Raw genomic sequence first — 141697 nt, 5'->3', positions numbered from 1 at the left:
ACTTTCTCAATTTTCAAGTCCATAGCTTCATGTGAGCCTCTACAGCACAGTTGTAAAATATTTTACAACATCAAATTCACAACCAACTTTAAACCAAACATCATGAGAGAATAAATATTTCACTTAACTAGGAAAGTACATTTTAAAACAAAGTTGTGTTTTTGCCACATGGATTCATATGCATCTTCTTTAATACAGGATTGCAGTGGATTCCACTCTGTTTCCCAATTAACCAGTACAAGGTTGTCACTGCAGTGTGTCATAAGACACTTATAGTATGTCCTATAACAATACAAGAAATGTTCCATAAACCTTCTCTCGTTTGTTTTCTTCAGTCCATCATGCCTGTGAATTTATGTCCAAATTGTAAATTTGCATAAAAAATTGTTTAGTTTTGTTCACACCTCATCGTCGGTGTGATTTGTTTTAACCGTAACCCTATTTTATATGGTTTTATTTGTTAAAGATTAACAAACTATGAGCATTAACTTGGACATTACACTTCACTTTTTCTAATGTGCCATTAGACAACCCCTCACTACCTTCAATAGACTGTTCTGCCTCTATTCAGTCCTGATCCATGCATGTCAGCATGTACTACCTGCAAAATGGGATTAACCAAATTATCACTTATAGCTAATCTACAAACACATGCAGAATATGCAGCACATTCATGAGTACTTCCATACAGAATCAATATTTTACTGGATGTTACTATTTGTACTGACAGTTAATAGTGGCAGCCTCACAGAGTGCTGGGGTTTGGTGCTTTGATAAACTGAGTGAAACTTTGATTATTGCACCTGATTACATGCACTCAGAAATTAGGCAGCATATCAGTTTTTTAGACCCTTCACTTCAGTCAAGTCTCAGAAACTTAGGTGTTATATTTGACAGTTCAATGTCTCTTGAGAAACACTGTAAACAACTTGTCCGGAACTGTTTTTATCATCTAAGAAACATTTCTAAACTCAGACTACTGTGTCAAAGGCAGAACTTGGGATGATTATTCATGCTTTTATCTCTTCTCGTTTGGATTATTTTAACGGTCTTTTTACGTGTCTCAACAAATCAGCTCTGGATCGCCTTCAGTCTGTACAGAATGCAGCGGCAAGACTTTTAACTGCTACAAACACACATTACTCCAGTTTTGGCTTCTCTTCATTGGTTGCCTGTAAATTTTAGGGTTCATTTTAAAATTTTAGTTGTAACTTTTAGAGCTCTGCACGGTGAAGCTCCCCAGTATATCTCTGACCTGTTGAAACCTCATGCTTCATTCCGAGCACTTAGGTCTTCAAGTCAGAGGCTACTGGTGGTCCCACATACTAGGTTTAAAACACGTGGGGATCGGGCTTTTCAGGCACTGGCACCTAGGCTGTGGAACTCTCTGCCGTTGTCTTTACGCTGTCTAGACTCTACTGACTCCTTTAAAAAGCAGCTGAAGACATTTTTATACAAACGGGCTTTTAATTCATTTTAACTTGTATGTCTAATCTTATTTGTAAAGCACTTTGTGATTTTTATCTATGAAATGTGCTATATAAATAAATTTTACTTACTTTTTACAAGTGCAGGTTTGTGGTGTTTCACGTCCACCTGATAAGTAAGTGAGTAGGAAAGTGTCTCTAAGGAGGTGTGAAGCCTGGGTACTTTCCAGCAGAAGAAAAATGTATTCAACAATAAATAATTGCTAAGGGAAATACATAACCTAAGTGGAACTACAATAAAGACTACTCCTCTAACACAGGAGATAATGGGACACATTACTGTGTATATTCACACATGAACAAAAATGGAGTCTCCACATTTTTCACTTTCTTATGGGCTTTGTGGTCCCATTCCTGGTCATATTTGTGTATTATGTGGCCATAGGCATACGTACAATGCACATATGGAGCGCCAGGACTGCCATAATGAATTAATTAAATACACCATTAAATAATTAATTAAATGTGGCAATAATTAATTAAAATTGGAATTAATTAATTAATTAAATAAATAGTTATGACACATGTAATTAATTAATTATTGGCACATTCAATTAATGATTTATGTATTTCACATTTTAATTAATTATTGACACAATTAATTAATTATTGACACATTTAATTAATTATTTAATGATATATTTATTTATTTCATTTTGGCAGTCCTGGCGCCTGGCTCTCATCATGAAATAATTTTATCTGTCAGCCTCACCCATCAAACTCAGGGGGAGGGGTTAACGCTGCCCATGCAGCTTCTCTAACATTTGATTGGTTGCCGTGCAAAGTAAGTCAAAACAGGTCGATCCTAGATAATCGATTGCTTGTGTGGACTTGGGGCAGCCAGGTATCCCAGAATGCAGATCAAATCACAGGCAGCAATGGTGGTGGTGTAGTTTTAAAATACCCCGTTTTTCTGTCACCAGCTACACTTTTAACAGTGTTTTAGCCGCGAATGTCGCGCCGTATGTCTGGTCAGGTTGTCAACATAGAACATGCTTGCAAAAGTGCTCAGATGTTTTCAGAGATTTCACTAGCTCTGCTAACAGTTAGCATGCAGAGTGCACCGAGGGGGTTACGTTAACCGGTTTGTTTACATATTCCACTCTCCGTGTTCCACATGTTGCATTCGCAGATTCTCATTTTCACCGAACGATCGTCTCTTTCCGCCTGGTCTTGTGTCTCTGTGCTTCTGTAACATAAAGAACGAGCTGACATTTTTCTCATGAAACCAGCGATCAGCTCAACAGACCCTCAGTTTACCTTCATGCATCCTCCTCCTCATCTGTCAGCTGTTTAACACCTGCTGCTAATTCAAGAAACACGCCTACGTTACCTGGTGATAGTCACAGTTTAACTGGGCAGCCGGTGCTCGATATAAAGCAATGTCAGCGCATTTTTCTGCACAAGATAAGTAAATATAGTGTTTTCCCCGAGCGCAGAGCTGCTGGAGCTTGTTTCCTTACAGAGCACTTTATAGGCGAACAGCTTTATCAGCGGCTGATGTCCAATCACCGGCACACAGCTTTCAAACCTCAGCTGAGTTTTAGCTCTTGAAGAAAATATAATCTGATCAAACATTATTCAGCTTTAAATATTGTTCAGCTTTAAAGTTACTGTGCAACTGTGTAATAAAAATGTGCTCACGACTTTGGCCTTGAGAGCGATAAGAAGCGATCGCCTCATCCTGCAGGTGCAAGATATCTGCAAGCGAAGAGACTAGAACACCCAAGGCCGATTTCCTTTTATGGAGTTGTTTTTCTGCTAATGCAGCACTTTCCTCACAACCCCCTCCTGTAAGTTTTAGAGAATGTATACCCATCCTCACAGCAAATATTAGGAATCTCTTGATGTGAGCTGTGTTGAGAGGTTGTCTCTGTCTCAATAAAAGTTCACTGATTCCCCATCTGCAGCAGGTGTCCGGTTGTCTTCATTCTCCGCCAGCCTGGTTAAGTCAATTCCTCCTTAACATCTAAAAGAACCTATTTAATGAAGGAAGACGGGTTCACTTTGTGTTTAATATTATTCTATTGCTGTTGTTTTTTTATATCCTTCAATTGGCGTCACGAACAGGATCCGCTCCAGGTCAACTGGAACGGATGAGAGGACTTCGGCAGTGGTCTGAGTGAACGGAGTTTGGACAAAAGCTGTGTGCACACAAAAACAAGGTAAGCAGACCTTTTATTTCTGCTATATTGAACATTATAAAAATACTTAGTGTCCAAACTCCTAGTAATTCATAACCAAAATTGTCTGGCTTACTTAAGGCTTGTTGAGAATCAGACAAGTGAATAAGAAATAAGTGAATAAGAGATAAGTGAATAAGAAATAAGTGAATAAGTGAATAAAGATAAGAGTGAACTGAGGTCTGACCACGGTTGCAGCCGACGGGTTGCTCTCCGGTGTCGGATATATACCTCAGTGCAGGTCTGGGACCTTGAAAGGGTTTATTAGTAACGCCTTTCTAAACAAATTAAAAGGTTAAAGGCCTTGAGAATATTTTTTAGTAATATTCTCTAAACTACAGAAGGGTTAGGAAGGCCCAGAGGACTTTATTAGAAAAGATCCTCTAAAACTTAAAAAGGAGAAGTACTGGTTGGAGTCCAAAGGAGGGGTCCCTTTGATCAATAGGAGAAAACGGATCTCTTCTTAAAACCCCGATGATTTTAGTGTTTTAAATGTTTTGATGTTCTGTTTGATATTGGACACACATAAATACACGCTGAATGCTTGCTGTGGAACACTGGGCAGGACAGTTTGGTTCTCCGTTGTTCACAGATTACACAATTAAAGGAACTAGGTTCCTCTTTTGGTTAAAATAATACACCACACATAGAATTTTTTTTTTTTTTTTACACATTTATTACATACATAAGGAGGGTAATGAGTGACTGCAGGTAATGTATGAAGTGTGAATGAGACGTGTGAACAAGGTGACAACCAACTAGCACCCCTATCAGGAAGCTCTAGGCAAGGCTACCCGCCAGACCCCGGTTTGGTAGAAGCTTGGTAACACCTGAAGGGATATTTCAGTGCTGACTCACCTTTAAAGCAGCGCCCCAGCTGTTAGTGCCTAACAGAGGCAGAAACCCAGCTGGCCCAAATTCTCCTTTAAAATCAATAAAAGAACACTCCTCCATTGACAGTAAAATGGATGGAGAATTAGATCGAGAAACTAATGATGATGGTTGGGGTCCCGGTGTTATTCTTAGCACATTGGGAGAACAATTAACATGTGTTGAGACAGTCATCAACTCCACACACCAGCCTAAAGAAGCAAAAAAGCAGAAAGAGTCATTGAGGAAAACAGCTGAAAGGTTAATGAAAGAAAAGGGAAAGGACGAGGGGAGTAGTGGTAACTGGGGAATAATTTGGCAGAATAAGGCTATGCAGGCAAAAGAGAAAGAGGAAGAAGCCAACTCAGCAGCAGCAGGTGCAGGTGTGATGAGCGGGGTGAGACACAGAAAGGAAGCAGATAAGCACGCAGGCCGCAAAGTTAAATTTAATCACTGGGTGTGTTTATGGGAAACTGCAAAACCACACATGAAGAAAAATAGGTCTCAGCCACCTCCCTATTCTGCCTCAACTCCTCCCTCAGCAGGCATATATCCGGTACTTAATATCTCTGGTGGAATAATGACTATTGGAGAAGAACCGCCCGTAGCTCCAACTCCCATAGATACCAAGCATTTTTGCCCAGGAAGCTCCTCTCTGTCGGCGACATCCTCAGCTAGTAGTAGAGCCCCCTCTTCTATGTCCCATTGTTTTGGAACCGGATCTGAGGGCCTAACTGACCCATTTGCGAGCGCACCATTTGCGGTTCGAATGAACAGACAGGAACCCACTGAACAACAATTAACTGATCTAGAAGCAGCATTACGCAGCTGCTTAAATGAACATAGGTCAGTGGTCCAGGTGAATAATCGTGTTGCGTCAGCCCCTCTTTCCCGGTCCAACCCCTTTGCCAGCACTCCTGTCGCTGTTAAGGGAGATCTGACCGCTACTGCAAAAACTGAGCCTGGCACTTCACCAAATGTCACAGTTACCATGTCTTTGGTGGGCCGTCAGGATCCGGAAACACAGATGAGTTTAGCCCACGTTTTTGCTGACGCTGCTACCCCACCAGGCGGGGAAGAAACTGAGGATACTGATGATGAACTCAGTGACCTTAACAATACACGCCCCTCTACCCCTCCCAGTTTAGGATATCAGACTAGATCTAAGGGCCCTGTGCCTCAGCCTCCAGGCATATTTCCCCTGGTCCAGACTAAAGCGCAACATAGACCAGTGTATCAACCTTATTCATTCGGAGATGTCCAGGCCCTAGTGGACAAACTCCCTGACATAACGGAGGGAGGGAATGCCTGGTTGGCTGGTTTGGATAAATACACAGCTGGACAGGACCTCGCACTGGGAGATTTTAGAGCTATTATAACTAGGTGCACATCCCGATCTCAGGCAGCGGACCTGGAACAAAATGCGGGTACTACCATGCATGAGAACGAGGTGCCACTAATGCAGGCCTTGAGGTTTATTGGACCGGCCCTGCGCAAACAATTCCCACCCAAAAATCAAGGCACCTTACAGAAATTTAAATGGGAGGGAAAGCAAAATCCCACCCAGTATCTAAATCAGGCTGTTGAAGACTGGGTGAACCATACAGGTCATCACCCCAGTAGGACTTGTTCACAGAGCATGTGGTTTAGAAGGGCGGTGCTGAGGGGCATTCCGGAGTCAGTAAGCCAGAAAATGGAGGATAATCCTGATTTGCAGGACTGTGACTTTGCAATCTGGAAGAAACATTTGATTTTTAATCTTAACAAAGTGCAGATTAAGTCTGATGATAAAGCGGAGAGCGTCGAAGATTTACAGTTGCAACTGTTGAAGGTTCAGCTGCAGAAAGCTAAAAACGACCTGGGTGGAAAAGGTGACAAGCCTAAAAAGCAGCTTGTGGCCGCTGCGGCTCCCGCTCCTGGTCCAGTTGCCCCTGATTTGTATCCGAACCCATGGCCAACTGATCCACAGCCCCCCCAGTATGGTGCTTATCACTCCCCGGCCCCTTATGGGCAGAGAGGTTCCCCATTTGGAGGAAACAGAGGTGGTTTCAGGGGAAGGGGTCAGATGGGAGGTGGTAGGGGAGGCCAGATGTATGTTTGTTTCCGGTGTGGACAACCTGGACACTGGGCTAAAGCGTGCCCTTTGAACCCGGCTGCTGGAAGAGGCAGGGGAGCCCGTGGTGGGCCCTATCAGCATCCTGGCCACAGAGGTGGACCTCGTGGTGCTGTAATTGGTGTGCCCCCGGCCCCACAGATGCCTGTGATGGGGTGGGAGTACTACGAGGGTGGTCCCCAGCTATAGGACACCCCACAGACTGCCCAGGACGGTGAAGGGACAACGGCGGACCCTATGCTGTCCATAACTGTAGATAGAAGAAGAAGCAGCTTTTTAGTGGACACTGGAGCTACGTACTCCACCATTAAGGATGTTGCTCGTGAAAGACTTACTGACAGAGTGATTACAGTGGTGGGCATATCTGGGGAACCTAAAACTCTGCCTTACACCGTGCCCCTCCCCACAACGGTTGGAGATCAGACCTTGTTACACACCTATGTTTGTTCAAAACAGGCGCCTGTGAATTTACTGGGAAGAGACTTGTTGATTAAATTAGGAGCCACAATACTCTGCTCTTCACAAGGCCTAACTGTGACTCTCCCTACTGGGGTTGTACTTCCCTGCTCTGAGGGCCCAGAGGGAGGTGGTCAGTTTCTGCTGCAACCCTCCTCCTGTTTGGCGGACTCTGCTGACATCTACTGGGCATTATTGGAAGTTGAAACACCTGCTGAACCAGGAGTTTGGACTGCTTTTCAGCAATGGCGGCCGTGGCTCTCACTCCTACATCCTTATGTCCCTCCCCCTGACCCACCTCATGTTACACTGTTTTATGACAGGCATGACACCACCTGGTACCAGCACATGTTCCAAGAGCAGTGTGAGGGGCGGGCTTGGTCTCTGAACATGTCGTGCATTTTTGCGGCACCGGAGGGAGTGGCAGCAGCGGTTACTTTTACAACAGATCAATTACAGTGGTACATGATGTCTGATGAGGCAGCTCCCCATGTGTCACTGGCCTTACATCCTGGACACCAGGCTAAGGAGCTGGGTGGAATGGTTAAACGTTCCCTTGCGGCCACTGACTGGACACCTACAAAACTCCCACAGGTTTTGTTTTCTCCATCTACCAAGACATACCAAATTTTAAATGATTGCTTTAATTCCTCAACACTGCAACATGGAGTGGTCAGCGGGTCACATGGAAGAGAACACACAGACCACTGTGATGCTGCGCCTTTACTCGACTCTCTTCCAGATTGTTTGTGGTCCCTTGGACCCACAGATGTAGGTTTAGTTGATGTGGAGCCAGTCTCTTTTCAACTGTCATCTGCTACCCCTTTGTGGCAGCCTCAGTACCCACACAGACCGGAGGCTGAGGCTGGGATTGCAGAAACAATTTCTGGTTTGGTCACTGCCGGTGTCTTGGAGCCCTCCTGCTCTAAGTGGAACACGCCCATCCTACCCGTTGAGAAAAAAGGCACGGGGAAGTTCAGAATGGCACATGATTTGAGAAGGATTAATGCCTTACTTGGCACTCCTACTTTGCCTGTGCCTAATCCTTATGTTGCCTTGACCAACCTCCCACCATCTCATGCCTGGTTCACCTGCATTGACTTGGCTAATGCCTTTTTCTGCCTCCCACTTCGTGAGTCACTGCGTGACATTTTCTCATTTACATTTAGAGGCCGACAATGGCGTTACACTCGCTTACCACAGGGATTTGCCCTCTCCCCAGGACTGTTTAATCAGTGTTTGAAAGAACTTTTACAAACCAGCCCACTACCATCTGACTGTATGTTAATACAATATGTGGATGACCTTTTGCTGTCTGCCCCCACGGCTGACATCTGTTTGGAGGCCACCAGAGTGGTACTTCAACACCTGGCCAACACAGGTTTTAAAGTGAGCAAAAACAAACTACAGATTGCAAGAAAACAGGTTTCTTTTCTAGGCCGCATGGTCTCACAGTCCGGTATTTCCTTGTCCCCAGAACACAGGAACTCCATTTTGCACCATCCAAAACCTCTAACTGTAAAAGACATGTTGTCATTTTTGGGCCTGACTGGTTACAGCAGGACCTATGTCCCAGACTATGTTGGCCTTACTTCCCCTTTGCGCGCTTTGGTAAATGAACAAGGCATGAGAAACCTCTCTGCTCCCCTCTCATGGACTACAGAAACAGAACAGGCGTTTATAAAGTTAAAACAACAGCTTTCTGTCGCCTCTGACCTTGCTGTGCCAGATTATGCTTTGCCTTTTCATCTTGATGTTTCTGGAACTGGAACCCATATCAATGGTATCCTGTTCCAGAAAAAAGGGGGAGAGAGAAAAGTGTTGACATATGTAAGCGTAATGCTTGACAACACTGAAAAACGCCACCCACCGTGCACACAACACGTTTCTGGACTTGCAAAAATCATTCAGAAAACAGCACACATAGTGATGAACCACCCACTAAAAATTTTGACATCACACAGTGTGGTGGCCTACGTCTCCTCACAGGCCTTCACACTCACTTCACTCAGGCAGAGACGCCTCAGTACCATTTTGGAAGCACCACACATCACCTACTCACATGAAGGCATAAACATGGCTGATCACATGGGATCAGGGGAACCACATATGTGTGAAGAGGTTGTGCAGGTACAGGAGAAAATCAGGCCAGATTTGCAGGCAGAACCTCTAATGGATGCAGAAAAAGATTGGTTCACAGATGGATGTTGTTTTAGAACTGAAAGTGGAATGTTGAAGGCTGCATGGGCAATAGTGGAACAGACAGACATGAGATGGAAAACAGTGAAAGCAGAGCAGTTGACAGGACAACAGTCTGCACAGAGAGCTGAACTGAGAGCGGTGATTGAAGCCTTAAGGATGGGAAAGGGACAGAAAGTGAATATATACAGTGATTCAGCTTATGCTGTGGGAGCAGTGCATGTGGAGCTCAAGCAGTGGCTAAGAGCTGGTTTTTTGACAGCCAGCGGAAAGCCTATTAAACATGAGATAGAAATGAGGGAATTAGCGGAAGCACTGTTGTTACCTGTTAAGGTGGCAGTGGTAAAATGCAAAGGACACAGTGCCGGATTGAACTTAGTGGCATTAGGTAACAAACAGGCCGACTTAGTAGCTAAGCAGACAGCTGGTTACTTACCCTCCCTGATTATGGTAATGGACCCAGAAGCCACACCCCCTCCAGAAAGACCACCCATACAACTAGGCCTAGCCACAATCAGAGAGTTACAGGACAAAGCCAGCCCCCAGGAAAAATCATTATGGGTAACAAGAGGGGCCACAAACACAGATGTTTGGCGTGGCCCAGATGGAAGGCCCATTCTACCGCCAGGGGTCAGACAGACAGCAATGGAAGAGGCACATGGAGTGGGGCATGTGGGACCTGCACAAATGATGAGGAACTTAGCCGCCTGGTGGCACCCTTATCTAAAAGACATGACAAAATACATGGTTAAAACCTGTAAGGAGTGCAACCAATTTGGAATCAAGCCCGCCTTCAAGCCAATAGCAGGGTACTTCCCCATCCCACTTTGCCCAGGGAAAGAAATAATCATTGATTACACAGACATGGTGGACAGAGTAGGTAGTTACAGGTACCTGCTGGTGGCTGTGGATGCATTTTCAGGTTGGCCAGAAGCCTGGCCGACAGCAAGTGAAAACAGTAGAACTGTGGTGAAGTGTCTGATTAATCATTATATACCACAGCATGGGTTTCCCGAGGTCATAAGGTCGGACAATGGTTCACATTTCAGGAACCACGATCTGCAGAGGGTTGAAGCCGCATTAGGTTTGAAACATAAGTTTGGCTCAGTTTACCACCCCCAGTCCCAGGGGAAAGTGGAAAGGATGAATCAAACTCTAAAAACTAAATTGGCTAAAATCTGTGCACAGACCAAATTAGATTGGGTTAAGGCATTGCCTCTTGCATTAATGTCCATAAGATGCTCAGTAAATCAAACCTCTGGTTACACTCCATTTGAGTTGGAGCATGGCAGGCCTTTTCCTGGCCCCTCCTCTCGCCTGTTAATGTCGGATGAAGCTGATTCAGACCTCGATCCGAGGACATATTATAACATGCTCCGCAGTTTTGTTGCCCAGTATTCCTCACAGGTCGCTGAAAGAAACCAGCAAGAGCTGAAAGAGGCGGCTACACCTGGAATGGACTACATCCTCCTGAAAGTCACAAAGAGAAAGTGGGCTGAGCCTCGCTGGACAGGCCCTTACCGCATAACAGAGCGGACCTCCCACGCTGTCAGGCTCGAAGGGAAAGGTGACACCTGGTTTCATTACACACAGTGCGCTGCTGCCACCGAACCAGGAAGAACCTTGAGAGAGGTGCAGAAGGACCTGTCAGAAGGAGCTGCAACAGCATCACCAACCACTTGAGGGAGCCAAAGCTCAACCTACAAGCCGGCTGGTTACAAAAGGGGGTGTTCTTCATACTGAACTAAACATTTTTATTTTTCTATTTTTAACATCTTTTATGACTTTGCTTTTATATTGGCTTGAGTTTTTAAGATTTACATTTTACATTGCAATAGTTTTAACTGCTGAAAGCTCATTTAAAGTTGTGTCACTGATACTTTTTGTTGCTCTTTAACTCCTAGAACACGCCCTTGGCGAGGTGGGGGGAACTGGACCACCTTTCTCTGCCCCATCATCCTCTATTAGAAGACATCCAAGCTAAGTAAACATGTCTTGGCCCTTTCCCCCTGAAATGACAGGCAGGCAAAGATGTTGCGTCTTTGTTTGCTTCCTGGCCCTGGGTCTCATTCCCATTGGCATAATCCTGATCTGTGAAGGGCCCCCGACACTTCTGACACCTTCAAGTTCAAAAGCTTCGCCCCCTTCTGACAGTCCCAATCTGACAAATGTAGCCCCTAGGGTCTTGCCCACCACTTCCTCTCCAGTTTTGCCCACGCCCGATCCATTTAGAAAGAAACGACACACGGTTACCTCCTGCACCCCAAGTACGACTAGAATGATTACTCTCTGTGTCCCCAACAATAAAAGTTGGGTAGTCGAAATAGATTTCGCTAGCTTCCCAGTCACTCCCGTCACCAAAGACCAAGGGGGGGATCTTTTTAACCTTGCAGTACATCTCTCCTCCTCAGTGTGGTATATAACCCTGGGAGGTTGGCATCAGTGGAAGTGGTCCAGTTTAGTGTCAGAAACGGACCTCGATTGGTCCAAGCACTCTAGGGGTCAGGCTTTGCACTGGAGAAACCAAAATATGCTCAGAATAGCAAAAAAACCGGATCTTTCAGGCTTAATTTTTACCCTAAAGGATCTGGCCTTGACCTCCTGTCAACAATTTATACTTGCCCCTTGGACTGATCGCACCGCCCTGTATTGGCAAATGGAAATATGCCCTAGCGTTGGTGCAGCTCCAAGCTCTGTAGTTAAAGATGATAACCCCACCTTTAATGGCCCTCCGGTGACATATACAAACGGGGGGAGAAACGGCCGAATACGCATTGTAGACACAAATAAAATGTCTAAAGATGACCTCTTCCAAATTCTAACCGGTATTTCTGGAGCAACAAACAACTGGTTACTACTAGCTGAGCAAGCTGCTGACAAGACGGCTTCCGACTGCATAGTCTGTATGGGAGCCCGCCCCACTTTAAGAGTCGTACCGGCGCCAGTCAATAGTGCATGCCTCCTGCATCTTATGAACAATACAAAACGAGGTCATTGCTCATATCTGGAAAACCACTTTCCTAAAACTCAACGCTCGGTCTCTAATAAACCACCTTTCTTTTCTTCAGATGTAGCTGTGAACAATTTCACTTGTATTAACCTGACTGGCAATGCAGTAAAACTAGGTAGCTTGAACTCTTCTTGGTGCACTGAGATGACGGTTATGAAACCAAACTTCCGACCTACGGCTAGGGCTGATTTGTGGTGGTGGTGTGGCAATAACAAGTTATATGATGGTTTCCCTCGGGATGCGTCAGGTCTTTGCGCTCTCATAACTCTTATTTTACCTGTTTCAGTCACTCCAGTAGATCTCTCTATAGAAGTACACGAAGTTGGCCTCCCATCCTCCTCTGAACGCCGCTCTAAACGTTCTCTAATCCCAGGTTCAGCTCATAATCCAACCTATATTGATGCTGTAGGTATACCCCGTGGGGTCCCCGATGAATATAAACTGCGAGACCAGGTTAAAGCAGGATGGGCCTCGATACTTTGGATGGTTGAAATAAATGCGAATGTAGACAGAATTAACTACATTCACTTTAATGTGCAACTGTTGGCTAATTACACTCGAGATGGTTTTGAAGCTGTGCATGCACAGTTATCTGCCACTTCCCTAATGGCTTTCCAAAACAGGGTCGCGACGGATTTTCTCCTCGCAGAAAGAGGCGGAGTCTGCAGCCTTTTTGGTCAGGAGTGCTGTACCTATATCCCCAATAACACAGCTCCTGATGGTTCCCTCACTAAAGCTATTACTGGTCTCACAGCTCTTACTGTTAAAATGAAGGAACACTCGGGCGTTGATACTGCCATGTGGGACTCTTGGCTTAACATGTTTGGCAAATATAAGGCCCTTGTAGCTTCCGTCCTAGTTTCCATCTCAGTTTTTGTTGCTGTCCTAGTCACCTGCGGTTGCTGTTGTATTCCATGCATTCGATCCCTCTTCCAGAGACTGATTGTTACAGCTCTCACTCCTGAGGATAAGGATCTCGCCCGGCAGATGCCTTTATTAGCTGGTCAACTTCCCACCTCCTCGCCAACGGATGATGAAAACTCTGATCGTGAGGGTGACGAACATTATCGTCTTTCTCTTGTTTAAATGCTTCTAGAATGGTTGTTTCTCTGTGGTGTTTTGTATTAGGCTTGTTATTAATTGTTTCCCTCACCCACTTCCTCTTGAAGGATATATCTGGTTGAACTGTGTCTGGTCGGGTTGTGAGGGTTAAGCGATGTTCTCAGGGTCTCCGGACTTAAGCCTGAGCGAATGTGTACTCCCACCACTGGATATAAATTGTTTTCTTCCACACCCCTTCCTCACTTTTTAACATATTCACTTTTGAATGTCCTTAGCGGTTACCGTTCTGTGTTTATTTTACGGTTGATTTATTCTTTCACATTTTCACGTTTATATCTCTCATTATTATAGTATACTCTGTACTCTCCACATTTTTATCATTACTTATGCTTTTTGGTTGCTAGGTTACAGGAACTGTTAATTTTGTGTCACTACCCTGGTTGCACTGACTCGTTGTATCCTTGGTTGCAGGACAGCTGTTACTGCTTTCGTCGGGAACCGAGACTGCTTGCAGCCGACCCCTGGGCAGGGTGGTGCCTGGACTCTTTTCTCCTCATCTGCAATGACAGATAAAGACAAATGATAAGACCCGAGGAGTTTTTCGAGCCAGGCTTCGACACGTCTCTGTGTTCCTTTGAATGTTACTTATTTTTGTGTGTTGACCCATTTAAGATGGGTCAAAAGGGGGATTTGAAGAAAATATAATCTGATCAAACATTATTCAGCTTTAAATATTGTTCAGCTTTAAAGTTACTGTGCAACTGTGTAATAAAAATGTGCTCACGACTTTGGCCTTGAGAGCGATAAGAAGCGATCGCCTCATCCTGCAGGTGCAAGATATCTGCAAGCGAAGAGACTAGAACACCCAAGGCCGATTTCCTTTTATGGAGTTGTTTTTCTGCTAATGCAGCACTTTCCTCACAACCCCCTCCTGTAAGTTTTAGAGAATGTATACCCATCCTCACAGCAAATATTAGGAATCTCTTGATGTGAGCTGTGTTGAGAGGTTGTCTCTGTCTCAATAAAAGTTCACTGATTCCCCATCTGCAGCAGGTGTCCGGTTGTCTTCATTCTCCGCCAGCCTGGTTAAGTCAATTCCTCCTTAACATCTAAAAGAACCTATTTAATGAAGGAAGACGGGTTCACTTTGTGTTTAATATTATTCTATTGCTGTTGTTTTTTTATATCCTTCACTCTCAGTGGTTAAACGCTGGACTTCATTCACTCAGGTTCTGTCTGTCGGGTCACGTTTACTTCGCTGTTTTATTTACAACTGAGCAAATCGGTTTGGCTGAGGTTAAAGTTACGTTTCATAACTGCATAGTTTCACAGACGTTTAATGGTTCACTGGCACATGTGTTAGACTGAACTATCATCTAAATATCATCTGTTTTTTAATAGTTATTCAACTGTATTCTAAGCACCAGCTGTCTGTTAGAATGTGATTTTTTTCTCTCTCTGTTGGCAGAGGTATAAAAATGCGCAGGAAAATCTGATGTGCATGGCAAACTTCACTGACGATATTTAGGGAGGAATAAACACACATCAAACATAAATGAACCATTTGTCTGTCTCCATAATTGAGAGCATTTTCTCTTCTTATGTCAACACTCTCTCTCTCTTTTTTTTTTTTTTTCTTTTTCGGTCATGTTATGTTTACCTGTCAAAGGCTTGTTACAAACTATGAAACACATCGTGCAGACTTCTGGATGTTAGAAGAAAACTAATACTGCTCATGAAGGAGACTAAAGGCAGGAAGGTGTCCTTTAAAACTAAACATGTTAATAGGACCTCCCCTATTTATATCATAGTTTATGATATAGCACGTGTATTTCAGTAATAGCCTGCTGATTTCAGTGTAGTGGTGAACAGTCACACAGCTCACATAGGGGTTATCTGTGATACTCCTTAACTATAATTTATCCAAGTTAACTTCAGTTAACCATTCAGACGGTTCTTTTGCAATGACAAACATAAACACCCATGCTGCCGGTAGGTTTCCTCAGTGCCAGCTGTTAACATTATAGCTGCTTATGCAGTAACCATGGTAACCACGGACTCTGAGCGGCTGGATCGACGGAGGTCAGACAAAAATTTTACATGTATGATCTTAAAACAGGACACAGCCACTATACGTGCTGGCCTCATATCAAATGTGAAGGCAGACTGAGTCTATGTTTGACGTTTTTTATATCTAATCTTCCTTTTCAAACATTTAAACAGCAGCGAGTCTGCAGCTGAGGGAATACAAACTCAAATTGTCGGAACAGGTTTGCTTGTTTCTTGGATTCATTTGGTGATTTATTAAATGTATAACTGTTATTCTAATCTGCTGCTGAGTCTCTTACACTTTTCTTTATGCTGTATATTTTCACGTCTCTGGAATAGTTGGAAGTTAGATAGTCAGCTGGGAAACTCTGTGTTAACTCATGGAGCTGAGGATATCGTGGATATGCTGACCTCGCTGCGTGGTGTACAGAGCGAGGTCAGCATGATTAATATTCACAATAAAAATATTAGCCGAACATTGAGAAGTCTGTATGTGTTTCATAGTGTCGAACAACCTTTGTACAGTTAAAGCCAGCAGTTACTACATGATGGAAACACCAACGTTATCTCTTTTATGCGTTTATACACAGGTCACGCTGATTACTGAACAAAAACCCAAAGATCAGATGTTAAACAGATTTATTTGCTCTCTCTCCTCCTTAAACATGTTTTTAATGTTAGTTATAATTCAGAATTGGCGACTGAAACACGTAGGACACATAAGAACATCAGGAAATAAAACACCGATAAATATAACCTCAGTAAAAGAAGTCAGCGGGGGTTACTACAGCTGTGTACCGGGGCCTGCGCTTTGTCGGTGGGATTGCTTGCGAGGCGAGCGGGTCTATCCCATGAGTTCCAGGCGCCAGGACTGCCAAAATGAAATAAATAAATATATCATTAAATAATTAATTAAATGTGTCAATAATTAATTAAATGTGTCAATAATTAATTAAAATGTGAAATACATAAATAATTAATTGAATGTGCCAATAATTAATTAATTAAATGTGTCATAACTATTTATTTAATTAATTAATTTCAATTTTAATTAATTATTGCCACATTTAATTAATTATTTAATGGTGTATTTAATTAATTCATTATGGCAGTCCTGGCACTCCATATTTTTCACGTCCACCTGATAAGTAAGCGAGTAGGAAAGTGTCTCTAAGGAGGTGTGAAGCCTGGGTACTTTCCAGCAGAAGAAAAATGTATTCAACAATAAATAATTGCTAAGGGAAATACATAACCTAAGTGGAACTACAATAAAGACTACTCCTCTAACACAGGAGATAATGGGACACATTACTGTGTATATTCACACATGAACAAAAATGGAGTCTCCACATTTTTCGCTTTCTTATGGGCTTTGTGGTCCCATTCCTGGTCATATTTGTGTATTATGTGGCCATAGGCATACATTCAATGCACATGTCAAAAACAAGAAAACAAGGATCTCACCGAATCATTTCACTCCATCACTCCCATCATTTTTGCATTCTTCATCTGCTGGTTGCCCTTCCATTTTGCAGTTTTATAGAGATAAAACCCTTTGTGGTTTTGCTTCAGCTTAAAGTTGTGATTATTGATTTACTGATTAAAACAACCAATGTTACATGAAATGTGTTTTTTAAGGGTTTTCAAGATTACATTTGGTAAGATTTCTATTTATGTACATAACTTTTTCATCTTCGAGCTTGTTAAACCATGTTTATTAGTATCTGCATCTATTACACTGTCAGAGACTCAACATTTTTTGATCTCTATGTATTTTTAACCTGTGAATAAAAACATGCCGATCAAATGCTTTTGCGTGTCTTCATGACAAACCTGACGTACACACTGCTTCACCGCTGATCTAACAGGATGTCACAGTGTTCTATCCACAGGTTTCTGTAAGAGCGTACGTAGGCTGCCATGACAGACCACTACTTCCGTTGTCCGGTTTTATACTTCCGGTTACTCAAAGCGAGACCCAGTGTTCAGTCGTTGCTAACAACAAAATCAGTTACTTTGTGCGGTAATAAGTGGCTTTACCTGTTCGAAGATGAGCTCGGGTTCAACGTGTGCTGTCGTCGGCTGCCACAATAATTCAAGAAAACTGAAAAACGCATTAGAAACATTTTGCCTTGAGCATCAACAACTTAGAAAGGCCTGTCCGTGCCCACCGCCCTACGCACTGCACTCTATGCCGCGGAAGGAGGATCGGAAACTAGTGTGGCGGGCAGCTTTAAGACTCAAACACCCTCCAAAGAGAGTTTATGTTTGCTCCTTTCATTTTATCGATAAAAAGCCCACAGAGCTACACCCCGACCCGGAGCTTTATCTGGGCTATGACCGACCCCCACCGAAGAAAAGAAGAAAGCTCACTCGGACCACTTTGAGTGTGACAGCTTCCAGTAATACGAACAAAAACACAGAATCTGTACCCGGTAAGTGAAAGTGTAAATGTGGTTTGCCACCATTTCGCATTTTAATCACGCAATTCTTTACTTTTACTAAATAATAGCCTATGGTGAATGGCGTTAGTATCAGCACTAGCTGGTTATTAGTAGAGATGGACCGATCCGATATTACGTATCGGTATCGGTCCGATACTGACCTAAATTACTGGATCGGATATCGGAGAAAAATAAAAAATGTAATCCGATCCATTAAATATCACGAAAGCACCTCACAAAACTTGCAACACGCCGTAACTCACCTCAGAACGTTAGCACGTCGGAGCAGTATGCATCACGTGATAGAGCGGCTGTGGCATGCGGGACCTGTCGGTGGTCTGGATAGCATTTGGAGCTTCGCTAGCAACCCGGCATTTCATCTCCGACAAAGTTATCCCGAGAGAAGTAAAGCACGTGTGTAAGTCCATCTCTGAATGTTTGTAAAGCATTCCTGCGTTAAGCTTAACGAGCGATATATGGAGCGACTGCCTCTCCTGCTGCTACTTCAATCATGAAACTGCTTAACGATCAGCTGATCGGCTTTTCTGTCGCGAGTCCGTGTCTCTAGTTTGCTTTTGGCCCACTTTGCACCAGACAGAGGAAACCAGCGGCTGAACAGCAGCAGCACGTTTAAGCTTGATAAGCTGTTGTTAGAATGTATTTAATATTACTTTCTACACCAGGATCTTTTTCTACGTAGCTGACGGCTGGTAACTGTGCAGGGGCGGATCTAGCAAAGTTTAGCCAGGGGGGCCGATAGGGCATTAACAGGGAAAAGGGGGCACAAAGACATACTTTTCTTTCTTATTCTCATTTAAAATGTCTAGCTTTTAATAAATAATTATCTGACACCCAAAGTTTTAATTTGATGCAAAATGAATAGAAGTCCATTACTATATATAGTAACTATTAAGTCTAATATATATACCCTAGTAAGCTATAGTACTTTTTCCTTTGGGAAGGTACCATCTGTGCAGTCTGCAATTCTGTTGAAGAAAGATGTTGAATCTATTTAATATTTCTTGAAAAATAATTGATTTCTGTGCATTTTTTTTCACACTGCATCAAATTAAGGTTGATTACGTCGATTAAGCATCATGAGGTGGAGCGTGAGGGGTGGTTCCCTATTTTTTATTTATTTATTTTTGTTGTTGCTGGGAGTTGGAACCCTATTAGTTAGGTTGCTTAATATTTATGCTAAGTACTCTTTAAAATACCAGAATAGGGAGGATGGTGTAGGTTTAAGTTTATTAGATTGATCAGTATTGCTGAACTATGAAATTTTTTTTTTGCATACAGGTATAACAGAATAGCTTTAGTGTAGTTGTTGTTTTAAACTTGAGTATGAACTTATACAAAATGCAGCAAGATATTTAAAAAACAGTTTTGTTGATTAAAAAACACTATCGGATTCATATCGGTATCGGCAGATATCCAAATTTATGATATCGGTATCGGTATCGGACATAAAAAAGTGGTATCGTGCCATCTCTAGTTATTAGCAGCAAAGTCTCAATTTTAACGAAAGTTTATAATAATAATAATAATGCCAAAAGATTAGCTCCAAGGGCTGTAAAAGTCTTAGGTTTGTGTTTATAAAGAACATGTTTTTTCAAGTCGAGAAAACTCAAGTAAAAACGTTAAAGGCAACCTTTGCAAAAATACCAACAGTTGTGACTTTTTTTAGAATGTAAAATAAAATCTAATCACAGTAATTGAATAAAATTGTGACAAATTTTTAGGGGACTTAGGAACATTTTATGTTGACATTTATGATTTTGCATTTGTGTGAAAAAATGTAGAATGAGAAATTTCATATTTTATAAAAATATAATAAGCTAAGTGACACTTTACAGTTTCTCTTATGCTAACAGTTTGACTGTACATCTGATCATATTTTTGTCTTATTCAGACTCCACAGTGTTACGTTCAGTGGAATTAGACCAGGCCAGCATCTCCACACAACCCCCTGAGCCACATCTGCACTCAGTCCACACACAGTGGGAGGATCCTTCGCAACAAGACCATCAATACTGCAATAGGTCTCGCAGAAAAGATGTGCAGGATAAGATGACTCAGTGTGATGAAGTTGCATATTTCATTCTTCAAAATGATGCAGACGCTTTGCTGTACACTGGGATAGCCTTAGAAACATTTAACACACTTGTGTCGACACTGGAAGGATATGACAACAATGAATTTACAATGCCTGTCCGAGATCAAGTCCTCATGACACTTATGAAATTAAAGAGTAACCGTGTAATAGGTGACCTAAGCCGCCAGCTTCATATATCACAAAGCATGGCCAGCAAGATCATCACACACTGGTTAGACAAGCTGGAGGAAGTTCTCCGACCATTAATTCCATGGCTGCCAAAAGAAACTATTCAAGCAACTATGCCTGAAGCCTTCAAGAAGAACTTTCCAAATACTACATGCATTATAGACTGCAGTGAGACCCTTTTACAGAAACCCAGAAATCTGGGCTCAAGAGGGGAATCATACAGCCATTATTATTCACACAACACAGTCAAATATTTGGTTGCTGTTGCACCATGTGGACTAATCATGTTTGTGTCTGCGGCATATGGCGGCCGATGTAGTGACAAATTTATCACAATGGACTCTGGAATATTAACATATCTATAACCTGGTGATGAAGTCATGGCAGATAGAGGTTTTACAATTAAAGACTTACTCTTTGAGAGAAAAGTTAGATTAGTAATACCCGCTTTCACAAAAAAACGTAGACAGCTAACTGAGGAACAGGTAACATACACACGTCGGATTGCAAATGTAAGAATCCATGTTGAAAGAGCAATCAGACGCTTGAAAGTCTACAAAATACTTTCACAAATTGTTCCTATAAGCATGGCTCCTAAAGTAGACAAGATACTGAGAATATGTGCTGCTCTAGTGAACTTAAGAGAGGATCTCATTCGTGATACACAATAATTGTGTATGTTATGAACAATTGTGGACTCGGGGATATTAAGATGGTTACTCAGGACATAATGTAATTATGTAAATGTAGTGTAATGTAATTATTTTAAAATTTGATGTACATATATGTAGAGAGTAAATAATTCCAGGTCTCACGTTTTTATCTTGTGTTCTAGAAGAAAGGTTATGTGATACAGTGTGTGTGTGTGTGTGTGTGTGTGTGCGTATGCATGTATGTATGTATATATATATAAATAAAACAATTGCAATCAATCAATTGAACAATTATTACTTTTTTATTCAACCACAATGTGATAAATTTCTTAAATGAAAAAAAAAAAGTTTTTCTCAAATCTACAATAATTAGTTGCGCATTCTTGACATTTTTTTGTGTTGGAAGATTACAGAAATACAGAACTATTCACAACATTTAATGTTGTCAGTTTGTCATTCATTTCCCACCATATGTTACAACTACGTACATTTTAGTTGTATTGAAATATTTAACAGATTTCATATTGAATGTCTCCTTTCATTCACAAGACAGAGACCAAACTCTGCAGACATGTTGGTGTCTGACTGTCCCATTTATAGTTGTAACATGTATTAAACCTTGCCCATTATCTTCAAGTATCTCTCATTTAACTGAAACCGTCCTGCTGCATACTCCTCTACAAGTCGAGGTAAGAAATATGAGAAGTAAAACCCTCTCAAGTGTTTTACTTGTTCCTTTACAAATGCTTCATCATATTGCACTGTAAATGAAACATGCTCAGTAGGTGTCCAGATCACAAGTGTGGCAGTCTTGAGCCCTGTGCAAAACATTGTAAGTTGCACTTGCATGTAATAGCCTCTGCTGCCAGTTTTCTGCAGCTGCAGTTCCTCATCTACCAGTTTGATATCGCTGCATTTCTGGGTAAGCTGCTCCGTGAGTGAAGGATAAGTCTGCACAGGACATTTTATTTCTAGAAGCACATCTGAGTCAATGACCCCGTCAGGACTCGCAGAGAGCCATGGCTCCTGGATGCTGATAACACTACCCATGTGAAGGATGTTCATAATAATAATAATGGATTGGATTTATATAGCACTTTTCAAGGCACCCAAAGCACTTTACAATACCACTATTCATTTACTCTCACATTCATACACTGGTGGAGGCAAGCTACAGTTGTAGCCACAGCTGCCCTGGGGCAGACTGACAGAAGCGAGGCTGCCATATCGCGCCATCGCCCCCTCTGGCCAACACCAGTAGGCAAGTAGGGTAAAGTGTCTTGCCCAGGGACACAACGACCAGGACAGAGAGCCCAGGGATCAAACCGGCGACCTTCCGGTTACAGATGCGATTCCCAACCCCCTGAGCCGACTGGCTCATACCCTGTTCTTTCAGCTGAAGACAAGCTCTAACTTCATTTTCTTTACCATAGTTTGTTTCATAATTAAGGGAAGGGTACATGTGCTCAGATAAAAATTTGTCATTTTTTGTGGTGGCACGTACTGGAACTTTTTTAGCAGAGCTTGCTGTAAGTCTGATTTTCCTGCAGTTGTGCCACAAATCAGATGCACTTTGCTCTTTTGTTTCTTCTTGTAATTGTTCTGCTTGCTCTTCAGAAACTTGAATGTATGCCTGGTAGAATGCCCTGCATGGATTACAGCTTAGTTTGTAACTGTGTGCTTGGTGTGGCTGAAAAAATTGCTCATCAACTTTACTGTTGCGGTGAGGACCTGCAGATGGCGAGGCATTGTAACACTTTCCAATCAATATATTCTTGAGGAGGAAAAGTGGCTTCACTGGTGCTTTGCTAACACTGTCAATAAAGTCTTGATGTGTAAGGTGATATGGTGTGTTAGGGAAAGATTGTGTCACTGCAGTCCGGGAGTTCACATCGTACTGCTGCTCTGCCCTGTGATGTCTGAAGTTTATCTGGCTTAGACGGTTAGGTTCAAGGTTCTTTGCTGTCCCTGCATTCCACCTGCGCTGCTCGTCTGTACACGCAAGCCCTGTCTTTCCACTGATCGCAGCATTCTGCACCTGTAACAAACATTAATATTTTTTTCTCACTGTCAATACTCAAGATTTAACATAATGAGGAAGTTTACACTAACAAAAGCAGTACACGGTCGGTGTCCTGCATGTTATAGATATGACCCTGGGTCAATACACCTGAATCATATCCAAAACAGATATAAACACTGGCAAAGTCACCCATATTATCCATTTCATATTAATAGTCAGTTACTTTTTGATGCAGAAATATACATCCACAGTCTAATTTTTTTCAAAGTAGTGTGTGTGTACAAATATACATATATATAAACAAACATGTATTATACTACCCTGTGTCACTTCTTATAACTATAGTTTTTCTTGTCTTGTAAATTTGACCTTAATGTGCAGTCTTTTATTTTTTTAATATTTTATCTTCATGTGATTGTACAGCATACAGCCCACACAAAGTTAACGAGTGGCTTTCACATGTAAACAGTGCTCCACGTAATACTTGGCTAGATGGCAGTAGCGTGACTCCTTAATCACAGCCTTTGACCAGTCCAGTGTTTCTGTTTCAGTGATTTAAACATTGTGATATCCAGATAAGTGATATACCTTCCACAGAATAGCAGCCGCATGACTACATGATCTCCCTAATCCGGCGATACAGGAACAGCCGACTGTCTCCACTACTCCACTTTCTCTTAGCATTACCCATGCTAAGTGTTTCGCTTGATTAATACTCTGGCTCGGCTCTACAGCTGCTTTAAGAAAAATAAAGTCGCCTTGTTTGTTGAGCAGTACTTTATCAATTTTGTTGCTGTGCAGGTAATTATACGCCTCGGTGCTCTTGTAATTACGTAATTCCTCGCCATCAACGCCTTCGGAAAATACAAGGTAATTAATAATGTCGATGTAGCTAACATCGGGCTATAGTTTCATGTCATCTACCCACTCCGTGAGAAGTGACGGGTGAGGCACTGCAACTGAACTGTCCTCGCTGCTTTTTAAAACATCTCTACTGTGTATCCACCTTCAATGTGTTGCCATTTACTCCAGGTAAAAGAAACTGCAGTGAGAGAAATCTTTATCAACAGTGAAAGTGTAACCCCGCAACTGTCAACAACAGCGCAAGCGGAAGTAAAAAAAAACGGCTTCCGCTATGAATCGGGGTAATGGCCCGAAATCAGAAATACTGTGGATATCTGACTTGGAACACACTAAGTAAATCAGACTACACACAAACTACAAAACATCTCTTTTAAAAGCAAATAGGAAAATAGATAACGGAAAAATCTCCTCAGCATATTGAAATGCAGCAAATGAACCACAGAGTCCCTCAGCTAGTTCTAGCTATCTTGCTGCAAACATATACTGTGCATGCCTTTCTAACTCTGGGACTTGTTGTTGTTTCAGTATCACAACAGCCAGCAGAGTACCTACTACACTATTCACCCTATAACTGAAAACTAAAAAGATTTAAATATTTTTTGCTAAAAGCATTTGCCTTTCATGAGGATGATATTAAGAACAGACATAGATAGAAGGACTAACTGCCTCACATGTCCATGCTTTAGGAATCCGAGAACAGAAAGAAAGCATCTTCCTACTGTCAGGGGATGATGTGGAGGAAGGACAGACATCAGAACATAAGATTTTAGGCATTATAATATCTGGAAGGCAAATTATTCAGACGAATTTACACACAAACACAGACATACACACACACACACACTCGTCTTGTTTGCTATCCTTGTGGGGATATCCCATTAAAATAATGCTTCCCCTAGCCGCTTACTCTAACCCTAACCATCAAAAATTAATACTAACCCTTACCCCAAACCTAACCAGAACCCAACTGTAACCCTGACACTAAAACCACATTTTGACTGTCAAAAATGCCTTCAACTTCATGAGGACATGGATTTTGGTCCCCACGAGGGCTCTTGGTCCCACCAGTATAGTAAATTTCAGATTTTGGTCCCCATCAAGATAGTAAGAACCCGTACACACAAACACACACACCAGCTTAGAGTTTGATTTCATGTCAGAGCTCAAGTCAAGGCTGCCCACAACAACCAAACAGGTAGTATTGATGGGAATTCCGGCACTAAAAAGAGCTGGCTCTTTCCGCACCCAACCGGCTCTTCAGGTTGTTTTGTTGCTTTAATTTATTTATTATCAACAACAATATAAAATTATGCACAAAGGAAATTACTAATGTAAAAAAAAATGTGGTTTTATTTATACATGTTTATATATAAATATATACGGTGGCCTCCAGAGACAAAGCACGTACAAACGCCAAAACACGCACAAACTCCAAAAAGCACGTACAAGCTCCGAAGCATGTCCAAACTCCAAAACACATTGCTAGCGTTAACTGAACTTCCAAAACAGAGCTACCTAGATCACTTAAATTACACAATTGTTTGTGTATTTATACACAAGCACTCATATATATTCAGATAACTTTTAAAAAAAAAGAGTTCATTTACCTGTTACTCCCACACACCAAATCCGGTCGTTGGTACTTCCTGGCTTGTGTAGCCACTAGGTAGCAAAAGCTCAACACTGTCCCTAGCATCCTTGAGCACTTCTGTCGTGTTTTGGAGTTTCTACGTGTTTTGGAGGTTTCACATGCTTCGAAGTTTGTACGTGTTTTGGAGTTTGTACATGCTTTGTCTCTAGGGGCCACCGTAAATATACTTTTGTTTATTCACTCCACATAAAATGTAATAAATAAATCATATAATACAAAGACCAACTATTTACATTTCAACTTTTAAGTATTTAAATTTTCAGCGTTTTCTTTTTAAACAAATTTAAAGTGAAACAACACAAAACACTGCAAACCACAACACAATTAAATATAAATTAAAACGTGCAAAACAAAAAGAAGATGCACATTCTCTGTCATATGGGCCTGCATGAGTAAACTTTCTGAATCCTCTATCATCGGCAACTGAAAATAGTTGTGCATGATTACTATACCTTTCTACGGAAGAGGATTAGGGCCACAGGAAAAAAAAAAAAAGAATTCTGACTTTAATCTCAGAATTCTGACTTTTTTCTCAGAATTCTGACTTTAATCTCAGAATTCTGACTTTATTCTCAGAATTCTGACTTTTTTCTCAGAATTCTGACTTTATTCTCAGAATTCTGACTTTTTTCTCAGAATTCTGACTTTAATCTCAGAATTCTGACTTTTTTCTCAGAATTCTGACTTTATTCTCAGAATTCTGAGATTAAAGTCAGAATTCTGACTTTAATCTCAGAATTTTGAGGTGGGCACCTGCAGGCTTCCAGCTTCGGTGACAGCGATGTGTCCAGTTTGGCAGGTGGAGAACTAATTCACTAAATATGGTGGATATAAGTGACTTTTTGCGTGGCCGAGGGGTCCTCGAAGATGCTATTTTATTAATGGAAGAGCAGAAGGTGAGTAACAAAAAAGAGAAATAGTTTGGTGTCTCCTATTTTTACAGGAAAACAGTTACGGTACAGTTACGGTTAGCTGTTAGCATGCTTGTTAGCTTATAATGTTATATAGGAATGAACGTGTTTCACGATGTTACAGTATACTAGGTGAATTTACGTTTTAACTGTTGTTGATCGCAGGATCATCCCAGATGGGTTCGTTGCATTTTATTTTATTGTTCTACTATTTCAGAGTTTTTCAAGGCAGTTAAGCGGAGCTGTGTTACAGATGCTAGCCGCCTGCCAATATCACTGATATATTTGATGTGTACAAGTAAGTTACACTTAGTACAGCGGAGGAGAGAAGCTGTAATGAATGTTTATGCGGATATTTCACTCAGAAAAATGGGTGGCGTTCATACACAGCCACCGACACAGCCCCGGTTGTTGTTCTGACGGTGGCCGACTGACGATCCCCTCACAACAGGTTAGCTAACACAAACTAATGTAGTGCATGTAACTGTGTATACGTTAGTGGTACAGTGTCGGAAGAAATGAGCAAACTGTTTATAATGTCAGAATGACATCATCTTTCTCCTATATATAAAAGTGCTGGCTGAGGAGCGCTGCCGGGTTGAACTTTGACCTCGGAGTGACGTGACGTTTGTTCGCACAACCAATAGAAGTGCAGAAAGTCGCAAATCAGGCATATTGTTCGCATAAACACAAAAATAAATAACGAAATAATCCCGATATTGTGCCAAAGACTGATTTACAATGTTACTTTGTGTTCTATGTGTAATACCTTTGCTTAAATGACTAAATGGACTGTGTATTTATGACTCTGCGTTATAGTCTTACATACATAAGTAACATTCATATGTACAGATAAAAATGTTCAGAGCTATGTACACAAGCGTGTACACAAAAGTCTACTGCTGATCGAGCTGCTCAGTGGTCGTACAGTCTCATGCAGAGAGCGTGGAGGTGTTGTCCATGGTGGATGTTAGCTTAGACAACATCCTCTCCTCCCCAGTCTGCTCAGTGGACTTTAGCAGACCGCTAAAGCTGGCCCTCCCGACCAGTTTGTTAAGTTTCCCCCTGTCCCTCTCTGCCATTCCACCACTCCAGCAGACCACAACATAAAAGACAGCAGACGCCACCACAGTGTCGTAGAACATCCTTAGAAGACGTACTACCTACATCATAACCAATCAAGTCCCGCTTTTTTTTAAATACAGAAGAGGATTTATTATTTACTGAAAGGCTATGCCTTAGTTTGCTTCTTTCATTATTGTGTTTCGCCCTGCATAAAATAGATAGCTTTTCTGATAACTACAGTCAATACTCTCCTACTGGCATTAGCGGTGACCTAAGAGGCTTAACTTTAATATTGCTTTGCAGTGTAAATGTTGCAGAAAATGACTGTCTTTTCTTTCTTCCTGTGTGCAGATTGACTGTGACGTCATAGCGCTGATGGATGACGCAACTTTGGCAAACTACATTCCCTCGTACGGAGACCGAATTGCCGTCTTCAATTTCTGCAAAAGCAAGCAACCACTGTCAAAAAGAAAACTAGGACTTCTGCAAAAACTTCCTGAGAAAATGAAAACCAGAAAAGAAAGTCCAAAGGAGAACACTTCACATACAGATGCAGGAATAAGACAGACAAAGAAGCAAAAAGCAACACGCAATGTTGAGATAGGATGGATACATTGTGATGGAAAAATAGCCAAACAGGTGAGAGCGAAGCAGGGAGGTGGCACTAGAAAAATTCAAATGGCCACTGATGCTGGATTAAAAGATATTCTTCAGGAAGGAAAGAAACTTTTTTTTCCTAATGGCATATCTCCTAAGGGATGTGAAACAGATTTTGAGTTTGAGGTTTGGGACTTTAAACAGAACCACCTTACTGATGATACCTGCCAGTCTATTGGCAATATGTATGAGGCAGCGAGACTGACAATGTTACGCTTCTACATTGCAACAAAACCAAAAGATCCTGAAGAAGATGCCAGCGAGACATCTGAAGTGGTGTTTGTCTCAGAAAGCAGTGGCAGTGATATTAATCCATTGCAAGTGGGGGAAGTCAGGGGTAATTTTGATGAAGTCATCGCTGGTTCAGAAATTTTAGATGATCCAGAAATTACTTTTGGTCCAATTTTTGATGCTGAAGAAGATACAGAAGACACATTAGTCTATGAGGGTTTTCTTGTACCCCTCAGTCCACCTAATTCAGAGAACATAATAACAATCACCATACGTCATACTGACACTTTACATGACATGATTACTGCTTTCTCTGATGAGGAGATTTTGACCAAAACACTGAATGTGAAGCGCATACTTCCAGACAACACAGAAGAACCAGGCACTGGATCAGGAATACTAAGAGATGTACTCACATGCTTCTGGCATGAATTTTATGAGCGATGCACCCTAGGTGCAACCATTAGAGTGCCATTCATTCGCCATGATTTTCCTGCTGAAAAATGGAAGGCAGTTGGGCGAATACTCCTGAAAGGTTACCAAGAATGTCAGTATTTTCCAAATAAACTTGCAATCCCTTTTATGGAACAAGTGCTTTTCAGTGGTGTTTACAGTGATCTTAAAGCACACTTTCTACAGTTTGTCAGCAGCCAAGAATGTGATGTTTTGATGGAAGCAGTAAAAGATTTCTCTGCAGTTGACTTGGATGATCTTGTGGAAATTCTTGACAGTTATGGCTGTAGAAAAAGAATCACTGCTGAGACTCTTCCTACAATCCTTGATGAAATAGCACACAAAGAGCTTGTCCAAAAACCAATGTTTGTTATTGACTGCTGGCGGGAGATCATCGACCCCCATATCTCCCTCAGTCCGGAGGGACTGACCAAGTTATTCTCTGAACTGCAACCAACTTCAAAAAAAGTGTGCCAGCTGCTGAAATTTGCTGTGGATTTGACTCCACAACAAAAAGAAGTGAAAAATCATCTCAAAAGATTCATCAGAGAGCTGGATAACATTAAACTTCAGAAATTTATGCGTTTCTGCACCGGATCTGACCTTATAGTAACAAACAGTATTTATGTGGAATTTCAAGATATGACAGAGTTTACAAGAAGACCAGTCGGACGCATGTGTGGGAATGTTCTGCAGCTAGCTAACAGCTATGAAAACTTCCCAGATTTTCGTTCTGAATTTAATGCAGTTCTTGAAAGTAATGTCTGGGTGATGGACATTGTTTAGACTCTCACAGCAATGCGCTACATTTGAACTGCTCATGCACACTAGAGCATAACTGTAAAGAGATGTTAGGAATATGTATTTTTATGTATTTTGAACTTATACAGTATACTTTTTTTAATTAGAGAGAAGTTTCTCATCTCTGTTAGAAGTCTAGTTTTGGCTAATATTTCATTTTCTTTTATCATTTTGAGTTTTACATAATACAGTCACAAAACAAAACGAACAGGTACACTGTTTACTACCATATCCAGAGCTGTCTTCACCAAATCCAAGCTTTCCAGCTGTAAGACAGAAACCTTCAGCAAAAGCATGAAGAAAGATTACTTAAGATCTATAAACTATAATTAAACTGCTCTTAAACATTCTTTAATGCACCATGTGTGGTGTGAGAGCTCAGCACAGTCAAATACTTTTGTAAGTAATTAGTAGAAAGACTAATTCATTCAGATGGTATTTTCTTATTAGGTCAGGGCTAAAACTGAACATAGTTATAACGTAAAAGTAATGCTGTTATGCAACACTGTATTGTAAAAGGAATAAGTACAATTTTATACTTTAGCATTTGTCATGTCTGAAAACATTTTGCTTTACAGTATATGCAATTTTTAGTTAAGGTAGGTTAAGGTATCAAAGTTTGGCATTTGTTGTTGATTACAAAGGTTCCATATAAAGTTGGTGAAAATATTTTTTTAAATTCCAGTATTTTCTTAATGTCATATTGTTTCTAAGCATACCTGTTATTCATCCATCAAATTGATTCAAGCTGCTTAAAGGATTCAGTCTGTTTTGAAGATGGTTATTGATTACTGAGATCATAAATAAACACTGTACACTTCAGTGCAGTGGTCAAGTACTGTGATTATTCAGGCATCCTTTTGTAATGCCAAATTGTCATGTTCTCAGATATAGTATTAATCTTAACACCTGAAAAAATGTCTTGTTACTGCCAGAAATTATGCATTTTTATTTGTATGCATGTATGTTCTCAGTCATTCACACTTGTTTTTATTTCTATACCATAGATGACACTGAAGGAATATGTGATACCACAATAGCCAGTGTTCATGGTCTTTACAGTAAGTCACTGATGTATACTGATGCATAACAAGACTATATGAGATCTATAAGTTTGTTTTAAAAGTTGAGTCATTCTTGTTACAGGGCAGCTTATACGGTTATGAGTTTTAGCCATGTTATTGGCATTGGAATGAACAGGTTTCTTGTAAACTTTTTCCAATAAAATGTTACTGTACACAGTACATTTGTATTGTTGTTTTGAATATGTTCATCAAACTCCATATCTATTTGAACATGCCAGAATTCAAGAGACTGCCACACATGAGCTCAGTAACATGGAAGAATACCATTTATTTTTAATTTCTAATATTTCATAAAGATACACAAATATAAATGTAAAACATGTTGCACTTAATGGGACAATAACTTGGTTCCACTTGCAGGAACTGTTTTGTTGCATTGTTGCTGGGATACTACAAATAAAAGTCAAAATATTTTTGGTATGTTTCTTATAATTTTAGGATTCATATCATGAAGGAGCCTTGTATACAACAGCTAACACTGAATCAGTATAGCAATGATTCGTGGTCATTTTACATGAAAAACCAGCTAAAATATCTTACAACTAACAGAAGTGAAATACATTAATAATTAAGTGATGGATCTTCATATGGGTAAATGATTATAATAGCTTTGCTTTAATATAATTGCACTAAAAGCTCCCCAAAAGGCATAACGACTTTAAATATTAACAATGATACGTTTATAGAAACATGCTGTTGTCAAGACCTAGAATTGTTAATGCTACTATGGTTTGCTGAAACATACCACAGATAACCCGGGCACTTAGCATATCATATGCTGGTGCCTGGGTTTCCAGCCATGAATATTAAGAGTAAAGGTTGATACAGAAAACAATGAGCAGGGAGCTGGTCAGTTTATATTTTATATACTATGCACATGTCTGGCAACAAAACACAGAAATTTATATTGCAATTTACTGGTAGGCAGGTTTACACCACTTATGATTCAATCAAAAATATAACATTTGTAAATGCAGTTTAATGTATGGCCTTTTAAAAGGATTGACATGTGTTTCATAACTGATTGATAATATCACAATATTCAGCTTTTTCAAGTAATATATAAACATTTCTGTTTAATGGTAGTGTGAATGTAGAAAAACATTTTTCATTTAATGCAGTGCAGAAATACCTGCATAAAAGGTACCTGTAAGACATGGCACCTACTATCAAATCACGTTATCAAGATAAAGAGAAATATTTTGTATTTATTTGTACATTTACACACTGAAGTTCCTTAAATACTTTGCAGTATTTCTTCTCTTAACCTAATGTACAGATCCGCAGCACCAAGTGGATCTCCTGGGGCATCCCATTCATTTTCTACCATAAGCAGACAACACAGTTCAAAGACTGTTTCATCACAGGGGTGTTGACCTTTTGGGCTACACTCTTCCATACACAAAGTGATATCCTCCATAGAAATAGGCTTCAGTCTATCCTCAGCACTGTGCAGCTCTGGAAATGAGTACATTACTACTGGTCGACCCGATGCTGCACTACCACTTGGCCGGATTTTGTGCGAGTTCCATGTGTTCACAACTTCATCAAGTTCATCCTACATGAAAAACAACACAATATAAGTACCGGTATATGAAACAGACCATGTACCAGTAGATTTAGCCAAAGTTGAGGCTTATTAACTCATTAATCAACAGACATAGAAACTGACCTCTAATTAATGTAAAACCAAGCAGCAACAACAAAAGAGCACTTTCACTAAACAGCACATGGACACAGAATGGTGCTGCATGATTCTGCTGTTGAATAGATAGCCCAACACTTTATACTCAGTGTGCAATGATTCTACAATAAATTTTCAATAGAGAATTAACCAAATGATAGGATTGCTTTCTGAAACCGTGCCCAAAGGACCACTAGGTAACAGACTCCATAGTAATTTAAACCATGTGGCAATAAATAAAAAAAAATGCTCCATGCACCTGTGCTGAGAAAGGTGCAGTTACTTCCACTGATAACATGAATACAATTCCATCAAAGTATTAAAATGGAATCCCAAAAAGTTGATTCTGTTCATCTGGATGTAGCGTTTTCAGTGTGAGAAATGTTCTGTCAAAAAACATTCCTTACCTGGCTGATTGAGCATGCATCAAGACATATTAAAATGGAAATAAAATTCATATTTAATTTAAAGAAAAAAAATGTTCTAACCATATTTATATTTTCTATTTATGCAGCTAAGACATTACATAGCATGAGCACATGCTTTTACCTGAATAAGATTGAGAAAGCAGAATTGGATAAGACTTTTGTCCAAAAAAATCCCCTGTGAAGTGGCCATCATCCTGAAAAGTTTGAAATAAGTTCATCCAAAATTGTGCACTCTGTTTGCGTAGGGTAGCCCACCATCCTTCTATACGTTGGTTGGCCGTACTTCTTCCGTAAAGGAAACTTTTCTCACCTGCAAAACTGTCTGTGTGGTTTCTCCGTAAAAACATCTGCATTTGTTCGACACAACCATTTTCGGTACCTCGGTCAGCACGTAACCTTTCTGGACATCCGCTGATGCATGAAACTGTTTTCAGAAAATAACTTGCAATCAATTTAGGGTCACTGTTTGTAGTATAAGCCTCCATCCATAAAACATAGCGGCTAAAACCATCTATGCAGCCACTGATAGCAATACCATATGGTTTCAACTTGTCATAGCCATCCATGTGCCAGAGAGCATTTGGCCCTCTGCAGCTGTACTGTCGTCTTCTCAACCGTCGAGCTCGTCTCAGTTCCACACCTTGAGGGTCAAGCAATTTGATTATGCATCTTACAGTATCTTGTGACACCACAAATCCATGTTGAATTGCACGTAGATGTAGCCAACGATAACCTTGCATCTGTCCATTTGTCATGATCTCTTGTTGGACAAAGGCTAGCACTTCCTCCAAGTTTGATTGATTCTTCCTTCTAAAAAGCCCAAGTCTTTTACAAATTCTCTTTAGAGTTCGAACACTTATAATTGTCTGATGACTATGTGCTAAAATTGAAAGTATTTCTTTGTTACTGAAAGAAAGTCTGAAATACAGTCTTATTAAGTCATCCAAATCTGACATGTCAGCCACTGTTTCTCTCACTTTGAGAGGTGAACTTTTTGCAGAAGTCCTAGTTTTCTTTTTGACAGTGGTTGCTTGCTTTTGCAGAAATTGAAGACGGCAATTCGGTCTCCGTACGAGGGAATGTAGTTTGCCAAAGTTGCGTCATCCATCAGCGCTATGACGTCACAGTCAATCTGCACACAGGAAGAAAGAAAAGACAGTCATTTTCTGCAACATTTACACTGCAAAGCAATATTAAAGTTAAGCCTCTTAGGTCACCGCTAATGCCAGTAGGAGAGTATTGACTGTAGTTATCAGAAAAGCTATCTATTTTATGCAGGGCGAAACACAATAATGAAAGAAGCAAACTAAGGCATAGCCTTTCAGTAAATAATAAATCCTCTTCTGTATTTAAAAAAAAGCGGGACTTGATTGGTTATGATGTAGGTAGTACGTCTTCTAAGGATGTTCTACGACACTGTGGTGGCGTCTGCTGTCTTTTATGTTGTGGTCTGCTGGAGTGGTGGAATGGCAGAGAGGGACAGGGGGAAACTTAACAAACTGGTCGGGAGGGCCAGCTTTAGCGGTCTGCTAAAGTCCACTGAGCAGACTGGGGAGGAGAGGATGTTGTCTAAGCTAACATCCACCATGGACAACACCTCCACGCTCTCTGCATGAGACTGTACGACCACTGAGCAGCTCGATCAGCAGTAGACTTTTGTGTACACGCTTGTGTACATAGCTCTGAACATTTTTATCTGTACATATGAATGTTACTTATGTATGTAAGACTATAACGCAGAGTCATAAATACACAGTCCATTTAGTCATTTAAGCAAAGGTATTACACATAGAACACAAAGTAACATTGTAAATCAGTCTTTGGCACAATATCGGGATTATTTCGTTATTTATTTTTGTGTTTATGCGAACAATATGCCTGATTTGCGACTTTCTGCACTTCTATTGGTTGTGCGAACAAACGTCACGTCACTCCGAGGTCAAAGTTCAACCCGGCAGCGCTCCTCAGCCAGCACTTTTATATATAGGAGAAAGATGATGTCATTCTGACATTATAAACAGTTTGCTCATTTCTTCCGACACTGTACCACTAACGTATACACAGTTACATGCACTACATTAGTTTGTGTTAGCTAACCTGTTGTGAGGGGATCGTCAGTCGGCCACCGTCAGAACAACAACCGGGGCTGTGTCGGTGGCTGTGTATGAACGCCACCCATTTTTCTGAGTGAAATATCCGCATAAACATTCATTACAGCTTCTCTCCTCCGCTGTACTAAGTGTAACTTACTTGTACACATCAAATATATCAGTGATATTGGCAGGCGGCTAGCATCTGTAACACAGCTCCGCTTAACTGCCTTGAAAAACTCTGAAATAGTAGAACAATAAAATAAAATGCAACGAACCCATCTGGGATGATCCTGCGATCAACAACAGTTAAAACGTCAATTCACCTAGTATACTGTAACATCGTGAAACACGTTCATTCCTATATAACATTATAAGCTAACAAGCATGCTAACAGCTAACCGTAACTGTACCGTAACTGTTTTCCTGTAAAAATAGGAGACACCAAACTATTTCTCTTTTTTGTTACTCACCTTCTGCTCTTCCATTAATAAAATAGCATCTTCGGGGACCCCTCGGCCACGCAAAAAGTCACTTATATCCACCATATTTAGTGAATTAGTTCTCCACCTGCCAAACTGGACACATCGCTGTCACCGAAGCTGGAAGCCTGCAGGTGCCCACCTCAAAATTCTGAGATTAAAGTCAGAATTCTGACTTTAATCTCAGAATTCTGAGAATAAAGTCAGAATTCTGAGAAAAAAGTCAGAATTCTGAGAAAAAAGTCAGAATTCTGAGATTAAAGTCAGAATTCTGAGAAAAAAGTCAGAATTCTGAGAAAAAAGTCAGAATTCTGAGAATAAAGTCAGAATTCTGAGATTAAAGTCAGAATTCTTTTTTTTTTTTTTCCAGTGGCCCTAATCCTCTTCCGTACCTTTCTAATGTGACGTTGTTGTCCCCAGCTCTCATTCTTTGTCTTTCCCTCCCGCTCTCTTCCTGTGCTACTGCGAGTGTAACTACCGCCCCTCCCCCCTCTGCCCATAGCAAGCACAAGGCTCGCATGCGGAGTGAAGCGGGAAAAAAGTGCACGAGAGAGGGTGAGAGAAAGAAAAAACATGTCGTTCACTTCAAAGAGTCGGCTCTAACAGCCGTTTTGTTCGCAATCAACACATCACTAACAGGTAGTCCTCTGATTACATGCAACAGAAAATAGGTTACCCGGTTTTACAAAATAATAAAAAATCTGCACGACCCAGAGGGAGATGGTTATTTCTGAAGGTACCATTAAAACTGGTAACATTTTTCAATGAGAACTTTCCTAATCAGAATGTAACAAGGCTGCAAATCATTGATCTCTATGTCATTTTAGTAACTCTCCTGTCTTGATATGATCGGCCCTACAATTCAGAACCAATTCAGATCAGGGGCTGCTAGGCTTGATCTCTTTTCTTTTATGTTCTCAGCAAGCCCGCGCTACCTTCAACTTAATGCATTTTTGACACTTATATACACCATCAGTGTAATTTTTTTTAAAACCATAAACATATGTTTTTGTTTGCTTAAGCCATCTTAAGCCTTAAGTTAACCATGAGCCTTAGCTTGCACAAAATGGCAGATGTAACAATGATACAAATTACTAAGCTGGTTTTTATTATGGTCTTTGGGTCCAGTGTTTTGAGCTTCGTCTGATTTCATCATTTCCTCGTTTGTTTCTTTATATTTATATTCCCAGATTTCGGTTTCCTATCCATCCTGTATTGTCCCTATGAATTCTTGTCTCCCTTATGTTCCCGTGTCTGGTCTGTTGCCATTTTTGTGTTGTATATAATATCCCTTTGTATCAAGTTAGTTGTAATTTCTCTGTGGTTATCCCTTTGTTCTTGATATCCTCATTTTTCACTCCATGTTTAGTGTTTATAAACTTAAAATAGTATTCCTAGTTTCAGTGATTCTGGGTTATGTACTAGTTTAAGTTGTTTGTATTCTGTCCCTTGTTTTAGTCATCGAGCTTTGCCTCTGTTCCCCAGGTGTTTCTTTTCCCCTCATTATCTTGTGACTATGTATTGTCTGAGTCTCCCTCTGTTCATTGTTTGCTCCTAACAAAGAAAAAAACATGATTATATATTTCCCACCTCTTCATCCATGAGTACTTCCATACAGCATTGATATTTATCAGATGTTTCTGTTTGTATTGACATTTCATTGTAGCAGCCTCACCGTGTGCTGCTGACGAAGCCTCTAAAGAAAGTTAACTGGTAAGCAATTAGTGTTGATTTGTTGTTTTTCATGTATATCTTCTAAGTCAGAGACTGACAAAGAGTCTCTGAGAAGGTGTGGAAGTGGGCACTTTCCAGGAAAAGAAAATGTACATAGACATGAGGGGTGATTCTAGGATCAGAGTTTTGGGGGTGCTGAGCACCCAGAGAGCTGCCCAGCCAGGCAAGGTAAACTTTAGTCGTCATAATGAGACTTCTTCCCCGTCTCTGTCAGTCCCTGCATCCTTAAATGTCTCCAGTTGTCCCGAGTTCCCTCTGACTGTCTCCTTGGTGTATTTAAACCCCTGTTCCTCCCTGTCCTCATCGTCTGTTGTCTTCATCTCCATTATCAGTCATCATAATTGTACCCTCTCTGTGCAAGTCTGCAAATTTCTTTGTTAAATCATGAGATTCTTAAATTCATCAAGTCTCTCTGTGCCTGGGTCCTCGTCACAAAACATGACATCACTGTTTTGTACATTTTAACACAATTGAATCCCCACATTTGTGAAAGAAAAGCAAAACACTTTTTTGAAAAGTTTGTAACAAAACCATCAAATCTGATAAAGGTTATTTAAATGCTGCCAAAGAAGAATGGATTTGAATTTTAAAAAATACACATCCTAACATTAATTACTGCGGGAAAATAATGAATGATGCTCACAGTGAGTAAAAAGTAAACTTCAGTGCATTTTTTGGACAGAGATTCACTTTTAAAGTGTATGTATAATATAATACAGATACATAAAAATACACTCCAAAAATAGAAGAGTCCTTGAAATGTACAAAATATTATTACAAAATTAGAAAAATTGAGACACCTTGGCCTCTGGTACAATGTATACAATGTATGAAAAGATCTTTACTGCAGATACTACTATGGCTCTGCAGATTTGTTCTTTTCTTTTATCCTATGTCGCCTCACCTTGAGGTTGGTAAATCTGTCTATCACATTTTGGTGGTCAAGTTTCTCAAGCATTTCTCAACTGACATCACAGCCAGGTGCTGGAGTTTGCTTTGACCCATGGTCCTTCTCAGCCAGGTATGGAGCTGACTCAAGACACTAAAAGACCTTTCACAGCTACAGCTGCTAGCTGGGTTTGTTAGGGCAACCTGAATAACAGTTTTCAGTGTGGGGACGATCTGATTATCCAGAAGATTGTACAATGTTAACATATCTGGGATGGCACCAGCCTCATTCTTGAGCTTCAAAAAGTTTTTGGCAACCGTGACTTCCTCTGACTAAAGCTCAATATGGTAATGCAGTGCCAGGGCTGACAACCCAGTTTGTTTTGCAGATTCTGTACAGCAGCTTTAATATAGGGAGAACACAACTTCCAGATTGTACGAGTAAAATTAGTTTAACAGTTTCTGTTTTGCCTGTGTCCTGAATTCGAAAATGTTGAGCAACAGAACAAACCAACAGAGGCCCAGGAGAGTGCAATCAGACAAGGAGTTTATTAAACACACGCAGGAGGAGAAGTATACAGCACCACACCAGCAAAACGTCTCCTGCTAAGAATACACGTGGAAGTGTTTTATAACATCAGGGTTCACGCCCCTTCTCGCTTCGATTACAGATCAGATACATCAATTTGCAGTAAATGGTACATCTTAAATGGCTAAAAACAGACACCAAAGTTCCCTTTTCTATAACACCTTCCATACATGGCAATAAATTTCAAGCCTACATGGTCCCTGAGGGCTTGTCCTCTTCTTGACGGGTCTTCTGTCATCTGTTACCAAGTAGACTAAAATGCAGTCAGAAGCTAAATGAGTTTCAGGCCTTTGGCCTGGCAGGTTTTTGGATTATATGTGTTTGTAAGCGTGTATGTGTCTATCCTTCTATGCTCCAAGTCACCCACAATATATCGACTGAGACATCGCGCTTATCGAAGCTTGAAACCTTCAATAGACTGAGACTGAGCATCAACTCTGAATAAAGCACAGACATGCAATGTGTGTATAAACTGACTAGGGCTGCACCTGTAAGAAAAAGGTTAATAGCAGTAAGTTTCATAAACATCTTTAAGATAAGATAAGATAACCTTTATTAGTCCCACACGTGGGAAATTTGTTTTGTCACAGCAGGAAGTGGACAGTGCAAAAGTTATGAGGCAAAAATTAGAATACAATAAGAATAAATACAGTACACAACTGTACAGAATAGAATAAAATAAAATACTATATACAGTAGAATAAAATAAAATAAATATACAATAAGATAAAAATAGAATACAAATACAAATACTATATACAACTGAGTAAAAATACAACGATGACAGAAAGGTTTTAATGCAATATCAATGCTGTAAGGTATATTATTAATGCAATGTTAATAATGCAGGTTATATTGTTGCAGTAAAATAATTTCTGTATCTCCACACCTGTTAGTACTCCCTGTCTGTTTTCTTACCTTGTTCTTCCTGATCTTGTACTTTCTCCTCATGTTCTCCTCTTTCCTCTCTCCCTCTTTGGACTGACAATCATACACAAATAGATTGCGTTAGCGCCATTTATAGTTATTACATGTTTTATTTTGAAAAGCCTGAAAAGGATATGGTGCTTTTGTTGTGAAAGTTTTGTGAGAAATAAAGTAAGCGAATGGCGGAGCGACACGATGGTTTTACCGTCGTTGTTGCACAAACCGACGCGTAAAACAGCCTCTTGTCCATCCAGACTCTTATTTTAGATATAAGAGAAATAGAGAACTCCAAGAAGAAACAAAGATAGCCACTACATTAAGTAAAACCATCATGCTCCCGAGCAAGACGACTGCATCGCTATGAGATCGTGCAAAGTTTGATACAGCAAGTCAGTTAAGTGCACAGAGCTGTATGCATGAAGAATCTAAGAAAAGAAGAAATAAGCTTTCATGGATAAAGTTTTGGACTATGATATGCTGCTAAGCTACAAGTCGTGTAAAAACTGAACAATTGCGATTCTCAACTTCTTACAAATAAGTCAGTGACAGTGTTTTTGGTCTTAAGAAGATGACACTAACTACGAAAGCCTCAGCTTTGTGTCATAGACCATTTTGTTTCATGAACACTTGTTGAATAAGAAGTTGTGTAAAAGGGGCAGAGATGGCAGATAAAGACCCGCAAGGTTGCAGGCCCAGGGCACAGAGCTGCAGTAGCGGGACTGGCCACAAGAGGGCGCAAAAGTACACCGAAAGAGGTTTGGAAGAACAGCTCGGCAGGCACATAAACGCAAGAAGGTCCGAGCTGTCACAATTAACTTCAAAAATGAATAAAATTAGTGGACTGATGAAAGAGAATGAAAGCCTTGACATTGTTGATGAACATTTAAGTAACTTTTCAAAGCTGCATGAAGAATTCTTACGGGCAAATGATGATGTACTGTCACTGTTGCCAGAAGATGAAAGGAATGTGGACCAGATGCTCTGGTTCAATCCAAAAAAGGAGCAGTTCAGTGCGTTTATGACTGAAGTTGAGAAATGGATCATCGTAACAAGACATCAGCATCAAGACGACGTGAGCCCAGATGACAGCGTGTCAGTGACTGCTAGACTAATTGCAAAGAAATCAGGTACCAGCGTTGGAAGAAGCTCAGTCAGTAGCCGCTCATCAAGATCGTCCAGAGCTTCTTCGGTATCATCTGTACGGCAGAAAGAAGAAGCAGAGCGCGCTGCTCTGCTCGCACGAGCCGCATCCTTGAAACAGAGACAAGCCTTGGACATTGAAGAATGTAAGTTAAAAGCAAGAAGAGAACAGCTTGAGATCGAGACAGCTATTGCTGCTTCTACAGCCAAAATAAAAGTGTTAGAGGACTGTGAATATGACAGCTGTAAAAATGATGTGGAACAGTGTGAATCGGCTGTTAAGCACTTCAGCTTCCAAGAGCCAAAGGTACAAGGTGAACATGATGGGCATTCAAAGGTAAACAGTCACAGTGTAAAACAAGAAGATGACTTGCACCAAACTGATGCCAGTGTTATTCCAATGAATCTATGTGAAGTCATGTTGAAACAAAATGATATCACTGAGATGTTAGTCAAACAACATAGACTGTCACATTTGCCTCAAAGAGACATTCCCATTTTTAGTGGTGATCCACTTGAGTTCATACCATTTACAAGAGCCTTTGACCATACAATTCATGACAAAACTGACAGTGACAGTGACAGGTTATATTACCTTGAACAGTTCACCAGAGGTGAGCCCAGAGATTTGGTAAGAAGTTGTCAGCACATGAATCCTCAACAAGGCTACAGTGAGGCAAGGAAGTTGCTGTTTTGTCATTATGGTAATGAACTGAGAATTGCAACTGCCTACATGAACAGAGCATTCAATTGGCCACAAATCAAAACAGATGATGCAAAGGCTCTTCATAGCTATTCACTGTTTCTCACTGGTTGTAACAATGCAATGCAAGACATCAGTCAACTGCAAGAGATGGAGATCCCCACGAACCTCAGAGTTATTGTCTCTAAACTGCCATACAAAATGAGAGAAATGTGGAGAGTCTCTGCTTTTGACATTCAAGAAACAAGTGGAAGGAGAGCAAAGTTCTCAGATCTGGTTAGATTCATAAACAGACAAGCAAAAATAGCTGCAGATCCTTTGTATGGTGACATTAAGGATGCTGAAGACAAAGCAAAGTCATCTGCAAATGTGAGAATGACTAGATCATCCAGGCAAAGGGGAAGCACATTTGCTACAAGTGTAACACAAGCTGCAAATGAAAGGTCACCTGAAATTAATAAAAGTGCTTCTTGTCACACTAGCAATGCCTTCCAGAAACCATGCATATACTGTGAAAAACTCCATACACTGGCAGAATGTCAAAAGGTCAGAAACCAGCCTTACAAAGAAAGACTAGAGTTCCTTAAAGCAAAGGGTCTGTGCTTTGCATGTCTGACACAAGGTCATCTGAGTAAGGACTGTAAGAAAAGATCATTGTGTGAGTACTGCTCTAAGAGACATCCAAGTATGCTTCATTGGACAAAGGAGGAGGACAGTAAGGCAGACGATTGCATCCAGAGAAATGTCTCAGACATTCCCACAACAAGTGATGAAACACACACTTCAGGCAGAATTTGTGGAGCCACGGGGGCCGGAAAAGGCATTCATGTGTTATCGATCGTTCCTGTGTGGGTTAAGTTGAAGAAAGGCAATAAGTTGATTGAGACTTATGCATTCATGGACAATGGGAGCCAAGCCACGTTTTGTTCAGAAAAACTGATGAGACAACTGGGTGTAGAAGGTAAGAAGACAAAATTCATGCTTCGCACAATGGGACAAGAAAAGATGGTGACAAGTTACCACCTGTCAGGATTAGAAGTGTGTGGTTTAAATGAGAACACCTATATAGATCTTCCTGACATTTACACTCATGCAGACATTCCAGTGTCTAGAGAGAACATCCCTACACAGGATGACTTAAAAAGGTGGCCACATCTTCGGCAAATCAAGTTCCCACATTCAGACGCAGACATTGGACTTTTGATAGGATGTGATGTGCACAAGGCTATGGAACCATGGGAGATTATTCATAGTAACGATAACGGTCCATATGCTGTTCGAACAGTCCTGGGTTGGGTTATCAATGGCCCTCTCAAGAGAGATTCTTGCTCTACTCCTTCTGACAGAGAGCTGAGTGTTTCAGTAAATCGCATCTCTGTCACTAATGTTGAGAATCTTTTGATGCAACAGCTCAACTATGATTTTCCAGAGAAAGCTTCTGAGGAAAAACAGGAAATGTCACGAGAAGACATCATGTTTATGGATTCTGTCAATGGCACAGCTGAAAGGATTAATGGTCATTATAGCATAGGTCTTCCTTTGAGAAACAAAGCTGTCAAAATGCCAAACAACCGCAGTGCAGTAATGCAGAGGGCAGAGAATCTGAAAAGAAAATTAATCAGAAACACAGAGTTTCACAAGGAGTATCAGAGCTTCATGTCTGACTTGCTGAATAAAGGCTACGCAGTTCAGGTACCAAACACAAAGACTACCCCTGAAAATGAGAGAGTTTGGTACATACCACACCATGGGGTGTACCACCCTCAGAAAAGAAAACTCCGTGTAGTTTTTGACTGTGCAGCATCCTTTCAAGGGAAATCACTGAACGAAGAACTCTTGCAAGGGCCAGACCTAACGAACACACTGATTGGGGTACTAACAAGGTTTAGGTGGGATCACATTGCCTTGATGTCAGACATAGAAGCTATGTATCACCAGGTGCGAGTACCTCCAGAGGACAGTGATCTTTTGCGTTTTCTCTGGTGGCCAAATGGGAACTTGAATGAACCTCTGCAAGAATACAAAATGATGGTGCACTTGTTTGGGGCAACATCCTCCCCAAGCTGTGCAAACTATGCACTAAAAAAGGCAGCAGAAGATGCTAAAGAAAAAATGCCACTAGCAGCAGTTAATGCTGTTCTGAACAATTTTTATGTAGATGATTGTCTTCTGTCAGTTTCAGATGAAACAGAGGCATGTACTATGGTCAGGGACCTGACTGCATTGTGTGAGAGTGGAGGATTTCACTTAACAAAGTGGATGAGCAACAGCAGAGTTGTCCTTGCTTCCATTCCTGAAAAGGAAAGAGCAAAAGAGATGAAAGATTTGGATTTGAGACATAATGCACTACCAGATGAAAGAGTCCTAGGAGTGAACTGGTGCACAGAGACAGATGTATTCAAGATCAGGATAACTGAAAAATCTGTGCCAAAGACTAGGCGAGGCATCCTCTCATTTGTAAGTGCAATATATGACCCATTGGGCTTTTTGTCTCCTGTCATTCTGACAGCAAAAATCATCCTGCGAGAGCTATGTGGCAGGAAGATTTCATGGGATGAGGAAATCCCAGCTGAACTGGCTCAAAGGTCACAAGTTTGGCATTCAGAGCTTTCAAAACTTCATGGCTTTACCGTCAACAGGTGTTTGAAACCTGCTGGATTTGGAGTGGTCATATCTACACAATTGCACCACTTCGCTGATGCCAGTGAGAGAGGTTACGGAGTCGTTACTTACCTCCGTATCACAAACCAGAAAAGAGAAACTCACTGCTCATTCATTATGGGCAAGTCCAGAGTGTCTCCTCTGAAGCAGATAACAATTCCACGTCTGGAGTTGACAGCAGCTGCAGTTGCTGTAAAAATGGACAAGCTCATGAGAAAGGAGCTGCAAATGCCACAAGAAGAATCTGTGTTTTGGTCTGACAGTAGCACTGTTTTGAAGTACATTTCCAGCGAGAACATCAGATTTAAGACATTTGTAGCAAATAGAGTGTCACTTATTAGAGACAACACAAAACCAAGTCAGTGGATGTATGTAAACTCTGAATTAAACCCTGCTGACCACGCTTCAAGAGGAATGAACACAGAGACATTCATGAAGTGTTCAAACTGGATTGCTGGGCCAGAGTTTTTGACAAAAGATAAGAAAAACTGGCCAATTCCACCGGACATTAAAGAAATACCAAAAAATGATGTCGAAGTCAAAGAGGTGATGAGTGTGGATGTTACAAAATTACATGAAAATCCAGTGAACAAACTGATCTCTCACTATTCAGACTGGTACCGTCTAAAAAAGGCAGTTTCCTGGATACTTACGTTCAAGCAGCTGCTTGGCAGGTTAAGTGCGCATCGGAAGCTTCTCACGTCACAAGCAAGTGGCTGTGACAGCAGTAAAAGGAAATCTGAAAGGGTTGCAGGTCAAATGCAGCAGTTCAAAACATGTATTAAGGGATCTTCACTTACCACTGCAGATGTTGCAAAGGGAGAAACTGAGATTGTTAAGTTTTGTCAAAATCAAAGCTTCGCAGAAGAAATTGCAAGTCTTCAAAAGGGTGACAAGCTTAAAAGGAGCAGTCACATTGTGAAGCTGGATCCTTTTGTCCAGGATGGAGTTTTAAGGGTTGGCGGTAGGTTGCATGAGTCTGCACTACCGGGCGATGTTAAGCATCAAGTGATTCTCCCTAAAAGTCATCATGTTTCTACTTTGATTCTGAGACACATTCACCAAGAAACAGGCCATGGAGGAAGGAATTACATATTATCCAGGCTGAGAGAAAGATTCTGGATTCCACAGGCAGATTCAGCAATAAGAAAGATCCTGTCAAAGTGTGTAACATGTAGAAGGACATCTGCGAAACCTGGTGAACAAAGAATGGCAAACTTGCCACAAGATCGCCTGATTCCTGACAAACCTCCATTCACAAATGTGGGCGTAGACTATTTTGGACCTTTTGAGGTCAAGCATGGGCGCAGCAGAGTTAAGCGATATGGTGTATTGTTTACATGTCTTGCTGTTAGAGCAATACACATAGAAGTTGCCCACTCACTTGAGACTGATTCTTGCATAAATGCATTCAGGAGGTTTATTGCAAGACGAGGTCAAGTGTCTGTCATGAGATCAGACAATGGCACTAACCTTGTGGGTGCAGAAAGGGAAATGCGTGAAGCAATCAAGGGATGGAATCATTCAAAAATCTCAGAAATGCTCATGCAAAAGGGCATCACCTGGATATTTAACCCCCCAGCAGGGTCACATTTTGGAGGAATCTGGGAGAGACAAATTCGCTCAGTTAGAAGAATTCTTAACCAGATCCTAAAGCAGCAACCTCTGGATGATGAATGCTTGCGGACATTGCTATGTGAAGTTGAAGCAATTGTCAACGGCAGGCCAATAACAAGAGCGTCTAATGACCCCAATGATTTAGATGCACTTACACCTAATCATCTACTTCTTCTTAAAGGGCAGCCAGTACTGCCACCTGGATTGTTTCAAAGAGAGGACTTGTATGCAAAAAAAAAGGTGGAGACAGGTGCAGTACCTGTCAGACATTTTTTGGAAGCGTTGGACTAAAGAGTATTTGCCACTTCTACAAGAAAGACAGAAGTGGTTAGTGACTAGGAGAAATCTGAGACCAGGAGATGTTGTTCTCATAGTTGATGACAGTGCACCAAGAAGTTCCTGGTTAATGGGAAAGGTTGAGAGAACAGTTCCAGACTCACATGGACTTGTCAGACGTGTGTTTGTCAAAACCAAAACTAGCGTTTTGGAGAGGCCTATCGACAAGTTATTTGCTTGAAATGGAGGCAACAGTTTGAATATCAGCCTCATGTGTAACAGATATATGTTCAACACATATGACTTATGTTTCATATAATGTTTGGTTAAGCCAGTTAGATTATGAGTGTTGATATTAAATGACGCTTTATTGTGTTAATATGTAATTGTTATGCCTTAGCAGTAACAATTAGGGGCCGGAATGTTAGCGCCATTTATAGTTATTACATGTTTTATTTTGAAAAGCCTGAAAAGGATATGGTGCTTTTGTTGTGAAAGTTTTGTGAGAAATAAAGTAAGCGAATGGCGGAGCGACACGATGGTTTTACCGTCGTTGTTCCACAAACCGACGCGTAAAACAGCCTCTTGTCCATCCAGACTCTTATTTTAGATATAAGAGAAATAGAGAACTCCAAGAAGAAACAAAGATAGCCACTACAGATTGTATTCAATTAGATTTTAAAAAAAATATCAAGATCACTAATAAAAAAGTCCTCTCTCACTGTACTTTCAACCAAAAGGCAAATAACCAAAGCACATGTACAACTAATAAAGGATATAAATATTGAAACACTGATCCAACATTATCCTTTATTGACGGATCATTTGATCTTACACTTTTACCTGAATGTTGCTTCTGTTTTTGAAAAAACTCCCTCATATCCAATATGAACCTGGCTGTCTCTCTGTACACACACACACACACACACACACACACACACACACACACAACAGGAGTTATAAGGTTAATGCGCATCCAGTCAGTTAGCTAGTTAGTACCTTGGGTTCAATATCGGCACATATGATAAAATAACCAGTTTCTCTCATTATATTTCAAACAAGACAGTGGTAACAGCAGCAGGCTACGGATAATGTTAAGTTTTAGATTTTAAATAGGCTGTATACATTTCAATGGGGCGATCGTGGCTCAAGAGTTGGGAGTTCGCCTTGTAATCGGAAGGTTGCCGGTTCGAGCCCCGGCTCGGACAGTCTCAGTCGTTGTGTCCTTGGGCAAGACACTTCACCTGTTGCCTACTGGTGGTGGTCAGAGGGCCCGGTGGCGCCAGTGTCCGGCAGCCTCGCCTCTGTCAGTGCGCCCCAGGGCTACAATGTAGCTTGCCATCACTAGTGTGTGAATGTGAATGGGTGGATGACTGGATATGTAAAGCGCTTTGGGGTCCTTAGGGACTAGTAAAGCGCTATATAAATACAGGCCATTTACCAAAAGGACGGTCAAATATCACTGAATTTACTACAGAGTAGGATGGATTGTAGGGTAGCAAACATAGTCGGGAAACACGTTTTCAACACAGCAGGTTACCTGGTGTAATGTTTTTCAGCTAAAAACAAACATGGTCTGACTCCTACCTAAGTATATAAAGAGTAACTGAAGGTTAAATGCAGCTAATATGTCCTGTTTTAAGCCAGGCATAAGTGCCTGGCTTAAAACTATACTTTTGTTGTTAAAATGTTCCATCTCAATTAAGTACTGTATGCTTTTTATATTTTTAGTAGTGTGTCACACAAACAGCAAATATTGTCAAAAAAAGTAAGAAATCTTTGGGGGTGCTGAAGCTGAAGCACCCCCAAAAATGGGCTAAAATTGCCCCCGATAAACACAAATAATATTCTTTATTTTTACTACTTTCTACATTGTAAATACATACTGAAGGCTTCAAATATATGAGGCAAGATATATGAAATTATGTAGCAAAGAAAAAACAGATAAAGAGCTCTAAATATGTTTTATATTTTAGATTCCTCAAAGCAGCCTCCCTTTGCTTTGTTGACAGCGCTGCAAACCCTTGACTTTCTCTCAATGAGCTTCATGATGTAGTCACCTGAAATGGTTTTCACTTCACAGGTGTATCTTGTCAGGTTTCATTTGTGGAATCTTTCGCCTTCTTAATGCAGTCGGGACCATCAGTTGTGAGAATAAAGAAAAGCAAGTAAATGAGAAGGTGTGTCCAAACTTTTGACTGGTAGTGTATAACATGTTTATTATTCCCAGCATCCATTTCACAGCCGAAGACTGAACATTTATTGATCTTTATGCATTTTTAAAGCTGTGAATAAAAACATGCCACATTTGTCCGTCTGCATTACACACCTGACTTACACCCTGTTGATCCAACAGAATATCACAACGCTATATACTATAGACTTGTTCCATTTGCACAATGGAACACACTATGTAAATCTGACTACATCACATCACTTTGAAATTAAAAGCAAAAAGGAAAATAACTCCTTGAAAAATGTCCCTCACCACATTAACTCCTTAGCATTATTTGTAGGTTATTAAAGTATGGAGAGCAGGAAATGAGTCCCTCAGCTGGTTCTAGTTATCTTGCTTCTTGCTTCATATGCAGTAAGAAACATGGGTTTAAATAGCTCTAAATAACATTATCATCATATTTGCCTTCAGATCAATCTACTGATCTTAAGGTAGAGGTCAAGGATCAAATGTCATGTGATATATTGATAGATTTTCATTTCATCTCAGACAGTACTGTCACAAAGCTCCCTGCTTGTCAGTTATGTGCATGTAGCCTTTACATTACTGCCATCTTGTGGCTGACAGCTGCACTTTCAATCTGCAGCTCTTTTTTTTAAGGCCGTGCCACAATGGCTGGAGCTGGGTGATCGGAGAGGACAGCAGCTTCTGGTAGTTTGTGCATGCACATTGTGGATAAACAGCTGACCCTTGATGGTAACTGACAGGCAAGCTGGCTCTGCTTTCACTGCTCTGAGACCAGCTGGAAATTGTGCTTCGTGTGGAAATACAGTTAGCATTAATAAGTTAAAAAAAATGTAATTCATGTACCATTTAACAGATGAGTTTTCTCTTGCTAACCACGATTGCCAACATTTTAGATGTAGAGAAGATGGAGCGTGAAAAAGTTTCTAAAGCTTCTACTACATTAACAAGGAAAGGGGTGATGATGAAGAAGAGGGATCGACAGCTTGGAGCATGTTCAGTCTGTTAAAACAGACACAGAGAAGACTCAGCAGAAGTTTCAGATTAGCCTGTTGAGCCTTTTATCGTTTTGTTAAAATCATTTTTAATATGCTTTTTGAAAAATCATGATGTAGGTCTGTGTTTATGAGCTCATTAACCTTTTTTTCCAGAGGTAAGTGACCTTAAACAGAAAGGCCACTACAAGCATATGATTTATAAAGTATGCTTGATGTCAATCACAATATAAAGTATTTTTTACTTTTGATATTTTATGCACAGTTTTCCAGTACAACAGTTATTACTGCTTCTTGTTTTTTGGTTGGGTTTTTGTTGTTGTTTTTTTGAGGAATAGTTTGAAAAATGTATCCATCCCATTGTCAGTTTCAGCTAATACTAAATAATTTTTGGTAATATAGTTGATGTTTATTTAACTATAGAAGTCATAATATTTTACAAGTATTCAGCCAGGAATAAGTGCAGAATGGCGAAGATGTCCATGTAGAGTGCAGACAGGCAGCGTAAATGTTTTGTTTCTGCATATATAGACAATGTACACCACACTTGTAAGAGTCATAGTTTCTAAGTTAAAGCACTTTTTTTGGTCAGTTTTTAACCAATAAATCATTAAACTGACGTTGAAGATCTTGGTGGCTGTAAGCCAATTTCAGTGGATTACATACTGACAGAATGATGGCATGCACGCGGCACAGATTTGGCAGGTCCCGGTTCAGGTAGCCCAATTTAGTCTCACATTCAATGTGATGTTACTAAAGACAAAAACTACAATAACTCCTGGACCTGGGATATAGAGTATGTTTGGGGAGTGTGATTGTGTGTACAGTGTCTGTTTCTGTCTGTCTCCACGTCGGGTGAGTGCTGAATGTTTGCTTATGTGTAGGGGGTGGGAATGCACGTTTGTGCCTGTGTGTGCCTGTTTGTCTGTGTCTATATGTCAGGTCGGGTCTCAGACTCCACCTCTCTGGGAACATCTCCAGCTCTTCGAGGTATGGAGACCTATCTCCCCTCACCACACTCCCTGCCGGTGGCTGATGCCCTCAGACGTCGGTGGTTCTTGGTGTCTGGGGCTGGGAGCTCATGTATGTACCGGCTCACTCCTGTTGGCGGCTTGGCGGGGCCTGGTGCCTGTGGCCCGGCTGGGCCCCTTCTGGGGGTGGGGCACCCTCAGGCCTCTGGGCCTGGGGCTCGGTCCTCTCTGGCACAGCTGGCTGCCAGGCTGCCATGCTTGCTTCTTTTTTCCCCCATTTGTATTTCAAATGCCTAAACACTGTTTTTTTTTTACCAAACACATTTCCAGTTTTCCAGTTTCCAGTTTTTTGTGTGTTTCCACACTGGCTGCCAGCAGAGCCCACGGACATGTCACTGCAACCCCTTCTGGCCTCTGCTCTGTGGCTGCTGGGTGACCCCTCGTCTGGGGCTTTCCTCAGCTCTTCCCAGGAGGGTGGCACAGTTGCCCCTTTGGTGGTCCTCCTTGGGTCCTCATACTCTGGGTCCTCTGGATGTCTGGAGTTTTGATCTCCTCCATACCTGCTTCATGCCCTGGGGGACGGGGCTATGGCTCCCCACACTCCCTAGCAGATCGTTACATGGAGAAACCTTTTGAATACAAGCGTGCTGATCCACACAGGTGTACACACAGGTGTTCACAGACACAAACTACACCTTTCTTGGCAAAGCACATTGTGCGCTCTCTATCTTGCGTGGTGCACAATAACATTTAATATTTAGTATCTATTGTTAAAAACAGGGCATAATGACTGGATTTCTTGCTGTAGTGTCGAAAAGGACACTAGTTTGTTTTACAATCACTTATATCATAGTGATACACATGTAAGGACATGGCAGGCCTCTAGTACAAGTGTCAAATGCAGTGTATTAGCACCAGGAGCTAAAGAAAAATCTTGATAAATTATGCACTTTTCAGGAAACTAGGATATCAGGAAACTATAGAATAGATTAGAATAGAATAAACCTTTATTATCCCATGAATGAGAAATTTGGGTGTTACACAGCTCTTATAGCAAGAGGAATATAGACATAAAGTGGTCCTATAAACATAAGCAACCAAAGTTCTTATGCCTAAATAAAATTGTACAGAGATATGTATAAAATTTATATTCATAAAGTTATATTCATATTTACCAGTTACTTTACACAGCAATCTTACTTCACCACCATCTGCAGCTTTACCCAAAGCAAACACAAGCTCTTATAGCAAACATGAAGTTAACATAGAGTGGTGTGCACATGTCAAAATCTTGGCAGAGTACCCACTCTCTTTTACAGTGCTGCCACCTTGTGAGCAAAGTCTAAAACTTCAGGTGAACTTCTACAGTACACTTGAAATGTACATTAAAACATCAAATTCAGTTCAGATCAAGTACATTTTCAGGGTAAACAACAATACAACACAAAGCTCTGTTTATCAGTAATGTCATTACCACAAATTATATACATTTATGTATCAGAGTACAGGACTGGTTTATGTGTGGTTTATCCCCAACTCCCATTCAGGCCATCTTTGATCCCTACTGCAACTCCCAGAAGTGTAACAGTGTCATCATACTTCTAAAGCTGTCCTCCTCAGCACAGGTATACTGTGCTTCATCTGTTTGTCTACTCTTATCCAACAGCAGCATCCACTGAACCAAATGTGTGGTCACTGGCTGGAGCTGGACTGAACAAACCTGTGACTTTATTTCCAAAGTTAAATTTGCATAAATATTTGCACAGTTTTGCCTACACAAATGTAAAAAAAAAACAACCCCAAAACCAAAAAAACCAACACTTCTACATAACCAGAATATCTCCCAGAGAAAAATGGGAGGGGGGGCATCATTTTCCATTAGACTCATTAATTGTGCGTCCTAGCAAGCCCTCGCTATGTAAAACAAACTGATGCACCCCTGCTCAGTCCTGATCCATCATCAGTGTGTCCTACCTGCAACACTGGATTAACCACACTATTGCTTATAACGTGCAATGTGCAAACAAATACAAAATCTCCAACACATGCATGCAAGAAGGAATACTGTGCTTTATGGCACAGCTAAGGAGGAGCCTAACAAAAACACGTGGTTACATATTTACCATCTCTCAATGTATGTTATATGTATGATAAACAGCACACTAAAAACACTATAAACAGCTGTCTTGGTTTGTTGTTTTTCATATCCAGTGTCTGTGAGGATTTTTGAAAGTGGGCAAAGTGTACCACACTGTGCTGAAGCTTTGGGTTATAATTATTGATTTCTTGACTACAACAATCAATGTGACAAATAATGTGATTTTAAAAAAAAAAAACTTTTAGGTTTTTAGCTGATAATTTTTTTTATTTGCAAATGTAACTTTTCATCCTCAAGCTTTTTAAACCATGTTTATTAGTACTGGAATCCACTACACTGCCTTTATACAGATTTTAACCTGTGAATAAAACATGCTGATTAAGTGCCCCTTGGGCTCACTGCAAGACCCCTCCCATGCAGCTGAGCCTGATGCTTTTCCCAGCAATTGGTAGGTCACCAGGTAATTTTGCCTAGCCCTAAAAAAAATTATAATTGTCTTTGAGTTTCTATCCTAGGGCTGCCTCAAGGGGGGGTCCGGGTTTCCCATTTCAAGTGACGTTACACAACTCCAATTTTCCATTTCATCATTTTAGTATGGTCACTGCTGGGACCAATTTGCAATTGGAACTCATACCAAAGCCTGTTGCCCAAGGGAAATACAGCTCCTGTGGCTTACAACTAATGTGCAAACGAATCTGTAGCATCTGTACTACATCACAGTTAACGGGGATCCTAACATTGAAACAAAAATGCACAATTACCTTTGGGTTACTTTTGTCAAATGTGTTCATCTGAAGAACGCATTCTTCAGAACAACATGCATTCTGGTAATGCTGTACTTTAAAGTTTGTTAGCTCTGAAGTACCTGCCATCAGGCAAGGCAGTAAAATGCTGCCCTTGAGGATCTGCCTGGGGCTACAGACAGCTGTCAGGTCCTGGGGGACTGTCATTGCTGTGCTTTAAAGTTTGTCAGCCCTCAAGGACCTGTCAGTGGTCTGGTGCCCCAAGCATTTGCCTGCCTCGCCTGATGGTGAGCAGTGTGTCTGATGGCAGCCTCTAGCCCACACATCAAATATAGGCTATTAACATCAACAGCTCAAAGAGAAGAGTAATCAAGACATGCATCATCTTGTTATAATATGGAATGGTAACTTTAAATTGTGTACATGAGCAAATTTCAGCAAATTACATACACATTTAGTAACTACTACACAGCAACCATCCTCATTCTCCATTAATCTCTAGTTTGACACAAAGCAAACACAAAGCAAGCACAAACCCAACCTACAACAAAGGTAAAACTAAAACAATACCTGTCAACATCTTCGTGGAGTAATCACTGCCTTTTACAATTTTGCCACCTTCTGGTCAAAGTCCATAATTTCAGGTGAACCCCTACAGCACTCTGGAAATGTACCTCACAACAATCAATTCACTGCCAACCTTAAAGCAAACAGAATAAATCTTTCACATTACTCAGAAATTAAACTATAAAATTATGTGTTTGCCCTCTGGATGCTTATGCATCTTCTTTATTGCAGGATGGCAGTTGATACAGACTATTGTAAGTCACTTATAGTGTCCCATAACAATACACCTTCTTTGTTTTCTTCAGTCCACTTTGGGATCCTGGAAGAATATGATCACCCCTACAATGAAGAGTCAATTCAGATAAAGTATATTTTCAGGTTTAGCAACAACACCAGACGAATTAAAGCTCTCTGAAAATGCGAGCCCTTGTCTGAATGTATTTACTACCCACCAGCTACCTGTCCATCTTCTTTATTGCAGAATGGGAGTATTTTATGTACGGTTTATTACCACATCTTTATTCAGGCCATGACTGTGTGTCACTTGTTTGCCTGCTGTCGTCTATCAGTATTTTCTCTGGTATTTCCTCATCAGTGGATGAGGCTAGACTAAACTGCAGGTACATTTACATGAACATTTGCACAGATTTGCTTACACAAATGAAATGCTAAAAATAATCATAATAAAATAAATAAATGTAAAAAAAACATAATATGCCATCAGACTCTTCCCACTTCATTCTTGGTCCTGTGATGGAATTTTCTGTTAATAAAGTCTGCAACATGATCAGCTGTGGCCCAGCTTTTTGAATTATTGCATGCAGGAGAGCTGACACAAATCAAACATCACAGTTCTACAGTCACGACAGCTCTGTCTTTGGGACATTGCAGCTCGTCTTTTATACCTTCACACACACAACTCCTGTACCTTAGAGTTTCTTTCCCACCCGCGTTGCTGCTGGGCAGAGAGCCACTCCCAGTATCTTTCTCTAAGAAGCACCTGGCGCTGGCCTCCCTGGGAATTTTCATATAGTCAGCAGATAACATAGTTGAGCATGCTACACCATGTCATATTGACCTTCAAATAAAGGCTATGCAAAACTCTATGGTGAATTTCAAACCACCTAAATCCGAATGTTAGAATAAACTAGAATTTTTCTTCATCACAGTCCCAGCAAGCCAATCCATGCTGATCCATAAGTGAGTCCTACCTGCAAAACTGGATAAACGAAACTATTGCTTATCACTAATGTGCAAACACATGTAAAATCTGCAGCAAATGCATGCAAGAAGGATTACTCTACTTTAGAGCACAGCTAATAGGGATCCTATAAAAGACAAAAACACATGATTACAAGTTTCACACCTTCCACAGAGCATTGATATTTCACCTGATGCTTCTATCTGTTTTGATATCTTGTGTTGAAATCCTCAAAGAGTTACTAAATGAAAATGTAACATAGACACAATGCACTGCAATAAATGCTACTCTTTTAAGGTTTGTCCAACCTTTTTAGTGTAATTAGAAAAATGGGTAGAGGTGTGGTGGAGAAACATAAAGGTGTTTCTGTTCTCTGGTGCATAATCTGAGGGGGAGGAGTAACAAGAGCAAATAAAAGCAGCAAAAGATCAAGTTCAACATTGAATAAACACAGACTCTCTCAGCTAAAAGGAACATGGGGAATGGTGAGATCGTTTAAACACATATTAGCATTTCTTTTAAATGTCATCAGGTGAAAGGTGATATGATTTCACGAACTTTTTTGTTTTGTTTTTAGGTAACATCAGTTCAGCTGCATATCAATCCTCTGGGCTGGAGGCAGCTTCCAGACACATACAAACAGCCTCTATTGTCATCTACTGTGTGATATTTATAGTTGGCACTCTGGGCAATGGTTTGGTTATCTACGTGACAGGCTTCAAAATGCAGAAAACAGTGGAGACAGTTTGGTTTCTCAACCTGGCCATAGCTGACTTTCTCTTCACAGCCTTCCTGATTTTCTCGATCATTTCTCTCTCTCAGAGTCACCGATGGCCTTTTGGACAATTCATGTGCAAGCTCAACACCTTTGTGAGTGTAGTCAACATGTTTGCCAGTATCTTTACTCTGATGGTGATGAGTTTGGATCGTTATTTGTCCATCTGGATGGTGGTGTGGGCCCACAACAAGCGCACAGTCTGCAAAGCTCAGCTCATATGTGTTGGTATCTGGGTGATTGCTGCGGTCTGCAGCACTCCTTATGCCACTTTTCGCACTGTTTCAGAAAGCAATGGGAGTCATTATTGTCACTATAATTTTACAAGCAAGGAATCAACATGGAGTCTATATACTTTTCGCTTTCTTATGGGCTTTGTGATTCCATTCCTGGTAATACTTGTGACTTATGTAGCCATAGGCATCCGTGCAATGCGCATTCCGAGAATAAGGCGACAGAGATCCTGTCGAATCATTTTCGCCATCATTTTTACATTCTTCATCTGCTGGTTACCCTTCCACGTTTTCAACTTCATAGAACCAGCTTCAACTAACCCAGATCTCAGGAACATTGTTAGAATCATAGGTCCTCTGACTGTGAGTCTGGCTTTTCTGAACAGCTGCCTGAACCCCATCCTCTATGTTTTCATGTGTGAAGAATTCATGAAGAAGCTTCCGCAGTCCATATGTTTTGTACTTGAGAGTGCTCTGGCAGAGGACCACATATCATTTATGTCCACTCACTCCATGTCATTAACTTTGTTAAAGACTTTCCAAAAGTCAGACGCTGCAGCAACTTCAAATAGGACGGACACGGCTGATTTGAAATCCTTCACAGAAAGCAAAGTGATCACAGAGGAGACACCGAACACTGAATAAGATTTCAACATCAGCCAATGTAAACTGAAATACATTATTTCATATCAAACTGAGTTAAATCGTGCACTCATGCACAGAACTGTGTTAATACGTTACTTCATGTTAAAGCACAGATTTACTTTTAACTGCTCTTACTATTGCAGGGAGTACTCTCACTGTACTCTCTTCAAGTGTAAGAAAGAAAAGTTACTACTTCTCTGATCAATCTTAGTACCAGAAAAACTATGTGAAAGTGCTGCAGCTTTGGGTTGTAATTATTAATTTATTGATTAAAAAACCGATGTGACTTTTATGTGAATTTTTTTAGACTTTCAAGATTACATTTAATAAGTTTTCTATTTGTGTACATAACTTTTTCATGTTTGAGCTTATTAGGCCATGTTTATTAGTATCAGCATCCATTTCCAGTGTTGGGAAGGTTACTTTTAAAAATTTATTAAACTATTGATTACAGAATACATGCCCCAGAATGTAATTTGTAACGTATTCTGTTAAGTTACTCAATGAGAGTATAACGCATCCTGAATATTTTGTATTGTTTAATACATTATCATGCTTTTTACAACTACATGAATGTACTATTGATGTGTGATTTATTAATATTACTGAAGGCTACTCGTCATACCAATACCAACTAGATTTTTAAATAATATAATATAATATGAGTAACAGATTAATTTATATAATTAATTAATATAAAATGAGCAACAGTAGGGTGGGCGTAGAAAACTATTTCTGTATCAGTAATATGTTTTCTTTTTGTCTGCTTTCAGAACTGCACGTGCTTATTTGCAGCTACCAGGTTGTTAAAGTTATCCATCAAGTCTAACAGTCTGCAGTCTATTATGAACTAACCTCAGCTAAAGCCAACTAATAATGTTAGCTCAGTGCCGAGTAGCCTTCAGTAATAGTAATAAATCACACAGCAATACTACATCGAAGATACTGAGGTGGCTCATAACCAGGTGGCTACCACAACTAAAACAAGGTAGTTGCAGTAAACTAATGTTGTTTTTGTTTTTTTAAAGAACTTGCTTCCAGATGTGTCTTTAAGTTGGAGTCTTTTGACCCTGAGAGCAGCTTGGTTGCTGGCAAACACAGTTTGCATTGAACAGTCAGATTTCGCCCATCCCTTTCTTCCTTAAATGTGACATTGTGTCGGAATTTCCAAGTAGAGAATGCATTCCTGCCCGTGCACTGCTGGCTTTGTTGTGCTGGCTCCGGGTCAATTGTGTTACGGACTCCGGCAACATTAACAGGACGCTTACATTAGAGCATCTTATTGCGTGTTTGTTTGGGTTTCTAACAAAGCGTGGAATTACCAAAATTAAAGAGGGGATAGGCTAACATATGAAACAAGAAAAGCCCGCTGTGTAATCAATTTATTTCAACAAAGTAACTGTATTCTAATTATAATCTTATAATCTTTTTAAACGGTAACTGTAGCAGAATACAGTTACTCATATTTTTATATTTAAATATGTAACATTGGTACATGTATTCTGTTACTTCCCAACACTTTCCATTAAACTGTAATAATAGATTTATTAACACTTATTGCACTTTTTTAACACTGTAAATAAAAAGATACTCGTCAGTTTCATTACCACTCTAAGACTAAAAGATAAAAAACATTGAAATGTTTTTGCTAAAAAAAAAGAGTTTTAAAGAGCATTTGCCTAACAAGAGAATCAATACTGAACTGTAACACACAGAGGCAGGGTACACCGTTGGTATATGGCCAGTCTTTCACAGGGCTAACACAAACCATTTGCACTCACATTCACACCTATGGGCAATTTAGAGCCACCAATTAACATAACCCTACTAATTGCATGTATTTTTACTGTGGGATGAACTTCATCGCTCTCTTGATTGCTTCCTTTAGCATGGGATACACTGGACCATCCTTTAAGAAAGGAGAAGAATGTGTACAATATAATCCACAAGATAAACTAAGCTTGACAAATGTGTGCAGTGATGTGTGTGTAACTTTTGAAGACTCCCAAGCACATGATCCAGTCCACACACAAATATGAATAAATATATAATCCGTGTAGAACACCTGGTAGAACAGAACTTAGCGTGGAAGAAGTAGTTGATAAAGATGGAAAAAAAATTTTAAAGTGAAAAGGTATCAGTAAAAATGCAAACAAGAAAACAAAATTAAAAGTAGATGAAGAAAAATGTGTCCGATTATGCGAAGTTAGCTGTTCGGGATGCACCAACAACAGTAGTACTAGAAGCCCTCACTGTCTTTTCATCAATCTAATTGAAATTGGAAAATTTTCATTTTAATCTATCAGAATCAGAGTACTTTATTAATCCCAGAGGAATCACTGGTCACAGTTGCTCCAAGTCAGTAAGAACAGTAACTAAAGTAAATTAAATAACACACTATATTACAAAGTTACAAAATACAATCATGATGGGCTGCCTAGACCAAAAATGCCCCAGCCCCGAATAGACCAATGTGCACATTCTAACTACTGTATTTCACAATGCTGCCACCTTGTGACCAAAGTCACAAGTGATCTCAAGAACCGACAATGCACAGAGCCTTTAACATCCCGAGAGGAATCTCAATCCAAACCTTGCACCTTGCCACTGGGGAGCTTCTCAGCAACCTCGGCCCTCTTCATAGAGGATATCTTGATTGGGAATTGGAGTTCCTTAAAGTTATCTTTCCACAGTCTTTGTCAGCAACTGTCCTTACTGACCATACATGACCTGAATAAAGCCCTTTTTTTTCTTGTGGTATTAACCCAACAGTTTGTCAGAATCTCCTTGAGAGGTAAGCTGAAAGTCCTCCTGACCTACTCACACAAGTTTTTACTTCTGTTAATTCAGAAACCACAGCCCTTTTGGCCCTTCACTACCCATCTGCTGCTTCAGAAGATCCAAGGGTCAACCAGGCCTAGAAATCCTCCTTTACCCTGACCAGTGTAAACCACTAGTACCTAGCAGTACATCTCATCCTTAGGTTGCCACCACAACAGGCACCAATAACTTTATAAATACAACCTCTGCTTGCTGGCTCTGCAATAGAGGTCTTAAACATGGAGTGAAAAACCCTATGGACTGGGGCATCTGCCAGACACTCCTAAATTTTCCCATTTAGGTTTTCCAGGTCTGCCCAGACAGCCTTCACCATCATGTAATCCAGTTCACCATTGCTAGTCACATTACCCAAGTATCCACAAGACAAGGCCTCAGATGACAGAACTATAAAGTCAATCATTGACCTTTGGCCTAAAGGGGCACTGACACCAAGCACACTTATAAGCAACCTTGTGCTTGAACCTGGTTAACTGGTTAACCTGCTTAACACATAATAATAAAGCACCACACTGATTCAGAACAAACACGCTATTCTTCCCATTCACCCCTCTCAGGTGTCCCTGTAATTGTGCTTGTGAGTGCCAAAGTCTTGCAAAAGAACTGTAGCTGGCAAGATATTCTGAACTAAGATATTCTGAACTATAGATGTGATATTATTTGTCCTTAAAAGTAAAAATAAAAAATAATGAATTGGCCGGTGTAAATAGGCTATTTGCAGAAGATGAACAGTCATGTCTTTAAAAAACTGGTGGAAAACATCGAGCAGGACACAGGACACCTGACACAGGACCTGAGAGATGTATTGGACCCTTCAGTTGATCCATCTACTGTTCACTGAAACTTCATCAGAAATGGTCTCAGTGTAAGGGTAGCTGTCAGAAGCCGTCCTTAAGGAAGGGAAGTAGGGATAAAAGGCAGAGGTATGCCAAATTAGACAAGAACTAGACTGAAAAGCAACAACAGTGACAACAGGTCTTACGAAGTAAAGAATCCAAATTTGAACATTTTATGTTCAAATGGTCGTCAATATTCATGGACGGGGGCCTAGAGTCTCACAACAGTGTTTCTAGCCACTCAGCATAGAAAACACAGTGGAGGCCCCGCCATGGCTTGGTGCTGCATTACCACCAGTAGCCGTGACGATCTTGTCAAAACTGAAACATGAACGCAGAAATGTGCCATGAAATTTTGATCCGCCTTGCAATATCACCTGGAAAGCATGCAATTCTCATAGCGTTATTTTTCAGCATGATAAAAGTATCAGTAAAAGCATACCTGGATAGAAAAAAAACTGTTGGCATTGGAACTGGCCTCACCAGAACTCAGATCTCAGCAATATTGAAGCAATGTGGGATCATCTTGACAGTGAACAGATGAAAAAGACAACTAACATCCCAAGTAGAGATTTGAATGTTCTTCAAGAAGCCTGGAGAACTACACCTGGAGACTACTTAAAGAAATGACAAGAAAGCTTGCCTAAGAGAGTCCGAAATATAAAGTTTATGAAAAGTGGCTCAAGAATTTTGCACACTTGTGTATTTTACTCTATACAAAATGACATGCAAATTTTAAGACATAAGCAGGTTTTGGTACTTCATCAATGACTATTATAAGTGTGACGTGAATACAAATGAAAGAATGAGTCATGATATATACCTCATTACCTGCAGGATGCGCGTTAACACATGCCAAGATTAAAGAAGTAAAACTAAAAGTGGAAGAGATTTATATTAAAGCACTTTAATACACATTTCATTAATCTTGAGATTTTACAAGTCATTGTGTCTGGAAAGTACTACTGATGAAACAGTTAGATGTATACACTAGATTTTTACAAATTAATAAAAAAAAAAATGTACACGCTTTTCTATGAGTCAGACTGTGTAGAAACAGGTGTATTCAAGCACTGACTGCTTCTTTCCAACAAAGTCCTCTCTGTACTGGAGAGCTACAGAGTAGCCAGTCAGTGATCATAGAGCTCCTTCATTTCCTTAAGGACCTTTATGCTCTCACTGTATCTTAATTGATTCTTGTTGGAGCACTCCTTCCATCTATGGAAAAAAAGAAAAGAAAAAAGAAATAGTTCAATTGTGCACCTTTTACCTTTTCCTTGAAATAAACTGAAATTATATTATTTTCCTTCTTAAAAGATTCATAAAAACTTTCATACATGATGCTTGCTACATAACAAAATCTGATTTTGAACATTTCTAACTGAAAATTCATACATACACAGTTTTCATCCAGCAATAACAATATTAGAAGGAGGAGGAATGGTAGTTCAGAGGTGGGCTAAATGTTCAATTTTTATGAGCCAGCCTTTTGAAGTAATTTTAATACAACTGCTCAACTGTGATCGCTCCTTTTGTCCAGCTGTTTCCAAATGAAACAGGCACATACAAAATTTTACTGTTTAGTCTCCCTTCTTAATTCAATAAAGTTATTAAACAGGAGGTGGCACTCATGGAGGATCAAACTTTGCAAAGCTATATTTTGGGTCCCATGACAAAGACTACTTCATACCCACAAGACGACAGCTCGTCAATCACCAAAGACACTGAACAGAGTAAACACTGGCAGATGAACTTTAAGTCTGAGCATTATTGAAGGTCATATTTTTACATTTCAATATCCATGGCTCAGTCTATTGTAAAACCTGTGCCCTTGTTTTATCTTTTCTTTCTTTCTTTTGACTTTCTAGAGTCACTGAACATGCTGACTGGCTGGCTTTGCACAAGCTGTGAAATCAAACTGTGAAAGGTGCAATGACTAACTTCACAAATCCACCTGTTCGAGCCCAAATATGATCAGATAACATATAGGTGTCTTTCAGGAATACTTCAAATCCTTTATATTAAAAAAATGCATAGAATAACTACACTGTCTGTTATTGACAAATGTTGTTTTTGTGAGGCAGTTTTACTTCACAGGCACATTGGTTGTACCACAGTACCACACACAGCTCTATGCTGAGCTGACACCTTGACATAACAAGGAAAAAATAGTTTTTTGTTTAAAAAAAAATGCTATTTATGTTTATGTTTAGACGATTAAATATTAATTTATTATTTTAAACATGTATTACATAATCTATTAATCTTATAATTTGGATTTCCACAGTTAGTCAAAACAGCTCAGAGCCTCATTTATTCATTTCTTTGTTAGCTCTATTCAGCCTGTTGCTGTCCTCTTGTGGTAAATCACACTGTAAAAACTTTTCATTATCCATTAAAAGATTTGACGTTTGCCTTCACTCATTTGTACCTGGTCATTAGTGTTACACCCCTTTCTCCCTAAAGAGTTGGTGAAATTAATAACATCTGAATAAGTACGTCCAGAGGTGAAGCCTTGAACAAAGTTAGTTGTTTACAGTGTGTGACTAAATCATTTCAAACCAAGAACATATTATTTTTTGTCATAAATGACTTTTCAAGAAAAACATACTTTTGCCTTATCTTTTTCCAACGTTCCATGTGGTCACATATGAGAGAACCTGACACAGCAACATCTGTCAACTGTGAAAAGAGAGGTAGTTAAAATTCATGGTTTTGTCTTACTACCTGAAGACCTTCATGTATGAACAGATCTGTAAAATTAAACAAATCACAATGCAATAATAACTTTGGTGAAAGGCATATTATACAAGAACCTTGGTAACAGTTGGTTTTTCAGTAGGCGGGATCCTGAGATTGATGGGTTCACCAGAGGAGTTGACTGGACAGGCGGTCGGAGGAGGAAGTCGGTACACATTCTGACCTTTACCGTTGATTGTGTCTGTAACCTAGGGCAAAAAAAAAAAAGATTACTGCTAAACCCTTATTTCCAATAACAATACTTATTGATGCCATAACATGCCATTTTGTTTTTGGGGAGGCATTGACTAAAACAAAAGTACGAGTACACAATCAGATTCAATCAGGTTTCAAATACATTTTATGCACCATTTCGTCTCACAAACAACCTCACTCAAAAATATTGTCACTGTAGGGATCATCCATTAAAAACAGTTTCATTATGTCTTATTCAGATAACGTTGATTAAAACATGTGTAACAAGTCAGTTACATTTGCACTAGGGAAAACAAAAGGAGACAATAGTTTGGCACACAGCGTACTGCAGTTACTTTGAAAACAATTAATTTAATTACATTAGACCTTGTGAAATATTAATAATAATCAAATTATGAGACTGCAAAAGAGATAAGACCCTTTAATAGTAGATGTGGCATGACCTGTGCTAACCGCTAACTAGAGCGAAGGACCCCAAATTTGTGTTGCACTGGTTACTGCGCCCTGATTGTGTGTCATCTTTTGTGGCCGCTCTACATACACTAGATGCGTCTGCTCCTTTTCATTTCAAAACATGTATGTCTCTGACTTGTCTCTGACATATCGTCAGAACAAGCTTTGTAACTCTCCTACTAGTGAAGAGTGTGTCGTTTCCTCAACACTGCTTTCCTCTTAGGCTCCCAGAGTCGTTGAAATTAATTACTTACTCAAAGGCTCTATAGATCACTATATATGCACATAAACCTGTGCCAAAAAATTCACAGAACTCAGATACGCACAGAATGTTTCCCTTCATTATTTGGTTAAACTTAGAGCAGCTGTAGCCATCGTTTCTATTGGTCACGTGAAGGTAAGTCACAACACGCAGTGGTCAAAGTCCAACTTGTTTGAACTTTGATCGCTGCATGCATGAGTACCCCTCGCTGGCACGCTTGGGCTGTGCTTTGCTCAGAGCTTTGGTTGGCACAGCGGTACAACGTTAATGTGTGGCGCAAGCAATAGAAATGAATGGGGTTAAGAGCGCAGAGCTGCGCGTGCCACATCCTATGAGAAAGGGCCCTTACACTCTACCCTGCAAAGTTCCACATTAGCAAAATTTAAAAGACCTCATTTTAAGTTACCATAGATGTAAGAGATAAGTTTAAATTTAAATCAATGTGCCCCTGTGTTTTTTTGTGCATTTGTTGGTTGCACATTTGAATAAAACCTCCAGCATCTTGTCCATTTATGACCCCACCTCTTCCTCTACCATGCCCTGTGGGGAGCTGGGGGAAGCAGCTGGTTCTCGAACAGAAGGATTATTCCTCATCCATGCACGGCAGATAGGATACAGTGGGGTGGCGGTGTTGAACTGAGCCAGATCTACACTGCGGTCAAACAACTTAATAACGTAAGCATCTAGTAAAGGCAGAACAAGAGAGAAATTAATTAAAGGTAAGAAAATGGTCACAAGTGCAACAGACAAGATGGTTACACAGTAACCAAGGTACATCAAAGAAAAATTCCAATCATTTTTCATTCATTTACTTTGCTTATGCTGATTGCTTTCTGGAATGCTCTCATCCATCTCTTTTCGCTTCTTTCTCCGGTGCTGTGGAAATCGAGCCGACGGTCTGCAAAAGAAATGTTTTTTTAAGAAATATATTTTTGGAGCTTAAAAGAGATTCAAAGTAATTTCTCATACAATTTACGTAAAATTATATTTTCATTTCCAGACAGACAGATAAAAAAAAAGTCTAAATATACCCTGTTTTGAATGCCCTGGTATTTCTTTGTGAAGCACTTTGTGATCTTTGTTTTGGAAGGTGCTATATAAATAAAATTTTACTTACTAAATAGAAAATAGTTACTGACAAGTCGAGTTTAATTAAAACATAAACACTTGCCTTTTTCCAGCCGATGTTGGCGATAAATCCCTAGAGACAACAGGTGGAATATGCATAAATTGCAATTAAAAAATAAATGTTTAAATAAAATCATTGAATCAGCACACCCAATTGTAAAATATTATATTAGCAGATCATTAAAAACTAAATAAAACCAAAATCACTGGTCCATACTTGTTCAAAGAGTCTGCTGACAATTTTCCTGGGTCACCTTCATTTTGTTCTCTGCTGAAAACATCTTTATATTAGTTTTGTTATTAAGAATAAATTGATTCTGTAATAATTATATGCTAAACAATTAATTTTGCTAACCTTTCATTTTCACTCTTCTCTACCAGTCCCTTTAAGACCGCTTCTAATTTGCTGCGTGCACCAGCCCCGTCTAAGTCTGCAAAAGTAATAATGAAATAATTAATGACAACAACAATACTCACTTTAGGTGACACTCGCCACCTGTATTACTTAGCTTTTAAGAATCCTGTATAATCCGAACCACTCAAGCTTACAAGCGAATGTACTCCAAAACAATCACAAGAATTTATACCACACAAAAATTTGGAAAATCTGAAACGGAAAAGGAAAGGAAATATTGACAGCTGCTGGTACCTGGCCTTTCCGTCTTGATCTTGACGTGTTGCATTGTGTCCGCCTTTCTATAAACACCCCGTGGGAACTGACGGACTTTTAAAACCACACTTTTGCTGTTTCGATTATTTCGATTTACAATAAATTATGTTTGATTCCTTGCTAACGGCGCCGTTAGCCAAGCTAGCTGTGTAGTACCGTTTACAAACAGTTAGCTGCATTAGCCGTAACCACTGGTTAACAGTTAAGCTATAGAACGTTATTTACGTTTAGCTATTAAAACCATTAAGCAAATAACGGTTATCCCTATCGACTTCCATATAGTTAATAGAAAGATACAGCACAATAGTCGTTTATGATTTATACCAAGGTTTGTGGAGTAATGGCCAAACTACTGTTGCTAACTTAGCTTATTTTTGACAAACGCATACCCTTACTAGACTTTCCTCTTCCGCGCGCTGCCAATTTCCTATTAGCTGATTGGTGCCTGTGCAAACCGGGCCGCCTATATGATTGGTCAAATGTTATATCAATCATTTTTAATTCGTTCCCTATTGGCTGTATGTCGTGTAGTAAATAACGTTCGGGATACACAACAAAAGCTCTCTTCCACTTTCATCGAGAATGTGGTGGGTTTGTAAAATAAACGCGAAGTTACTATGTTTTTAGTCAGAACGTGAAATTTGAATGATAAATAGATGTTCATAGAGCCTAACGGAGAAGCGTAATTTATATTCTTAAAGGGAATTTCTGGCATTTGAAGTAACTTTGTGTGTAGACAAGTAAACTCGGAAGAGTTCAGTAATGGGGGCATCGTCTTTTTGTTAGCTAAGTAACCCACTCAGATTAACACCTCAGTCCAGATATGATTTGGGGTGCCCGAGGTAAACCAAGCCCACGTTGAAACTGTGTGTGCTTTCTTGTGGTCGTTGATGTCTCATCGGTCACCTCCAAAGGTTGCTATGAATTCCAGGTGAGGATCTAATGACACATTTTGTAGCACCCTAAACAGAAGAAGTTATAGTTGGTAATATGTGTTCTTCTTACAGTGGACCTGTGCTCACAAAGCAGAATCCCTTCCCACCAGCACCGAAAGTGAGGACGGCACACTACCACCCATCCAGCAACCAACCCCTTTCAAAGAAAGAGAAAAAAACTGTATGTTTTATTTTCAAAAACAGTTAATATACTGCAAGAAAAACAGATTCTCATTGTGATATCTATCTATCTATCTATCTATCTATCTATCTATCTATCTATCTATCTATCTATCTATCTATCCTTTTTGTTCTTCTTGCAGACACTAAGTCCTGTACGTTTAAACCAGCAATCCAGAACAAAGTTACATAATCTAAACCAAGAGAGCCAGCAGCTGTCTAAGAAGCATGACCGTTTTTCCTCCATTGATGGACAACCTGTTCTTAAAGAGTCCCAGGCCTCCACTGTCTTTGAATTCTCTCCTGATAGAAATACTGCCTTATCTGACATGGACGAACCCAAAAAATCTGGAAAAAGGGGGAATTCCAGTGTTTCCCAAGTTCAAGGATGCCAGGAGGATTCTTTGCTGGCAAAGTATGTTTTAATGCCTTCTGTAATTTTCTTAAACAGAACTAAAAAATAGTTTCACAGTGACAATTTTTCATGATTAGATGACAATGTCATAGTGACCCAGATTATTTTTATTTCATTTTGCATGTGACTTCTTTTAACTAAATCTGACCTTTGCTTTGTCAGATATGTAGAGCGTTTTCGCCATGGTCAGCCACAGAGTCGAGAGGAGCGCCATCAGGTGGCCTCTGCCAGTGGAGAAGAGCAGGCACCTTTTTGGTGGATGTCACATTCATCTCTCAGCAGTTCAACACCAACTAAAACAACAGACGAAGGTGCACTATATTTACAGTCATTGGTGTATTTTATTCCCCGTTACCAGCTGCTTAATTCTATCGAATCCTTCTGTGTACTGTATTTCTCTGAAAAGATGTTATCCAACTTCTGAAAGAGGACCAGGATGCTGCTCTTTATGATCCATCTGCACGGCGTGACCATAACAGATCCCCTTCTCCCTACAGAGGATCCAATAGTGTGAGTTGTATTTATAAGCTAAGAAGAAATAAGCCATAATGTATCAATTTTTGTAGCAAATCTGCTTCTGTTTCTTGGAAAAAAAAAAACAGATCCATAAGATGGGGGGAAAGGCACCACCAATTATTCAGTTTTTATTGTTTGTGTATGCTGTCACAGTGGATTATAGGGTTTACATTGTCCCTTGATTTACACCACACATGTCCAAAGTGCCTGGGATTCTGATTGTCTGCAGAAGCAACACTTTATTTCGACTAAGTTTGCATATAAACATTTCCATTTCAGCACCACACTCCATTTGGAAGTCTATGTGTTTATTAAATGCCTGGGAAGTCGCCGTTTATGCAACCAGATTTGACACGTTGTTCAGCCTGCTAAGAACAAATGCATTACCCTTTTAATTAAAATCCTGCAAACGTGTTTATTTATTTGGGAGGATTTATTTACACGGTATTGCAAGTCTTTATATGAAAAAACATGTTTTTTGTTTCCCAGCTTTTGTCCGACACATCACAGGGTGAATTTGATGACAGGGAGATCCTGCACCTTCAAGAAAAGGCCAGCAGACTTCTTCTGAGGGGGTATAAAAACTGTTGAGCAATATTAAAGATAAATGGCTTCAGTTGTAGTAACTTTTTTTTTTTTCTAACAGTGAATGTTCTGTGAGTGATGGATCTGTCCCTGTCAGCTCAGAGGGGCTGGGATGCTCAGATTTCTCCTCTCCCATCAGTATAGATGAGCCAGTGAAGCAACCTTTGATTCCCAGTTTATTCAAAAATACTACTGGTAGGGGAAGAGTGTGGACTAGAATACCTTTTGTTATTTATAGACAGATTCTATTTTGCGTGCTGCTGTGTTTTAAACTGTGTGTTAACATTTACAGCAAAGGCCAGCTCAGACTCAGCTCATGGTGTGTCCTTCCAAAAATCTGTCATGCCTTCTTTGGTGCCTCCTACCCGTCCAGAGGAAGACATATTGTTCCAGTGGCGTTTAAGGAGGAAAATGGAACAAGCCAGAGAGAGGCCCCTGTCTGTGCAAGCCTCCAGTCCTCATGCATTTGGTTGGCAGTCCATGAGGTTAAGCTATCCCTCCATCAGTGAACAAGCTTACAAGGTTGGAATCAAACTGTTTGTTACATTATCCATATTCTTTGCACAAATTTACAGAATAACATTAATTTGCTCTTCAGGAACAGCAGGGTACCCAACCCCCTCAATTCTCACAAAGAGATACTCATTCACACATCACTGATGCCCAGCCAGAAACCACTGAGGCCCAGAGGTTCTGTCCCCCAGCTCCAGGCCCTTCGCTATTCCCCACCATCAATGTTTCTGGTTCAGTCCCTCAGCTGCAGAGCATTGCCCATGTTCCTTCCCACATGCATTTTCTCTGTGACGTCTTGCCATGTCCCATCCAGTCATCTCATGCCAAAGTGCACCAGAGCATTTCACAAAGGTTAGACGAGTCACAAACCAAAGTTCTTCACAAAAAGACCCAAGTCCCCGAAAGCCTTGGAGAATTAACTCTTTGTGAACGCGTGTCACTCACTCTACCTGCGCCATCTGAGAGAGAGTGGCCTGATCACCAAAAAATGTCTGAGAAGAACAAGAAAAAGAAAATGGGGATGAAGCAATCAGAGGTAAATGGGAAGGAGGAAGCAGCACTCGCTAGACAGCAAAAGAAATCAGCAAGGTGAATTATTGAAATATGGGCACTGTTTAAAAGTCTTAGTGATAAAAAAAATATGTGTTTGATACCGTTAACATTTTGTGGGATTTATTCTTCACAAACAGGAATTCATTACATCAAAAGCTTCCCAAAAAGGTCACGTCATGTAAAGAGCAGCAGCAACCAGAGAGAAGACAGGAGCTTCCCAGTGAAAGCTGTGCTGGTGATCATGAACCACCAGCATCTCCTATCCGCAATGCATTAGGACAGGTAAACATGCAAATGTTCAGTGTTATTTCTTTATTTGAAGCCACAGAGGCTGTGTGCATATTTGGTCTTTTCTGGTTTTTCTCTTCTCCCACATTTGTGACATCTCTGCAGTATATTTGATAAAGTGAAAGAAAGCTGTCTGTTTGTTCTCAGACTTTGGCAATTTATGATTGTTTACAAATCTTAATTAATCATTTGTAAAGGCCACTGACAGATCTGGTCTTTAGAAGACTGTATATGAAGTATTTAAATAAAATACACACAAGTTTTTATTGAATATAATTACAGGTCTACCTTCACTATGCATGTCCGCACATCTTTTTTAGATGCCACACTAGTCATAAGGTTCAATGTGATCAAGGTAATTAATATGCATTAACTGGGGTGTTTTCATTTGACCTTAACAGGTAGTTTCAGAGGTACTGTTTCCTACGGTGGATTCCTCTTCTCCAAAAAAGATTCCTGTTTCATCTGATTCTCCTTCCTGCACCGTCTCTGCACCTTCACCACCGCCAATTCCTCCAAGCAATGCCCTGAACTCTATGGAGGTCATTTCACAGCTGCTGCAAGAGGCCGAAGGTAAGCTTATGGTGACAAAAGGCACCAATCTTTAGCCCGTAAACAGCTGCGGTGATTACATAAATAGATGCTTTTTCCCATATTTTAACTTTTTAGTTCAAAAACCCTACAACAGTTTTTTTTGTTGGTGTTGTTTTTTTTTTGTGTGTGTTATGGGAATTAACATAGAAAAAAACCTGTTATCTCATTCCTTTTTTAAGGATAAGCTTATAATATTGTAGTATCTGTCCTCTCACTCAGATTAAACTTTTTGTTTTAGATTCAGATGAAAAAGAGTTTGGAGATGATCCTCTGTTACAAGTTCTTCGCAAACAGAGAAAATGGGTGAAGGAGCAGATCAGGTAAAACTGAATTAGATTATCACCATTACTGTAATGATTAGAATCCTTTCCTGTTTATATTTCTAGCATTAATTTTTTCTTATAATCTATTGGAATCAATTGACAGTCATGTAAATAGAGTCGATTGCCAGAAAAAGAATGATTTTTTTTTTTATGTTGTTGTTGTTGTTGTTTTGTTTGTTTGTTTTTTGTTAGTGAGGTGGACTCCATCTTAAATGAATTTGTGGAAGAGCAACAAGTTACTTGAAGAACATCAAGAGACAGTTTGTGTAGTCACATTTATTTATTTTTTATTTTATAAAGAAATAAAGTTAATTTATATTTTTGAGGACATTTTTCTACAATAAAGGTTGGAGATGTGTCTCGGTGGATTATTATTCACAACACTGTGCATGTACAAAAGTTGCACACAAAAAGCAGGAGTTGGAAATGCTAACAGAGAATATTTACAAAGTAGAGTGGTTACTTGAAACATTATGTAACATTGAGTATTAGCAGAGCAGTATATACAAACCTTGGAGTGCAGGGAACATTAGAACTGTGCCAGGAACAGAGCAGATGTGTGCTTTGGCACATACCAAGTTCTGCTGCGAGTGCAGGAGCTTGAAGTTATTGCCATTTTTGTCAGTGTGACCATAAAGGCTTCCGCTGATTTATTTTTGTGTACGGTAAGGATGGCAGAGGTTTTAGTGTCGTCTGTTAATGCAATTTAAGTAAGAGGTGTGTAGCTCTGAGTGTGCAGCATAGGTGCAGATATGATAAGGATCCCATCTGGAGAGACCGCTGACTCCAAAGCCATGGTGTCCACTCCCTTTGGAATGCGGTAGCGACGGTTAAACTGCCGTGTTGTAAATCCAGGACCGTCCTTCTAACACAAAAGAGATGAGAAGTGAGATGTGTAGCACAAAAATGGAGAAAAAATATCCATGTACCTCAGCATACCAACCTTTCTCTCTTCATGCTTTCCTTGCACTTCTACAAAGTCTCCTATGACTTTGACGATCAGGTCCTCTGGGTTGAAATGTTTCACATCAACTTGAACTGTAAATCCGCTGTCATCACAGGTTACCTAACAACAGGAGTCAACACTTCTGCATGATTAAACAAGACATAAAGTTCCTTACAGCAGCCTGCACTCAGTAGATATCCTTAACCATATTTCAGTGTGGGGAAACTGAAAACAGCTTTTCAATAAGACGTGGATCTGACTGAAAGCTCAGAAAAATGTAAAGGACTCCTTTTTTTCCCTTTTACTTTAAGCCAGGGGTTGTCAAACATGTCCAGGGGCCAGAATTGGCCTGACAAAGACTCCAGTCTGATCCACTGAACTTCTTTTGAAAATGTGGAGGGGACACTTTTTTTGTGTACTTTTACCTGTATTTTTGGTGGTTTAACAGCTTTTACTCCTGATAAATACCTCCCCCGTGGCCATTATTTCTCCACTAAAGTATTAAAAATAGATAAATCTATGAATAAGCAAAAAGTGTTACTATTACAGGACAGTCTGTGCAATGAGCAACCAGGACTCTTTCTGTAATTTTACACATTAAATTTTTACAATTTAAGAGCCTTGATGACAGATGTCTTACATTTACTACAGCAGGATTTCTTTATCAGATGTATTGTTTAAATTCTTTTTTTTTCTTATACTAAGATAAATCAGGGATATCTGCTGGTTAAACCTCTTTACATTGACAGAAAGGGGAGTTTCAAAGGTTTTACACCACAGCCTGACCTTAAGTGGGTATGTGGTTCACAGTGTAAAATGAGTTAAAATGAGAACCATGGACAATTTATACTAACATATGTTAGTATAAAATGTAAATAAATTAAGTGACCTACCTCTGCAGAGCTGGCATTATCAGTCTCTGGAATAATTAATTTTGGGGACCAATTATATTGTCCATAAGTCCCGTTGAGCCGTGGAATAAGAGGTGGTAAAACCTTCTCCCAGGGGATACCACCAGCTGGCATAGTGGGTGGCAGGATGAAGTCCATTTCTAGTAGGCACAAAGTTTGAAAAATCAAGAGCTGACTAAACAGCAGTTAAGCCTACAGCACCCGAGGCTACAAGACATAAAGCACTGAGCAGTTACCTTTGCTTAAATTCTCTGGAGTGGAAAGAAGAGCTCTAGTTACAGCGCTTGTGTTCTCTGTGCTTCTCTCCTCTCTCGGCTCCTGGATGAGACTGACTTGTTGCGTGCCGCGTGTTTTATAGTGGAGTTGCATAATAAGTTGGGAATTCATCCTGGGACACCTTGCTTCTGTTATGTTCTGGACTGCGTACCCTTGGGTGTTCCGGCATGGTCACAGATAAACGTGTAGGCCTATTATTTTGAGAGTGACACAGCTGTTGCAGGCTTATTGTTAATTAACGTTGTTATTGGCCATTATCAAAGTTACAGCATGCAGCCTTTTTACACGGTCAGTGGCACCAATGCGGACTATTCATGTGTAATTATCAAAGCTGTTAAGAGCTGTATGCCTAAGGTTGGTTGTCAAGGAAGGTTTGTCCAAAAATAAATTCAAAAGACGACGTTAACCCTTGTTGGTTGACACCAGACGGACAGTGACAGCAGGGGCGTGCTAAACACATGCTACAGCACGTGTACTACCAGTAAACCACTGTCCTTCCCCATAGTTATGAGGTTTTTTAGACCTTTAGCAATATAATGTAGACATCATAAAATACATTTAGATTGCATATTACTCGAGTTTTGGCTTATTTTTATTGACTGCCAGTAAAATTTTAGATTTCACTTTAAATTTTTCGTTTTAACTTAACTTTTAGCTCTACATAGTCAGTTCCCCGGTATATCTCTGACCTGTTGAAAGCTCGTTCTTCTTCCCAAACACTTAGGTCTTCAGGTCAGAGGTTGCTGTAGGTCACATGTACTAGTTTCAAAATTCGTGGTGATCGGGCTTTGCAGGCAGTGGCACAGAGGTTGTGGGATTCTCTTCCACCATCTGTACAGACTCCACTGACTCTTTTAAAAAGCAGCTGAAGACGTTTCTATACAGACAATCTTTTAATGAACTTGTTGCTTTATGTTTTTATTTTATTGTTTTATATTATTATTTTATTTTTATTTCTGGTTTTTTAATGTGAAACAATTTTTACCTGTGAAAAGTGCTGAATAAATACATTTTACCTACTTACTAGTTCTTTTCAACCACTTCAGTCCTAATACATCAGATTTAATGAGTCAGTTTTATAAATGGACTGCCTGCTTTACTTAGTCTACCCTCTGTGTTAATGCTTTTTGTTTTTAGTTCAGTGAAGCCAACTGTCATATATGGTTGCCGCGTTTCCCCCTGTTAGCAGTGTCATTTAAGCTTGGACTGTGACTAAAATTGGCTCTCAATGTTATGACTCATAAAGGATGACAGGGAAGTGGAGACATTTGGAGGGCTTAACTTATTGGATTTCACAACAGGCGCCAGTGGTCGTCTGGGCTTTGGGAGATTTGGCATATGTGACAATGAGAGGTATATACATTCTATAAGGAGACAAAACAGTTCACTGATCACATATGACAAAAAAACAAAACACAACTATACAGGTTTGTGCATTCAGTGGTATAACAATATTCTAACAACTTCCAAATTCAACTGAGTAAGATTGTAACTTGGCAGCATTGTGGATACTTTTTATTTATTCACACAGAAGTAAAAATAGTGCACAATCATACCATACCACAATAAACAGTTCAAAGACAAAAAAAACAAAAACATTAGTGAGTTGTTCATTATCTTATCATTACAAAATTTCCATGATCAGAAACATTGCCTATTTCAAAAGATGAATTACCCTTCTCTAAAGCCAAATAACTTACTCAAATGTCTTGGTGAGCACAGAAATGGTTTTGGGTCCTACATTGTTTATCTCTTGAAGATAGGTAACATTTACTCTTCCATTTAGTTGGATTTAGTTGACCAAAAACCAGGAAAACAACTGCCAAAAATCATTCACTGTTGTTCAGGGAGAAAAAATTTTTGGCCCATTACAGTGGATCATTAGTTTTACTGAGAAGACTAATCAGTTGAAATGAGAGGGGGGAAAAAAAACAACCTCAAGGGATACCTAGGGGAATGGTAAAGGAGAGGTAATCTCCCACCTCCCCCCACTCTGCTCTGAAGTGCTGGTATATGGTGATCCACGTGGTGAGCACTGCTACCCATAACAGTAACCCTAGTGCCGAACGCTTCACATCTAGACAGACAGACAGAAAAACAAGCAATAAAATTAGTTACTGTCCAACAGTGGTCAAAACAACACAGTACAGTATCAAGTTGGCTGCTTAAAGCATTGCTTTAAAAACAAACAATACGTACATGGTTATAGGGCAGTGTTTTGGTTTTTTTTTAAAAAGTGGGTAAAACCTTTCTCAAGTTCTTATCAGAAAATTAGAATTTAAGCCCAAATTATTCTATACAAGGCCACATTATCATAAGAATTATATTTGTATAAATATAGCAAAAGTACTTACTATATTATTAAAAACTAATTTATTTTTAAAATCCTTTTTTCCCCTTTTAGGTAAGAGATCATGTATATTGATGAATACAACTTCTGTAAAAAAACAAAAAAAACAACCAGATCTAAAAAGTTACTTGGTCAACTTTTCCTACAAAAACAAACTATTTCATTTTCTCAAGCTTATGAAAAGTGCAGTATTACCCAAAACTCTTTAAATAGGATGAAGACACACTTGGTAATGTGCAAGCATGTAAAATGAACATGGAATTCACACTGACAACCTTTGTCAATATCATATGTCATGACTGAATGTTTATTGAGGAAACAAATCCTACAAGAGTGACATCCAAAGAACAGCTACTGACAAAAAACTACAAGACTGAATACAGAGTGCAAAACTGAATACTAAATACATTTTTAAAAGGTTCTGAAACTCACATGCTTTTATCTGTAGCTGTTCAGTGTAGGCTGGCTTTAAGAAGGCCTCCCGAAAAAACCAAACAACATTGACAAGCCACAGGAAGGGGAGAAACGCAAAGCCACCTGGAGAAATAAATAAAAAATATTTGACAGAACTAATCATTTACTAACCACTGAAATATTTTTAGGCGCATTAGTTCAAAATTTCGCCTTAACTTAAAAAAAAAAGACTCACAGCCAGTGTAACTAACCTAGAATATACAAAACAGGAATAGGAAGTACAACTGTATAAAAAAGGAACATGAGGATTAATATTAATACTCTCACCTAGATAATATTTTCGGCAAAGGCTGAGCTTCTCCTCATTGGGCAGTCGCTCCAGGTTCATAGTGATATTGTACGTTCCTGCACAGAAAGAAAACAAAACAGATTACAGTGCTGGACTAGCTCTGTCCAGCATCCAAAAAGAATATATATATATATATATTTTTTTTTTTACAAATAAAGGAATGCTTGTTATACAGACATTTAAAACACGCTCTTCCGCTGATTCTGAGACGATAATAAATCCGCTTTTTACTGCTTGACCGCTGAGCTAGTTCCTCAGATGACTGAAAAATTCACCTCAGGCTAAAGTTAGCAATCATTAGCTTAGCAACGTAACAAAAAGGCGTTACAAAATCGCTTGCTGTAAGTTTCCAGACTAACTCTCCAGATTGGGTAAATGTCGTTATAGAGTATCCAAAATTATGAATATCGTACATTAAGGTAATAATGTAATATCTTACCTTATCGTTTCACAGCCAAAAGTTAAAGAAAAACAAAACAATCAACACTTCCTCCTCCTTCTTCACAAGCGCTAGCTTCTTCTTCTTCGAAGGCTAACGCCAAGACTGAGGTGTTTCAGCGCCACCTACTAGGCTGTGCATCAGATTGCAGATTCTGCAATCACAGAATTTGAGACTGCTCCCATCCCACAAAGAACCTGTAGACGGTCACTGGTAGTTATTATTATTATTATTATTATTATTATTATTATTATTATCATTTCTCTACATTTTATTTACTAGTCCCGTGTCCCTTTAAAAAAAATCAACAACTCAGAGTACTGCAGTGCCACTATTAGTACCCCTTGCAGTAAACTGAGAAATGAACAGGCGCTCAATTCAGAGTATCTGTTCCAGTGTATCCTTTTCTTGACATTTTCCAATTTGCCCTGCATTATGTTTTCTTTATTCTGAGCACTGTTGGTGCTTTTGCTCCCATTTTAAAAAGTGCCACCTCTACACTGTCCTGTTTAAGTGACTAGTTTAGCCCCAGTGTCTGCCATTTCAGAAAAATAACACTGACAATCCTTTTCTTCAAAATATAAGTATAAAATTGAAATAGAAAAAGAGAGAAAGTATAAGATATTAAGAAGAGAAAATAGATACTCAAATACAAATTTATCGTAGAAACAAAATTGGGCTGATGTCAAAATAAGTCAAAAATGATCAATTAATGCAATTCATTTTACAGCCTTCTTATCATTTGCAAGTTTTAACAACTTACTTAAGAGTTTAATTTCATTCAGCTCTGTTCAAAAATTCAAATTCAAATTTTATTTGTCACGTACACAGTCATACACAGTACGATATGTAGTGAAATGCTTGGACAACTGCTCGTGACCTAAAGAAAACAAAAAAGGAAAGGCTATGAATAAGATAGGAAATAAATATGAAAAATTAAAAAGGGTAAATTTAACTAGGAAGGAATAAAATATAAATTAAGGTTAAAAATGAAATAACTGTACAACACAAATTAGAATGAAGGGTAAATTTAACTGGGAAGAATAAGATAAAATATATAAATTAAGTTGAAAATAAAATAATTGTACAACAAAATACACAATATAGAACTATATAAGAATGTATGAAGAAATCTAAATCTAAATAAATATATACACAATAACAGCAGCTGTACAAGTATTAACCGGAAATGAAGAATATAGTGACCAGTGTTGTGCAAAAACAAAGTCCAGAAAGTCCAGTGTGTGTGTAAGAACCATATGTGTGGGTCAGTACTGTGTGGTGGTGTGATTGTGATTGCACTGTTTGTGCATGGGTTGGATGTAAAATACCTACTTTTGGAAATAGTAATACAAAATAAAAAACAAAAAAATATAGCCCTGATAACGGAACTAACCAACTTTTACCCTTTTTTTAAAACGCTGATGTTACCTGAATATTTGCATAATATATATTATTATATTATTATATTATATTTCTTACCCTGATCAACCAGGTCCTCTTATATATGGCATGATCTGCAACTCCGTTAATTAATCCCTAATTAACAATAAATAAACTAAGTGAATGAAGGTTTAAACACCTTCATCGTTAGCCTTTCATTATCGCAATAAGGATTCATACTGCCACCTAGTGTTTGACTATGTGTATAGTCAAGAATGCTGGTAGATGTAACGCATTTAATTATCAAAACATTCATTCAGTTATGCAGCCTTAAAGCAGTTCTCCTTCAATTAAATTTCATTTCAGTGCTACCTCTGTCAATACTGTTAAATGGAGCGATTAAAAAAAGACGGTCACTGCTCTAATAAATGAACACGAAACTCACAATATTGTGCTAAGTTGCCATCTCTGCTTTGAAGATGATCTTGAACGCTGTTAGGTTCCATTTAATTATCCCAATTGTCTTCAAACGCAAAAAGACACAACATTTGACCATTTTTTGAGATTTAATTATTTTTTATGTTTTAATAGTATATACAGCTAAGCAACCTTTAAATTTTAAACCATAGCCAGTTGTGTCAAATAACAATTTGACGTACAACCGCACATGTACACGTCACTTTCCCCTCGCTAAGTGGGAAAATGAACTCAATTTCCCGTGCAGCACTGCGGCTCCCCCCTCCCATCTCGCGCCTTCCCTCTTGTCTCTCCTCGAGCTGCTAGCCGTCGGTGTGTGTTGTTGTTGAAGCAATGATGGCGGCAGCGGGATGCGGATCAGCAACCGCGGCTGCCGTAGGAGGCCAAGGTGGAACCGCTACGGCCAGAGGTCGTTTTCCCGGTCGGCCTTGGTCATCACGCAGTCGTTTGCGCTCTGAGAAGCGTTGGCAACTCGGGCGATCGGGCTTAGAAGCTGATGATGTGACTAACGGAGGGCCAAGGCCCGCAAACCTGGTTCTATCGTTAAACGAAGACCAGTCTCACTTGCGCTTGCTTGGAATACAGGAAAGCCACAAGATCCTTGGCCAGGCTGGATACAGCTCTAGTGGGAGTGAAGAGGTGAGGTCCCACACCCACCCAGGAGTTAGTATCTTTATTTCATCTTCTCACATTTTGTGTGATCGTTAATGCACCAGAAAGAGAGCAAGGCACAACAGTGTGACTGCTTAGTACCATGGAGAAATGTCAACATCCTTCAGGCTAGCGTTAACTTTAGCTTCAGCTTCAAGCTTGCTAAGCTAAAACTGTATGCTAAGTGTTAGCACAGTGGAGCTCTCCATTACATTTAATGAACAGTCGTAACACAAAATAAGCACTTCAGCAAAAGCAGCAAAGCTGTTCAAGTCACCGCAGCACTGTTGCTTAATTTGCTCCTAGAAATTTTAAACATTTAAAGGGTCATAGCATGCATAACTGCAAGAGTTTTAATTGTTAAAAAACACATTATGCGGGAACGCGAGTTTGTGATCAGGAGTCTCAGTTATTTCATGTATGGCCCACTCGTTATAGGGCCAGAGTAGCAGCTAGCTAGCTAATAGTGAACACAAAGAAGGGGAAGGATAGCGCCTTCGTACCCCGCACAGTGGCTAACTGCTAACACGCTGCATAGACTCGGGCAGAGTAGTTACTTTAAATAAAACCGCACATACGTCGGAGCTTATTTGTACCACATAGATAACTTTCACAAATTAGGTTGAATGCTTTATGGAGGGCTGGGTTTGCTAACCGCTAGCTAATGTCACCAAACACGTCAGGTTTAAATGGTGGTGCAGAAGTATGCCAAAGTCAAATGCAACCTTGTTGGAATCGAAAGCGTTCAAACTCACCTCATAGAGTTTAAGTAAAATGCCAGCTCGTAAGAGTGGCGCTGTTTTATGAGTTAAGATCCCAGTTGTGGGTATGGGGATGTACAGTACAAAGAGAATAGTAATTATAGCAAGATTTACCAGCAGTTTTTTTTTCGTAGCTGCTCATTTGACATTCATATTAAACCTGTTGTTAAATCGTGTTGCATTAGGTAGTAAACGGTCTATATTATGTAATAACATTATAGGAAGTTTTCCTACTCAGCCACATGTTTTTTTTTTCTTTTTTGTTGTTGCTGTTACTAATGCACAACGCATTTATGATATCTGTATAACAACCCATGATGAATGACAGTAGTTGGTTTCAACCTTTACTTAGAAAGAGCAAAACAGTCATGTACTATTGATGAGTTTCATTTTAAAAAGTCAGACTTGTTTGCTATATTGTTAGAAAAGCCCTTGTTCAGATATGCTATGATCCACATAGCATGTGTTACGTGTTAAAAGCATGTGCATGCAAAGGATTTTTTTTTCTGCACTCGGACCTAAAACTTTAGTTATTGTTTATCCTGATGGTTTAACAGTTTCCAGCAAAGTGCAAAGTGGCTTCAAGTGTTAATTGCGGTTTTATTTTTCAAGGGGGATGATTTCAAAGGATTTGAAGGTGAGACAAAAGGTTCCAAGGGACCCATATTGTCTCAACAAAATTCTTCCAAAGGTAAAGACCAAGCTGTTATTTAATCTCATGAAATATTTGGTGTTATTTGTAAATAACCCACAAGTTAGGAAATGAATTAAGCACGAAATGCAATATAATATATTTTTTCTATATAGTTTTGTCAGATGATTTTGTGTTCATTTAATACCTTTGTTTTGCAGGTGATGCTGCCAACACAAAATCGAAACGTCAAAGTGAGAAGCTACCGCTTAAAACGCCAGCAGTGAAGGCAGCTGCACCACCTGACCCGATAAAAGATGTAAAGTCTTCGGAGCAAATGCACGACGTGTCCCTCGAAGCAAAACCAGCAAAAGATTGCAAGAAAGGTTCGAAAGGAAAAAGCACCCTGGATCGACAGCCCGCCAAGAGCAGAGCTTCATCAGCAGCACCGAGGATTACTATAAAGTTGGTGGCCAAAAAGAAAATCAAAACTGTAAAGGAGCCTCAGAAAAAATCTGCAAAGAAGTTGAAGATGAAAGGAGATCAGGATGAGCCTAAAACCAAGGACATTGAGGGTGACCAGATTTTAAGTGCTCATGTCAAATTAAAAGCTGAACCACAAGAGGATGAGCATGGCACAGAAGATAAAGGAGGGGGGACGGTACCTGTGAGAAGGCGTGGGAGATCTGCTTTAAAAACAACAGAGCCTGTATGCCAGACTAGCGCCAAAGTTGTGGTTAGTGACCAAAAATCAAAGGAGAAAGAATCTGTTGATCAACCTGATTCTGTAAAAGAGAGCGGGACTGTAGAGCCAAAATCACATGCAAAGAAATTAAAGCATAAGGAAACTGCTGCTGGCCAGGGTCCTGAAGTTAATCAACTAGTGACTCGTAGGAGCAATAGAGTCACAAACCCACTCTCTAAAAGAGCCACGGTGAGTGCACCTGCAGCGGAAAGTTTGAGTACAAGTGATGCTGTTGTAGCAGCGTCCAAGTCAGAAGCTTCGCGGACAGCAGAGGCCAAACCATTAGCGGGAAGTAACAGACGAAGGCAAAGCAGGAGGCTGAATAAAAACGATACAGTGCCAGAAAACCAAGGTCTGTCATTGTCAGAGACTGATAACTCAGCTGTGCAACCCAGTGACAGTTTGCCTTTGAAAAATGAGGACACGAGGGTCCCAAGCTTAAAGTTAATAAAGATCAGAAACCCTAAATACAATGCGCAGTCCGCGGGGAAGAATACGTCTCGAAAGAAAAAACGAAGAAAATTTATCTGGACTTTGACGTTAGTAAAGGGAGGAAGTCAGACGCCATGCGCTGAAAACACTTTCACAGTAACACCTAATGCTGTAAGTGAGGTTGATCAGCCCGCTCTTTGTGATACCAGTGTCAGTGAAAATTTAAAGGGAATTGATGATGAATCCAAACTTGATGACACAGTTCCACAGGAGAGTGAAAACACTGAGAAAAATGAGAGTAATCAGAAAGATTCCCAAAACAACGCCGAGGAGCCGTTGGAGGAAAAGACCTCTTTACAAGTTGAAGTTGCAGTGGAACACACGGCTGAAGCATCTCCACAAGAAATCACTAAAACGGACTGTGGGAAAGTTGTCCCCCCTCTTCAAATTAAAAAGGTCTCCTCTCCTGGCAAACATAAAAGTTCAAAGCCTTCTTTTTTAATTCAGCAGGTCAGCCCTGTGGCTGAAAAGATGTTGGAAAGAGAGGAGAAAGAGGATGTTTTAATAGATCAGAATGAAACTAATGAGGATAAATCAGCATGTCTGGATGTTGATGTCACACCAACAAGAAGGCTTAGGAGGAGAACATCAAGCCTTGATTCGTCACCAACAAAGTCTGTCAGTCAGAAGCCGGTGAACACTCCAAAACGAAAGCTTAGAGCAAGTGTACAGGATGAAGATGCCCCACAGGTTCATGTTGAAGATTCTTCTCAGGTTTCAACTGAAGATTCCAGTTCACAAGTTCTTCCCGAAAACCCTTGTCTTGATTTGACTGAGGAGCCATCGCAAACGACCTTTGTAAACTCCTCTGAAATTGTTGACAAGGATACCTCAAATATTGCTGAAGACCCCTCACAGTTGCCAGGTGATGCTTCCCCACCAAAGGTGGAGAATGAGGTAGAACCACAGATTAATGAGGCCGAACCACAGTTTAGTGAGGCCAAACCATTGCCTGTGCCTTCCAAGCCTAGAAGATGTAGGAATAACAAACTAGGGAAAAAGAAGTCTCTTCCCAGGAAGAAGGCTGTCGTTTCCACTGAAACTGCTGTCAACACAGAGCCTGTTACAGTTGACACTACTAACACGGAGCCTGTTCAAGAGGAAGACACTCAGCCTTTAGTAACAGAGGTAAGCCAGCCGGAAACAAAAGATTGCCCTCCGCCAGAGACCAAACAGGACCCTGTGTCAGTGGAGGAAGAGCAGATACAGCCATCAGTAAAGGAAGAAATGGACATTCAGTCAATTGAAAGTCAGCAATCTTTGTCACTGGAATGTCAAACGAGTGATCTAAATGCATCAATGGCATCTCAGAAAAAAGGAAAAAAGAAACGTAAAAACTTGATTGGTCAGCGCCAGAAACACAGACACAGGAGCAAAGATGGAAAATTTGCCCCACTCAAATTACCTGAAAGTGAACAAACTGAAGAGGGAGATGGTGACAGTTCTACCCCACTGGCAGCTAACGCACCATCCCCAAGCTTCAAACTTATTGGGGTACATAAAAAGTACAAAAAGAAGCAGTCAAGTCTTCAGTTTATTGGCTCTAAGAGACCAAAACCTAAAGTCATTTCCAAGCTGATAGATACAGGACTTGACAAAGATAGTTTGAAGCAGGAGGAAACAGACACATTAGTTGATGGGGGGCAGGCAGATGTTGCAGAGGCTCAGCGCAGTAAGTCAAAGTTCATAAAAAACATTAAGCATTTCATAATGCCTGTGGTAAGTGCCAGATCCTCTCGGGTGATCAAGACCCCGCAGAGGTTTATGGATGATGCAGGAATGTCTGTACTGCCTCGGAGAAACTCCCCAAAAAAGGGTTTACAACTGGGCTTGCAAATACGTCCAGGAAAGAGGCGAGATGATGGGGCAGACAGAGCAATATCTCCAATCCTGCCTATTGACGAGGAGGACATATTGAGTGAAGCTCAACTGGATGTCGATCTGTTTTCAGCTCAGGACCTCGATGAAAGTATTGATCTCGCCGATAGCCTGTTTTCTGAGAGAAAAAGTGTCAAAAATGATAAGAACAGGTCTCTTCTAAAGAACTCAAGTTTTAAGTGTCATCTTCCAGAAAAGGCAGGCAAGGAAGTGAATACACTGGACAAAACTCCAGAAAACAAAGGCGAGGATCTGTTTTCACTGACACCAGTTGATAAGCCTACAGAACTATCTACTGACCTCCTTGATGTTCAGAAAAAGAAAAGCTGCCCTAAGTTCACTAAGCAAACGACTCACCTCAAGATATATCAGAGGCTGAAGAAGCCACAACTGGGACTTAAAAGCAAAAACCCAACAGAGCCCGATGGTGCGAGCAAACCACTCCAGCCTCCTGTTGATTTAGCAGAAGGACTTGATGATGAAGCCATGAGCATTAGTCTTAGGCAACGGGATACAAGCTTAGAGAAAGACAAGTCCAAGCTTAAGATCGAAGACCTAGATACGCCTGGAGTAGTGAGAAAAGTTTCTGTCTGTGTTAGGACTACTAACCCAAAGTCACTCACATTGCAACATGGCCAAGTGGAAGATATAGCTGCAAAAGACACTGCCCAGCCTCACTCAGGTAACACCATACTAATGTTAAGCAACTTTCGATTCATCACTTACACAATCGTGCAAACAAGACTATACCATAGACCTGAAAATGGCTTGTATTGCTTCCACAGGAGAGTTGCAGTCAGTACAGAACTCAGGCAGATGTGGGGGCATTTCTCTTGGGTCTGTGGAGAAGGGAGTACCACAAAGAGCACGACTCACTGGTGCAAATAAAAGAATGTTCAATCTCCTCAGGAAAGCCAAGGTTCAGCTTATTAAAATTGACCAGCAGAAACAGCTTAAGTCGTCTGGGGTAAGGTCACCGTCACCACAAGCGTGTTTTCAATTCATTGTATACATTGACTGTTTGTTAGTAGCTTAACCTGGCTTAATAACATGTCATAGAGGAAGAACACATCATATAAACACAGTTGTTTTGAGTGATACATTATGGATCAGTGTTTTTTTTTTTTTTTATCTTTTCAAATTAACCTTGCAGCTGTTATCTGGCCCGGTTGGAGCCAGGTCTCAAGATATGACCTCTAAAAGACAAAGGAGGAAGCAGAGGGTGCAGCTTCATTCTGACGTTCCAGTCAAGACAGAACCGCCTCAAGTACAAGTAAGAAATCAATAGGCTCGAGGGGAGCGAGCATTGATCTCACTAAAAATCTTGTTTCTGTCTGTGGTTGTACCAAGCGGATAAAAAAAACCCTTTTGTTGAGCTGAAATTGAACAATAATATAAACAGGGAAGCTCATCCCGTGTAAACTAAAGCCTCATGACACTTTTATTTCCTTCCTCAGCCGCAAGTCATCTCCCCACTGTGCCAGGAGTTCCGTAGAGCAGGAGGTCCACGTATCAAGCACGTGTGCCGTGCTGCATCCGTGGTCCTCGGGCAGCCACGTGCCATGGTACCAGATGATATTCCCAGACTTAGTGCCTTGCCACTGCATGAAAGATCTGGCATTTCCCCATCAGCGGTCACTAAAGGTAGATATGACCAATGACATTACACTGCTTGTCTGAACAGTTCCTATAAACAAATTTGTTTCCTAACTCAAACATAAGTAACGCTATCTAACTTCCAGCAATCAGTTGTACAACTGATTAGTTTTTATTTGATATTCACTGTAACCAGACTTTCCTTGATCATTTATATATTTAGTGCCTCATCATTGCATCTTTACTATTTTTATCTATACCGCTGCTGTTTGATGTAGCTGAGAATGCATTTGGGAAAGAGAACAAGAGCTGCTGTTCAGATAATCGTGCATTATTTTCCCATTCTTATTGCATTTTTGTTCTTGCAGATGTTGGTTCTCCATCTGAATCTGACAGTCCTGGGCTGTCAGATCCAAAGGTCACCAAGGTCAAGAAACCATCAAATTTTGTAAAGCGGAAAGGACTTGGACCGTTTGGGTACCGATCTAGAAGGTGTGGCGTATGCAAAGGCTGCAACCACGAAGATGATTGTGGCAAGTGCATTAACTGCCTGGACAAACCCAAGTTTGGTGGTCCCAATACCAAGCGGCAGTGTTGTGTGTAAGTTATGTTTGGTAGTTTTTGTGGCACATAGGACAATGTGGTGAATTCTGATTTATTCTAAAAATTTGTATTTATTTTATTTTAATTACAAGGTATAAGAGATGTGACCAAATTGAGGAGAGGAAAGCACGCAGATTAAGTGGGAGAACGGCACCTAAAGGTAATTTTTCCCCTTCTGTGCACACTTCATGTTGTAGTAGTTCTTACATATCAGTGTCACCACTGTTTTCTTTTAGGTTCCTCTAAGCGAAGGCGATCCTCTCTCAGTGGGGGTCATTCAAGTAACGACGAAGGGAATGACTCACCGTCTGGTCTCCAGAGTGACGGCCACAGTCCATCATTGAGAAAGCAGCCGAAGCGTGTTGTTAAACCCCGTGTCTATTTTGACCTGGTGGATTACGACTCAGATCTAGATGATAAAGCTCTCTCGAGCTCTGCCTCACCAGCAAGGAGAAGAGGTGTCGGACCCCGTTTCAGTCAAGGTAAATTAATACTCAGCGACTGCTTGACACAGTCTAGTTGCTTGTTTTGTTTTTTAAGAATAGCAAGTAGCTGTGTAGTCATTTAAGTTTGGATATTGTGTACTATTATGATTACAAAGCCTGTAATAAAGTAAATTGTTTTTTCCATGATGTTCTCAAGACTTTGTGTCGCTGGAAGGATTCTTGGGAGACATATCAGATGATGAGGTCAGGCATCGAAAGTCCAGTTCTCACCGTGTGCCGTCAGCTCGACGTAAACCTGAGAAGGTGGGTAATTCTGGATTTAATTGGTGCTTAAACTGTACTTAACTTATATAATGGAAATTTGTGGCAATTGTATAGAAGTATATTGATGTTTGGCCAACAAGGACAAAAAAATGTCCAGCTCTGGCACGCTGTGCTTAACATCACACTCGTTACTGTTACTGATCAAACAAACCAGACGTTTCTGCACAAACTGTCTCAGGATTTTCTTACATTCCCTTTCTTTTGCTAATTTAATGCAGTGAATTTTAGCAATCAGCAGTTTAATTAACTATTATGCATGTCTGTAGGTTGCGGTGGTCTCTCAGGGTCTCCAGTCTCAGGGTCCTTTGGAGCAGACTCCTCCCAGTGTCCTGGCTGCATTGGCCCATGGATTTGAGCAGCGAACTGTCGAATCTTCTAAACCTACTCACAAAATCAGGGTTGATTTTAAGGTAGGGTTTTTTTGTTTGTTTTGTCTTTGTTTCATATATTCCTAAATTCCAGAGTTGTATTCCCTGTCGGAAAGTAATAACTAGAGTTATGTATTTGGAGACATACTTGGTTTCTTATTTGCCTTCCTCAAATATTATTTACTCCACAGAAGATGTACACACAGCTAACACCTGTAATAATTTAAAATGCATTTCATGTTTTCACGTTAGTATAATGTTTTGCCCAGCAGGGGTCGGTGTTAATCTAAGTTCCCACATGTGCAGCGTTCCATACATCATTCATTAGAGTTTTGTTCCTTCTGATCTGTCGAATTATTTTTTTAATCTATGAATGAAAGTTTTACATGTGTGAAAATGCAAATTACAACTTGCATTAAATTTAATACACAAAGTTAATCCACAGTTCAATCAACAACATAGTGTAAATATCTATATGGGCATTGATTAATGGAAAGAGTAGGGTAATGGTAACTACTGTGAAAATCTTTAATTTTTTAAAATTTATTTATCTTTTTCAATTTTTGTCTCATTTTCAGGAGGACTGTGCTTTGGAGAATGTCTGGAATATGAGTGGATTAAGTATACTGACCTCTGCGCCTCCCATGCCACCCTATGTCTGCTTCCTTTGTGCCAGTAAAGGGCAACATGAGGTAACTGATAATTTCTACTCAATTTTAATTTAAATATTCAGTCTCCTGCTTACCACCTTGTATTTTCAACAAGTTTAGATAAACATTAAACACTACATGATTCAGATATCAAAGTGTCCTTTTTTGTTATTTACATGTTCTTTTTTTTTTCCTCTGACCCTCATTTTACAGATGCTGTATTGCCAAGTGTGCTGTGAACCTTTCCACAAATTTTGCCTTGAGCCAGCGGAGCGCCCCTCAGAGGAGAACAAAGAAAACTGGTGCTGCAGACGCTGCAAGTTTTGCCATGTGTGCGGAAGGAAAAACAGGCTCTCAAAGGTTAAAACATTTTATTTGTCTTGTTTAGCTTTCTTATTGGTATGTACTTAATCTGTTTGCTTCCATGTCTTCCTCAGCCTTTATTAGAGTGTGAACGATGCCAGAACTGCTATCATGCCTCCTGTTTGGGACCAAACTACCCAAAACAAAACAAGAAGAGGAAAGCCTGGGTAGGTTACTCAAAAAAAACACAATTTTAGGGATATTTACTACAACCTGCCGATTTCTCATAGTAATATTTTGTGCAGGTGTGTATGACATGCACTAGGTGCAAAAGTTGTGGCGTCACACCAGGGAAGAGTTGGGACACTGAGTGGAACCATGACAAAGGACTATGTCCAGATTGTTCAAAACTCTATGACCAGGGTGAGGCGACAGTTTAACCTTAACAATAAGTTTATCATTTGGTGAATTTTCAGCTTCTTTAACTTGTCTGAATGTCTCTTTTTTTAGGTAACTACTGTCCAATCTGCTTCAAGTGTTATGAGGACAATGACTATGATAGTCAAATGATGCAGTGTGGCACCTGCAACCATTGGGTTCATGCCAAGTGTGAGGATCTAACAGGTGATTTTTATTATTGACTCTGTAAACATTGATGGTATACAGTTTTGAAGCTTCTTAATACTGGAACAGCATTATCAAACTTAAATGTTATCTGCTACTGTCAGCTGAGCATGAATATTTTTCTTAGATTGCATTTGTGAATTTTGATTATGAGTGGATTTCTCTGCCTCCATCCAAAATATCTCTCCTGTAAAATAATTTCAGATGAGCTGTATGAGATCCTGTCCAGCCTGCCAGAGAGTGTAGTGTATTCATGTCGACCATGTAGTGTGACCCAACCCAGTGCCTGGAGAGAGCTTCTCTACATTGAGCTCAGGGCTGGGGTGGAGAAGGTGCTAGCATGCTTGCTTTCATCCACCCTCACCCAGCACCTTGTTACCTGCTCACAGGTAGGAGACTTTGCTTCTATTTTTATTAGTGATGCAATGATTGACTTGCCAGGGACTGGAATCGGATGATTTTCGGTGTTCTCAACACCAACCGGTGACCAGCCTGATATATGTGCCGTTATGAGCTGGTCCATTTCATGCATGCACAACATGCACAAGTACTCATGCACCCACTCACAGCCATATGTTAACATGTTGTGAGTAAAGTTTGGTAAAGTAACCTGCAAGGGAAAGCACTACGAAAACTTTTGCCGAAAACTTAATCAGATGCTTAACTCAAACTTATCCAGCTGAACATGGACATTTTTACAGAAGCTAACAAAAGAAAAGTGGTAAAGATAACTAAAGCTTAAAGAAGCCTTGGCATGAGCAAAAGATCAAAGCAGTTACAGGAAAACTTATGGAGACAAGTGAAAAAGAAAAAAGAATCAATGTCCTGTTATCTGTTGAAGTTCTACACATACTGGAAAATGATGCAAGTCCCTGACTCGTTTTTGTTTGTTTTTTTTGTTATATGAATCTGCTGCACTTGCTTTTGTTTGCTAAAGGTAAGGTGAAATATGTCAGTTAAAGGTGGGTGCACAGAAACACGTTTTCATGTATGTGTTCCTCTTTACAGCAGTAGAGCACTTTATTTTCAGTTGTTAAAGTGAGAGAAGTTCCTGTAACTTACTGCATATTGGGATAAATTGTGAAGTTTAATAAGTTGTTTTTTTTTTATTATGAACATAAAATACATGATTCTTGTTTGTATATGCTGTCAATTGTAGTTCTTAGAAAAAAAATCATAACCAGGAAAAATCGGTATAGGCTGGTCACATATTGCAGTCGGTTCATCTCTAATTTTTATGACTCAAATGTTGGTTTTTATGCTACATATCATTGAATATAGCTAACAAAATATTTCCGTTTACTGTATTATTATTATTATTTTATTTTAGTAAACCACTCAAATTGCATGATGTTTAATTTTCTTCGACTTCTGTTGTAGTGTGAAAGATCGGTCGACCCTGACAGTGGCATAGAAGGAAAGCCAGCCTGTGACCTCCGAGCTGTAGGAAAGAAGTTTGACAAAGGCCTTTATACTACACTGGTGAGTACACGGCCCCTTATTTAATGTCACATAATCAGCTCAAGTAGATTAACTGGTATAAAACATTGTGCTTCCATTTAAACATTAGGTCTGTACCATCATAGTAAAAATGATGATCATGATCGTTCAGTTTTTATTGCAAATTGTAAACCGAACATTGCTTTCACATTTTCATATATGTACGAAAATATAAGTGAAAGTTAAATCGGTCTTCCTTATTCTCCTTATGTTTTTCACTCCTTTCTTTATACCTGTATGATGTATGCAAATAAAACAGTGCAAGTTTTGCCACTTTTGATAAAGAATTGCTCGAGCTCGACCTGTGTTTGTCTAATATGTTGACCATTTTCATGAAGCCTTCGTTGACGGACGTGGGTTACTGACCTGGTAGCCTGGCTGCCCCTGGGTGGGTCTGGGACGGGCGTGGGGTTCTGGGGGTGCTCCATCTCTGGGCTGGGCCCCTGGCTGGGCCTTGGGGGCTTGGGTCCTGGTTGGTGTGTTGCCGGGGTTGTGGGTGTATGGGGGCCCAGCCCTGGCGCAGGGTGCCGCCAGTGCATCGAGCCACCTGGGGGGCTCTTCAACTGTTCGGGGAGGCTGTTACATCTTGCAGGGGGTCTCCTCTCTTCAGGAACTCAGGAGAGGGAGATACAGGAGAGGTGGAGGAAGATCTCAGCCTGGGTGTCTATTGTCTTGTGTAATCTGGAAGATGAGTGGATGATGGGGTGGGTGCCGGTTTCTCTGTGGTGGGGTCGGGTGGGCTGTCCCGGTCTCTTTGGGGCCAGGCGGCGCTGCCGAACTGGGCCCCGGTCCTAATGGGCCTGGGCCCCCTTTCCCTGGCAGGTTGCAGAGTATGGGGGTGCCTACTGGGGTCAGCGGGGTCATTTGCCCCTCCCTTCTTTGCCTCCCCATCTCCAGCTGCCTCCCTCTTCCCGCTCCACCACAATCACCCAAACGTGCAGGGCCTTGCAACCCCCATCCCCCGTCCCCTTCTGGCTGCCTGTGCCTCAATTTTATCTCACAACTTAGACATTCACATTACTCACACCCATTACACATACATATAGGATCTTGGGGGTGGGCACGATACACGGAATCCAAATTACCATCAGGGTGTGCACCTCACCCCTGGCGTCGTTGCCCACCTCTCAATTTTAAATACACGTAGACATTGAGGGCTAGCAGGAGGGGCTATGTGCTTACCTGCTGCTCTCTGGCAGGTAGCTCCATGCCCTCCTGGGTTTTAAATGCACCTTAGAACACACATCCATCAACACTACATTATGAGCGGGCGGAGGGAGGTTCGGAGTCTTCACACACGCCCGTTCTCTGCAGCCTGCTGGAGCGGGGGGGGGGGGCTAGGAGGAGGAGTTGGCCGTCCGACTGGGGTCTGGAATGTGGGGCCTCCCTGCTGCTGCCGAGTCGGGGCGGTCTGCTTCTCTCCACCCCAGGGAAAAGGGTAACACCTGGGTCTGGGTGCAGTTTCCCCCTCCAGGGGCAAGGGTACCTTGACCTGGGGTATAGAGTACGCTTGGGAAGTGTGATCGTGTGTACAGTGTCTCTTTGTGTCTGTCTCCACGTTGGGTGAGTGTTGAGTAATTGCATGCGAGAGCATGAGGGTGGGAATGGATGTTTGTATCTGTGTGTGCCTGTTTGTCTGTGTCTATATGTCAGGTTGGGTATCAGACGCCACCTCTCTGGGGACATCTCAGGCCCTCCAAGGTATGGAGGCTTATCTCCCCCTACCACCACTTTCCCTGCCAGTGGCAGACGCCCTCAGACATCGGTGCGTTGGTGGGTCTTTGTGTCCGGGGGTGGGCGTCCAGGTACACACCGGCTCACTCCTTGGTGGCTGCTTGTCGGGGTCTGGAGCCTGGGGCTCGCTCGGGCCCCTTCAGGGGTGGGGTGCCCTCGGCCTCTCGGCCTGGGGCTCGGTCACTCTGGCACAGCTGGCTGAGCTCACGGGCGCGTCACTGCAACCCCCCCTGGCTTCTGCTCCGCAGGGCTCTCCTCAGCTCTTTCTGGGACAGTGGCGCGGCTGCCCCTCTGTTGGTCTTCCTTGGTCTCTTGTGTTTTGAGGGCCTCTGGATGTCTGGAGTTTTGATCTCATGCCCTGCTTCATGCCCTTGAGGACGGGGCTGTGGCTCCCCCACACCCTCTAGCAGATCATTACATGAAGGAACCTTTTAATACAAGCGCATTCATGCTGACAGTTGTACACACGGGTGCTCACACACACACAAACGACACACGCTGTGCGCTGTCGATCTTGCGTGCTGTACAATAATGTTTAATATTTAGTATTTACTGTTATATTCCCATATATCATCGTGATGTTGTTTATTATGTTGCTCTTTTTTTTTCTTCTGCTTGTTTTCTTTTTTCTTTCTCAACATGTGATCCAGGTGATTGATATATGTATTTTTTTTCTGCTTATTTTGTTGGTTTTTGTTTTTTGCCCTTTATCCCCGTCCCTCTTCCCCGCTGTTTTTCTTTCCCTCTTTCTTTCTCCCCTTTCTTTACCCCAGTCAAATCTGTCCCGTATTTAGCAAGTAAAAATAAAATAAAATAAACAATAAAAGGTGAATCAAATAGACCATTACGGCAAGGCTGGGATGGTCAATTTGGTAAAGTAAATCTGTTGGGCATCTTTCTTCGCCTTTAGACAATAATTCTGATGGCAAAAGAGCCAAACGGGACAGGCAAAAAAAAAAAAAAAGAAACGCTTCATTTGCTTTTGCATTTTAATTAGCAAAACATGCATTTTAAATATTGCTCAATTTAATTGTGTAATGCCAAAATTGTCGTCTAGATTCAAATTCAATGAATGTACAGCCCTATTATGTGATATAGAATGGTACAGTGGTCCCTCACTATAACGCAGTTCACCTTTCGGTCTCGCTGTTTGGCAGATTTTTTTGGTGCAATTTTGCATGCTTTTTTTTTGTGTTTGTTTGTTTTTTACAGCGCATTGTGTTCTGCGTTCTGATTGGCTGTAGACTATTGTCAATCAATATCGTGCCCTGTGTCATCCTGTAATGTCGATGAAACGTTTTGCACCATCAAAGGAAACCGCAGGTGCCTTTGGTTTTATTCTGTAATACTGGACTTTTTTTTCTACAAAGGATTGAACTTTGAGGGTGTTTAAACAAGAGAGATAAGTGTAAAATGTTCAAGCCTGTCAGAGAAAAGTGTATAAAGTGTGTAGTCACGGCATTTAAAGCCATAAAACATCTATAATAATTGTAAAACATAAAGTTGACTACTTTGTGGATTTCACATATCGGTTATGGTTATTTTTAGAACGTAACTACCGCGATAAACGAGGGACTACTGTAGTTACATTCTTTTGTTGGAAATGCAGCTGCCCTATCAGCACAAGATTGAACATCTCAAGGACACCAAAATATTTTTTCTTTCTTTTTTTTAATAGAAAATGTTCCATGAGGATGTGGTCCAGGTGGTGCGAAAGAGGCTAGAGCAAGAAGAAGATCTTCCAGAGGAGCGGAGACCTACTGCCTTGGCACGATCCTACTACTTAAAGGTGCTGTATGGCTGAAAACACAAAGTCTCCTGAAGTTATGCATGATTGGCTTTAAGCATGATTTATCTTTTTGTTTGTTTGTTTTCAGTTTTATAACATTTATAATTATTGAGTGATTTTTCTCTTTTAGCTGCTCGAGGAGGTATTTAATTGGTTCAACAGCCAAGACCCAAAGGTGTGGGACCCTTGTACCAAAGACTTGCCAGTGTGAGTATTACATTTTTAACATTTTATAAGTTTAAGAAATACTCCATTAAAGTTATGTACCTAGATAGTGTTGAAGTACACCGATTTCACTGATTATTTTAATGGTAGTGATCAGGCGGAGACTCTTACTTCCAAAATCAGACATCTTTTTATTTGCGCTTTACAATAAAATACAGATGCATCCGGAGACCTAGCCTACTTCCGCTACGTCTAGCGAGGTCTGGCTCACAACTGGAAATCAACACAATCTTATGGGTTCGGTGTCCCGCCCATTGTACCGTCCCCTTCAGCTGTCCTGCCTCCGGTCTTCCCCACCTCAGCACTACAAACAAAATCCTAAATTTACACGTAGCTCTCTAATCTTCGCTACCTACAGTGAAAATATAAAAACACGAGTCCATAATCACATTTCCCTCAAGCACCCCTTTTCACAATAGATACAACAGAAATGAGCACATCTGTGTAAAGCATCACTATAACTAACTATAAAATTAGCTAAAGTCATGTCTCCTTACAGTAAAATACAAAACAAAAAACAAACAGTTTAGATTTACTATATTAGAAGTACAGACTTCACTGTTGATTAGATATTATTAATCCCTCGGATGGGTTCCTCCGGGAAATTCAGTTTCCGGTAGCACTGCACCAACAGAAGTTGCAGAATATGAGCAGAAATATACCATATATACACATATATAAATACAGAGACCTATATAAATACAGAGTATATAATAGGGATAAATAGGAATAGGAATACCAGGGAATTGCACATTTCAACTATTGTGAATAGGAATGTAGGAATATCCTACAACCACTGAGGGGTTTTTTTAACCAAAACTGAAATCTTTGATTTTTTTTTTAATCAATATGTCCACCTTTCTTTGATGGCATACTTTGTCGGCATCTTCACTGCTAGTGTTGCACAGCAGAAAGACAATCTGTCTTTGGTCAGAAAATATGTCTCTACTCGGGCGGTGCTCTTGGCTAGAGATGGTGCATTTTTCTTTCTTTCTTCATAAAATGATCCAAACGTCTTCTGTTAGATTCATGTCAAGTGATTGGATCATAGTCTTTCAGTTCTTTTACATGTATGTCCAACCCTGTGAAATGTCTGGTGTTCATTTAATAACTGTCTGGAAATCACAGCTCTGCTAAATTTGTTTCAATGACAATAGGTTTTCTAACTTCATCGCTAGAGTATTTGCTTTAGTTTCTAATTTTGAGGCTTTATTATTAGTTTAAGCCTGCAGTTATTGAGATACAAGACATTATATAGAACTGTAAATATTTTAAGTGTTAAATATTTTTATCAAGTAGGTAAATTTATGTGGGTTTCTTCACTTCTGATGCATGCTGTATAATGAAAAGGGAAAGCACCATTCTGTTTTTGTGCTGCTTCAATTTTTGAACTTCTGAACTCTCTCTTCAGGGGGATGTTGTCCCAGGCTGTTCATCCTCCTACAACAGAGCATGTTTATGCTCAGTGGCAGGAGAGAGAGGATCTTTCATCTAGAACTCCACTGGGACTCCTGCAGGAAGACAATGGACAAAGCTTGGATATAAAGGAAGAAGAGGCTCTTTCTCCAATGTCTAGGGAATCTTCAAGCCTGAACCATTTTAAAAGCAGCAGACTCAAATTCAAAGGTGACGGATTTAGTTTATGAGAAAATGTTCTTTTTTTTCTGTTTTTTCTCTTCCACTAAATATTTACTTTTGTGTGTTTACTTAGGAAAAAGAGGTCGGCTTTCAAAAGCTGATCTAGACACTGGATGGTCTAAAGATGATGAGAGACAGTGCTCTTTGTGTCAAAAATATGGAGACCTCAAATCGAATGTAAATAATTCCCAAAACATTAAAATTGAGTGGTTCACAGAAGAATGCAAACACAATTCACTTATTTTTGTAAATTCTCCATTCTCTTTGATTAATTTCATGTTGGATTGTGTTGTTTCCTTTCTCAGGAAGCAGGCAGGTTACTGTATTTGGGCCAGAATGAATGGGCTCATGTCAACTGCTGCCTGTGGTCTGCAGAAGTTTTTGAAGAGGACAATGGCTCTCTGCTGCATGTACACAGCGCTGTCACAAGGGGACGTTTGATGGTTAGTTGTTATCACCCTGATAAACTGAAAATTGCTTAAAATCTGTAGAGTTGAACCAGATCAGTCTTTTTATTGTAATTACGTTAACCCAAACTTTATTCTTCACTCTTCACTGTCATTAACCCCAATCGTCTTCAGCGATGTGAACGTTGCAATCAGTCGGGTGCCACTGTGGGCTGCTGTCTGACATCTTGTCAAAGCAACTACCACTTCATGTGCGCCCGCTCCCGTCAGTGTGTCTTCCAGGATGATAAAAAGGTCTACTGCTATAAACACCGACATCTCATCAGTGGCAGGGTAAATTCTCCTCTCCCACCTCGCCTCTTTCAGGATTTAAACAAGTTTGAAGTACATTTAAAAAAAAAGAAAAAAGAATATTTTTATTTAAACCCTAATTTTAGTTATGTACCTTTGTTTTACAGATGATAACTGGTCAGGAATTTGAAGTAAACCGCAGAGTGTATGTTGATTTTGAGGGGATCAGTCTCCGCAGAAAGTTCTTGACTGGGTTGGAGCCAGACCTTATCAACGTGATGATCGGTAAGCTGTTTTGTTTTAGTTGGTTGCTTGTTTGGGCCCTTAAAGGTGTTCATTAGAATATGCTTTTGTTAAACTCAGAATTGGTCTCCACATTGTTACGGCACAGGTTCCCTACAGATTGAAAATCTAGGTGTGCTGACAGAACTTTCAGCGAACAAAGGAAAATTGTTTCCTGTTGGTTTTCAGTGAGTTGTATATTCTGCTTTTAACATTAATTATACTTGATAACACTTGATTATATAAAGAAATTATATTTGCAACATTGAATGAATTTCCCTCTTCCATAATAAGGTGTTCTCGGTGGTATTGGAGTACGGTTAACCCATTGCGGCGGTGCAAATACACATGTACAGTCCGAGAGGTCCGGCCAATTGTCCCAGAGAAGCCAGTTGAGGAGATGCCGAACCAGGGAGATAATCACACCATTGCTCACAGCCCCCGTCCAATACCTGGTGTGTTGATTTGTTTGTTTGTTTTGGGGGTTTTCTTTACTTCTGAAAACTAGATTGCCTTAACAAGTGATTCGCTGTATTCATAAATCATTTCTATCACTCTTCAGTATCAAAAACTCAAGACACTTATATATCAGAGTGCCACCCCACAATGGAGGAAACCTCGATTCCAGGTATCCACCCAAAGTCAGATCACGGTGCAAGGCCAAAGATTCCCCAACCCAGGAGACCAGCTGGAGGAATGTCAAGACCTCTGCCTTCCCCAGGTATGATAGAAATTGTAACCTGTTCTTATTTAGAAACATAATAAATAAGCCATCACAGAATGTAAATATAACTGATTATTTCTGTTTTCCTCTTAGGAGTAGCCCAGCCCCACCACATACTGACCATTAGTGATCTAGAAGAGACTCGAGGAGTTCGTCGCCACGGCCCACACTCACAGACAACAGGTCTGCGCAGTCACAGGTCCCCCCCTCCTCTGGGTCCTGTAACTGGACCAGTCACTCTCCGCACTGGAAAAAATTCCCTCCCTACCTCCCCCTTGTTCCCACTTGGTGCAACAGACAGCCTGATAAATTCTACGTCATCCCGCCCAGTTGGAAGTAGAGGTTCTTCCTCTGTACGATCCTCTGGGAATACAGCCCACTGTAACTCGTTATTCTTTCCCCAGTCTCCCTGGCAGGAAGGTGCTGGAAATTTTCCCTCTCAAAGTCTACCCTTCTCTTCACCTGTACAACATTTACCCAGAAGTCGACTGTCGTTTGATCTAAGCCAGTCGGACTCAGTCGAGGTGCCACACAACTTCTTAGCTTCACCAGAGCCAGAGGATGTCTCTCCAGCAAATGGTACATCACCCCAGGAGGACTTGGACCAACAGAAAGATGAAGAAGAGTTTCCCTACAGTTCATTCCACAAGGACCCCAACTTGAGTCTGGGCCAAGAGATGCGGACAGAACTTGAAATTGAAGAAACCCTCTTAAATGAGGGGGTGGCAATGAATTGTGGGGAGCAAATAGTGGTGGAAGGTGATGATCAAGAGGAATTTTGGGGAGCAGCCCAAGAAGTACAGAAGAAGAAGACCCTTGTTGCCAGTTTGCCACGGTCTGCAGCCTCAGCCAGGGATGACCTGGGTAACACATCCTCAGATGAAGATATGGAGCACTATTTTGACTTCTCTCGCACAATAGTCAGCTGCCCGGGATCAAAAGATCACTCGAAGTCTCCATCTTCGCCTTCCTCTCGACCTATGGCTCAACTGGATGGGGTAGATGACGGCACAGAGAGTGATGCAAGTATAGCAACCAGTGATGATGCTCAAAAAGTTAACAGTCAAACTCAGATACAAGCCAAAAAACTAAATGATAAAAATCTTCCTGACTTTGAAACCGCTAGCAGCACACAACCTTCCAAAGAATCATCTGATGATAAGCGAACAGATTCTTCTCCAGTCACGATTTCAGAAGCCACAAAAGATCCCGCTGATGGTTCAACCCAAGATGCACCTAAATCTTTTGATACCAGTCAAACCTCTGAAACCCCTTTAGTAAACCAAGAGCCCATGCTTTCTTCTCCAGTTGATAACATTCTGCCTAACCTAACTACAAATGTGCCTGAAATCCCATATTCAGAGGGGTTATTGCCAGGTTCCAGTTCAGGGTTGTCCTCTGAAACACCTCTTCTTCTTGAGAGATGTGACACTAACCCACAGTTCACCGAAATGCTTCCCGTGCTGCAAGACACACCACTTGAGACCCCCGAACCTTGTAAAGCCCTGAACTCATCACCTGACTGCAGCAGGTTTATATCACCAGCTGAGGGGGCTAGTGTGTTGATGAATGACATATCATCTACTGCAACAGAGGCCCCAGTAGCAGGTTCTGCTGATAACAGTCAATGCTCTCTGTTGAGTCTTCTTCAGCCTTCCCCTTTAATGTCAACAGATGTACCAAACCCCTCTCAAGGACTAGTAGACCCTCTCCAGATGTATTCTTTGCCTACTTTCAGTCAGCCTCCCTTAACAAGTATTACATTGCAACCAGTGACCGCTGTACAAGAGTCAACAACTTTACCGTCCCTGGAACCTGCTAAACTGACAACTCTTAGTCCCGTTGGAGATATGACACAGACACTACTAAATGTCGTGCCTCAGAATGATCCAAGCTTATCAGCTACTGTTTCTCTACCGGTGTATGCCACACAAACACAGCCACTAGGCTCTACAGCTGTCAGCATTGTTTCCTCCTCTGCAGCAATATCGCCTCTGTCTGGACTGTCAACACACTGTTCAGCTGCTCCCACACAGGTACAAACCACCTCAGCTCCGATGATCCTAAATGGTTACAGTTCTTCTGTCCAGAAGGAAGCTACAGCTGGCCATACAATCTCCATCAATTTCGCTACACCCAGGCCAACTATCGAACCTCAGCAACCAGTGGTACCCCAGGCATTACCGGGTCATGCCATTCTTACTGTGAAGGAGGTGGGAGGTCCAAATGTAGACCCTACACCACATGTACTACTGGTGAACCGCCTTGGGCAGATCTTTGTGAAAAACCCTGAAAGCAACACTTTCCAGCTGCCTACTCCCAACTCCCCATCCTACAACTGTGTCACTCAGATTGCTAGCCTTTTGCAGAGCAACGCACTGTCAGCCACACTAGCTGCAGCTGGTAATATGACTGCACCACCATCTGTGGCCAATGTGACGACAGTACCTCCTCCACTAGTCACGCCTGCAGTTCAGAATCCATCTGCTGTCACACAGCTGCTCACACACAAAAACAATGACACAATGGTAATGTCCAATGTGAAGAAATCAAGAAAAACTTCAAAAACACCAAAAGATGAAACTGCTCCAGATTCAAGAAAACCAAAGAAGAAGAAGGATTCCAGCGCGTCAAAGAAATCTAAGTCCTCCACGGCCTCAGGGCAGCCTGCTCTGCCATCTGAGAATCCTCCCATGAGTCCTGCTGAAAGTGCCCAAGCAATTATTAATCAAGCAATGGCGAGTAACTACACCCCCAAGTGGAGTGGGCTTCGAACAATGAGCCCTTCCTCACTAGTTTTGCCACCCGGCCTGTTAATTGAACCAGATCCTCCAGAGTCACCCCGCTCTCCATCACCACAACCTAAACCAGTTCCCCCACCCCGCCCTCGCACCCATGTCCGCATGAAAAGAGTGTCTTCACTTTCAGACCGCATCGTCACAAAGAAATCTAAGGTTGACTTCCTGCAACCAGAGCCCGTCATCGAGGATGAGGAGCGTCGCAAACCAGCTTTTCCAAGCATCTCCAGCAGGGCCTCAGGAGTCCGAATCAAGACCCCCACAGTGAAAGGAGTACTGAACTTGGACGAGTTAAAAGAGGAGCATCTAAGTGATTCTGATAGCTCAGGGTAAGTTTTTACCTATCTGAATTCATTTTTTTAGCTGCCCTGCTGGTTATTGTGTCAGTGATCATTTAGGCTGACAAAAGAAAGAAAAATTCACGTAGTCAAGCAATTGGTGGCTATTGGCTATTGGTGGTATATGTTTCCATTACTCAACGAATTGATGTCTTTTCGATTTTTAAATACAGTCCACTTCAAAGAAGTTGGAACGTTGTGTAAAATGTAAATAAAGCATTTCAGTGACTTTTAAATTATTTCAGTCCATTGCTTAACTGAAAAAAAGTACAAAGGAGTCATGAAATGTTCATTGTTTTACACAGGCTCATTCTGAATTCTTTGCCACCAGCATGTTTGAAATATCTGGGACAGCAGTGAGTTTATCACTGTGCCGCGTCACCTGTTCTTTGAAGTAGCGTTTGGAAACTGAGACCACATTGCTGTAGTTTTGAAAGTGAAATGTTTTCACAATCTTGCTTGATACCGTATTTCAGCAGCCCAAAGACAAAACCTACAAATCCTGTATACCTTATGCAGTATTTTATTCAGCTTTAAAGGGTGCCTTCGTAGATGTGCAATTTACCCACGCAGTTAGTACTAATGAGGCCTTGTACTATCTCAAATTATGGCTTTCATGGAGTTTGTGGATAATAGGTCTGATGATTGTTCTTCTCTCTCATAGAAAAACAATGATTTTGCGTCAGAGAGCCTGAGAAACAAATATTTATGTATATGAAGTCATTTTTAAAAACAAAATAATTGTTTCCACTTGCTTTTCCCAGATCAGAGCCTTGGAGTTTCATGTCTGTGAGTGAACAAGGCAAACAGCAGGCCTGGGAACCAGTGGGACACAGCACACTGACTGACTGGAAGAAATATTCTGGTATTCTTGAGTTAAAACTGTGTAATTTCAAGAGTTTAAAAATACCAGCCACATTTAATATATCACTGATTAATGAATGGTACCTTTTCGCTTCTGCGTCCTTTAAATGTGTTGAATTGTTTAAGAACAATGTGAAAAAGGAGCTCTACGGATTGTGTTTTGTTAGGCGCTGCTTCTGCCTCAGATGACGAACCACCTCCATCTGATGATGAGGGATGTCCAACGAATAGAGACCAGCCACACTTACGATTCGAGATAACCAGCGATGACGGCTTTAGTGTAGAGGCAGACACCATTGAAGGTAAGGCCAGTGTTACATTTTAAAAAATTAGCATCGTAATGTTCTCGTTTTTTATGCTCATTGCTTTGTGCTAATCCCATCTAATTGTCAACTCTTCCTTCAGTGGCTTGGAAAGCAGTCACAGATGGGGTGCAGGAGGCTCGAGCAATTGCAAGGTTGAGGCCACTGACGTTTCAGTGGCTCAGCGGTCCCCGTATGCTGGGTCTGGTCCATGACGCATTAGTGTTCTTGCTGGAGCAGCTTGAAGGAGCTCACCGTTGCCAGCGCCATAGTTTCCGTTTCTTCAAACAGTTCAGCCAGGAGGATGATCTGCCCGTCAACCCCAGTGGCTGTGCCCGTTCGGAGCTTTACCTTAGGTATGTTTGCCCTTTAGCCTTTTTTCCGTTAGTACCTGCTTGTGACTTGAGGCAGTACAACTCGGCTTGACTCATTTTCCATTACAGTTGAGCAGCACCAATGTGCGTGGGGTTGTTATAGCAACACGCCCGGCCCTCCTGTGGCGTCATTTGTATGCAACACAAACGCTACAACAAAGATGGATGTCAAGGCGATGCAATTCCTGCTGCTCAGCCTGTGGCTTTTAATTAGACCACCATGGTGTTGTTTCTGTGCCATTTCCCTCATCGCCGGGTTTCAAAAATGGCGGTTTTGATTTTTGGAAGAAGAATCCAAACTCAGGGTACCAGTACTATCAATTAGGTGGGTGACAGTACCAGGTACTGGTACTGTCACTTCAATTGACAGTACTGGTACTGTCACCTCATGTAAAGCCACCCAGAGTAGGTACTAATGGAAAAGGGTTGTTGGATTCATCCTGGAGAGAGTGAGTCAGAAAGATATAACTCTTCTAGAACTAACAGCAGTTTATTTGCTCCAACAGGAAGTCTACATTTGATATGTTCAACTTCCTGGCTTCTCAGCACAGACAGCTTCCTGACATTGGGCCTTACGACGATGAGGAAGACGAGGTTCTTTTGAAGTCCACGAGGTCAGGCTTTAGTTTATATTTCCTGGATTGTAATGCCATATTAGGACTTTCAAACCGCTTTTCTCTGAAATATGTTGTGCAGCTTCATATTGTAACTGCACACCACTTTTTTTTCAAAACTAAAATATACTTTTTCATAAATATATTGACTATTGTCATTTTTTTTAGTATGTTGCAAAACAGTGGTGTTGAAGTTTTGGGTCAATTAATTTCTGCTCCCTTTATCAGACGAGCCACCAGTTTGGAGTTGCCCATGGCCATGCGCTTCAGACATCTGAAAAAGACTTCCAAGGAGGCAGTAGGAGTGTACAGGCGAGTTACATTTGCAATTCATCATTGCTACATGAAATAGTAAAATGCATTGCTATACGATGCTTAAAATACTCAGTTGACAACATCATAGTTTTAAGGCTTTTAAAGTTCATAGCCTTGGCTGCAAAAGCCACAAATATTTAAAAAAAACCTCAGAATTGGTTTCACTTCTTAATCTTAATGCCAGCATCATGGCATTTAAGTTCCTGTTGCATGTAATGAACTCAGAGCTCTAACTGTGTCATCTTCCATCTCTTTAAAACCAACACAGGATATGACTTGTCTCTCTTTGGAATCTTTTATCATTTTCACACTTTGGTTTGATTCCGAAGAATTGCCTATTTATAAGATTAACAGAGAAAACCAAAGCATTCCCTGTCAAGAGCAGCGTGAGCAGGAGGATTCAAAACTGAAAAAAGCATCCTTCAGTGATGTTCAATGAATATTCAGCATTGAAGTCCAGTTTGTTTTATTTTGTTCCAGTATGGATGACTCTTTAAAACATTTTCTGTTCAGTTTACCTGTCTAAGTTTAATATGTATGACTATTTTTTACAGTGTAGTATAGAATTGTATCTGTGATCATGTTAATGGAAAAACAAGTTGGAGAAAACATTTTAGCCTTTAGCTCTACCAGAGGTTTCTGTATATTAAAAAGGAGTTTTTCTTTCCCCCTGTCACCAAGTGGGGTTTCCTCTCTATTATTGTAGGGTCTTTTCCTTACAATATAAAGCTCTTACCATCCTGTGGTGATGAGAACCACATGACTTAAATGGCATTAGCTTTCATAAAACAAGGGTGATACATAGATAGTCATTTGAATGCAAGTAACAGCTCTTTGGCAGTAATGTGTCATTATTGCTAGCCAGACAACAGAGTCACACAAAACCATTATTCCACACAATGAATCATAGCTAGCATACATGCACAACAATTCTGCTTTTGCTAACAGCTGTTCAAACATCTGTTTCATGTTAATCCTAGTGAGGCTGAAGAAAAAGCAGCTGTTGGGAAATGAAACAGTGCCTTGGCCAGACATTACGGAGACAGCCTGTTCAACGAGAGCTTTTTTAAAAAACTACAAAAACATTCCCACTCTTTGTTTATACTTTGGCCACATTTAACACGTTTTGCAAGTACTTCTGCAAGACATTGGCTGCACTGTGACCTCACTCAATTTCTAAGAAAGAAGGTCTTGTTAAACAGAAAACTTTTTTTTCACTGCACAATACAGCTTTGTCACTCTGCAATGTCACTGCTACCCAGGAAGCACAAAAGGAGAAGTGGTGGGGGTGGGGGCAATCCTGAGAAAAGTGTCAAAATCTAGTGACAAAGAGCATGTAGGGTAGAGCAGGGCGATATGACCAAAAATATTTATCACGATATACATTAGAAAATTTGCGATAACAATAACATATCCTCAGCATAACCATGTATAATATCCACAGAGGTTATACACACACAATACGGTAATATTATGTTAAAGCACAGTACGTATCACTCCACGAGGCTCCTGACTATGATAGCCGTAATGCTCCGACAATCCATCAAGCGGTGCGGATTCGTAGCTCAGCAAAGTCGTACTAAAACATTTGATAGATTTTCGAGCGCCGTGTAGCACATAAAATCGTTTCGAGGTCAGTAAACACAACCAGAATTCATACATAAGGCACACAGGGTTATAAGGGGCACTGTTGATTTTTAGAAAGATCAAAGGATTGATTTTAAGTGTACCGTATTTTCCAAAAATATGGGATTTTTTTGGGAATCAAACGAAGTGTGGAAATGATAAGATTCCAAAGAGAGACAAGTCATATCCTGTGTTGGTTTTAAAGAGACACACGATGAAACAATGAGATGTCTGAGTTCATCACATGCAACAGGAACTTGCCTCCGGTGCATCCACTGGAGTTTGAATTTGTGTGAATGTTAGATAGAAAGTACTTAAGTAGACAAAGCATAGAGAAAAGTGCTTGTAAGAATGTATGTGAATTGGTGAATGAGGCACATAATGTGCTTTGAGTGCTTGAGTAGCAAAAGCTATATAAGAGCTGGTCCATTTACCATTTATATTAAAATAAGACAAAAAAAAACCCCAATAAAATGAAAAAACATCAAAGTGGCTGAATTTGGGTATATATTTTGGGTATAGCCCTAGCTCCTGTATTTACCATGTTAGTGCTTGTGTGCCAACATTCATGCAAAGGTAAAAGATTGTAAACTAAAAAAGGGGACACATTAAAGTTTGGCCTGTATCAGCAATATAATATACAAATGTGTTATTGTATAGATTTTTTTAAATATCTTCCTATTGCTTTACAATCAGTTTTCATCTTGATAACACTTCCTGTAGGTCTGCTATCCACGGCCGTGGTCTTTTCTGCAAGAGGAACATTGAAGCAGGAGAGATGGTTATCGAATACGCGGGCATCGTCATTCGCTCCGTGCTCACTGATAAAAGGGAGAAGTACTATGATGGGAAGGTTTGTGCATCTTCATCATTGTCATTCTAGTTTTGGTCAGGTATTTCATAGCAACTGGCGGTTCATGCTGAGAGATTTCATGAAAAACACCAACAGGTTTCATTTCTGCTCCCTGTAGGGTATCGGTTGTTACATGTTCCGCATCGATGACTTCGACGTAGTGGATGCGACTATGCATGGCAACGCGGCGAGGTTTATCAACCACTCATGTGAACCTAACTGCTACTCTCGAGTGATCAACGTGGAAGGTCGGAAGCACATCGTCATCTTCGCTCTTAGGAAAATCTACAGGGGGGAGGAGCTCACCTACGACTACAAGTTCCCCATCGAAGACGCCAGCAACAAACTCAACTGTAACTGTGGGGCCCGGAGATGTCGTCGTTTCCTCAACTAAGAAATCTCTTGGATACAAAAAGGGGGAGGATCCTGTTTACTAGTAAGCCTTAAATTGTGGTGACACTGGATTGGGGCTTGAGGAGGCTGCGGTCAGTCTGCCCAGCAGGGGGATTAAGCCACTATGAGACTGGCCAGAAACATGGCTAGTGAGAAGTGAGGACATTTTTTGGTTTTTTTGGTTTTTTTGGGGGGGGGGGGGTCAAGCGGAAGAGGATGAGAACCAGCACAAAAAACAAACTTTGCAGAGTTTCTTGCCTCACAGTGTACTAAAAGGTATGGCTCCCCGAATAATGTAATTGCAGCTGTAATTAAATCAGAGGAAGTAGTTTTGGGTGCTCGTGACAACTGGAGATTTCAAAGTGTGGAGAGTTTCTGGATTTGAGCAGATAACCTCAGATCAAGCCTTATCTGTCACATTACATTACAGCTCCATCCCTGTAGTTGTGAAGTCAGTTCTCAAGCCATACATCACCCAGACCTTTATTTGTACGATTCAGTACTTCTTATGTTAACGCTTTCCCTTTTTTTTTCCTTTTTCTGTCTTTTTTGTGAATAACAGAAAATCAAAACAAAAACATGGTGCTAAGCTTTTTAAAAGCTTTGTCTTTAGTTGGACTAAGATGTCTTGCGAATCAGGAATTGTTTAGCTCTTTCTTTACCCTGCTGAGATCTTAAATTTATGCACTCTTATAAGTCCTCCTGTTGTTATCTTTAAAATCTCACATTCAAAACCTGCTATTCGTCACCCACTTTCTTCCTGTCTTGAGTGTAAAATTAGTGTCTGGTTTCAGAGCAGAAAAACAGTGTCATAGAAACGTCCTCTTGGTATTTTTTTTTTCTTTCTTTCTTTGGTTGTTTTTTTTTTTCATGTAAAGTGTATGTAGCAAAACACTACCCAAGCCAAAATTGAAGATTTCCTTCCTTTTTCTTTCTTTCTTTCTTTTTTTAAAAATATATATATTTTAATACTCTCATGGCAGATGCTCATCGTTACCTATTGCAATAAGACTTTGCTGCCCTGCAGTTGCACATAATTACCCATCAAACATCCAAATTATCTTCATCTTCGTGAAATCTTCTGCAGTTTCTCTTGATCAGGGAGGGCACTGGTGTAAGGCATTGCTACTGAGCATGTACATTGAGCTCCTGCACCGCGATGGTCGAGAAGACAGTGTAGGTGCGTGACTTTTCTAGGTATTGCTGCCTTTAAAATAATGATTGTTGTAGGTGGATGTTCAGTGGTGTCATTGGTGAGGCTAATTGAATTCACACACTGTTCAAATTGGTAGTTATATTTATTCATGTTTTGATTTCTATTTTAAATGGTTAAAGGTTGTGCTTTGTATAAATTGGTGGCGGTCTAGTGAACCCCCCCTTCCCCTTTCCCCTTTCCCATATGTATGCTTTGTTTACACATCATGTCTTTTGTTTCACTAACTTACTTGAATTTTTTTTCTCTCTTTGGGGCAGTTGTGGTGTGCGATTAAGCCTTTATGACAGATTGTTCTAAAGCAGGTATTTTTAAAGAATCTTTATTTTATTTTACTTTTATTTTTTTTTTATGTAGATTACTGATGGTCTTAGAACCAGCCACAGGAGTAAAGTGAGCACTGTTTGCCTACTCAAGCCCATAATTATGTTTTCCAAAATTATGTCATGTTTTGTCTTTTATCACCCACCCACCCCTCCCCCCACCTTGCATGTCCAATCACTGGGATGGAGCCCAGGTTAACTTGTGTCAATCACCTAGCTGATAACAAGAGCAGAGTCACTCCCAACTCCTTGCAAGGATTCTACCTCAGCTGTTTAGACAGATGTTTGGGAATACTGATGCAAAAAGAGAGGATGATGATTTAAAAAAAATAGCTTGGTTTTAATATCCAGGTGTGTGTGTGTGTGTGTGTGTGTATTTGGAAATGTTTGTCATTTCTATGTATGTGTGCGTGCGTGCGTGCCATGAAGGATGCAAGGCACTAGTCAAAACCTGAAGTTATCATGACCATCTCGCCCAGAATCTGTTAAGAAAGCTGTATGTTCTATATACACATATATATAAATATACATATAAATATATATATAGTAGGGTTATTTTAACGTAAGTGTAAAAGACATCAAAATGAGAAAATATGTGCTCTTTAAATTTACGTCTTTGTTACCATGTACAAATAAACCCTGAGTTTGTAAATATTTGTATACATATTTCTAAACCTGTTTAATTTTTCTATGCACTTTTTTTATTTATAATGTTATTTGCTTAATAAAGATGTTAAGATGTTTGATGAAATGACTGAGTGAATGATTTTATTTGCATAGGTCAATAGTATTATAAAGGCAACAACAATTGGAAACAGATTAACATTTAAAAAAAACATTACTCAGCCTTTTTGGGAGTCGGGCTAAACAGTCGCTACACTTCAGTCTTATTTGTTTTAAGTTTTGCAAGAGCAGCTATGGCGTCATTACGCTCCATTTGTTTGAGCAGTTTAGCCAGGTCCCCTACAGTCCAGTCGGGGTTCTTGCAGGTCACCCCCTCCAGCACAGCTTTTAGGGGGCTTTTGCTGTCCTTCATAGAGTAGGTGTAAGTAATCCAGGTGGAGGGGAAGGCGCAGTGCGACGCCAGATGTTTTGTGCTCTTTCTTACATGGCTCTCTGGATCCAGCAAAATCACCAGCTCTTCCAAAACATCCAAGTTGTCCAGCACGGTCTGTAGAGGTGCAGACAGGATGTCTGCACCTGCATTTTGAAAGGGGAAAAAGAGCATCAATGAATGATGTCAGTAGGTTAATGAAACAGACTTTCATTCGTCAACAGGAACACAAAATGGCAGTTTCCGCCCACTTTTATCCCTCACTAGACCGTGGTTTGGATAGGCGTTGTATATTTTGAGATAACATTAAGTTCGACTCACAAAGTATGTCCTCTACGTCACTGCCATTAGATGAACCTGTCAGGGGGGCGAATCCGTCATTTATATATGAGGGTTGCCTGCAAAAAGCCTTTGCTGTTTACATAAGGCAGAGGAGAGAGAGTGTCAGAATCATATTCACCAGCTTGAAGCTAGAGGGTATTTTAAAGTTATTTTAAAATAACCCTACTATATTGGTTGTAAAATTACATTCTGTAACATTTTATGGCAACTTCTCTTTATAAACCCAGTGGTCAGCTTTTATGTCGTTTCTTAAGTTCCCAAGACCTTGATGTGTGCACATCTGTTTATCTTCGATCGTCTAGTTTCGGTATACATACCTCTTTTCCGTTTAAGACCAAACACATAAGCAGACAAGGCAACGAGCACAATGGAAATTAAAATGGCTAATGGTACTGCCCCTGCAGACACAGGAAAAAGTCAAGGTTACATTTAAATGTAACTGTCAAGAAAGGTGTCTCAGGTGTACAGTGAAGTGCACGCGTAACTTACAGGCTGCCCTTGACACATTGTGAGAACGTGATGGTGGTGAGGTTGGTGTCAAGTTAGGTCCTTGATATGCCAGAGTCTGGAATGAAAACAGAATGGATGTTTTGGCTGTTGCTGATGAGGAAGAAACTCCTTCTTAACCAGCTCTCCACAAATATCTTCTGTTGCTTCTTTCTGTTGTGTTTCATATTTTTAGTACCACTACTGCCACAGACAGGCAACCCCTATATATTTATTTATTACTGGTAAAATTTACAATTTACACTAAATGCAAAAAGCCTACTCACTGTGACAGGGAAATCTGTTGTCGGGATTCTGCAGAAAAACAGAAAAGGGGTGGGGAGGAATGAAAGTCTGTAGATAAAACAGCGAGAGTTTTAAGAGGAAAGCGCTCTTATTGTGCCTGCTTATTAAGCCGTAAAAGAGATAGTGAAACACACACACACACACTTTGATGAAAATCCCCTGCGGTTCAGAGAGACCATCACATCCCCTCAGCTGTTTACCTGTTTCTCACAGTGATGTGCTTGTTGTCTTACCTTTGCGTAACAGGCACCTTGCCGCAAACGGTGTCAGCTGTTGTGTTGCAAGGTCTCTCAGTCTGAAACGGACACAGGCTACAAAGTGTGCAGTGGAAGCTGCTGCCATTGTTAAAAGTGTTTGTCTTGCACGGTTTTGTTGGTGCCTCGTGTCGCCCTCCGTCATCATCAAACCCACAGTTGGGGGTAATTTCATGACCTACATGAATAATAATATAATATAATATAATATAATATAATATAATATAATATAATATAATATAATATTTAACCTACCTGGCTTTATAGGGGTTTTCGCACACGGGATGCATGTTTGTTGCGCCTTATCCCAGATGGTTGTTAGATCGTGGCATTTTACTGAGTGTCCAGTGTTACTCATCGTTACTGAACTGAGCTTTAGAGCAAAGATTCTGTCTCTATAACAGCCCCATAGCACCACCCCTTCTTCTACATAAGTGCGGTTAGAGTTCCGTAGTACATGTCATCGTTTCTTCTTTCTCGCTGACCCAAATGTTCTGATATGCTTTTGTTTGTTTGTTTGTTCTTTTAATGAAAGCTGGTCAAATGTTAGACCAGTTTAATATGCAAGCAAGGGACAAATCATACAAACTATTTCGGAGCGAAATCGAAATATTTAAACTCACTCCGTTATTGGGCTATAAAGTGACGGTGTAGAGCAAGCCTATTCAAATGGCGACCCGCGGGCCAAATGCGGCCCAGAAGCAACCTGCGAGTGGCCCTGCCCGTGGTCCTGGCAGAAACACAGAGAAAACGCAAAAAATTAATTCATTAATTAATTTTTAAAAAATTAAAAATTCCTACAGCGTAGTGTAGACTGTGAATGCAACACTCCTAGTAGCCTAGCAATATTTAACCCACAATGCACCGTGATGTAAACATATTAAACAATCATCGTAATATATGATGCAACAACAGCATGTCTTTCTCACTCCAAAAGCGCAAAATTGACAATGAAAACTGTCGGTTTAACCCTGCCTGGACTGACAAATACTTATTCATTTTACCGAGTTTAATAATCTTACAACCGGAGTTGTACGACCATGGTGAGGGTCCTGTACAGCCCAAGAGAGAGCTGCAGCATCTTCCCTTCGTGTTTGCTTCTGGGCGAAGAAGAAAAGGCCTTTCACAGATTCTGAAACAGTGAAATACTGCATGCTGGCCGTGGTGGATGCGGTGAAAAGTGAGTGTGACATCTGCTATTAAAAACGTACCCCTGTAGGACAGTTCAAATATTCGTAGAGTTGAAGCTCTGGCGTCAGACGAGTTTGAAATGCTGTTAGATGACCTGAAGAAAACTGATGTAATGTCTATAGCAGGAGATCACAGACAGAACTGATAATGCACAGTTGTGCGTATATGTCCGTTTTTTGGATGGGAAATTGCTCGGCTTAGAGGGACACACAGCTGGCGAAATAATGTTTGAGAAGATTTAAGCTCTTTTTGAGGAAAATGGTCTGGATATGAAGCGTGTCTGTATACTTGTGACGGATGGGGCTCCATCCATGGCAGGAAAAGCGAGTGGTCAGCGAAATATTTATTTTAATTTGAAAAGGAATTATCAAAATGTTTTTTGTTATTATTATTATTATTATTTCAAATGTGCAAAAAATAGTTTAGTTATAGCTCCCTTTTTTTCAACGGACCTTTTGGTGTGCATTTGTGAGAGGTCACCAGATTTACAGGGGAAAAGGAATAAAAAAAAATACTTGTTTTTCAATACAGTTGTGTGGGTTTGAAATTGATCATGATCTGCTGCTTACTGGCTTCAAAAAAAAAAAAAAAAAAAAAATCTGGCCCAGATAAATTCCTCGGTTTGAAAATCTGGCCCAACTAACTTCGTAGTTGAATAGCCATGGTGTAGAGTTTAAAATGCCCTTACCCTTTACTGAGGCAAAGTAAAGGTAGGGGAGTTGTTTTCTTAGGGGGTCGCCTGTCTGCGTGTTTGCTTTGGAACCGATATCACGGATGCGCCTCCCTTCCTCCCTTTGTGAGACAAAGCAGGTGGTGTACTAATCTGACTGGAGTACCCTGGCCAGGGATGAGTCAGTGGGGAGAGAAAAAAAAACATTTTAAGGAATTTTTTATACAAGGTCAGATGACTTTCACAACTGCTGACAGCCAAATGACTACCTTTGTGTGTTGCAATGGTAAGTGACTTGTCACGGTGTGACATGTAACTCACTTGTGTGAGCAGTGGCGGTCCTAGCCTGTTTGGCGCCCCGGGCGAACACTCCCTCTGGCGCCCCCCCACACACACAAAACATATTAAGGATTGTACATTAACATAAAACTGTTGTCAGAACCATACTGAATTTCACCAGAGACACAAACACACATATGAAGAGAGTATGCATTGTATGCAAACGGCTACCAAACACCCATCATAATTCGTCATACAATGAGAACAGGACAAATCAACAATTGACACTGACTAATTAATATTAAAATCTGTAACATAATGTATTGTTTGGAGTTTAGTCTGTTACTGTTACTGTTTTTTACCATTTCTCTTTGGAGCAACTGTAACCCACATTATTTCCTTAGGGATTAATGAAGTATTCTGATTCTTTCAGGATACCTGCCATTATCCAATGACACATCTGCTTACCTGCATCTTTTGCTCGTTTCTCCTCCTCTTCTTTTCTCTTTTTTCTAAACTGAGCACCTGGCTTTGAACTTTTCTTGTCCATCTTCCATTGATTTTAATTTTGCACTCCAGTATGAACACAAATCCCCCAACTCGAGGATCACCACAACATAACCTAATAGACCTACACCTAGTTCACAGATTCACTTTCTCTAGGGTGCATTTCTGGGATTTCACACAAGCCAGGATTCAGATCATGAATACATAATGGGCTTGGATTTACATCATTATGAATGAAATGTGCTCTATCTGGAAGCAGCCGGCCTCCCTCCCCTGTCGACAGGTTGTGTGTGAGATCATCAAACTGTAAATTATAAATTTTAAATTGTTATTGATCCCTTTACCCCGAGTCCTAAAGTGTGTATTTATTTTCTTACTCTTCTTATATTTGTTGTTTGTTTACTTGCACTGCTGTAACTGGAGCCTCGTCGTCTCGTCTCTCTATATACTGGACTGTATGTAGCGGAGATGACAATAAAGTTTACTTTGACTTCAGCAGCGCGCAGGGGCACCGAGGGCTCTCGCGCTCACTTTTCGCGTATAGAATTTCGAAAAAACATCGGTGCAAATTATAAGTCTGTCTCATAAGGTCTCGTGTTTTCGTGTTTGTTGGTTTGTTTTTATTTTGTTTTATTTTTTGAGTTGGTTATTAGATGCTGCTCCAGCCAGCCACAGAATCCCCCGCCGCCCTGGTAACTTAACCCTAGAACACTATTGCTATAAAAGTAACAGGATCACTAATGCCGGGTGATTTTTACCCGATATAATATAACCAATGAAAAGTAATCAAATATATCAAAATATGACAACACATGACAAATTAGAGTGGTCTTCTTTTACTTTCAACTGTGCCATGTCTAACAAAATGAAAAATAAAACTCCTAAAACAAAATAATGACTCTGGAAAGCTGGTCTTTGGTCCACCCATTCCTGGGACATTTGAGACTTCCCTGGTGATGGCACAGGCTCCTCGACACGCAAACAGCTGCAGGAGAGAGAAATCATGTAAATGTATTTTCTCGGGTGTAAATCACCCAGCGATAGTGTTCTAGGGTTAATATATATAATATATATATAACTTAATATATATATATTAAGTTATATATAAAGGAGGTCACATAGGCCTATAGGCCTATGTGACCTCCGGCACATTTCCAAACTTTCTGTCGCGTTAGTCATTTTTAGATTTTTAGCCTTTTTAGGATTATTTGAACTAGACAGTAGCTGAGTCCACTCTACCCTACTCTGCAGAAGGCTGAGACAGCATGATTAGGCTTAGTCCAGCTTATCTAGCTAATGCTTTCTGTTTGAGTGTGTTTTGCTCGTCAGTGTTCCTTTTTTTTCTTTAGAAACATTGCTTTAAAGGGAAATGCTTTGAATCTGGCCACCACAGAGTGACTCAGAGAATAGCTCATTCTGGAAGTAAGCACTGGATTAATTTACTCTGTGAGTCATCCAGAAATACCTCGGAATTTTATTGCCAGTCACGATGGTGCTAGCAAGAATAATAGTGTTAACTCTATTATTGCATGTTTAAAAGTTCAAACCCTGTTGAAAATCTGGTCTTTTGTTCTAGTATTTACAATCAATGGGAAGACTTTGCACTCGATCACAATTATCTGCTGCAAGTGTTTTTTGCTTTTGGATTTCTTTGATGTGATCTACTGGAAGAAAAGACTATAATCTGAAGAGGACATGCTGTCCTGGCTCCAAGTTAACATAAATTAGTAGGGTAGCCATGGGACCTCCCACAACCACCCAGAATGAGACGAGGGGACGGCGAACATCTATGCCCTGTCAATGGAAATCTGTCATGGTTGTTCATTCCACACCTTCGGGGGACGAGGTTAGGTGCAAGAGTTATTCAATAAATTTAAGACAGTGAGTTTTGTTTTCCAAACTTTTTCCCCCCCAAATGTCTTTGTAAAGTCAAACCTGAAAGTTTTGTGATTAAAAAAAATCTTACAAGTTGGTCACACACAGTCTTTTCCAGTCTGCCCTTGTGTGATAATATTATGAATGTGACATTTTTCCGAGCACTTACTCCCAGAACAAAATAGTCTTTGACCAATCAACCGTATTCTTATTTTGACTAAGTCCTGATGTGGCCTTTCCAATGATGTCTCATGTGTTTGGGTGGTCTCTTTTAGCCCCAGTGAGGCAGGGAATCACAAAAGTTAGTTAAACTGAAAGTTTTTTCTCAGTTCTCAGGAGACCATATTTACATTATCCCTGTACTTGTGGGCTGTATTACGAAGTACTGATTTAATAGGGTGATTCATATTTTGATTTCCAAAAAAAAGGACACTTGGCCCAGTCATGAAGAACTTTAATAATACTGTTTGCTTAAAGAAAACGTTAACATATTTAAACAATGCCTTCTCTGTGCGGTTAATGAATGGTGAAATAAAAAATGTCATGTAAGCTTTTAGTCAACAAAAGTCACTAAAAGCTAAGTCAACAAGTTCAAAAAAATGTTTGCTCCCCCAAGATTTAGCATGTAGCTGCTTTTCCTCCTGTGTTTTTCCCACCATTCAGCCATGACCTAATTTAGCCTCAGTGAAGCTGGAGTCTATCCCAGTGAACTGAAATGACTTTCATGAATTTGCAAGCACACTAAAAATGCACTTTTCTTTCCCCTTCCAGCCAGATACAGACATGATGCTTCCTCTCCCAGATATCATGCTAGGGACTTTTTCTGACCTTAAAACAGCAAGGCAACGCCACAAAAGCACAACAGACTTTCCTCACCAAAGCAACATTTCTTTGCTTCCCTCTTATACTCATTGTCTTATAGATAGAGAACAAGACCTCTTGCGTCGTTGCTCACTCGGGGAGACCAAGAGTCTTTCACGCTACCCTCGCCATGCCCTCAGCGTGCCTGAAATCGGCTGCATTAGTCCCCTTCATGTCATTACCCACAGTCCGCTCCACAGCACGTCGCTCTCACCGGCAAAAAGCAACATATCCAGCCCTGCTAGAGAGATGGAGAAGCTTGCAAAGGCCAGGAGTAAACTTCTAGAGAGTGAAAGTAACCAAACTCCTACCATCACTCCAGAAACAAGAGAACAACTTCGCTATGTCGCCAAAGATGGAAAGTGCCGAGTCAACCTTTGTCATATTTCAGAAAGGGGCCGTTTCCTGTCTGATATCTTTACTTCTTTTGTGGACCTCCAGTACAGATGGTTCTTATTTGTCTTCATGATGTGCTACATTGTCACCTGGTTTTTCTTTGCTGTGCTCTACTTCTTGAATGCTTTCTTTAGAGGTGACCTAGAAAAGGAGAAGCCACTCACCACCCCTGAAGAAAACCTCATAGACCACGCACCCTGCTATTTGGGTGTAGATGATTTTATATCTGCTCTTCTTTTCTCAGTGGAGACACAGCGCACCATTGGTTATGTATCAATGGTGTCTCCCAGCACAGTGTCTCCCAGCTGCCACGAGGGTGTGGTGCTGGTCATGACGCAATGCATTGTTGGGTCCATGATAGATGCTCTCATGGTAGGCTGCATGTTTGTTAAAATATCCCGACCCAAGAAGCAAGCGGAGACACTTCTTTTTAGTCGCACTTGTGTCATTGCTAACCGGGATGACCAGCTCTGCTTGATGTTCCGCCTGGGAGACCTCAGAGAAAGTCACATGGTGGACGCAAAGGTTCGTGCAAAGTTAATCAAGTCCCGGCAAACAGCAGAGGGAGAGTTCTTGCCTCTCGAGCAGACAGAGATTAACCTTGGTTATGAAACTGGCTCAGACCGACTTTTCCTGGTGGAGCCTCAAGTCATTCGGCACAATATTGACTGCGACAGTCCGCTGTGGGAGCTGGGTCCAGAGCAACTCAGAAGACAGCAGTTTGAGATCATCGTTATTTTAGAAGGAATTGTTGAGGCCACAGGTGAGTAATTGACATTCAAAAAGAAACTACTCGTACCTCCAAAAGTCTCATTTTAATATAAAACAACTGCAAAAAACTTTACTTTGACTTTGTTTTTGAGAATAAGATGGTTTTTTTTTGCAAGAACGTCATAGGAGGTGAGAGAAAGCATGTTCAGTGAGAGGAAGCATGGGATTTCCACATAAAAGCTGTGCAAGTACAGAGAAATGATTAAAACTCCATCCAGAGCAACCCTCTCAATCTGAGGCTGCAGTGCTAACCATTTACCCCTGCACTGCCAGTTAGTAGCCTCATTAATAATAGTTTTCAAGAATTAGGAAACTGGGATGCAATATTCTCTCAGTCATTGATTTTTTCCCTTCACTGTAGGGCTACAGAAGAAGGATTTTTTTTTGTGGACCAGACATTTAATGATTGCCAAAAAAACCACACCTGAAAAAATCTCACCCACCACTTTTTCTGGAAGAGGGCTTGGTAAAATTCTGTAATACTTGAACTTGGCTATAACTAAGGTTTATGCTCATTATTTACAGCTATTGACTACACCCAACCCCATGGTTCTCATGCAGTCATTACAGTTCAGTTTTACCCTGCTCTTTTGCTGTGTATTCACATACTGTGTGCACTCTTTGACACACAGAAACCTTGGATACCCCTACGATTTTGCAGACACAGCCTAGAATGTTGCTGCAGAAACTTCAGGGGCCCATGTGAGGGTTATTTGCGATAGTGTTCGTTTCCTCCTCCTCTGGAAGTTAAACACTTGCAGATGTTTCTTATTCTTTGTTTACTGTTTCTCCACAAAAATGTCCTTGGTGCTGGCTGCACAGTTGTTATTGAATGTGGATAATCAGGTCAAATAGATAAATGTTATAATGTTTAAAGAACTCTTCATTTGGGTCATGGTTTGCTGTGTATAAATAGTTAAGAGTTAGTAAGTATTAAGAAGGTTTATTTATAGGTTAAAAGGTTTTTAAAAAGCAATTTCCACTGAAACAGCAACAACAAGCTTTCCCTTATTTAATTTCCAGCCTTCTGAGCTGTAAAAGCACACCGAGGTTGAGTGTCACAAAAGATAACAGACTTTGATGAAGCATCTGATGAGTAAACTGTGCAATTCCCTAAAACTATGATTGTTTATCAAGAGCAAGTCTGTCTGCCAAGTTCTAAATCTTGGAATATTTATATTTATGAGAAGGCCAACAAGTCATTCAGTTTCCTGGGTAAATGATGGGAAAACTGTCTTTCCACAATGCAGTCAGAATGTAAGTATTTAACAGCTTATTTGGCATCTTTTTGGTATGGAAAGCAGGAAAACAAACCTTGCAGAAGGTTTTTTTTCTTCTTAATTTTAGACTTTCCGTTGTGGAAAAAAGTGAAAAATAACACACCAAAAACCCAAACTTCTGATACTGCTTTTTTTTGACGTGGTTCCTAAAGATTCTAGATAGTTTTCTTGCAGCAAATTATGACCTTGTGGTTTGTTTCATACATTCTTCAGCAACTGTGAAAAATAAAGTGCCCGCTCTTTTTATATACTAGTCCATAATAAAAATCAATCAATTAAGACGAATAACAACAGACACATATCACATGGTATCATGCTGTGTCATTGTTTATTTAACAAAAACTGAAGCAAAATCTAGAAGCAGTGTGTGAAAAATTGAAGCTAGGACTGCAGGTACGTGTTTAAACACAGCTCTTGCAGAGCTCAAGCACAACATTTCAAACATGTTAAGGTCCAGACAAAATAAGTTGCATAGTGAAGGGCCACTGCAATACTGTGGGTTTTTTTTTTTCTATTCTGTTTCAGATTTGGCTGCTGGGCTTAACACCCTGATCTTCTTGCATTACCTAATATGGGTAAAGCTTTAGCTGTCAGACAGCTGGTACTATATTTTTCACCCACTACTTCTGCATTTTGGCTCATTTTTTGTCACATAAATAATGACACACTGCAATAAATCATCATATTTTCCTTTATTCTGGAAGGAATAGACCATTTTTCTAATTATAATGTGTCAAACCTTAGACTTGAAAGAAAGTGTGCTTTCTTTTTCACATGACTGTACAGTAGGTATTCAAACCTTTCAGTGATGCTATCTTTACAAGATAGCATCAAGTTCAAATAGAAACTGTTCTTCCGGCTAAAGTGTTTCCAATCTCAGTTTAAAAGAAAATATAATTTCTTATGGTGAAACTCTTTAGGAACAACAAACAAACTAAATAATTTGTACATAGATATTTCTAGTAAAATCAAAACCTTCCTTTTCCCCCCAATACTTTTGCTGTTGGAAATTGTTAATGTCAATGTCAAAATAAAGCTCAAGAATTAAAAAAAAATTATTGCAAAAAAAAAAAAAAAAAAAATCAGTATCACTCATCTAAATTTGGCCAGTTGATACTTTTAATGACAAGTTCCTACTTTCTTATTTTGGTAAGTTCGAATGGATTCAAACACACCAGAGACATCTTGTGGCAAATGATGCGTACTTCAGTTTAAGACGGTGATTTCACTTCACTTCAAAACTAACAGGCACTTCCATGTCATTATTTTAAACACAGGGATGATGTGCCAAGCCAAAACATCCTATATTGAAACAGAGATTGAGTGGGGCGCTCGCTTTGAACCATGCATGACGCTGGAGAAGGGCTCATTCAGAGTGGACCTGCGTCGGTTCCACACCACCTACAAGGTACCACTACCTAACTGCAGTGCCAGCCAGGCACACCAGCTAATGGCTCTGGCTGAATGCAAAGTCCAAAACCACAGAACCAGCCAAAACTGGGAAAGCTGGGCAGAGGGAATGACCGAAGAAGACAAAGACAAGCAACCATCCCATGGAGGATTCACTATTGCTAACATTCAGGAGGAGAGAGCATCAGAAGGCAATGAAAGTGAAGAGGGTACCGAAAAAAGCACGCCATAAGACATTTTAACTTTTTTAAAGCTGAATTGGTCATAAACACTTTCTCAGTATGAAGCTTTTTTTCTTTTTTTTAAAAGATGATACCAGCATTTCACTGTAGAAGAAGGGCAGGTGTAAATATACATAATAAATATTTTGAATTGACTATTTGCTAAACTTTATCCCAAAGTATTGTTGGCACACAGGTCCAGCTTTAAACTATAGCAATACACATAGAATTTTACAGCATAAATGCTTGCAGATTTACTATTCTTAGTAAAGTTGAAGTACCAGCAGATTCTTGATTTTAGTTGTTACCAAAATGTCTTTTTTCCTCGTCTATGGCATGTCCAAAACAAACCTGCGTTTAATCTCATGCAACTAAATAAATAGCAGCACTGTATTTCAGCATTGCAATGTTGTGTTAATCACTCCCTGTGGTTTCGGAGGAAAGGGCAAGAGCAGACCAATGTTCCCTCTAATTTTTCATGTGTCTGAGAGAACACACAAACTCCCTCAGCGGTCCCTTGGACCACTGTGAGCAAAATTAGACGTGTGCACTGTGCAAGTTACATGGTTTATTAAAATTACAGCATTTACATTTATGTTAGACTACTTTTAATTAACTGCTTATGAAAATTAAAAAAAAAAAATCTTGTTCATGACCTTGTTATTGGAAGTAAAAATAACTTGAACTCCAATTTTTTTTAATTTTTAATAAAGCTCTGACTTGTATTATGAGTCTGTGGTCTGGGAGAGAGTCCTGTAACTCTCTGTCTGCAAAATACAGTATATAATGAGCAATGCTGGGCAATTAATTATATAGTTACTTCATCAAAAAAGTAACTGAGTAATTCAAACAAAGTTTTTTGCAGCTGTGTACCTAAAAATGCAGCCAAGGCGTTTTTTAAATAAACATTTCAAACTATTTACAGAACAATCAGATGTTCTGCATCAAATTGACCCTGTGCACGAGAAAATGCTAACTTCCTGGTTTGAGACCGGATGTGGGGTTATACATTTCCGGTAGCTTTACTTTGCGGTCAATCGCTACTGCGAAGATATACTCCAAAATCATGTCCAAAACTCGAAAACGGAAAGATCCACCGAAAACGGTGGGAACACTCACTACTGTTGTGTCATAAAAAATCTAATGATCAATTTTGACGTTTAAAGAGTTTAGATCGATCAGTTGTTTACATCACTCAACACAAGCAGAACTGCATTACTGCATGCAGAAGACACCTCGTCCACATTCAGAAGCACATCTCTGTATAGTGACTGGTCTTATGATTTAAACAGGCAAATGTTCAGCATTCAAACTACAGGTGAAGAATAGTCAAACCAGATGTTTCCTGTTATGTCGATATCAGCTAGTCAAGTACACACCCACACAACATGTTAACAAACCGTGAAAAAAAGCCACACAAAAAATTAATGACTGCTGGTAACGGTTTCTATACATTAGTATGTACGAAGCGTACGTTGTGACTTACCTTAAAAATTACAGTGGTCCCTCGCTATAACGCGGTTCACCTTTCACCTCGCTGTTTCGCAGATTTTTTAGTGCAAGTTTGCATGTTTTTTTTGTTTTTCTTACGTCACATTGTGTCCTGCGTCCTGATCGCTGCAGACGATCTCCTCCGTGACGTCTCTCCTGTACAGTACAGAATCGCTGCATCGATCGCTAGCAGTGTGACTCTGAAGTGCAGTACTGTATGTCCACGATGTCCACGAAACGTTTTGCACCGTCAAAAAATAAAATTGGCTACTTGATTTCACCTATCGCTGGTTATTTCTAGAACATAACACCCGCGATAAACGAGGGACAGCTGAGAAATATAACATTTGAATCCATTTTCTCTTTTGCCCTGAGGCGCGGGGAAAAAATATTGACAAGTCGATGAACATCATTTACAGATATATTGGGTAAATGCCCAAGACATCTATAGAAATGTAAATCGCCGCTTGATGCATTCATTTGCTTAACTTGTTTTGGACCGTAAACAGGGCGCGAATAGGACACCGGAAACAAAGCTCCCCACAGGAGTTTCCGCACCAGAAGTAGCATATGCTAACGTGCACATAGTCAATTTGATGCCACACAAATTATTTGTGCCACTCCAAAAAATAATTTCTGTCCACTATGAGATAAAGGAGAACAACAGCCTGATACCTGCAGGCCTGACAACAGGAGATGTATCACTCCTGTAACACCTGTAACATTTAGTCACCTCATTGTTCTGACGCACACAACAAAACTATTGACTACACTACACACTAACTACACAAGATTTGCGCTAAATGTCGCAAATCTCTCACATCTCAAAACACCGCTGTCACTCCTAAAACTTCCCTCTTCCTAAACAACTAAATGGCATGTTGCCATATCATTTCTGATTGGTCGACATGGTACATTTTTCCACCAATACGAAAGGGTGGGGTTTTTTTTTGGTTTGTTTTTGCTCACAGGCAGGGCTGGACGTGGACAAAAAAATCAGCCCGGGCATTTTGACTAGAGACCGGCCCACCAGGTATTATCCGGTTGTTCAGTCTGACGTCACTAGCCGTGTCTGGACCTAAACTCTGCTACAGGTCCATATATCAAACGATCACTATGGCATTACTGAGAGTTGAAAAACTGTCTAAAGTCTTTCATCTTTAATAAAATGATCAGCGTTCTGCTCTACCAGGTGTAACAACTGAGTTTAACATCCAGGCATCCATGAAAACGGAATTTATGACATTTAACGGAGTTAGAAGTTAGCAGGGAGTTAGCTTGCTAGCTTCTATCTAAATACAATATAATATGTCCTGACTGCGGGGTTTTGGAAACAAATTAAAACGTACAGCTCTGTTATCACTTCCAGCATAAATGAAGACAGAAAACTAAACAGCAGTGACGTTTGTAGGGTTACTGAAGTTGGGCTAGCTGGTACATAATGATGTGCTACGTGACCGCTAGCGACACAGCTATGTTAGCATAATATAAACAAGCTAACTTTTTTCCACTCAATAAAAGTTAACGTGAGTGTTCTCTGTGGTCAGGAACAAATGTAATCGCATTGTAAAAGGACCAAACTTCAGCCAGGAGAACAACTGAGATAATCCATCCACAATACGAGGTTAGTCATTCATATACTGCTGCATGGGCTGGGCTGTAGTTACATCCTAAGGTTTTAAAAACTGAGCTTAAATAAATGATTAGCGGTAATAAAAGCCGAGGGAGGTCAACAGTGATCACTGACTGTTTTAGGAGCTTTTTGAGATCAAATAGAAGAAAATACATAACATTGAAAATGTTAACAACACAAAAGCCATATTAAACGCAGACTACTTTAGGCCCGGAAGTAGGATTCGTCGCGTCATCACTGAACAACCGGACAGGAAAAACCATAAAGCCTTTGAATGAAAACAAACGCTGTTGTCACAGTGATGTACACTGTCTTGTTGGTATATGTGTATCAAACTAATAAACTTAAACCTACACCATCCTCCCTATTCTGGTATTCTAAACAGTACTTAGCTGAAACCCAAAGACTGCTTGGTTGAGTTAACCTCCTGAACTATCTACAACATATGGTGGAAACCTGAAATTAAGACAGAGAAGACTAGAGGTGAGACATGATCATTACTGAATATTAAAAATAATAAATGACAGATTTAGTGACATTTTCATAAACTATTTACCACATCAATAAACAGCATGGCAGGACAAAATATTTTTTCTAACATGGGAACCTTTAAAAAGTGAAAGGAGACAGAAAAACAGGTGAGAAAGAATAAAACTTAATTGACTTTTTGATGGCATTTTACACAAAGTACTGGTACAGTATCTAGAAAATGTGGGAAAATACTGGCATCGTGTACAGTATTTTCTCCTGAAGGAATTATGTTGGGACCCTGAAAAAAATTACTATGTACAATAATGGATTTCTATACATTTGACATCAGATGAAAACTTTGTAAGATTCGGATAATTATTTGTTAAAAGCTAGAAATTTGGTGTTATTTGTCTCTCAGAAACAGTTCATAACTTTCCTTCAACTCATTCATGTCACCTAAAGGGTAAACCTGTTTCTCCATCACCTGTTCAGCTCTGATGATTCAGTAAGGACATCTCCTGGTTTCATCTTCATGTTTCCCTCTCACCAGAAAACCAAACCGATATCATGACCAGCAGCTTTACAGCTGTGGCTCCAGCAAACATCAGCTGATCCTAGAAAGTAATATTAAATAAATTCTAACAACAGCGCTTCTGCTGTTTAATGCGACCTCCGCTAGTTTCCTCTTTCTGGCGCAAAGTGGGAGATAAACAAACAAGAGAGACGGGACTTGCGGCAGAAACGCCGATCAGCTGATCATTGATCAGTTTCGTGATTGAAGTAGCAGCATGATAGGGTGGGAGGAGAATGAGAGAAGAAGAGGCAGCTGACAGCATAAAGACGCAGAATAACTCCAGCTTTTTGTCTTTTTTTTTTTTTTTTGTAGCTGAAGTACGGGACAAATCGCGTTTATTTTCAGCTTAATACGAAACGCATAATAGTAACTCTGAACAGGGGCAATTCTAGGATCAGAGCTTTGGGGGTGCTGAGCACCCAGAGAGCTGCCCTGCCAGGCAAGGTAAACTTTACTCGTCATAATGAGACTTCTTCCCCGTCTCTGTCAGTCCCTGCATCCTTAAATGTCTCCAGTTGTCCCGAGTTCCCTCTGACTGTCTCCTTGGTGCATTTAAACCCCTGTTCCTCCCTGTCCTCATCGTCTGTTGTCTTCATCTCCATTATCACTCATCATAATTGTACCCTCTCTGTGCAAGTCTGCAAATTTCTTTATTAAATCATAAGATTCTTAAATTCATCAAGTCTCTCTGTCCCTGGGTCCTCGTCAAAAAACATGACATCACTGTTTTGTACATTTTAACACAATTGAATCCCCACATTTGTGAAAGAAAAGCAAAACACTTTTTTGAAAAGTCTGTAACAAAACCATCAAATCTGATAAAGGTTATTTAAATGCTGCCAAAGAAGAATGGATTTGAATTTTAAAAAATACACATCCTAACATTAATTACTGTGGGAAAATAATGAATGATGCTCACAGTGAGTAAAAAGTAAACTTCAGTGCATTTTTTGGACAGATTCACTTTTAAAGTGTATGTATAATATAATACAGATACATAAAAATACACTCCAAAAATAGATGAGTCCTTGAAATGTACAAAATATTATTACAAAATTAGAAAAATTGAGACACCTTGGCCTCTGGTACAATGTATACAATGTATGAAAAGATCTTTACTGCAGATACTACTATGGCTCTGCAGATTTGTTCTTTTCTTTTATCCTATGTCGCCTCACCTTGAGGTTGGTAAATCTGTCTATCACATTTTGGTGTTCTGTCTGCTCAAGCATTTCTCAACTGACATCACAGCCAGGTGCTGGAGTTTGCTTTGACCCATGGTCCTTCTCAGCCAGGTATGGAGCTGACTCAAGACACTAAAAGACCTTTCACAGCTACAGCTGCTAGCTGGGTTTGTTAGGGCAACCTGAATAACAGTTTTCAGTGTGGGGACGATCTGATTATCCAGAAGATTGTACAATGTAAACATATCTGGGATGGCACCAGCCTCATTCTTGAGCTTCAAAAAGTTTTTGGCAACCGTGACTTCCTCTGACTAAAGCTCAATATGGTAATGCAGTGCCAGGGCTGACAACCCAGTTTGTTTTGCAGATTCTGTACAGCAGCTTTAATATAGGGAGAACACAACTTCCAGATTGTACGAGTAAAATTAGTTTAACAGTTTCTGTTTTGCCTGTTAGTACTCCCTGTCTGTTTTCTTACCTGGTTCTTCCTGATCATGTACTTTCTCCTCATATTCCCCTCTTTCCTCTCTCCCTCTTTGTACTGACATTCATACATAAATAGATTGTATTCAATCTATTTATGTATGAATTGGATCACAAGGTTTAAAACTACTTATAAACACACACACAAAGTAACTCCACCAGAGTGCCTATTTCGGGTCACTTTTGCCGGTGTTGTGCCAAAAAGTGATTGTCTGCCAAAAACTGATTTCCGGTATTTGCCAAAAAGCGATTGCTCATATTTAAAGTGGTATAAGTAACTTGTTGGGCTATAATATGTTAAACATATGTCAAATGCATCCCTTATGGATGACATAAAGTCATCTTGAGCCACAAACAACATTCGTGTAGCAAGATACAAGCCGCAATCAGTTTTTGGCAGCGACTTTTATATAACCTTTATTTATGCAGTAAAAAAAAATCTCATTAACATTAAAAATGTATTTTGTAAGAGTAAGTTGCCCAACAGGACAGCAGAAATGGCAGCAAATATTACAATAGTTCTGTAAAAATATTTTAAGTGGGGATAAAGGACCGGATTGGTTATGATGTAAGTACAAGTTGTAAAGATACTTAAAAAACAGATAATTTTTTAATTCTTTATGTAACCCCTTTGTATCCCCTGTTCACCGAAGTCTATTTACGAACATACGTAAAGATATTACACATAAAAAATACACAGAAACACTGGAAATCAGTTTTTGGCAGACAATCACTTTTTGGCACAACACCGGTCCAAGCCCGGGTAAAGGAGCAGGGTTGGAATTGTGACATTAAAAAAAACAATAATTGCTAAAAGAAATTAAATTTGTAGATCTAAATAAACTCTAAATGCATTTAGGACGTTTTTACTCACTTTATGTCTCTTCCACGATGTTATTTCTCTCTCCAACAACATAGGTTACAATTAGATTAGCATGACTAATTATGCAAATTAGGCAATGACGTCATTTAGCGACTGGTAGCGACTTTTAGGACAACCAATAGCGATTTTCCTTACTGAGGAGTTGGCAACACTGACTCTACTAAGCTTATGAATAAGTGAATAAGTTCACCAGTCACATCATAGCACCCACCCAGCTGTATAGGGTGGGTGGGTGTATAACTCGTACTAGCACGCAGTACGAGTTATTGTAACTGACTGTAAAAAGTTAGCACAACGAAAATAAACTACACCTAAACTTGGTTTATATCTGACCCAGATAGACTGCAGGTCATAACTTCTCACCCGAAGCTCAGTTCACCTGACAGTCGGACCGGCGGCCGCCTTGTGTCTCTCCTCCTCCGCCTCCCCTTTCCCTCATCTATCTGCTGGCCTCCACCACTTGCTAATTTTACTGAATCTGTGAAAGCTCCACCATAGCCACTACCAAACAATTGAGTTATTTTTACACGTCTGCCAGCATCTGTCCAATCCGCCACCTTTCACTGTTTACACCGTTAGGGGAAAAAAGACAACAACAAAAAAAACATCGGCCCATTTAAAACGAAACATTACCATTTGCCTGGTGGGCCGATGGCCACTCCAGCTATGCTCACAGGCGGAGAGTGCTTTCGAGCGCTTTCCTTATAAAATGCAGTTTTTACCGTTTCTTCCCGCAGTAAATATAAACAACAATAGTATTCAGGAAGAAAACCAAACATTGCATATATTCAAATTCAAATTTATTTTTATCATAACTCTGGTTTTACGTGGCCTATCAACACAATTTAAAAACTGGTATAAAGTCCACACTTTTTCCATCAATTTTTCCGACTGTCCTGCTCACATCTCCAATGGTTGTACACATTGTCATTAACGTGGCTTCACTCCACATCAGCCACGCCGCTTTGCTAGCTAACACTGGTGTCGGCACATAAGGACGTTGATTAGCTCCATATATACGAATGTGAATCGCATTATTGGCTGGATTGTGGGATAAGATGGGATCGTTCTAATTCCATACGGGAGCAGCCAGGCACTTACTGACTAACACTGCAAAACAGAATTGTTAAAGTTTCAATTTTAATTCAGGTTGGATTTTTTTTGTGCGCAGAGACCGTGCCAGCAGTGCGCAATTGCGCACGTGCGCAGCTTAGAGGGAACATTACAGCAGACTGTACTATGCAAGTGGTAAATGGAGCTTTTAAGATAGCAGATTAGAACAGGGAGCCAATAAGGCCTTAGCCAGCCTTCCTAATAATTCTGCTCTTGTACTGTGCATAGTTAGCCAAGGTACTTTGCAACATATTTCTACTTTTGTGCTTTTACTGCTACAATTGGCCCATTATTACAGTTTCAGCCACTGGCTTCGACAGAGGCCCAAAAGAGTCGGGCTTGCAACATGTTTCAAATTCTTTGTTGTAATTTGGCACAAAAATCTGCAGCATATGAATACTCAGTAGTATGGTTCACGCATTTCCCTTTAAAGAAAAAAGTAGTTTTGTAAAAGTGGTTGGGAAAAACGAGCTTGGTAAGAATATGATGCATAAATGTAAATGAGTACATCAAAATGTCAAATTTCACAGCGGTTGTGTTATTTTGGTACGTTTTATTTACACAAACGAAATTCGACATGTCACTGATCTGTGACTGCTATTGTACCTACGGACTTGGTTCTCGTACCCCCCCATCCCCACCGCCCTCCAATTGCCCGGGAATACCCACTTGCGACTGCGTCACTTTCCGGCTCCTACGCAGCAGTCGGAGCTGATCGCGCCCACTCACAAAAAAAAAAAAAAAAAATAACCAGACGCGCCGCAACGCGTTTCAGAAGCGTACTAGTGTATCTCCGCCTCGTATCGCTTAAAATAGTCCCCCCTCTCTTTTTTTTTTAACGGAAGCAGCGTGAAGCTGCACCGAGCAGTGAAGGAAGTCAGACACAGGAGCGGCGCCGAGAATCCGACCACTTTTGTACGTGCAGACGTCTTCTATTACGCCCTCTGTGAAACCGTGCAAGGACGGAACTAAGCGGCGCGACTTTTAACAAACGTAATCTTTTTTTTTTGCTGCGAGGTGCTGCACCGCTGTTTTGGATGAATTACAGCCTTTGTGAGATGCACCGTACATGTACTAAATATAAGAGGACACGGAACACACCGCCACACAAACACACAATATGTGACTTATAAGGCCATTATATTGACTTTAACCAATACCAAACAGACCGACTGGAACCAAACCTTGAAAAGGGGACCAGGAAAACAACTGCTTGTCTTTATAACATGTACTACCACCGCATTGATCACAATTGGACGCATCCTGTGTGAGGTTCTAATGGCTAACTGAACATTTAAATATATTATATCTAAATTATACTATAATATAATCACATTATATCATAAAATAATGTGACACAAATTCTCAGATTCTGATGTGTTTAGTTAATGGGACCTCTCATCTTATTATAGTGACTTCAAAGCTATGTACACTCTCACTCACACGTGTGTATATATATATATATATATATATATATATATATATATATATATATATATACACACACACACACACACACACACATATATATGCACTTTGCCTTTTTTCTTCATATCTATGTGTATTTACGTCAACGTATGTATTTATGTATTTTTAAAAAATAAGGTGAAAAATAAGGGTACTTGCTATGTGTAATTAATGTAAAGATTTTGCACTTTGCATTTTATGTTTATATCTATGTGTATTTACATCAACATCTGTATGAAAAAAAATTAGAGTGAAAGATGAATAATGTTTATTTATTTATTTCACAGCTAATACACATTTAGGATAATGCTGTACAAATCAACAAATACATTTTGATGGAAACAGACCCAAGAGTTTCACTGAAAGCTCATTCCAGGAAGCAGTGTGCAAACATACATAATATGTATGTAATAATTTCAATCCTGAACCTTGTATGGAGCTTTTATGGAGGTATTTAAGTTGGCAGGCCTACCTCTGAGTGACTTTTACTACAGCACGTCCAAATAAAGAAAAGAAAGCGCTCAACTATTCTCACTATCAAGCTTGGGATAGATGCAAAAGCTCTGTGATAATACTGATGATATAAGCTAACTAGTCACTATTAATGAGAGGACAGGTATTATCTTTGCTAAATTTTAGCCTCCTTTAAACTGTTTTTTGTATATTAACATTTTTGCTGCCAGTTCTCTCACCAGTACTGCTACAGCTTAAACTCATCTTAATTGTTTCTGGAGAAATCGCCTTTCTTTCTGTCCAGAATAAGATAGATGTGGACACTATGTTGCATATTTCAGTTGAAATTTGTCATAATGTTACTGTGGTTCTCCTCAAGAGGGTGCTGTAAACCTAAGTCAGACACACAAAGATTACGGTATACAACAGTCAAGTGATAATGAAAGTCGGAGAGAAGATGCCTGCGTCATTCGATGAGGATAAGCTGTTGATGTGGCTTTAATGCATGGTAAACACTTTCAATATCTTTTTCTGACATATCACTGGAAATTAGTGCTGTATTGATCTGATCTGTAGTTTTGACGGCGAATACAGAACAGTTGCAGTTTGTATACAAGTTATTGCTACACTCCAGTTTGTAATCTTGCATTTCACTTAGGGGTAAGTGTTTAATGGCCCTCTAGATTTCTCAAACATTACCATACATACTTTTTTTTTTAAATTTTATCTTTAGAAATATAATTGATGCTTAGCTGTGTGTAGGCTATGTAATGATTATAGCTGAGAGGGGCACATTACAGCTACACTCTTGAGAACTTCGCGTCGATGGAGGCAGTTGGATTGTGAGGCGTGGCTCAGATGTGGGAGATATACAGGTAGGTGCTGTTGATGCTCCAGTCAGGGGGGAAGTCTTGCACTGCGTGGCTCTTGATGTGTCTTTGCATGGCGACCAGGCTGCTGCAGAACTCCAGGCACACTGTGCACTGGTACGGTGCGGCCCCGCCGTGAGTCCGCAGGTGCTTGATCATGGCCGAGTAGTCCCGTGAACGTTGACCACAGAGGCGACACTCGAATGGTTTTTCGCCTTGAAGCAGAGAGAAGAAAGAGCAGGGTAGGGGGCACAGGAAGGAAGAGAAAGGAGGTGGAAGAGAGGAGCGCTCACTTGAGAAAGGGTGTTTAAAACATATTTATTTTCAGCGTTTTACAATCTATTTAGCACGGGCCTCTGTGCCAGTAGATGTAGTATGTGGGGTTATGTTTTTTTGGGTTGTCTGTATTTATGTAGGCTACATACGACCTTGAAAGCCTCAAGGGATTTTTTTTCCTTCTTCATAATTTGCACAAACATTCACTTGTTATCAAGAACGCACTGATGAATTTGATTGTCAAAGTCAGTTTCACACGGTGAACTCTCAAAGTACCTATTTTAGCCCTACTTGAAGAATTCATCAGATAAATAAAATATTTTGTACAAATGTCTGTTAGGGTAAAATTACATTTTATATCTGTAAGGTCAAAGGTCAATTTTACTGTGCCATTATCATTTTCTGTAAAAAAAAAATGTCCCCCCTGATCACTATTAAATGCCATGACCAAGAGACTGTACTATAGATCGTGAGAACACATCTCACAATTTGAATACTGAATTGGTTCTATTCTGGTTGCACATATAAATTTACTGATTGGCATAAATTCTGGTATACATGCAATGTTTAATATTTAGTCAAATCCTAAAACTGTTTATTGGGTCAATTTTTCTTTCGCTCTCAACAGACACACTTCTTAAATGAGTAAACATGAGTAGAGTAAACTGGGGCACTTTTATGCAAATCATCCAGCTTTGCACCACTTGCATCTGCTTTCCACTAAGTCGGTTTTTCTATTTGATTGTAGGTCAAAGCAACACAAAATGAAATAGATAAATATCAGCTTAGTCATTCTGAGAAAAAAAACTTACATTTTCATATTAATAAAATGTGCTGACAAAATCTGTGCTTATTAAAAAAGTCTACTGGTTTAACAGGTAGTGTTAAAAGTTTAAAACAAAATCCTTTCCAAAGAGCTTTTAAACATCTAAGTGTGTGAACGCCTGAAAAAGAAGTGACTTATTTATGAAGTAATATACCCGGGAATTTCTTTTTAGTGTCTTCTTTCAGTCTTTCAGATACTCGTTGATTTGTGAGACATCAAAATTGCTCTTAAAAGATGTTATTATGAAGCAGATCTATCCTAGAACACACTGGCCTATCTGAAAGACCGACTCATGTTCATTACCATTTCTGTAGCTAAACAGACCTCAACTTAAGCAAATTAGCTCATGTCCTTTCCATCAGTGCAAATCATTTTTAAATTCTCTTCTTTTGCTTTAAGCTTCTGAATCCTACACTCCCAAAAACCCAATATGCAGAGCAAATGCTAGACATTCATCATGGTGAATATTTCTAATGTCAGTGTCTCCAAAGTAATCTTAATAATAAAGCTTTAAGGAGTGTTTTGGAAATGTATTTTCTTTACTATTTAGTATTTTCTCAATGTATAGAATTGCTTTGCAGTTAAATACAGACATGATGCCCTTTGTTGACTAGGTTCTCTGTTGCGTGCAAGTTTCAAGTCTGCAAGTTTCATATTCTGCAAGGTTAACTTCATAGTATTAGAATGAGTGGAAAACTCTCTACTACCGAAGATGTTCTGCAGTAATGCACATGGGCCCGGTTGTACATTTAAAAAGTGCAGACACTTTTTAAATGTACTGAAAAACACAAAAACTTCTTAGTTATTATAATGAGGATACTTAAAAATGGTATAACTGTGACAGTTATTCATAAATTCCTTAATTTGGCTGTAGCCTGCCATGCCTTGTCTCTGATATGATTTTCCAAGTCCCACTGACTAAAACAACGTCAGACCTTTGTTGCTGTTGTTATTTTTAAACATGCTTTTCAAAGTCAGAGTTGGTAAATACATACTGGGCAGATTTATCAGACGTCATTTTGTAACTAGGTTAACACTTGTGACCTATGTTTATAGATTTTATTTAATTTCTTTTTTTTTTTCTAAATTATTAGTCATTGCTGTGGGTAATCATTTTCCATCAGTGTCAAGCCAGAGGATTCTTTGCTGCACTATAAGTCGAAAATTCTCACAGCTATCTTTGAAAAAAAAGTAAATAATCTGATACGCTGATGCACTGCTGTTGAAGAGATGCGCTTACCAGTGTGTACTCGGTGGTGTGTGTCCAGCTGATGTTTCAGACTAAACTTCTTAGGGCAATGTTGGCACTGATAGGGTTTTTCTCCTCTGTGGTCTCCTCTGGTCTCTGATTCATGCGGTGTAACGTCTCCTCGTCCGCACAACCGACATCCTGTGCAGGTTTTGCCTTTGAAAACAATCAGATTTTAATATAAAAAACAGATCTTGGTGCGAATATTGTGGTGACCTTTTCTGTTGTAAGTTGTATGTTGTCAGATAGAAGCTGCTTGCATTGCTTGCTGGAATGGAACTACACAACAACAAGATATTGCATAAATGTGGCTGAATCTATAGTAGAGCTGCGACGCTGAACAATCAGGTAGTGGATAACCAGGAAATGTATCTGAAAATAATTTTGAAAACAATTTGATTAATGCTGGCATGTTTGTATCTTGCAAAAAAGAGAAGATCTAACGGGTTCACAGCTGGCTCTGCAAAATTGTGTGTTAATCGATTTCTTGATAAATAACTGTCAGATAACTGTTAGTGATAATCCCGCCTTAGCTGATGTTAGTAGTCATGCTCGCAGAGTCTCTTGCTCTGACTTGCTAACTCAACCAGCTGTTTCAAAATAAATAACCACAGTTTTTGCCAGACCTTTAAAAACCGATTTTAGTCGCACAGCATTAGACATACAGCATTTCACTTGCATTTCTAAGGCACGTCTATTTTTGTTAAGCATCCTGTTGCGAGACAATAAATTCAGTTGGTACAAGCTTACCTTCCTGTCACTATGCACGCATATCACCTCTAAAAATTATAAAGGTGTGATTTTTGAGGTTAAGGTAGCACCACTGAAGCTTTACACTACCTTATATTTTTTAGGGTCTATCAAGTAAAAACATGGGCCTCATAGTTTTAGACAGGATGCTGAAAGGAGAAGGGGGTGTACTGTAGTAGGGGAAATTGAAAGAATAAACCACAACAATCGAACACTTACCACTCTAAACACAAGCTACTGAGACCTGTTGTCATTAGTGCATTTCCTGTCCAATATATCACTTCTTGCTAAAAAATACCTAACCTCATATAAGGTTTGAACACGTCTGTTTTGTAAAGATCTAGAAATAATATGGGTGTTTCTCGGTTGACTTTTACAAAATAATAATGCTAATAAAGATTGTTTTACTGTTATCCTTACTCTATGCAGCAGCAAGAAAACTCTGAATTTTATTTAAGATGCAACTGCTGGTAAGACAGTTTTACCATTGCCTAATCTGTTTAAGCATGATTATAATGTTGCATTGAGCAAAGATATTCAACATCTGATAAAATATTTATCAGGCTGATTGTACACTTTCGTGTGCACACACTCACCCACACAAACATGCAGACGCACAGATGGTGTAACTCATTTTTGTGTGGATGAAATGAATATTAGAACGACATAATAAATCAATATGTTTGACTTTTTTGGCATGGGACAAACCACTGTTGCGATGCAGTACATACTGTACTGCATGTATCTAGCTGTATCTAGTAACCACACTACTGCTCCTGCTGCACCCTGCTTTCAAAAACCACAACTCTTTTTATCACTTTCCATTGCGTTGCTACACAGCTGGAGTCTGCAGAGGTTAGGGGTCATGAAAATAACTTTTTACTTTTATCTTGTTAAAATTATCATTTTTACACAGGATGATCACTTTTACAATAATAATGTAGCTTCAGCGTGTTTTGATTATTGAAAGTGTGTGTTTTGTGTTTCTCATATCATTACCTAACTGTGTGGAGACTGACTCCCGCAGCACCGGATCATTGCGTAGACTGCAATGTTGGCAGTCTTGACCTCTGTCTTTGCTGGTTTTGGACACTTCGGGGTAACTGAGGACACACAAATTAACAGTTGCAAAAAAACAAATGTACTAATTATACCTTTAATTTAAAATGTAAACCTTCATTTGTCTCCCAAAGTCACAAACCACAAATATATATATATATATATATATAAAAAAAGGTTTCTGTGTGCCGACTTCTAAGGCACACCTTCAAAATGGCACATGGAAAAAAGTCAGTCTGCATACGTTTTACTGCTTTACGTGTTATCACAAATTACGTCCCTTAGACACTTAAAACTTCCTTCCTCTCAAATTTCAACCACAATATACTTATATGTTTAGTACATGCTCAATGCTAAAGAAAAGACTGAAAAGAGGTAGACCAGACTAAACAGTAAAGGAAGATTTCAGTGTGTGGAAACTCTCGAATTTGCAAAGGAGGGGAGAAATTTAGGGGGCTCCCCGTTATGTTCTATTTGGTTTTGCTGTGAGGAACAGTGCGCAATGTGTATACGCTAAATTATCACATAAAAACAAAACAAGGTGAAGTGGGTTATTACTTTGATGATAAATGAAACTTACTATATATATATATATATATATATATATATATATATATATGTATATATATATATATATATATATATATATATATTATGAATGTTTTATGTATATATATATATATATATATATATATATATATATATATATATATATATATATTATAAATGTTTTATATATATATAAATATATATATATAAATATATATATATATATATATATATCTTTTTTAGCCCTTTTGCGCAGTGTAAGCTAGGATGATAACTTCTCAAAAATGAATTTCACAGACCTGGACTGGCAAGGAAGGGTTAACAGGTGAAACTGATGTAGCTGGAAAATGCAGGAGGCTTGTTAACACATATCTACCCAAAAAGCAGTGAGTCAGGTGTGGTAGCTGTCACAAAGGAAAAATTGAGCAAATCGGGGGATTCTAAATTACTCTATTAGAGGAAAAATTTGGAGATAATGACTAGAAAAAAAAACAACCAAGTTTCCAAAATCATGTCCAAACTGTGTCTTACCTTGGTTCACCAGGTTGAACAGTCCCAGGAAATGCTTTCTGGCTAGATCTTTTTCTTTTTAAAAGGCTCTGTTTGATTATGTTTCCCATTCGAGTTGGACCAGTGTAAATGTTTTGTGCATAGCGGGGGTGGAAGCCTGAGTAGCCCATTATGGGGTTCTGACCTGGGGTTTGAAAATGAGAACTTAGTAGGGGGAACATTTGGGGACTGGAGAGAGAGTATGGGTAGGGTATAGAGGACTGGTTGGGTGACTGAAGAGGGTGAGCTGCAAGTAAGCTTGGATAGTTTTCTGCTATTCGCCGCAAGGTGCTCACAGAGTCCCACATGTTTGTAGAGAAAGTCCATGGATAAGAGAAAGAGGAATTGCTACTAGCAGGCTTGGCAACAGCACTGTTTCTGCTGTGAATTGGCTCTGAAATAGGGGACAGTTTGACCTTCTTTCTTGGGGGTGATGGACTGCTGTGGGTCTTAGTAGGAGTAGAGGGTGAAAGGTTTTCCATGGCAGTGCCTGCCTCATTCCCAGGGAAGGACCTCTTAAGCAGTTTATCCTCATTAAATGGACTTGCGTTTGAATGTTGATCTTGTCCCTCTGGAGTCTCCTTTTCTACTTTGACATCAGTGGTTTTGTCTCTTTTTTCCTGCTTTTCTGCTCTGCAGTCAAGAGTGTCCAGCTGCTTCCTGCACTGATCCTCCAGTGGCTGCATCTCCAGCAGTTGTGCAGCTTTCAACAGTAGTTGCAGATCATCCACAGAGACCTCAAGAGCTTGCGTGTAGGTGAAATCCAGAACTTGCTGGAAGGTGTGAGGTGAAAAATACTCTAGAGTGCAGCATACAGGGCTGTCTATGTCTCCGCGGGCTAGCTGCTGTGCTAAAGTTCTGCTAGCACAGGCTAGTACTAGACGATGAGCCCTGAAAGTTTGACTCTTTACCGAAATTATAGCATCACAGAGTGACCCTGAGCGGCGTAAGGCATCTGCCTGCTCCAGGAAGTGGAAGTATTGGGTGTTGTTGATTCTGATCATGTCTGAAGGTGTAGATGTATAATCAAAAGTCTGAGAAGAGAAAACCAAAACCAAAAGAGATATCCCATCAGATTATGCCCACTCTATCTGAAAGTTTGTTCCATCTATTTGCCACATTGCTATGTGACATTTCCAGAAATGCTAAATTGTATGTTGGAAAATCAGGTTGAAAAACAGCAGCACAGATTGGCTTGTGATTAACAGATATACTTCTCTGTGGTTTGCACTGTTTTTTTCCACCCTTTCCAAAGAGCATTACCTATAGTGAAAGCTGAGGGGGCAGAATGTACCCAACATGATTATTACAAAGATATTTATTATTTGTGTAATTACAAAGAACCGGTGTAACTCAATTTCATTTTCAGGGACTTTTCAAAACAGTTTTTTAAAAGTATTCTTTAAAAAAATCCTGTATCTTTTTGTAGAGTCATATTTGCAAGAAAACTTTCCTCAATCACTACTGTGTCTGTTATCATGCTTGAATGCCTGGCTGCTGTGTGGAAATGTACTCTTATGTGAAAGCTTTGATATTCAGAGTTCACATACACACTCTAAAGCCACAAAGCCCTAACAGTATATGAAACCATGACTAATGACTGTACACGCGTAAACATGAGTAAAAAGTTTGAACATCAACAACAATAAGACCATATTTGAGTACAGTAAACATCAGATGCAAGATATTGCAGGGGTGGAATATGTAAATATGTAAGTATTTTTTTGGAATTTAACATTAATATTGAGAATACATGGATGAAGAGGCTGTGGCTGTACGCTAAAACTACCGGATGCCTGAAAGTTTGTCATCTTCACACCGTCTGAAGTCTATAATGAACCTTTATGATTATACAGTGTGCGGTCGGTTTCTGAAGCAGAGGTCACAAGTACTGTGAGCTATTTCAGAAGGTTTTTTTGTTGTCTTTTTTTGCGCAATTGCAAACCCATACCCGTACCTCGATGGTGACTGTAAATGAAAAGTAAATGTGAAACAAAATGACATTTAGTTGTCTCATTACTGGAATTTAAAAAAAATATGTGCATAAATGATGCACCAATCAAAATCTTTTGTCTTGCGTAAAAATTCACGAAAATAGTTTACATGAGCGATTTAATCCTTTAAAGCCTTTTAAAAGCGTTTTAGCTTGCTTTAATTAATTTCAAATTATTTTTAGTTTTTATATTTGTCAATTATTTGGCTGTGTCTCATATGTAGGTGTAAGTGGTACAGCATGGAGCAGTGAGAGTGAAAGTGACAGTGGCGCAAGGCCATTATCGAAAGTACAAAGTTACTTAGTGCTTCTGTGTACTTGGGCTTGAAGACAAGCTTGAGTTTTCATTTGAGCATGCATTTATCGGTTTTGTTTTTTGTTTTTTTAAAGTCAAGACAATTATTAAATGTTTAATTCTACATAAACAGTGTCGAAAGCACGTAGGGAATTCAGTGTGCAAATCAAGCTTATGTCAGTTTAGTGACGGGTATCGTCCGCATAGATGAATATAAAGTGCGTTGACCCGTATTTCCCAGTATGGCATTTACGGCTTCAAATATAAAGATATATTAAGTATACGCGCATATAATGCTTTGATTTTGCAAAGCTACATATAAAGTAACTTTCTTTTCAGAACAATTAAAATTTCTGGAGTACAATTTTCGTCATTTTCCACATAGTCATTTTAAGTGACCTGCATTTACGTTAAAACAGCGCCAATAATGATAATAAAATACCAATGTCATTATTAAAACATTATCGTATTAGTTGTCACAGTCGTGACGACAATATAATTAAGCATGTGGATCAGAATCAGAATCAGAAACTTTATTGTCATTGTCATGAGAACAACGAAATTAAGAATGGTCCCCGATCATTGCATCATCCCTAGCAATATCAAAATATAAATAAAACAATAAAATTCAATAAATAAAATAGATAGAATACTTAAAATACTAATAAGATATAACAGTAAAACATTCACATACATTCCCACACACATGCTTCAGACCGTGCATAGATTAACACAAGAGTGGCGTGATGGACATTTTTTTGTAGTATTCAGATGTGTTATTGCAGTTGGATAACAGCTGTGTTTGAGTCTATTAGTCCTTGCTCTGACTAACAGAGCAAGGACACACTAACATTACATAATGTATTTATAATCATTAAAAAAAAATTTTTAATTAACATTATTTTAAATCCAAGGAGATTTTGGTGAGATGTGAAAAGAAATGTGTCATAAACAAATCTTTCATCTGTATATTGATGCTCTTGTCTTACTTGCAAAGGCCTTTCAGGATTATTGATGTCTTTCAGAGTGCATTATGTGCCAATTCATGCACTTTCATTTTAACTGTGATTATAATGTGTTTTCAAATACTGTGCTGACTTTCTGGTGACATTTATGTAATTCCAATAGTACTGTATAATTTATGATTGTTCACTGTAGTGCATATAGAGGTGCTCTCCTGGAAGCTGCTGGCCTATAAATGTTATTTTATGCTGTGCCCAAAGTTCACGCTTACCTGGTTTAAATCTATTTGTCTTAATCTAACTGTTTATTTGTCATAAACTGCCTGGTATAATATATTGTTCCCACTGCAGCTGCTCGGATCAATGTAGACCTGAGTTGTGCCATAGTTAGCAGGTGTTTGATCTCCTTTTAGTAAAAGTATAATCAATGTCAATGTAAAGCCTTACACATTTGACAAGAGAAGTAGTTAAAGTAAACCCTTCCAGAGCTCACACGTAAAGCACTAGAGTTGACACCCAATTGATAAAACCCTCAACGGGTAACATATCAGTAGCACAGTGCTAAGTTGTGTTTACAGTAGATCAAAGATTAGACAGTTAAAAAGAGCAAAGATGAGAAATGTTGAGGTGCATCTTCTTGTGGTTTCAAGTGTTGGAAATCTAAGAAGCAACAAGCTGCATGAATGAGGCACTTACCAGATGTTTAGTGAATATTCTCCAAGGCGAACGATGAGCTACCTCGCATCATGACTGTGAAGCGACTTCTAAAGTGACATGTCTGTCAGGGCACAGGTTATACTGTGGGGCAGGGTGGTTTCCTCTTTTGTCTCTTCAGTCCCTCCTCTTCATGTTAACTCTCTCTGATTGGTGCTCTGATTACAGTGCTAAAAGGCTTGCCTTTTGTGATTAAAGATGGGGACTTTCTGTTAACTAAACCAGTACTTTGTTAAATTTTGCTTTGCTCAAACCACGGAGGAAGTTTTGATAAGGAATAATTTCTACTTCTTGTATAAGTGTCATACAGCTATTGTTGTCGAATACAAAACACAAACCAAACCAAATTAACAATGAAAACCTTTTTGAAAATGAGAGAGAAAAATGAGGACAGTGGTTGAATGGTAATGTTGCACACCTGTACATGTTGTACATGATTTCCTCTCCTCCTACTTCATTTGCTGGTCACTACATTAATAGACTGTTCTCTGCTGAGACAAAAACCACTTCAAAGACAGTCATCTGTGACAGGAAACATACAGACCAAAGCCCAGTGGTACTGATATGTAGGGCCGAGCTTTACTAAAAGCTGCGCTCTGAAAATAGAAATATCTGCTTTGGCCTTTCGATATGTCAGATGTTGGCGTGACAACCTGTAAAAATAGGCCAACTGTAGCGAGCTGGTCAGTTTGTCAGCCCGTGATGGTGGAGTATACTCTGTGCCTTTGCTTGCATTTAACGGTTTGTTTTGCCATATTCCTAAATTAGCTTTAATTTTTAAGCTAGTTCTTTTTTTCTGCTACATTTTTAAAACTTAAAGGTTGTTTCTTTACATTTTTTTTGTTCAGCTCAGGGGGAGACATCATGTGATAGGAAAAACATGCAGATGTGCCATCTTTTTAAAGAATTCTTGTTATACAGTATAATTTGGGCTCTTCATACAAGTGTAAAGAAAATCAGCAGTTTGTCAACACAGATGAGCATTTTCCACCTAAAAATGATTAGAGACCACCGAGTGAACCACACTCGTCATTAGAAATATTTGCATTTACAAAAATTTAATTGCAGTTACAAATGCCTGACAGATTATTGAGAACGTGGGCGTGTGTCTGTCTGTGAATGTGGGCGGACCACATTTTGCCATTATTACACAAACAAAGATACGCGCACACACAGAGGCAAGGCTCACAAAGTGAAAACAGTAACTGCCGAGCTGTTAGGAGGGCAGAACGATCAAAAACGACATTAAAGCTTGTTCTCGAATATTTGTGTTAGAGTCCTGCTGTTCAAAGAGCTGTGACCCACTCAGGTATGATGTGCATTCTGGATGCTCATTTGGTCAAAATCTGGGGAGATTCAAGGCTGATTCAAGATCTTTGGCTCTTTTTGTAACTTCCTTAAACTGTTCAACTGAAGGAAGGTGTGATGTTTAGACAGGCAGATGCTTTTCAGGAGTGCAGTTGTCATGAGGAGGTTACCTTGGTCTGCCGCAATATTTACTTAGGTGGTTGGTATTACCATTATATCCACATAAATTTAATGATCCTTGGTTTACCAATATAGTATGCTAGTGTAATATGATGACCAGTGTTATTTACTTCACAAAGTGGTTTTACCACCTTCAAGATAGTTCCGGCTATAATGGAACCTTTCTTTGTGTACACGCAGGTGTGGACACACATACACACACCAGGTACACACACAGTGACAGTGACAAGGTGACAAAACAACATGAGCTATGCTGTCATGGTTGGCACAGAAGAAACACAGTAGACTATTTAGCACAATTGAACATGCTGCAAGTGTAAAAACCAAACAATCATGGTTACAAATTGAAACAAAACATATGTACAAGACAGAGCTAGGACTTTATGTAGTGTTCATTTCAGCAGCACGGTAGCACATAAACTGCAACTGGAAAGCAAGTATCAATATTTCTGAGGCTGTCAATAGTATTACTTGTAAGCCAGTGTTGTCTAAACTTGTTTATTGTAGAAGCTCTAAAAAGTAGCTTTTAGTTTGAGTCAACATGCAAAAACTGTTAAAAGAGAACATGGTAAAACACTATTGTGTGTGGTCAAAAGCCTGAAAACACCTTTTTGCATGAATTATATTAATTTTAGCTTTGCTTAGTGAAATTATTTCTTTGCTTTTACTGATGACTGCCATGTTCACTTTTACTGAAACTACAAGCACAGTGAAATGTAATGTTAATAACATATCTAATACTCCATTGCACACAGAATAATGATTCTCTTTGGCTAACTTGCTAGCTAGCATTACATAGACTCGGTTCCAGTAACAAGCCATTTGTGGATGACTAAAGTTTAAACAGTTTCATGTAAGTATTTCAGTTCTTAATTGAGTAATGCTTACTAAAATGTAGTGTATATACCTGATGTTTACAAAGTGCAAGAACATTTGCAAAGACATTTTTAAAGCATTATACAGTCATGAAAAAAGAAAGTAGTACAACTTTCATTTTACATTTCAGAATGCAATATAAAATCATCTGTTCCTTACCTGATTCTAAAATAATTTAAATAGAAGCTCATTTTTACAACAGCATAGTTAATACAGAAGCCACAATACAGAAACTATGTGGAAAGTTTATACTAAACTCGTGCTACATCCATGGAAATTAAGAGGGAAAGTAGCAACCAGTTGGTGCTAATCAAATGCAGCCAGTTAGCTGATCATTAGTGAGTTAGAGCATCTCTACAAAAACAAGACTTTTGGCAGTTATGGAGCATTCAGATGTACATTAACACAATGCCAAGAAGGAAAGATCAGGTATGTTCTAACACAAGCAACTGTTGTTGTCTGTCAGTCTGGGAAGATTTATGAGACAGTTTCCAAACAATCTGAAGTCTACAGTAAGAATGATTATTCATAAGTGGAAAACATTCAAGACATGATATGTGGACGCCTGGCAAATTCACTCAAAAATCAGAGCGTCTATTTCTCTGAGAAACTGCAAAAACCCAAGAGCTACATCTGAGACTCTACTTGCCTCAATTAGCATGTTGAATTTTAAAGTTATTAACAGGAACTGGTAAAAATCTTCTTCTCTCTAAAAGAACATGGCAGCATAGCTTAAGCTCTGCAAACCGCCATCTGTGCTCCTCTGTATACCAATATATTCTAGAGACAAATGAGGTTGTATGTCCAACAGCTAAAACTTGGCTGAAATGGGGTCATGCAACAGGACAAAGATCCCAAGCACAGCAGCAAAACTAAAACAGGATGCCAGAAAAAGAAAAGAATCAAGGTGTTGCAATAGCCCAGTTAAAAACCCGGCCTCAACCCAACTGAAATGCTGCGGTGGGACCTTAAGGTAGTTGTGCACAAACAATTTCCCCCAAACCACAATAAATTGAAGCAAAGTTGTAAAAAAAGAGTGGTCAGAATTTCTCCACTATGATGCAAGAGATAAAATCATAGAAAAAACAGTTACTTCAGGTTATACTAGCTAAAGATGGTTCTGCAC

The 141697-nt window shown here is 39.9% G+C and overlaps 10 protein-coding genes and 1 long non-coding RNA gene across 20 annotated transcripts; 5 read left to right on the top strand and 6 right to left on the bottom strand.

The window, feature by feature from the left end:
• Positions 1-25995: 25995 nt before the first annotated feature.
• Positions 25996-30628, top strand: LOC147319475 (uncharacterized). Of its 3 annotated transcripts, none has more exons than XM_086312158.1 (2): positions 25996-26244; positions 27676-30628. In XM_086312158.1, the coding sequence occupies exons 1-2, from the start codon at positions 26170-26172 to the stop codon at positions 29449-29451; spliced, it is 1851 nt and encodes a 616-aa protein (XP_086168284.1). In that variant the 5' UTR covers positions 25996-26169; the 3' UTR covers positions 29452-30628. The 3 variants fall into 3 exon arrangements, with proteins under 3 accessions (XP_086168284.1, XP_086168283.1, XP_086168285.1); XM_086312157.1 differs by lacking the exon at positions 25996-26244 and adding an exon at positions 26428-26710; XM_086312159.1 differs by lacking the exon at positions 25996-26244 and adding an exon at positions 26475-26557.
• A 768-nt stretch (positions 30629-31396) lies between these two features.
• LOC147319474 (uncharacterized) lies at positions 31397-35454 on the bottom strand. The gene is made up of 3 exons (XR_015131550.1): positions 35227-35454; positions 32785-33795; positions 31397-32109 (listed from the first exon to the last, which is right to left on the bottom strand). It is a non-coding gene; the product is annotated as an uncharacterized LOC147319474 (long non-coding RNA).
• Positions 35455-55233: 19779 nt separating this feature from the next.
• LOC147319473 (C3a anaphylatoxin chemotactic receptor-like) lies at positions 55234-56570 on the top strand. Its single transcript, XM_086310018.1, has one exon. The coding sequence runs from the start codon at positions 55269-55271 to the stop codon at positions 56196-56198; it is 930 nt and encodes a 309-aa protein (XP_086166144.1). The 5' UTR covers positions 55234-55268; the 3' UTR covers positions 56199-56570.
• Positions 56571-60759: 4189 nt separating this feature from the next.
• Positions 60760-65850, bottom strand: lin37 (lin-37 DREAM MuvB core complex component). Of its 4 annotated transcripts, none has more exons than XM_086312149.1 (9): positions 65730-65850; positions 65026-65101; positions 64888-64941; positions 64714-64743; positions 64355-64440; positions 64065-64225; positions 62689-62820; positions 62484-62554; positions 60760-61090 (listed from the first exon to the last, which is right to left on the bottom strand). In XM_086312149.1, exons 1-9 carry the CDS (start codon positions 65833-65835, stop codon positions 61003-61005), a joined length of 804 nt encoding a protein of 267 aa, XP_086168275.1. In that variant the 5' UTR covers positions 65836-65850; the 3' UTR covers positions 60760-61002. The 4 variants fall into 4 exon arrangements, with proteins under 4 accessions (XP_086168275.1, XP_086168276.1, XP_086168277.1 ...); XM_086312150.1 differs by having other exon boundaries at positions 64888-64938; XM_086312151.1 differs by having other exon boundaries at positions 65320-65800.
• proser3 (proline and serine rich 3) lies at positions 65302-70599 on the top strand. Of its 2 annotated transcripts, XM_086312148.1 has the most exons (14): positions 65302-65927; positions 66255-66271; positions 66348-66456; positions 66599-66870; positions 67033-67181; positions 67277-67380; positions 67876-67961; positions 68033-68166; positions 68264-68493; positions 68570-69072; positions 69174-69318; positions 69726-69897; positions 70157-70238; positions 70434-70599. In XM_086312148.1, exons 1-14 carry the CDS (start codon positions 65808-65810, stop codon positions 70483-70485), a joined length of 2175 nt encoding a protein of 724 aa, XP_086168274.1. In that variant the 5' UTR covers positions 65302-65807; the 3' UTR covers positions 70486-70599. The 2 variants fall into 2 exon arrangements, with proteins under 2 accessions (XP_086168274.1, XP_086168273.1); XM_086312147.1 differs by lacking the exon at positions 65302-65927 and having other exon boundaries at positions 65937-66271.
• Positions 70432-72856, bottom strand: hspb6 (heat shock protein family B (small) member 6). Of its 2 annotated transcripts, none has more exons than XM_086312155.1 (4): positions 72335-72856; positions 72081-72238; positions 71185-71307; positions 70432-71103 (listed from the first exon to the last, which is right to left on the bottom strand). In XM_086312155.1, exons 1-4 carry the CDS (start codon positions 72483-72485, stop codon positions 70948-70950), a joined length of 588 nt encoding a protein of 195 aa, XP_086168281.1. In that variant the 5' UTR covers positions 72486-72856; the 3' UTR covers positions 70432-70947. The 2 variants fall into 2 exon arrangements, with proteins under 2 accessions (XP_086168281.1, XP_086168279.1); XM_086312153.1 differs by having other exon boundaries at positions 70435-71106.
• A 1016-nt stretch (positions 72857-73872) lies between these two features.
• On the bottom strand, positions 73873-76077 carry psenen (presenilin enhancer, gamma-secretase subunit). The gene is made up of 4 exons (XM_086312156.1): positions 75927-76077; positions 75466-75543; positions 75157-75261; positions 73873-74451 (listed from the first exon to the last, which is right to left on the bottom strand). The coding sequence occupies exons 2-4, from the start codon at positions 75524-75526 to the stop codon at positions 74312-74314; spliced, it is 306 nt and encodes a 101-aa protein (XP_086168282.1). The 5' UTR covers positions 75527-75543; positions 75927-76077; the 3' UTR covers positions 73873-74311.
• A 2022-nt stretch (positions 76078-78099) lies between these two features.
• kmt2bb (lysine (K)-specific methyltransferase 2Bb) lies at positions 78100-107199 on the top strand. 2 transcript variants are annotated; one of them, XM_086312139.1, is made up of 36 exons: positions 78100-78425; positions 79811-79889; positions 80051-83626; positions 83730-83911; positions 84098-84217; positions 84402-84588; positions 84909-85140; positions 85236-85303; positions 85380-85625; positions 85786-85892; positions 86180-86323; positions 86860-86973; positions 87145-87291; positions 87369-87461; positions 87540-87657; positions 87745-87858; positions 88063-88247; positions 89239-89340; positions 92771-92881; positions 93012-93088; positions 94518-94732; positions 94818-94921; positions 95050-95187; positions 95326-95484; positions 95610-95727; positions 95834-95912; positions 96019-96179; positions 96287-96445; positions 96542-99575; positions 100349-100449; positions 100616-100750; positions 100854-101106; positions 101631-101738; positions 101967-102050; positions 104403-104532; positions 104651-107199. In XM_086312139.1, exons 1-36 carry the CDS (start codon positions 78120-78122, stop codon positions 104924-104926), a joined length of 11562 nt encoding a protein of 3853 aa, XP_086168265.1. In that variant the 5' UTR covers positions 78100-78119; the 3' UTR covers positions 104927-107199. The 2 variants fall into 2 exon arrangements, with proteins under 2 accessions (XP_086168265.1, XP_086168264.1); XM_086312138.1 differs by having other exon boundaries at positions 78100-78449.
• Positions 107200-107212: 13 nt separating this feature from the next.
• On the bottom strand, positions 107213-109527 carry igflr1 (IGF-like family receptor 1). Its single transcript, XM_086312146.1, has 7 exons — positions 109159-109527; positions 108883-109081; positions 108631-108658; positions 108347-108422; positions 108175-108255; positions 107837-107929; positions 107213-107661 (listed from the first exon to the last, which is right to left on the bottom strand). The coding sequence occupies exons 1-7, from the start codon at positions 109259-109261 to the stop codon at positions 107336-107338; spliced, it is 906 nt and encodes a 301-aa protein (XP_086168272.1). The 5' UTR covers positions 109262-109527; the 3' UTR covers positions 107213-107335.
• Positions 109528-112789: 3262 nt separating this feature from the next.
• On the top strand, positions 112790-123205 carry kcnj20 (potassium inwardly rectifying channel subfamily J member 20). Of its 2 annotated transcripts, none has more exons than XM_086312144.1 (3): positions 112790-113396; positions 114197-115445; positions 118011-123205. In XM_086312144.1, exons 1-3 carry the CDS (start codon positions 113289-113291, stop codon positions 118373-118375), a joined length of 1722 nt encoding a protein of 573 aa, XP_086168270.1. In that variant the 5' UTR covers positions 112790-113288; the 3' UTR covers positions 118376-123205. The 2 variants fall into 2 exon arrangements, with proteins under 2 accessions (XP_086168270.1, XP_086168271.1); XM_086312145.1 differs by having other exon boundaries at positions 113294-113431.
• Positions 123206-127951: 4746 nt separating this feature from the next.
• Positions 127952-138276, bottom strand: zbtb32 (zinc finger and BTB domain containing 32). Its single transcript, XM_086310017.1, has 5 exons — positions 138190-138276; positions 134226-135277; positions 133086-133189; positions 131328-131492; positions 127952-129200 (listed from the first exon to the last, which is right to left on the bottom strand). Exons 2-5 carry the CDS (start codon positions 135245-135247, stop codon positions 128971-128973), a joined length of 1521 nt encoding a protein of 506 aa, XP_086166143.1. The 5' UTR covers positions 135248-135277; positions 138190-138276; the 3' UTR covers positions 127952-128970.
• Positions 138277-141697: the final 3421 nt, after the last annotated feature.

The sequence above is a fragment of the Aulonocara sp. 'chitande type north' Nkhata Bay genome, linkage group LG11, assembly GCF_057382095.1.
Source record: "Aulonocara sp. 'chitande type north' Nkhata Bay isolate Kocher_YH1m ecotype deep benthic linkage group LG11, A_spYH_male_GT1.1, whole genome shotgun sequence".
NCBI classification, from domain to species: domain Eukaryota; kingdom Metazoa; phylum Chordata; class Actinopteri; order Cichliformes; family Cichlidae; genus Aulonocara; species Aulonocara sp. 'chitande type north' Nkhata Bay.
Note: the sequence above shows the minus strand (reverse complement) of the source record. Positions and strands in the feature narration are given on the sequence as shown.

Coding starts and splice junctions, on each gene's coding strand:
- LOC147319475 (XM_086312157.1), top strand. CDS start 26,600: ATGTTTATGCGGATATTTCACTCAGAAAAATGGGTGGCGTTCATACAC. Junction 26,711..27,675: donor TGACGATCCCCTCACAACAG/GTTAGCTAACAC, acceptor TCCTGTGTGCAG/ATTGACTGTGACGTCATAGC.
- LOC147319473 (XM_086310018.1), top strand. CDS start 55,269: ATGCAGAAAACAGTGGAGACAGTTTGGTTTCTCAACCTGGCCATAGCT.
- proser3 (XM_086312148.1), top strand. CDS start 65,808: ATGATTGGTCAAATGTTATATCAATCATTTTTAATTCGTTCCCTATTG. Junction 67,182..67,276: donor AACTAAAACAACAGACGAAG/GTGCACTATATT, acceptor TTCTCTGAAAAG/ATGTTATCCAACTTCTGAAA. Junction 69,898..70,156: donor GCTGCTGCAAGAGGCCGAAG/GTAAGCTTATGG, acceptor TTTTTGTTTTAG/ATTCAGATGAAAAAGAGTTT.
- lin37 (XM_086312149.1), bottom strand. CDS start 65,835: ATGATTGATATAACATTTGACCAATCATATAGGCGGCCCGGTTTGCAC. Junction 65,102..65,729: donor AAGAGGAAAGTCTAGTAAGG/GTATGCGTTTGT, acceptor TTACTTTTGCAG/ACTTAGACGGGGCTGGTGCA. Junction 62,555..62,688: donor AAAAACCAACTGTTACCAAG/GTTCTTGTATAA, acceptor CTCTTTTCACAG/TTGACAGATGTTGCTGTGTC.
- hspb6 (XM_086312153.1), bottom strand. CDS start 72,485: ATGAATTCCCAACTTATTATGCAACTCCACTATAAAACACGCGGCACG. Junction 71,308..72,080: donor ATAATGCCAGCTCTGCAGAG/GTAGGTCACTTA, acceptor TCCTGTTGTTAG/GTAACCTGTGATGACAGCGG. Junction 71,107..71,184: donor GAAAGCATGAAGAGAGAAAG/GTTGGTATGCTG, acceptor CTTTTGTGTTAG/AAGGACGGTCCTGGATTTAC.
- psenen (XM_086312156.1), bottom strand. CDS start 75,526: ATGAACCTGGAGCGACTGCCCAATGAGGAGAAGCTCAGCCTTTGCCGA. Junction 75,262..75,465: donor TTGCCGAAAATATTATCTAG/GTGAGAGTATTA, acceptor TTATTTCTCCAG/GTGGCTTTGCGTTTCTCCCC. Junction 74,452..75,156: donor ACAGCTACAGATAAAAGCAT/GTGAGTTTCAGA, acceptor CTGTCTGTCTAG/ATGTGAAGCGTTCGGCACTA.
- kmt2bb (XM_086312138.1), top strand. CDS start 78,120: ATGATGGCGGCAGCGGGATGCGGATCAGCAACCGCGGCTGCCGTAGGA. Junction 84,589..84,908: donor CCCATCAGCGGTCACTAAAG/GTAGATATGACC, acceptor TTGTTCTTGCAG/ATGTTGGTTCTCCATCTGAA. Junction 85,893..86,179: donor CTCGACGTAAACCTGAGAAG/GTGGGTAATTCT, acceptor GCATGTCTGTAG/GTTGCGGTGGTCTCTCAGGG.
- igflr1 (XM_086312146.1), bottom strand. CDS start 109,261: ATGAGTAACACTGGACACTCAGTAAAATGCCACGATCTAACAACCATC. Junction 108,659..108,882: donor AAGGTGCCTGTTACGCAAAG/GTAAGACAACAA, acceptor GTTTTTCTGCAG/AATCCCGACAACAGATTTCC. Junction 108,423..108,630: donor CAACAGATTTCCCTGTCACA/GTGAGTAGGCTT, acceptor TTTTCATTCCAG/ACTCTGGCATATCAAGGACC.
- kcnj20 (XM_086312144.1), top strand. CDS start 113,289: ATGGGACCTCCCACAACCACCCAGAATGAGACGAGGGGACGGCGAACA. Junction 113,397..114,196: donor CCACACCTTCGGGGGACGAG/GTTAGGTGCAAG, acceptor TTCCCCTTCCAG/CCAGATACAGACATGATGCT. Junction 115,446..118,010: donor AGGAATTGTTGAGGCCACAG/GTGAGTAATTGA, acceptor TTTTAAACACAG/GGATGATGTGCCAAGCCAAA.
- zbtb32 (XM_086310017.1), bottom strand. CDS start 135,247: ATGATCAGAATCAACAACACCCAATACTTCCACTTCCTGGAGCAGGCA. Junction 131,493..133,085: donor GTCAGTCTCCACACAGTTAG/GTAATGATATGA, acceptor TTGTTTTCAAAG/GCAAAACCTGCACAGGATGT. Junction 129,201..131,327: donor ACACCACCGAGTACACACTG/GTAAGCGCATCT, acceptor CTCTGCTTCAAG/GCGAAAAACCATTCGAGTGT.